The sequence below is a fragment of the Mytilus galloprovincialis genome, chromosome 7 (assembly GCF_965363235.1).
Source record: "Mytilus galloprovincialis chromosome 7, xbMytGall1.hap1.1, whole genome shotgun sequence".
Taxonomy (NCBI): Eukaryota; Metazoa; Mollusca; class Bivalvia; order Mytilida; family Mytilidae; genus Mytilus; species Mytilus galloprovincialis.
In genome coordinates this window covers 62,436,089-62,571,905 of record NC_134844.1, presented here as the reverse complement: position 1 = coordinate 62,571,905, position 135,817 = coordinate 62,436,089, and the positions used below count along the sequence as shown (strand labels likewise).

General features: G+C 32.4%; 3 protein-coding genes and 1 long non-coding RNA gene across 4 annotated transcripts; 2 read left to right on the top strand and 2 right to left on the bottom strand.

The window, feature by feature from the left end:
- Window positions 1-27,085: 27,085 nt before the first annotated feature.
- LOC143083438 (uncharacterized) lies at window positions 27,086-36,336 on the bottom strand. The gene is made up of 2 exons (XM_076259696.1): window positions 36,197-36,336; window positions 27,086-35,463 (listed from the first exon to the last, which is right to left on the bottom strand). Exon 2 carries the CDS (start codon window positions 35,348-35,350, stop codon window positions 34,355-34,357), a length of 996 nt encoding a protein of 331 aa, XP_076115811.1. The 5' UTR covers window positions 35,351-35,463; window positions 36,197-36,336; the 3' UTR covers window positions 27,086-34,354.
- A 24,032-nt stretch (window positions 36,337-60,368) lies between these two features.
- On the top strand, window positions 60,369-63,029 carry LOC143084240 (uncharacterized). Its single transcript, XM_076260648.1, is given in 2 exon segments — window positions 60,369-60,621; window positions 62,497-63,029. Coding segments are annotated over 2 exon segments (735 nt in total). The 3' UTR covers window positions 62,979-63,029.
- Window positions 63,030-66,487: 3,458 nt separating this feature from the next.
- LOC143083437 (uncharacterized) lies at window positions 66,488-78,034 on the top strand. Its single transcript, XR_012980704.1, has 6 exons — window positions 66,488-66,574; window positions 70,854-71,006; window positions 71,959-72,102; window positions 73,168-73,314; window positions 75,778-76,866; window positions 77,749-78,034. It is a non-coding gene; the product is annotated as an uncharacterized LOC143083437 (long non-coding RNA).
- A 1,058-nt stretch (window positions 78,035-79,092) lies between these two features.
- On the bottom strand, window positions 79,093-98,072 carry LOC143083435 (sodium-dependent glucose transporter 1-like). Its single transcript, XM_076259695.1, has 3 exons — window positions 97,940-98,072; window positions 94,381-94,674; window positions 79,093-80,158 (listed from the first exon to the last, which is right to left on the bottom strand). The coding sequence occupies exons 1-3, from the start codon at window positions 97,944-97,946 to the stop codon at window positions 79,155-79,157; spliced, it is 1,305 nt and encodes a 434-aa protein (XP_076115810.1). The 5' UTR covers window positions 97,947-98,072; the 3' UTR covers window positions 79,093-79,154.
- Window positions 98,073-135,817: the final 37,745 nt, after the last annotated feature.

The window sequence follows — 135,817 nt, the reverse complement described above, 5'->3', positions numbered from 1 at the left end:
TTTCAAACACTATTGACGACGTTGTTCAAACTACATGCACATATCACAAAACCGCAAATTTAATATAGTTAAAAAGATTATACGATATTGAAAATGCATTTTTTTCTATCAAAAATGTAGGGTCGTGTATGTGTAACTCTAAGTGTTTACCTAAAATGTATTGAATTGAAAAAGAATAGATTTGTTCTCAAATATTTGACAAATGAAACATTTTCCGAAAAAAAATCCACATAATAACGTTTTGTCCTTTAATTCTTTTTTGGGGTGTCCGTTAAAATACCGCAAAAGTCCCCCTTAGTGCACTTAGAACAAAAAATTGCACTAAAGGATCTGATGGAATGATACAATTGACACAAAAGGCATTGCATATATAAGTCAACGTTTTAAAAATAAACAATTTTATAATCACATTTAGAAAGTTATTTTATATTTTATCGACACGCGCCACACTCGGTTGACAGTAATATATAGAAATTCATGTTCATTCAACCTTGACCCGTTTTGAATACACTAGTATACTTATAAAGAATGTATATATTATGTTATTTCATGTTGTTCTTGGTTTTTTTATGGTATAGTTATTACTGTCATATCTATTTTGCTTTTCTGACTGTTATAGTTTTTACTTCTATGTAAGAGTGTATTTTCTTCTTATTTTTGTTTCTTTTAAGTTCGTTTGCCTGTTCCGTAAGTTCACTTTTTTAAGTTCTGTTTTATAAAGATATTTTGAAATAGTAAAAAATGTATAGAGATTTTATTTTAACCAACACATACTGATATAATAGAAGATACACATATTTCGCAAAGTATAATAGTTTATTACATTTTTGTTGAGCCTTCCGACTTTTGTTACGATAGCTATCTACAAACCACAAAAAAATTGCTCTGTGGGTAAAGTGTTTGAAACTTAAATTACTTTCTTAACTATCCTGGATTTCTAATAAACTAGGACAGAAGATTGTTTATGATTAAGATAGCTTTAAAAAAATGTTTATCCGTATTTTTATTTATAACTGATTTTTTTGGTTTTCAAGTTCTGTAAGCTGATAAACATGCACTCTGGTTAGAGTTTAAAAAAAATCACATTTTCCAGTCGGGGCCTTTTAGTGATCGGTCGACTATATGGAAGGGGTTTTCTCGTTTTTGAAGGCCGGATTGTTGCCTATAATTGCTTACATCCACTTCAGTTTAGGAGGTTGAGCGTACACACACATGCATGCTTATCACGTCATCTTCTTTCTGTGAAAATCCCAAGTCAGTGGCTTGTAGTTCAGTGGTTGCCGTTGGTTCATGTCTGGCATATTATTTTATTTTTGGTTTTTGTAAATTGTTGTTTTTTCTAGATAATGCCGTTAGTTTTCGAATTTAATTGTTCAAAACTTGTTTATGTTGGGACCTTTTATATATATATATATATATAGCCGATTATAAGGTATGGTCGCCTAATATATCTTACATGTGTACATCCAATTAATTTGATGGATATAGTTGTATAATTGCAAATTATATCACATCATTATTGAATATAAGCTTTGATAAGTTGGACAATCGATTGTACAGGAAAGGCCCAAGTGATAGTACAGTAAACGCGTAAGCGATTGTACAGTCAATTAATTTATCCGATATTGAACAAAATATAATTTGTGAATCTCTACTGGTGTAATGGCTTTCAAACTTTCAGACAGGTAAGACCATACATCAGAAATAGTACTTTTAAAATTTCTGGACTCAACGATATGTATTTCAATGATTATTGACATTTTTATCGCTGTTGTGTGACAGTTCTGATCGATATATTAAAAGCTCCTCCATTCGACGAAAAACGTTTGTATGCATACGTCGTTTATTATTTGATTGGTTCATATATACATATAGAATGTTTTGAATGTCTAGAAGAAACGTTATATTGTATCATTTGATTCACTATTGGAAAACTTTCCATGTTGCAACTTGTTATATTTTCGAATGTCGAAAATGTAGAAACCGTACAGTTCCTTTCCCACACAATATAATAATGATGTAATCGGGTTTTTAAGATCCCCACGAATGCCACATTTTCCCATCTTAATGTCTATCAATCTCTTATGAAAGTATGTACAAATGTAAACTCCTGTGTTGTTAAGATGGACATAAAATAAAATTATTCTTTCATCAAGTTGAAAATAAACTACGCTAAATCATTAAGTTTATTCTACAACTATCATAAACTTATCAATTAGTAACGATCAAATGACAATTGTTTATTGGATAAGGTTGACTGAACATTGATGTTTGGGAATTTGCAATAAGCCTTCGGTCACATGGCATGCGCTGATAAAAAAAGAAAGTCAATTTCAAAATTATGATATATATTGATACCCAAATTTATATTTATGAGTTATATACTTATATCTTCTCATATCCATGTTTGTGGTCTAATAACATCGTTTTAATGTCCTTAGTGCAAAAACTTTGTTCTTAATGCACCAATGATTTGTATAGTCCTTCAGTGCACTAAGAAGTCCTTTGCGGTATTTCTACACACCGTACAAAATTTGGCTGTGATCAAAATGTTAAAAAAAAATACCCATTTATTATAACAATTTTTAAATATTTAAGATTAAATTATGCAAGGAAAAGTGTCTTTGTTTTCTGTCAAAATGATTTACCTTTTTTGACATAAAGTTGTCGATAAATAAATTGGATATGCATTTCAATAGCATATTATCAAATTGCTGAAAGATCACCTACATTTTCTTAACAGGGAATCCGTTAGTATTGAAACCCCCTGTCCTTTAGGGTGAATAGGGTATAGAAATATGGTCACTTGGCCAGTCTTCTCCCGACCGGCAGTAAAACGCTTGCCGAAATGGGGCGTCCATTTGGCTGTGCGGGATGTATCAAGTTCGCAGTCACGTCCGGTCAGAACTTGAGGGGGACGTGAAATCTGATGCCTCGTGTAAAGAGACTGCAACGCTCTTTGCTCTTTGCACGTTAAGAATCCTTGCAACAACTCTTTTGAGGGGTCCGTAGGTGGCCTGTTGCAAGACAAAATTTCTGTCCCTATACAAGGTATCCTCATTTTCCAGTGGCAGTCCAAATTTCCCTGACCATCATCCCAGATGGCCTCTATCGTATCAACATACCTAGTGTATATATTGTGAACTTGTTCTCGTCCTGAATATGCATGAAATATTTGCCACTGGACGTTAAGCAACAAACAATCAATCAATCATTCAATCAATCCCTGTCCTTAATAATTCAATTTGTCGTTCTGCATTATTTTGGCGTAAGAAAGACGCACACATTCAGGCTAACGCCCTTAAGGTGTATAGAAAATAGATATAGGAAGATGTGGTGTGAGTGCCAATGAGACAATTCTCCATCCAAATTACAATTAATGAAAGTAAACCATGGTAGGCTTATGTACAGCCTTCAACACGGAGCCTTGGCTAGCAACGAACAACAAGCTATAAAGGGCCCCATGATTACTAGTGTAAAACCATTCAAACGGGGAAAACAACGGTTTAATAGTTTTGTATTTTATATAACTCTCCTGCCCTTACACCCACACTAATATAAGCTGTGATTTCTGTGTGAATAAATTTTTTAAAAGTTTCAAATGAAGTGCATGGATGTAAGTAATGATAGGCAACCGCAATGCCTTCGATAATGAGAAGAAAACATAACGTATAATCGGCTTTAAATTGTCCCGCTTGATCATTATACGTTGTTGTTTCCTATAGAGAAATAAATTATCGATTTAAATTATTTTTTACATCATAAAAAAGGGTACAATATCATAAAATCAATTTTGTGAAAAGCGATGAAAATTTAGTGACCCCAATATAAATTTGAACCCCTCTTAATCTTTCCTGTGTTTACGAGCACAAAATTCAAGGATCCCTAATTTTTTTAACTGTCTTTATGAAAGTTAGCACCGACTGTTAGCTTTACATTAGTAAGTTTGTCTTAAAGATAATTGGCTTTGTGTTAAAACTGTCGTTACGTTGCTGTCTTGCGGACGAATACCCGAAATCTCTGTGTCATCAGCAATCATACAGAAATGACTTTATATCGGGTTATTTGGTTATTTAATACTCTGTTCTTTGCATAGAAATAATTTTTCGTTAATCTGAGCATTGAAAGAATACTTCATATCACAAGATATAAATATGGATACAAAAAAAAATCTAAGCGAAATTGATAATACCGCAAAGCATGAATAAATGTGTTGTATTTCAGTAAATAACACTTGTTTTCGTTTGATTGTAAACATGTTGTAGCCCATCATGCATTATTTCTTGTTTAGTGGATTGGTAAAAAAAGCGCCCCAAAAAAGAGTTCAAAATAAATTACGTCACACGTTAATACATTATAACAAATGCTCGGACATACGTATGGTAATTCATGCATATCCTAAAAGGTCGTGTTCTCGATCTATTAAAACGGAAATGACACGGCCGGGTATTGTAAAGGTTTGAGGGACTTTTAATGTCAAATTCATATCCCTGGGCAACGAAATTATCGATTTGTTAAAAAAAAACACCGTGTTTACGCTGGTGTCTTCCTCGAATGCCAACATTTTATATGTTACCTATTCCTTGAATGCCAACAAAAATATTTCTGTTTTTATAAGTATTTAACTTTAAAAAATAATTAGTGAACTTGATGAAATTGTAACATTTTATCCCATTTTGATAAGAAAAGTAGCAAAATTTAAGGGTTAAATAATTATGAATATAAAGATAGAAAGAAAATGATTTTTGTTACTATTTATTAAAAAATAAATAAATTTGGGAATGAACAAGTTTTATTAACATAAGACATATATATAAATATAACATTTATATTTAGTTAAATATAATTATTTCAAACTAAAAGAGGATATTAGAGATTTATTTTGTTCCATATTATTATAAATATTTATTTGTTACGTATATATACATGAATTATATGAATATTTTAATTAAACAATTAACCATAAAATAGGGTAACAAGAATTTAGTCTATATCGGATTGATTTTTTTAGTTGTTTGTGGCTTTGAACTAGCTGCCAGTAACTGCAAGTTTTCTCAGAGGATGTACTTTACAAGTGTTTTTTGTTTTTTTGGATATACAAGAACCTGACCACGTCTATTCTGTGTAGTATTTCTATTTATTTACATCTGATAAGTTAAACCGGTTTCATCTGATGTGTATAGTTAGTTCCACTATGTGGTATGGGCTTTGCTCATAGTTGAAGACTGTACGGTGGCCTATACTTGTGAATTTCTGTGTCATTTCGTCTCTTGTGGAAATTTGTCTCAATTCCAATCAAACTACATTGCTTTGTTTTATAAGAACACCGATGATTTGCGAACACGATAAACCCCTTACCAGTATCATTTTATGAATCACTTGCAAAAAAGTGTGTAGTATTATTACCAAGAAAAATATCCTGAACAAACTGAACATAATACATCAATAGTATTCTAACACGTGATACAAAGTTTCAAGAAATTTAATCAAGTAATATGGTAGGATGTTACAGTACACACAACTATAGAAATATTGAAAAAAAACCTTCAAAGTCCAAAGAGGCTTCACATTTGTGTAAACTGGAATTTCTCACAATATGCACATGTGATGCAACACTTTTCAAAGTTTCATTTTAAGAGAATCCATATTCGTTCAAGTAGTATCATCAACGTAACAAACATGAATTAGATTTTAACTATCTGTTTAATTATGCCTCGTTCACACGGACATTTAATTCGAATAAAAAAGAAACGTGTATGTACGCGATTAGCGAATTCGATTCGCATTCGATTCGAATTCAATTCGAATTAAATAAAATTGAGAATGGAAATGGGGAATGTGTCAAAGAGACAACAACCCGACCAAATAAAAAAACAGCAAAAGGTCACCAACAGGTCTTCAATGTAGCGAGAAATTCCCGCACCGGAGGCGTCCTTCAGCTAGCTCCTAAACAAATATATACTAGTTCAGTGATAATGAACGCCATACTAATTTCCAAATTGTACACAAGAAACTAAAATAAAATAATACAAGACTAAGAAAGGCCAGAGGCTCCTGACTTGGGACAGGCGCAAAAATGCGGCGGGGTTAAACATGTTTGTGAGATCTCAACCCTCCCCCTATACCTCTAAATGTCCATTTTTGATAAGCATGCTCTCGTGTTGTGATAACTTTTTGCACCTATTCCTCGAAAGCCAACATTATTTATAGGTAAATTGTCGGTAGATCAAAGGATGTTGGCATTCAAGGAATAAACCTATACGCTGACTTATAAAAGTGTTTTAAAATTAGTCTTTCATGCTGTCTAGTCTGAACAATGTTTGTAGGACGTTATAAATAAAAAAGGAAAACCGTCAAAACATTATGTGAACGGAAAATACATGGGCGTTGCATACGTGTCTCAAACGATTTAGAAAATCTAGAATATGTGTGAATAATGAATATTTATATTATTTAGACTTTAATATTGTTGTTTTTTGAATATTGTATCTACAAGTTCATGACGATTTAGAGCTTGGCATTTCGTGTAGACACATGTTTCTTGTTGAAGACTAAACATGCGGTCTTGATTTATCTATAGTGTTTTTGTCGTTTGGTTGCCGTCAAATTGAATTATATCCCATATCTCTTATATTATGAGCTTTAACATCAGCTTATAAGAATTCATTATTGAAAGGTTTATTTGTAATTTTATATGAATATGCCGTAATATATTTATCGGTGTGAGCTGTACCACATCATGACTTATATATGAACTTTATTAATTTCGATCTAAAAAAAGTTCCTAGAAATAGATATTTTAAAAAGTCTTAATAAATTCCAATGATCACAAATCTAATCTAAATCCATTTTTTTCCTGATTCTAACATACGTTTTTCCTTTTTTTTTTGGTTTAATTTTGTAGTAATTTGCTAGTCAGTCAGATTCGGATTCCGGGTGACATTGCGTACGCTTTGTCCTTTGATTTAAAAATACATAATTTTAGCATTATTATTTTTTTTATCTTTGCTACGCTCGATGTTTTTGCTTCCGCTGTATCAAAGCTAGTGAATTAGTCAAAATGTCCGTACAATGTATAGTAATATTTCTTTTCATGACTTGTTTATTCTTCAATATAAGCGTTGGCTATTTTTATCTGACAATATCAAATTTGTCTAGAAAGTTCGCTGTAGTGTTCCATAAATGTCTTAGGGCTTAGTGCACCAAAGCGGCCTGGGTGGGTTTTAGACGTACCGGCAAGTCCCTGGACCACAATTGCACAACCGTCCTTTTGATGATCAATTTGTTAAATTGCTGGGACTATCATACTAATAACATAGTAGTCCCCGTTAATTTCAGAGCTCTACCGTTAAATAGTAATTATTATTAATGTTATTATTTTATTTTTACGCTGTCTTAATTTGTAAATAATTATTAAGTATAATATGTATAGTATAGCGTCGTGTAAGTCATTTTTGGGCTAGACATTGTTTGCTTTATAGTGTATTGAATAATTTTTATTGCAATCAATTTATAATTCATTACAAGGAAAAAGTGGACCGTATGTCATCGCACACAAGACAGCTGATTGGATAAATATGATAGGCTGTTACGCCTACATTGATACTGATGTCCAATCGAATACCAGCAGACACCTGTCAGTAAAAACAAATTTCAAGCGTGGATAAATTAGAGATTTATTTGTGTATTCGATATTTGAAAAGTTAGTTAAACTATTCGTTTAATCTTTTTTAGGTGAATTTCAAAAACTGTTTTTTTCACTTTCTTATAGGAAGGTATTCAAATATGAGCGTACCACATGTAACGGAATTTTACAAGCATTTTATATAGCGAATTGTGTTTTCCGGAACCAGAGACACTGCCGGAACGTACTATTTTCAATATTTCACAAACCTCTGAAAAAATTAGATCATACAGGTTTCATCTACCATGTGCATAAAAAGCACTATCAAATTTTATTTGTAAATTGTAAAAGATTAAGAATATTTTTGTATATGTACTAAATAATCTGAAATAAAACAAAACATATTTCTCTCGGCCTGAATTCAATCGTAATCTGAAATAAAACAAAACATATTTCTCTCGGCCTGAATTCAGTCGTAAGCAAATTTTCATACTTTTTTTTTTTTTTTATCTATTTGCAAATGACGAAGAATTCTCCTTAAACTGTGATTCATTAATATTTAATATTACTTCCATGATTAAACCGACAGACTAACTTTAAAGGACAAAATACAAGCGTGTACTACCAGCCAAGGAAATGAGTTTAATTAAAGTAACTAATCTAAGTGGTCATCGATGTGTAATATTTGACACTGGGCATTATTTGTGGACCAATGCAATAAAAATAATGTATACTATCAATCAAAATTAAATACTTTTGAATGTAACAATATGCTACAAATTCATTTGATTCACTGAATTTTTATATTTTTTTTTATCTAAATGAAAATGTAATAAACTGCTCCCGTTTAATATAAATAAGAAGATGTGGTATGTGTGCCAACGAAACAACTCTCCGTCAAGTCGCATGGTATAATTTAATTAGAGGTCAAAAGTACGGCCTCAACACGGAGCTTTGGTCCTCATTGAACAGCAAGCTATAACGGTCCCTAAAATGACAATACAATTAAGATGGAAAACAAAAGTATAATCTATAAGTACGGTAATTTCGCTACGTTTATTCGTCAATTCCGAATTACAAGTAAGCGTCTCACTGTTTATCAAAATGAGTAGTAACACTTGTGCCTAAAAAAATCTGATTCGAAACTGAAATATAAACCATTAGATTTTATCCATCGTGTCTTAACTAACGTTGTTTGATATTTTTTCTATGATATGATTAACTCCTGTATTTATTTCGTGCTAAAAATATAACGATAAAAAAGATCAATGGAGTTATCGACATCGGTCTTTATATGTATATAATGGTCAATATAAACTGTCAATTAAATTTTTAAAATATACTTATATTGTTGTTGAATTTATTTTAAAAATAAAATGATGTTTTTTTGTAAATGTAATAATTCAACCCGGTTGAACCTTTTAAATTTTATATAAAAGATAAAACATGGAACTTCATTCATCATACGTCCATTACGTTCACGAATGGGTAACTGATATTAGAGTATAAGGCAGCATATCATTCGTTAATAAACTTCAGAAAAAAAACGCAATTTGTAATCTGTGGTTTGAATTTTCGTCAGATGTGCCACTGACATAATGGCTGTATTATGGGTGAAATATTTGCCACTAGACGTTTAGTAAAACCCATTCAAATCCAAATCAAACCGCTCTATTTGATGCAAAAGAAACGTGACAGGCAGTGCTATCGAGGTATATGATCAGATTTTTTTCAGCCATCAGTGCACATGATAAATAAGTGATGCACGGAAAAAAAGGAGATGTAAGATATACGCCAATGAGACAGCAACCGAACTACGGAAATAACCGAAAGCCATCTAAAGGGAGACGTGTCGACTTCAACAAAAGACAAATATTCCAACATTATGTCTTATAAGTGCTATCAATTATTTATTTCGGACAGAACTCGGACATCGTAGAGTCTATACATTTGTAACATATTGGACTTTCATGTTACGTATCGCATTGAAACATGAACGCGGACCTCGATGAGAACAAATGGATTGAAAGTTTGCAAGTTTACTATTTTATTTTCAACAGAATCACATTTTTTAAACCGTGCATCAATATTTTAATGTTTTTATTTAAATTTCTTTTAAAAATGTCACATCTATTGTTCATTCATTTGTTAACAATTGTGAAGCATGCGACTTTACTAAGAATACACACATTTAACTGAATTCGATAAAATTGGATGAAAAAAAACCCGATAAATAAATAAAGTTTGTCTTGCTTGAGTGATTTACCTGTACAAAGCTCGGGTCTCAACGATGTTTAAAACGAATTGATGCCTGTTTGAAATAGTTTAACGGGGGCGTGGCCTAATAGTTGGACGTACATTACCAGCAACTTGATTTCAATTGATTCACCGCAAAGAAATCTATTTGACTGGCGTTAAAATGAATTGAAATGAATTGAAATGAAGTAAAAATATTTTTTAATTTTTGTCAATCTTTATCAAATAACAATTAATCTCATTTAAATAGCGTTAACACGTTTTTGTCCGTTCAAGCTAAATTCGGGTTACTAGTGATAACGATACACAACATGTAAATTATGTTAAGTGTAAACCCATTGCTGTGGTAACTTGCATCAAACTTTTTGTAAACCAAAATGCATCCAAATTAAGTAATTAGCAAACCTACCAAATGATGCAACGGTATAGACTTTTATTCAGTATATTGTGTTTATTTGAAGCTAAAGGGTCTTGGAACAGGTGTCTTAACAAATTTAAATACAATTTTAGTCATTTTCAAACTCAAATATCTCATCATTTTTTATGTCAAATCATAATTATTTGCTTTAAATAAACAATTGACCTGCTTTCCAAACTATTTAAGTCGTTTTCACCTTTACCTTGTCATCGTTGTTTCACATTCTCAACATGTTGATTTTAAGTAATGAATGTTACATGTGTCAAGGACTTTGATTATTAGATAAGTTATACAAAATTGATAAAAATAGTTGTTGAAATAAATTGTTGCCACCACATGCACTAGTGGGTATATAATGATATAAAACATTTAAATAAGTTGAAATATGTACCACAAACCCTCATATGAAACAACAGTTTTTTTCAATGCATCGTGTTGTTTGTAGCTAAAGGGTATGTGAACAGGTGTTTTAAGAAACTTTGAATACAATTTTAGTCATTTTTAAACAATAATAAGTCCATTTAACTTTTCCTTTCAAATTATCATTCCTTTGCTTAACAAAGGAAAGTTCTTCTTAGCTCTATAATGAATTATGATTTCTTGTTCAAACTAAATACACATTTATACCACTCAAGACAAACATACATGTTTATTTCAAAAATGAAAGAACTGTAAAGGTGTTTGACTAACACATTTAATGACATGAATGGTCTAACCGAAATGCAAATTTATGATAGGAACAAAAAGACGTTCGGGTCAATAAAAAAAAACACTCATCAATTCAGAACATGTATGTAAACATCTTATTCAGGAATGATTATAAAAAATATTTCGTATCAACCATATCAACTGTATACAGTTATTAACTTAAATGTATAAATATCACCAAGAAATGATCACAAAAGGGTTTTTATCATTGTCCAAAAGTGCATGAAATATAACATGTATAACGAGGAATAACACAGAGGTGATTTACCTTTCACCTTCACTTGTATAGAAAATTATTTGATCTGTCAAACTTCCTGGATAGTTCTGTAACAACTGGTTTGTAACATCTTTCATTATCGTCCTTCGTTTTGTCCAACATTCTTGTTTATTTTCATAAACCAAAATCAATATCAACGACAGTTAAAGAACACAGCAGACACAAGTATAAGAGGAATGCAATTGCAAATATACTATATTATGAACAAACAAGACATAAGATTAGGCGATTTTCAATGTCTGTATAGGGACAGTGCAAACAAAATATGGGAGGGGGGAACATATACACGTGTTACTATTTGGGGGTTAACAGCTATACGTTTTATTTTGTACCTGAAAGGTTGCAAACGCATTAACCAGGTGAACACTAAAAAATGGTGGAAAGTCTCAATATGCAATCACGGTACACACACCCTTCTGAGTACACACGTCCGTCTTGATTTATAAAGATCTAACAGATTCACTATGATCATTCAATGTTTTTAAAAATCCCAACCAATAGATATATCCAATAGAAAAACGTTATCTCCTTTGAGATATACTATCTATGATTATCTATGACATCTTAATGTATTTATATATGTTTTACATGATTCATGATAACCAAACATGGGATCATACCTTTTTATGGCATATGATTAGTATAAAGTGTGTACAGGTTTTTCAATATGAGCGTTTTTCCATGGCAATTTCCATAAAAGGTGTTGATTGGTACTTCCAGGAGTTTATATGACAATGTGGCAACATAGGTCTGCATACATTGGGTTTTTTTTTAGAAATGTTGTTATAATTGTATAACATTCAAAGTTAAAGCCAAGATATAAGATTGTTGTACATTGAAATGTTCTCTGAAGAGAAAAAAGGACGAAAACATTTATTGAATTATGATTACTCGTTTCGTGATTTATTTTTTTTTGGTTCAAACTGAATACACATATATACCACTCAAGACAGACATACATGTTAATTTCAAAATTAAAAAAAAACTGTATAGATGTTTGATTTACACATTAAATGACATGAATAATCAAACCCACAGTGCAAATTTCTGCTAGAAAAAATAGAAGCGCGGGTCAATTGAAGAATAAATACTCTTCAATTTAGAACTTGTATGCAAACTTTTATATCTAATTCAAAATATATCAAAGAAATATTGTATATCAAACATATAAATCTGTATACATTTAATAATTTAAATATTTACATGTCACTAAAATGTGACATCAAAAGTTTTTTTTACATTGTCAAAAAGTACAAAAAATATAACATGCATAACAAGTAATATCATAGATGTGATAAACCGTTAACCTTGGCTTAAATAGATAATGATTTGATCTGTGAAACTTCCTGGATAGTTCTGTAACAAGTGGTTTGTAACATCTTTCATTTACGTCATTCGTCTTGTCCAACACAATAATACACAGCAGACGGAAGGATGAAAGAGATGCAATTGACATCTTTACTATATTATGAATCAACAAAACACATTAGGCGATTTCCAATGTCTGTATAGGGACAATGCAAACCAAATTTGGAGAATAAATTATACACGTGTAAAATTTGAGTGTTAGCTACACATTTTGTTTTTGTTTCCTGAAAGTTTGGTAACACATCAACCAGGTGAACACGGAAAATTGCTATTTTCTATGTTCATACATTGATGTTTTAAAATATCCCCACCAATAGATATATTTAATAGAAAAACGTTATATCCTTTGATATATACTATCTATGATCATCTATGACATCTTAATGTATATATATTTTGTTCATGTTTGGTGATACATGGTATCATACATTTTTTATGGCATATGATTAGTATAAAGTTTGTACAGGTTTGCCAATATGAGTGTTTTTTCCTGCCAATTCCAATAATAAGTGGTGGTTATTACTACCAGGAGTTTATATGACACTGATGTAACATAGGTCGGCATACAAAGCTTTTGTTTAAGAAATGATGTTATAATTATATAACAATCAATGTTAAAGCCCAGATGTATAGGTTTGCTGTAAATTTAAATGTTCTCTGTAAAGAACAAAGGACGAAAAACTTAAATCCAGTAATAAAAAACACTGTCTAAATGGAAATGGGAAATAGATATTTTACACCACTTTGACTAAGGGAAGTCTGTGTGTGTAAAACAGATGGAACAATTTATCACAAGATGGCAATCAATATAAAAAAGAAGATTTGATATGATTGCCAATGAGACAAATAAACTGACAACTCTAGGCTAAAAATAAAAAAAAGACAACACACACAAATAATAGTACACAAAACACAAAATTGAAAAACTAAAGACTAACCAACACGAACCCCACCAAACACTTGGGTAATCTCAGGTGCTCCAGAAGGGTAAGCATATCCTGCTCCACGTGTGGCACCCGTCTTGTTGGTCATTTTATTATAACATATACAGTTAAGACGTCCTCATATCTTGACGAAACCTATTTCCAAATTATTAACATCTATTGTATCAGCAATCAAAGACGGGCGTCAAAGTTATTGTGAAACTGCATATTCTAGAGGCTTTACACACGTACTTCACATTTCATATTAACATCTATTTTATCAGCAATCAAAGAAGGGCTTCAAAGTCATTGTGAAACTGCCTATTCTAGAGGCTTTACACAAGTATTCCATATTTCAAACTAAAAGACAAATTGAAAGAGTTGGTATTGCTTTGTTTCATAAAAAAAATCCTACTTTGTAAAGGATCACTCTGATTCAAACAAACAATTCTCTGAAACTCACATTATCAAGACGATTGATTAGGCTGGACCAGACGAAGCAGGTTTGAATTTAAAACATTTAATGTTAAGTAATTTACAAGGGGATATTCACCTTTTATTATCAGACCAAAAGAAACCTTCCGCAAAGCTTCAATTTGTTTTGGGAGTTTTGTTCCAAAGTTAGACAACATAACAGTTGATTTGGGTTCTCATACGGCGGTTCCGGGAGTCTGGTAGTGATTGTGTGGTTTTGTAATCGTTAGTCTCCATGGTGCCTATACTAAATATTATAGGGAACCATGTAGTCAAATGTATGCAAACAATATGTATGTAAATATAAATGCATTTAATTTTTGTGAATTCTAATAGCAACAAGCAAAGATTGACAACTCTTGTTTGTATGTCGTTGATAAGATATGCTTATTAATAATTTACAAATCATGTAGTCTTAATGTTTTGTTATTGTAAATATAGTAAAAGAAGTGGTATGCACTTCACGAATACTATTGATTGTGCATTTCTGACAGAAATTTATAATTTTAATGTCCAATATATATATATAAAAATACATATGTTATGAGCCGTAAATGATACAACTCTCCTACGAAAACCAAATGACGTAGAAGTCACCGACTATAGATCAACATCACTAGTAACCCGAATTTAACTTGAACGGACAAAAACGTGTTAACGCTATTTAAATGAGATTGATCGTTTATTGATAAAGATTGACAAAAATTAAAAATTATATTTAATTCATATCAATTCATATCAATTCATTTTAACGCCAGTCAAATAGATTTCTCTGCGGTGAATCAATTGAAATCAAGTTGCTGGTTAGTTGCGTTAAACTAATAGGCCACGCCCCCGTTAAACTATTTCAAACATCCATTAATTCGTTTTAAACATGAATGAGACCCGAGCTTTTTACAGGTAAATCAGCCAAGCAAAACGACCTCGATGTATCTATCGTATTTTGTTTCAAACCTTAAATGCGTAGTCTTATTAAGTCACATGCTCCACAATTTAATTAAACGAACGTATAATACACGTGACATTTTCATATATAACACGGTGGGTATGGTTGTCCTGCGAGAGAACGTACTGTGCTGGTGATTTGGTCCTGACGGGTGCTGGTGATCAATGAAAAAATGTAAACAAAGACGAAAATAATGATTTTTGACGTTTTCACTCATAAAAAATGGAAGAAAACGGTTGAGATTTTTCAATTTTGTTTCTTATGGGTTCATATTTAAACCATTAAAAAGTTGACCCTCTAAACTTTTTCAGTAAGCGTAACATAGAAATGCTCATTTTCAGAAATTCTCGAACTGAAAAAATAAAACAAAAATGCTCATAGAGTCCGCTTTCTATACCGCAATCCACGCGACAAAACTATTTTGTGAAAAAACATTGCAATTTATTAACATTTAGCATTTTCTCAATTTATTCATGTCCTGATACTGTGCTGGTGGGTCCTGTCATTGTGCTGGTGGGTCCTGATACGGTGCTGGTGATTTTGGATAAGAAGTTGGTCATATTTGAAACAAATGTTACAAAATCAATAAAATTGGGCAGATAATTGTTGTCAATAGGATCTATAACTCCTATTTTCGCTCTAGTGCATCCATTTGGCTGTTTAATATGTGTTTTGAAATGATCGTAACTTGTATTAAATAATTACATAAAAGGGCAACATATTTCGTCCAATATCAGATAACAATATAGTATCTAAAATAAGAATAGTTTTATTAAGATATTTTAAATGCCCCTTACATTGATGCTTCAACAATGATCAAAGCCAATGCCGCATATACATGTTTGTTAGCGCTCCGCATACCCCTCCCCACTTCCACCCAACCAACCCTCCTCATTTCCTCCTTCATTGTTACAGTGGTGTACCAACACAACAATTTATTACATAAAATAATAACACAAAGACACACATTATTGAATAACGAATGCTTGCAGGTACTGAAAGCTAGTTCAAAGCCGCATTTTCAACTAATAGATAAACCATGTTCTCATATACAAAAATCCCAATCGTGGAGATTAAAAAAGTCTCAAAACTTAAGTTCACATTTTAATGTTTGATGAAGCAGAACTTTAAAAGTGTGCAGTGAATCTTGTTCTCACAACAGTTATTGTCATAATTATGTTTACATAAGACTCATAAAGGAATTAAGAAGGTACCAAGCAATATTTTACAGTTCAATTTAATGATCATGAATGGAAGGAAAGGGTACGTAAGTTTACATAGGACAAAAAGAAATTGATAGTATTTTTTGGCGAAAGACTTAAACGCTTCCTTGCATTATATAGTACAGCTCTTCTATAAAAGCATGCAAAAAAAAACTTTGATTGACTTGCTTGCTATGTTTGCTTGGATGTTTTCAAACAATAGGTAGGCGCAGTTTCAATACATACTGGGATTTGATTGGACAAATACAAACTGACAGGAATTGAAGTTAATGTTTATTTTCCAAATAAATTGTAGTATAAAGTAAACAGACTACTTACCTGTCGTTTACAAACATCCAAACAATCATAGCAAGCAATTTAATCAATGGTTTGCTTTGCATATATTTATAGAAGAGCTGTAAATTCTAAAAAAAAAAAGAAATTCTGTTGTCGTAGATGGTTAAATCCTCAACAAAATCACAATATCTTTGTTGGAACGAATAAAGGTTTTAAATCAAATTTTCGTGGACTTTTTAGCTTCCACCCTGACGAGACATGTTAGCTGTTCGTATGCTGTTGCACCTGACGCACGGAAACTTTCACATTTCCATCTTCTTTTCTGAAATATTTTACCCAGCTCATACTTGACAGGACTGTTATCCTAGTAAAAGGTGTAACCAATGAATTGAACACAAGTTAAAAATTCCATAATACTATATAATTCATTTTATGTGTCAATTTGTTCGAAAAAAGTCGAAAAGAAGAGAGTTTTTTTAATGCCATGATTATCTGCCGCTTTCTAGATCTATGCTTAGCATTTATTTCAGATGACATGGACTCCTCACCCTGGTGACCCTGCTGCCTTTCATAACTTTATCCGTATACATATATTAATAGATAAACAAAAGGCTGCAACTGGTATTTGATTCGTTGTAACGAGAATATTTGTGGTGAATGGAAACTGTGAGGGTCAAAATCTTAAATTGCTTATCAATGTTGCTGGACCCAGTTTCGTTATCTGATCTGAATTTTCTGAAATGTGCAAGGTGATAGACATTTTGATTTTTTTTACTCGGTAAGTTTTGCCCTAATTGCTTGAACATTTGCAATATTAAAGCCGATTTCAATGAGTGTGTAGACAAAGGGAATATCTTTGGTTATCCTGCTTGCTGAACAGAAAAGTCATTGTTAGGTTATGTAAACTACCCTACTTTAAGAGTAGACTAGTCCGACAAATGACACATCTTTCTGTCTGTAGGACCAGGCTAATTCGAAAGGAGGGTATAGACCTTACCTAACAATGACTTCACGGTTTAGCTAACAAGCAAGCTAACCAAAGATATAACATTTGCCTACATACTCAATGGAATCGGCTGTAACTAAAAACTCGAATACATTTTAACAGACAGTGGTCTGGTTTGTTGATGAATATTGTTTTTCCTAGATTCACTCTTGAAAAAATCATTTGGTAACATTTGGTCATTGCCAAGACAATAAATGAACCTCACACGATCCTTCGACACAGTTGAGCTTATATATGATCTTATAGCGATTCGGGTTGAAAATCAGTTGAAATTAATTAGCCAGTTATTTGTGTGTGTAGATTTGTATTGTTTTAAACTGTTATGACTTTTTAAAGTTAAATCTAGGTGTTTAATCTAAGAATTTCTTTTTTAAACTTATTTACTTGTTTTATACTCAATTGGTAGTATGAAGTTACGAGATATTTTAATTTTTGAAATTGAAAGCACAATTAACAAAGCAAACGTTAGTTTAAAATACTTTTAAATAGATTTTTAAGGATAATGTACCCTTGTGTTGATCCCATGCTAAACATAACAAAAATATCTGTACAAAGGTCTGTGAATTTTCTACAAAAATAGTGATTTTATTTTCACCAAATTCTCTTTTTCTACTAAATACAATAATGAACTATAAATAATAATGCTTTGCAAGAAGTTTCCCCTTGATACATGTATATGTACAAAATTATATCTCTATTATTCATTGTCTGTGCTGTTTTGATACTATTGCAGTTTGCACATTTTCGTAATTGACAGGCCACAGGAGGGGGTGATAAATCATACACGAAAATATAAAATATTGATCTAAGTACTTAATTTGCATCTCTGTACCCCCACCCCGGCTTGTTTTTTAGGAGGGTGTCTAAAAATGGTCGATTACAGACAGCCGAGTACGCATTTTACTTTCCAGGCGTGTTTACGTTGATTGTTAGAGTCCTGAAAACGGATAGATAGAAACAAAAATGTTTGATTTATCTGGCTTTAGATTCAGTTTTTTTAAATATAAATTAAGTCTACATTTTAATATAATAATACTAAGAATTCACAATATAAAAAAATGCAGAAAAAAGATGGAGATGTGAAATATCTTAATAAGGAGTCATTACTACAGAGATGGTGTGTTTGACACACAAAACTTAAAAGCTTAGTGATATTACCAATATTAAAATAAAAATGTATTTTAATTTGGTAGTTTTTCCATTTACTCATTTTCAATCATAATTAAGGCACATTTGATTTTTTATTCATAAAAATATTTAAATATAGAAAAGTAGGACATATTGTTCACTTCCTCCCCTGTAATTCTTTATCAAAAATATTTATTTATTTTGGAATTTTGAAATGAAAAAGCTAAGAAATCTTAGTTTTGTTAATGTTCTCTATGTTATCTCGTCTTCATTCTCTGACATATTCTCTGACATATTCTAGTGTGCCCTTTCATAAAATAGTGATTTTTTTAGTGTTCTATCGAACTTTGGAAAAAAAAAAAACCTGATAACCGTTCAGACAAAAAAAATATGTTGAAAAAATCTTACAGATACAGCAAGTGATTCTTAATAGCTGTAAGATACATTTTTCTTTTAAAATACAACTTTTAAATCTTACGGGAAACTATTCCAAGCTTAACACTTTCACTGTAACCTCGCTCTAACTTATCCCCCATCCCCCCAAAAAAAACCAAACAAACAAACCCGCAGTACTATTGTCATTCTTATAGTCAGCACTCAATTTTTCACAAACAAAATTAATGTTTTTTAAGCTGCTAAAGACATATGATTCAAACGCTCAGAAAGTCCTTTCTTCTATATATTTTTGCTCTCCATTTTTATACAAAACCTTTTACATTTTTATTTTATGGGTTATTGTTGAAGGTCGTACAATGACGTATGGTTGTTAACACATACTTTCTTTGGTTTCTTATGGAAATTTGTCCATTGACAACAAACATACAACATCATCTACTTTATATAAGTATTGTATAAATTACAACGTATTTTGGCGATCTTTCAAAATGATCGTAATCCCGAAAATCGTAAACATATTTTCTTATCTTAAAAGGGGGCAAGAAGGGTTCCATTAACAGGCCAATAAATAAAATCACAGTTAATTATAAAAAGAATAAAAAATAGTTTTTTTTTTTCTCATAATAACAGTAAACAGATTCATAACAATGTCAATTTCAAGAAAGCAGACAACAGTTAATTACTAGTAGTCAATAACAGTACAGCATCAATGATCTTGACTGAATATTTGCCACTTTTAACTAAAATATAAAGGCACAGAACCAGGACATAGGAGCACAGAACCAGGACCGTTTTTCTTATCACCAGCACATGGTCAGGACAATTCCGTTTAACGAACTTGCACGACTTTTGCAATTTTATATTGTTGTTATATACTTTGCATGGTACTTATGACGCATCAGAGAAAAATTAAGCAACAAAACAGTCGTTTTATTGCCGTTCTGATACAATGTAAACAAACCCACCAGCACAGAATCAGGACCCACCAGCACCCGTCAGGACCAAATCACCAGCACAGTACGTTCTCTCGCAGGACAACCATACCCACCGTGTATAAGGCATTTAAATAAAAACATTAAAATATATATATGCACGCGTGGTTTAAAAATGTCAAACTAGGGAATCTGTTGAAAATAAAATAGTTAGATGGATAACATAAATTTAATTTGCTCAAATGCACTAGATCTTTATCGCACATATATATGTGCGTTTCAAAAATTACTGAATGCTATGAAACCTCATGGCATGTAAGTAACATGTGGTCCTTTGCAACTATTTACGAAACTTTATGTATTCCTGTATATTTACCGTTTCTCTTTTCTCTTTTTATGTTTACTATATTGTACTCGTAAATCAAATGTAGACATGGAAACTACACAGCAATTATTTATTGTGTACATAATTTAAATCGATGTATCTTATATTTCCGGTAAGCAACAAATATTCATTCTCTTGCCGTATATTGATATACGGAAAAGCTTGTAATGAAAAACAAGGTTTTGATGAATTGAATAATAAAATTGATGAAGACAATGTTGACGTATGTTGAATATGATAAACAGAAAGTCATACCCAAAATTATAAATGAAGTAGCAGCCCACTGAACTTTTAAAACTGTGTTAAATTGTAATACCGGTCACTGGCCAAATCGGGCGTTAATTGTGGAAGAGAAGCAAATATCAAACAAAAATATTGTTCTTACGATTCTGTAAAAAGATTATTGTGCTGTCATGCACCCTGACGTACTTGTAATAAATGAAAATATATATATGAGATAAATTTTAGTCTGCGATAACGATGGGTAAGTTGATTTAAGTTTAACGACCTAGACTGGCTATTTATCGGCATACTCTCACGTTTTTTAATGTTTTAAAAGAAAAAATATATTTACGTTTTGGGCATTAAATATAAGTCTACTTACCAAATTGAAATGAACATAAACATTGTTAAAAAAAATGGAAAAGAAACATTCTGCATTGTTGTTTTCATATAATTTTATTTCCTATATATTTGAGCGGAAATTTCTAAGTTAAAACTGATTGTAGTATAGATAAAATATTTCATCTAGGTGCTCTCGTTGAAGTTCGCGTTACATATTAAAATGAATTTCATTGGTCGGAACGTTTGCAAACTTTCAATTCAATACACAATATAGAGTCCAGTTCGGCAAAAAAAATCAAATTAAGACTCTACTTTGTCCGATTAAACAAACAGAATTTAGAAAAATAACACTTTTACGATTCTTTCAACCACGACCAAAATATCTATCTTTTTCTCCGCTGAAAATCATTACTATTGATATTAGAACAAGTCAAAAGTTTCCGGAGCCGGTTGATTTATGATGCATACGAAACTTTAATAATTAATTATACGGTTTGTATTTTTCCAAATAACTACTATATCCGATAAAAATCGAATAATAAATTATCGGTTAAAACTACCGATTTTTCAGACAAACATTATCCTTATATGAGTCAAATTTGCAATATAGATTCATAAAGGACAAACCATATCCTCATGTTTTTTTATGCAACACTAGTAAGCATAGTTCGTCTGTTCTCGCTTCAAACCAAGCCATCATAAATACACCAGAGATGACTAAAATGAAAGTCTTTTCGCTCATTGAGATTTTTTGGTAGGTATTAAGCTTCAATTCGACCATTAATTACCGTAAATTTTCGATTTTTGCAAAATTACGAAAAATATGTTATAATCCTTGACCTTCCCGAAACTTATACTTCGTTTAGTCGATTGTATGAAAGTTTTTTTTAAGAAACCGGTCTTTTACTCCAAAAAAAAAAAAAAAAAAAAAAAAAAGATAAAAGCGATTTTTGTTTGAAGTAACGAATCTCATTCTTACAAGACAATGAAAGTTTTCGTGTTTTAGGTTGTGCTGAAGCAAACGTAAAAGTTGAAATAAAAATTACACTCCGAGATTACACTAAAGACGTTTCGCTAGCACACATGGGACTAGATTTATTAATTGTTCATTTGCAAGTCAAAATTAATAATCATGCAAAACAAATGATAAAACTTCCCAATTTAAAATTGAGAAAAAACCGACAGGAAACCAAAGTACAAAGGTACGGCATTTATTTAAAAACAATCTCCATCCAACTTCAAAATGTGAGGTAAATCGATTAGCTTACGCTAGCCAAGCAACCAACAGACAAAATAAATCTTGACTCTCCGATCAAGACTATCTATAGACACGGAATAAAAAATAACGGAAAATAATAGCATGTTAGAAAGGTTACAAACACATTTATACAAACATGAAGCAGCTGTTTTTTTACTGAACTGGTCAGTGGTAATACAAAACTAGGGTTTCAAAAAGATGAAGAAAAAGAAAAAGACATTTAAACATGCTAAAGTTTCTGAAAAAGCAAATCAGACATAGTGTTTAACTGAAATTGAAAAAAAAGGATCATGATAGTCTATGATATGTAAACATTTATTTCAGAAAGCCAACAACAAAATGAAAGGAAACTATGTATTGCTTAAAAACATTGACCAGGGCCGTAACAGCCTCATGTTTGAAATTTTAAAACAAAGTCACAGTACAAAGGCTTGTCTTCATATCAAATTGTTTTCACGGCGAATGTCTTGCAAGAAGCAAACTCCCATTACTCCGATGTCGCCCCTGCTTAATTTTGCGTGATCCATGCATTCCCTATTTCCATTCTCAATTTTATGTTTCTGAATTACTTGTCTTTTGTTCATTTACTTCCCTACTAAATGTCTATAGTCTAAGTGTTAATTTTCATTTGTAAATGTCTGGTTTCGCAATAATGCATGTCCACCAATATCCAGACATTGTGCGAAAAAATATAGTTTAGAAGATATTATTCTATGCTGAATACAGAAAACATATAGTCGTTTCTTCATGAAGATTTGAACTCTAACATTAAAGAGAACCAAACTGGCTGTCCTTTTTGAGTATTTCCATCTGGTGTCTTACATTTAAGGGTTTAACTAGTATTAACATGATTAAGTCGTGTCAACTTACTGTCAAGACAGACGCCTTTATAGAAAATAAAGGAATATGGGGTAAACATACACGGGACCTAATCGAACACAAAGTCAGAGCTTAACAAAAATACAAATTATCAATGGTCAGCGTTTGTATTCCTGTTCATCTTTATAGTCGCTACAGGGTCTTCAACGATGAAAGAATCTGAGAGTACTTAAGTTTCTTACAGCTAGTTCACACTGTTACGTTTGGAGTCTTCCTGTCCGTCATCCCGCAATCTGATAATTTGATTATCTGTCTCAGGACCTGCGCATATATAAAATACTTGCCACTGAACATTGAACCAAGTAAAATCTATACACATCGTTTCATATGTAAAAATCAATCTACAGATGATTATGCATTTCTTAGTTGGTTAGATTCCCTTTTGTGGGAGTTGAACACTTTGCGGGACAATTTTCTTCTCATGGGAAGATATATTTTTCCCATGGGAATATTAGTTTTTTCTTTTCTTTTTTCTTCAGAATTTGTAAAAGTGCTATGAAATATCGAAATGGACTGACAATCATGCACTAGAAACCAATGACTGGAACAATATAACAGGCATTTCAATAAATTAAAAGTATTTCTATCATACTTTTACACTCAAAAGTCTTTTTATATCGTTGAATGATTGATAGAAATTCTACCGTTCAGCGAATGATTTTACAATTTGAATCTTTCACCTTTGTTTTCGGTCAATATCATCGTGCATTTCATGTAATAGTGTTCGCTGAACTGTCACGTATCAGAAACATGCCTTTTGAATTTCAGAATTAAAATTATAATTTTGTTTTAATCTATAATTATACATGGGGAATGACGAATCGTGTTTTTGATTGTTTTCTAATTATAACCTTTTAATTTCGTGAATTTACATCATAATTATTATGAATGTAATTATTCTTTTTCGTCTACGTAACTCGATATGCGTGTTTTTCGCCACTACAAAGATGAGCACGAACTTTTTTTGTTCAAATTTCCTAATCATGCTTATGCAATGTTGTAACTCGTCTACACAAAAATCTTTTATTTCAATTCATTTTTGGTCTTTTCTAGATCTTTTATAACCTCTCAGGTAATTTTCAAAGAAAATCCAGAGTTTTCGGCATTTACAAGGACGCGTACGGATGAGGATTAAATATAATCTTTTTGTGATATAATCACTTGTACTTTACCCGTAGGCTGTCTTCGTGTACTGCAATTTATGGTTTACATGTTTAAAGGAATACGAATACTTTATTTCTCATAAAACTTCAATTATTAGTTGTCAAGAACATACATACACATAACTATAAGGTAAAATTAGTACATGCATGTGTAAACGATACAATTAAATTAGCTTGGAGGACTGACTTTCACATTTATAACTTTTACATAGTTTTTCTAATATTACAATAATTGATGAGTTTAACTGTTGATCAGCTTTAAAGATATAAGGGTTTGACTAACAGTAGTTCCTTAAACATTTCCTTCTTTTTCTATAGTTTATATGCTCTACAATTCATAATGTAATGGTACTCATCATCAATGTTGTTTGTGTCACAGAGACGACATATTCTGTCTTCTCTGTGTAAATCCTGAAACATTCTGGACTCAATCGGCAACTACCACATCTATATCTGCGTAATATATGAATTTAGAAATGTAAAAAGGAGTTTTCTAATTGATAATTCTTTTTGAAAATATGACAGCATTATGTTTTATGCTATTCTGCATAAAAGCAAAGAATTCTTCTTGAAACTGGTCTTTGGGTTTCTGTTTAATACATTTTGACACCCATTTATCACAAACTGTGCACAAGGACGGAAAACAAATATACGTCCTTGCTGTGCACTATAATTCGAAATAGTTGTAAATTGCAATTTTTTTTAATTTCTATTTTTTCCTCACTAGATAGGTGAAAGTATGTATACCATTTATTGTAAATTGCGAAAATGCATTACGAGCATAAATTTATAATTTCAAGTTAGAATTTAGAGTCTCAACTTTTTTCAAAATCTCTGTAATATTACTCATGTATTATTTATGTTTATGTCAAAGGCGTTTGATTGGATAATAGGTAAAGGTAGGCGTGGTTTTTGGTAACTTTCCTCCAATCAACTGCCCCATTCGAGAAACCTGTGTGCGCTGATGCGTGTAAACTGGGTATTGTAACGGTACGTGTCTTACATCAGAACCTATCGTGCGTGACCAATGTTTATTGTATAATTTTTTGTCACGTGGTCAAATTATCTGAAATACAAGTTCTAAAGGTGCACTACAGCAGAATTACAGTTTCAGTTGTTATAATTCAGACACAAATTAATATGGTTATTTTGAAATCTGCTGCATGGTTTATTCCATTGGCAATCATATTCACGAAAAGTTGTAAATCTTGAATATTCTGTAATATCTTTATGAAGCGTGATTGAGAAGTAGATTCACACATATACTGCATTCATTGTCATCTTTAAAATTTACTTTGCATGCACTAAATTTCTAATCCATTAGTTTAGAACAATAAAATATGTTTAAACTACTAAATATCTAAATGAGATTACATAGGAATAACTTGTGGTGTATTCATGTATACTAGTATGTAATGATAATAAAAAGAAACCAACAGCACTATTTGACGAAGACGAAGACGAAATAAAGGATTGAATTTTAACGTTCAGTGACATATATTACAATGATGTCGAAACAGAACTTGAACTTGACAATAGGTTTTCATAGAACCGTCGCTTTTCCAAAGTACGCTTAGTTGCGATTTCACAACTTCGGGTTCGCATTATAGTTATACATGTACAAAATAACTTACAATAAACAAATTCTGATGATTTCTTCAACTGTTCGAGGACTTTCTAGTTGTAATATAAATCTGTGATTTTTCTATATTCGTACTTTCGACGAAGCAAAGCAGTTCGATCTAGATCTGGACATGTATCATCATTAAACATTTACAATATTCAATAGTTGTACATTTTTTTTTGGTACATGTAGAACATGTAGAAAAAATCCGTCTTTTCGAATAAAATCTTAATTTACGTACCATTGTAAAATTGAGAATGGAAAATGAGGAATGTGTCAAAGAGACAACAACCCGACCAAAGAAAAAAACCAACACTGAGCAGAAGGTCACCAACAGGTCTTCAATGTAGCGAGAAATTCCCGCACCCGGAGGCGTCCTTCAGTTGGCCCCTTAACAAATATATACTATATATATATATATATAGTCCAGTGATAATGAACGCCATACTAATTTCCAAATTGTACACAAGAAACCAAAATTAAAATAATACAAGACTAACAAAGGCCAGAGACTCCTGACTTGGAACAGGCGCAAACATGTTTATGATCTCAACCACCCCCTATACTTCTAGCCAATGTAGAAAAGTAAACGCATAACAATACGCACATTAAGATTCAGTTCAAGAGAAGTCTGAGTCTGAAGTCAGAAGATGCATATACGGACCCTGGATTTAAATCAGATATGATCTGGCGGTTTTTGTCTCTTTTTCAAAATACATATTTTTAATTGTGACTATCTTTAGTTTCGAATCTTTCTTTCATTCTAATTAATTTAGTTTAAATGAAAATAAGGAAATTGGAATTAAAACACTGTTGAAGAGAAACTACATATTCGGGTTAAATTCACCTTAGTTTGTTAATTCAAGTTTGACATCTAACATCTTAATCCGTAATCCACATTTACCCGACAACCTTAAATTGTTTATTGAATTTTATCAATCAAATATCCTCACACAGGAAACTAGACAAAATAAGTTATTTGTAATGGTATTTATCAAAACTAAAATGATTGAAAATATCTTTGTAGAATATGAATTTGCCTAATAAGCGAATAATTATAATACATATATTTCAACATCTTCAATAGAGAGATTACTGATAAGATGCCCAAAATATATGTACATGTATACATATTGCGATTAGTGCTATATAGTATGTCAATGATATCGAATGCCCGCTGAGTGTTAAACATGTGTTGTACCGACTTTTCGTGCTGCGTCTGATGACTTTTAGCACCTGGTGTAAAACAAGAGAAAGTTCTAGTAAATATTGATGTTTATTATTTGAAATCAGTAATCAAAGTGCTACAGATTTTACACAATAAAATAGCAAGTCTCACTTGATAATAAATTTAGAATTTCACAAATGAACTAAATTAAGGGACATAACTCTATGCAAATTTTAACTAATTAAATAAAACTTGCCCAAACTATATTTTATCAAGTGAAACCGCTTTACAAAACTTAACGCACAGGTTAATGCATAATACAATATGTTAAATAAACCGAATCATTTCAACTAAAAAGAATGCTTAATTTAAAATGTTTTGTATAATATTGTTGCTATGGAAATAATAAACCTTTAAAATTAATAAAATCTTTGCCAAACTATTTCTATATTTAATCGCATAAAATCTAATACCAAATACAATTTATTTCTGAATAAATTGGTAAGTAATATAACTTTGCATAATTCCTAAACAGTATTTACTCTTTTTACAAAATATTAAAATAAAGAATATACCCATGTTGCTTAGCAACAACATGTACTTCTGTCACGAGTTCCGTGTATGAGTGTTATATAATAAAATTTACTAAATTCAATTTAAATATAAGTTCAAAAGTCAATTCAAAATGTTCAAACTATTTTGTAAACAAACTGAAATCTTGCGGACAAGTGTCGCTTTCCAAAACCTAATTTATGAACTAAATAAGCAATCTATATATACAAAATATAAAACACAACTTACAGAAATATAAAGTAGAAAATAAGGTTTCATGTCCTTGTTATTTAGCTTTCGATTTAACTCAATAATCATTGCTTTATCAACAAAAGACATTTCTCCCGGCAAATAAAAATTACAAATTATCTCCACTGGACATTATAATACTTAAAAGTTAATACGGATGCAATATGAAATATTTCGGGACTTTAAATAAACTTTTAAAAATAACTATTATAAAATTAACTAAATGTTTCTAAACATAGAATAGATATGAATTAAATAAATTCTTGAAACGTTTCTCAATTGTTTACATAAATAAAGCATCGCGTCCTAAGCGTAATCAACACAAAAAATAATTAATCTCAAAGGAAACAAATAAAATCTATACAAAATATATACAATTAATTTAAGTGAATTTCATAAACTGAATCTTAACTTTAGTTAGCTTTTTCAAAAATATAAAGTAATTAAAACTCTAATTTAAATAAACAAAAATACAAAAAATATAATTCAACTTACCTGGTGTAAAACAAGAGAAAGTTCTAGTAAATATTGATGTTTATTATTTGAAATCAGTAATCAAAGTGACCGTTGAAAACATAGATTGTTTCCATGCGGGCGTGGTCACATGATCACTGATTTCTTAACTTTCTCCTGTTTTCACCAATCAAAAATTACCTTGTAATTTAGCTCCCTTGACCACAACCTATTTTAACTGGTTGGTCAATAATCCAGTCATGGGTGACAGGTGTTATAAACAATTTCACACATGAGTAATAGGAAAAGGTTGTTTAACAAAAGCCTTAATTTACATGTAAGGTACATAATCCAAAGTAAATAATTTAGCACTTACATGTCTCTTTGTTATCCGTCTTAATTACGTAATCTAAATATTAAAGTTGTATGTCATTCTTCTTTATCAAAAATTAACATTCCAAAAATAATGTAACTTATGTAAGGAGAAATTTTAGAAAATAAAATAAAATTTAAACTTCAAAATACTTTAACTCAAATTGTAAAAATTGAATAATTTTCACTTAAGTTTTGGTCTGTTATATTAAAATTTTGTCTTTGGCAATTCATAATTTTTCTATAACAACTCTTCCTCAACCTCACTAAGCTTTGTCCCAAAGCTTGAATTTGAAACATCATCTGAACTGATAAAATAAAAATAATAATTATATATATATACATGTAAAAAGAATAAAAGTATGATAAACATAATGTAAAAGTTCATATATATAGATTCAATGTTTATATATCACAATCATGTGAATGTAGTTTTGTGATCTAATGCCCATAAAATACTTAAGTTAAAAAATTAAAAATACATATATGTATGGTCATAATTGCAGATATTCAATAAGACACTTCCAAAATTTCAAAGTATGTATGTTAATACACTTGTAACGGGGAGGCACTGAGGTATTGCTTGTTTGCAAATATGCATTTAATAAGTATTACGGTACCAATTTGCATATGAGGATGAAGATTAACACTTCACACTAAAATATGTGTGTTTTAAAAATAGTACTGATGCAGTTTTCCAAAAATGAAAAATCAAGTAAACCAGGTGCTTTAGTGCAACAGAAAAGTCAAAGTACCAATACATTTTCATATTAATAGACAATATAACAATATAAAATTCAAATATAAAACATGAAAATGAATGATATCTTATATCTCACTCCTTGTAAGCACATGATCTGCAATCTCACGATCTGCAATCTCACGATCTGCAATCTCTATGACATAATGTAATCTAAAAATATGTTTAATATAACTGTGTTCTAAATCCTACAAAAAGAAATAAACTAAATATTAATACACTCCAATAATTAACTCCTCCACTTTGGCTCTCGGTAACATTTCACTGAACACTTAACTTCATCATATATAACTATAATATTGGAATGGATTCTAGTTTCTCAGGACACTAAATTGCTAAAATAAAAAAAAAGAAGATGATTAGTCGAATGAGCACGGCCGTACTCTAGCACTACTGACAACAAAACACTGATGCATTCTGTTAGGTTTGACTTCACATCATAATTTGCCTATTAAATTTCTGAAATTAGAAAAAAATGTTAATCAAAGGGTCAAATAAATAACAAAATGGTCCACTGCGCAGATTCGAAACTTGAGTTCAATCCAGATTATTTGAATGTAAGTGAGTTATTCGCCATTAAAGCTTTATCTGTGTTATTCCAGTGAAGTTTATACAGTTATTTGTTTTCACCTATGGCCTCGTAAAATATTTTTTCTGTTTTCTCCTTCTTCCTCTCCTAGTTTTCCTTGTAAAATATTCTTGTATCAAGCCCTCTCCTATATTCTGTTTTGGTTCCCATGTCGGTTTGGAACCATCTTTCCATTTCACAAGAAAATATTGTATTCCTCTTGTTTTCCTGTTATTTAGTAGTTTCGCAACCTCATGAAACGTATCATCAATAACATTGTTTGGTTCATCTCCATTCTCACTGTTAGTATCTGAATCTGTACTCTCATTGTCTGCAATTTGATCATCTTGATCATTATCTGCAGGTTGGTTATTTTGCGCATCGGGTGGATTATCTGGAACTGGACGATCTGGAGCTTGTGGCGGATCACGGAAATCAGTGGGATCAACATATTGTCTAAGATTGCTCGCATTGACCATAGCTTTAACTTCCTTCTGGTCACTGCAGCGTCTTAATTTATATGTGAAATTCGGCCCACAGTCAGTTATGTAATAAGGACCATTAAATTTATCAACTAATTTTGGTGAACGACCGACAGGGACCACATGTTCTTTAAGTAAAACTTTATCTCTAAGCCTAAATTCAGGAATTTTGGTATTTTTGTCGTATCGTTCTTTCATTTTTGCTTGTTTAAGCTTAATATTTTCAGCCGCCAAATCTTGGATAATTTTGAGGTTTGAAATTATTTCTTCTAAATGGTGTTTTGCATCTTTTGACAGATTGTCTTTTGGCAAAACAGATGCGTCAAAAGGTAAGTTCATCTCCTTGCCGAACACCATTGAAAAGGGAGAATACTCTGTTGATTGAGTAGATGGAGAATTTCTAAATGCCATTAAAATACCGGGGAGTTTATTTGGCCAATTGTTCTGGTCCTTATCACTATAAGCTCTGACTGCCTGTATAAGTGTACTATTGGTCCTTTCCACTAATCCATTTGTCTGGGGATGGTAGGAACTTGTATGATGCCTTGTAATATTCAACATTTCACACAAAGCATTCACCAAATTCGATACAAAATTTCTACCAAGATCTGTGACTAGACACTTCATTGCACCATAACGACTAATAATTTCACGAAATAAAACCTTTGCAACCTCAGAAGCTTCTTGAGTTTTCATAGGAAAGGCCTCACTCCATTTAGAAAAAGAATCTACTAAAAGCAACACATAAGAATAACCTTCGTTAGTTTTACTGAGTTTCAGAAAATCCATATGCCATCTTTCAAAGGTTGTGTCAACTGGCAGAGGATTAAGAGGTGGTTTCTTACCCTTTGTATCTCTTTTAATTCTCTGACAGCGATCACATGATCGAATGTAGTTTTCAATACTTTGGTGCATTTTAGGCCAAAAGTACTTAAGACTCAAAGCATGATAAACACGTTCGATCCCAAGATGTGCACCACCTACGAAACTATCATGATAACTTAAAAGAGCATCTTTCTAAGAGCTTGAGGGAGACATAATTGTTTAATCCACTTTTCACCATTGTCAACTCTGACTCTCTTCTGAAACCATTTATACAGAACATTATTACAGATAGAGTAATCTTGAGCAGATTTTTGAACTTTTGAACTCTGATCATTGTCTGCAGGAAGAATACCCTGAGTAAGAAATTTGTACATATTTCCAAAATCATGACAATTTTGTTGCAACTTTGCAATAGCAGGAAGGTTTGACAATTCTGGTCTGGCAATAACGGGATCTAATGGAGCAACCATAGTGTAATCATCATAAAAGAATTCCACTTGGATACTCTCAAAAGTCTTATCATTGCCACTAGCTTCTGTTCTAGTATTCACTTCAGATACCTTTATAGCTGCGACTTCATTTTCATCGTCAGGCTGTTCAGGATATGAGCGTCTACTGAGAGCATCAGCTACTTGATTGTTACAACCTTTTCTATACTTAATCTCAAAATTGTAATGCTGCAAGTCCATTGCCCATCTTGTAAGTTTACCTGTATTTGCCTTCTGGTTCATAAGATATGTCAATGCTTTGTGATCAGTATATATAGTGAATTTGCCAGTAGCAAGATAAGTGTTAAATGTTTTTACACCTTGAACTACTGCATAACACTCTTTTTCAGTTGTATTCCAAACCTGTTCAGTTTTGGATAAACTTTTACCACCAAAAGCAATGACACGCTCTTTTCTCTGACTGTCTAATTGACCTAGAACAAAACCAATAGCTGAATTTGAAGCATCACAAGTCAGCATAAAGGGTTTATTCATGTCAGGGTAAGCCAGGACAGGAGGTGTTAATAAAGCTTGTTTTAAATTGTCAAAAGCTACTTGACATTCCCTATTCCATTTAAAACTTCTTTCTCTTTCCTTCTTTAACAACCCATTTAAAGGAGTGGCAATCTTAGAATATGAATCAACAAAGCGTCGATAATAATTGCACATTCCCAAAAATGAGCGGACCTGTTTTTGTCTTGTAGGGACAGGAAAAGTACTAATAGCTTTTGTCTTTTCAGGATCCACCTTAATACCTTCTTTTGAAATGATGTGCCCTAAGTATTTCACCTCTTTTGCTGCAAACACACATTTGCTTGGTTTCAATGTGAGATTTGCATCACGAAGACGAGTGAAAACTTGTTCTAGATGCGAAAGATGCTCTTCAAAACTCCTACTAAATACCAAAATATCATCCACATAAACTAAGACAAATTGCCAATTGAGACCACGTAAAACATTAGACATGAGCTGTTGAAAACTTATAGGAGCGTTTTTAAGACCAAAAGGCATTCTGAGAAATTCAAAGACACCATTGCGAGTTATAAAAGCAGATTTATGTCTTGTTTCCTCATCCATCTCGACTTGCCAAAATCCACTGTGAAGGTCGAGACAACTCAGAATTTGAGGCTGCACCTCACCAATCGTGTCAAATAGGTTTTCTAGCCGTGGAATTGGAAAGGACGAATTTTTTGTTTGAAGGTTCAATTTTCTAAAGTCCACACAAAATCTGTACTGCTGAGGCTGACCTGGTGCAGTTTTCTGTTTCACTAATATAACAGGTGAATGATACTCACTAGTTGATTCTTTGATGATGTTGTTTTTCTTCATTTCTACCAAATGCTTTTCTGTTTCTTTATGCATATGAGGAGACTGGTTATAGAATCCCATTTTGACTGGCCTGGAATCCCTAAAAGTTTCAATTCTGTGCTTGTACCTATTAGTAAAACCTAATTCAGATAAATTAGTAGCAAAAATATCTCTATATGAAGCTAGAAATGTCTGCATTTTCTGTCTCTGCTCAGAATTCAAATCAGATGTGCTGAAATCAAAATTAATAGGTTCCTTGGCTTCCTTAGTTTGCTGTAAACTAGCAACAGATGGCATGTTATTATCTAAATCATGAATACAATTTGAATCGATGTCTGATACAGAAGCAAGCACTTTTGTTGCGGGAATGTGTATTTTCTGATTTGTAGGATTCATCAATCTTATGACTGCTCTTTTCTTAATAATTTTGACCAAACATTTAGCTCTCGTAAGATTGGAATCCGCTAAATTACTTACTGGTTCCAAAAGAACTATTTCTCCTGAATTTCTTTTTGAAATTTTGACACCAACATTCATTTCACAAAATGGAGAAATAGTGACAGGGTAATACGTTCTAGCAAGACCAGTACTAGACGTCTGTATCATACATACTTTAGGTATATCTGCATTTTCTTTATCTGGTACCTGTAATACACTTTTAGAAAAATCAATATTAATCTTGTTTGCATGTAAAAAATCCCAACCTACTATAAAAGAATGATGTAGCCCATCTATAACATAAACATGATAATTAAAAACAGCACCTTTAAATGAAATTGGTAAATTAACTTTTCCTAGCACTTGTAACCTATGTCCACTTACACCTTTAATTGATGGAATATCTGATTGCAAAAGTTTATCAGAAAGGGCCAACTTGCTATAAAAATCAAAACTACAGCAAGTAATTTCTGCACCAGTATCAATCAATGCATGTGTTTTTCTGCCATTGATATCAATAATTGAAGTATTTTTCTGCATAGGCAATACCAAATTTACCTCTGCAAAAGAATTTCTACCTCTGTGCCTATCCTTTGACAAATGCCTAGGGACAGGCGCGAATCCCTAGCGGTGAAAAGGGGGGTTTTGACCAGATTTTTGTGAACCTCTGCATTTACGACCATAATGCCCTATCTTATGACAATTAAAACACTCTTTATTTCTTGCTGGGCAATTAGTACCACAAAACATACCACAATTTTCACATGAACCATCATTTTGTTGTTGTTGTTGCTGCTGCTGCTGGTGATATGGATTCTGTACTGCTGCTGGCATTGGTTGGCTGTACTGTTGTCCATTATACACTACTGGCTGTTGTTGAATGTACTGTTGTTGCGGTACAAAACATGTTGTTGTTGGTAACCCTGTCCTTGTCGATAGTTTGGTCTTGGTTTGTTGTACCTGGGTTTGTTCTGTTGTTGAGGCTGGTTTGGTTTTGCCATGTTAATCGAGGTATGTAGTCTTCTAATTTCCTCTAATGGTTCCTGCATCTTGGCCTCCAGTATTGCTGCAATCGTATCAGCAGTTATTGACGATGCTGGTACAAGTTGTTCCAATTTCTCTGCATTTTCTGCAATGGCCCTTAATTGTTCCAATGTAACTGGCTTTGGAAAAGTGTTGTGGACTGTTTTCCCTATCTCCCCTCTAAAACCTTGAATTGCAATGCCTATCTTTATGTTGTCAGGAATGTCCTGTCCTGTGGTTTTTTCTTGTAATCGCGCCATAAACTCATCCACTCTTTCATTTTGGCCTTGTTTTAATTGGAGAATGTTAACATCAAACAGCCCTTGTGATTTTTCAAAGCGTTTGAAAAATTCATCCTTTAATAGCTGTAATGAATTATGCACAGTTTCTGAAAGTGTTGCAAACCATTGTTTTGGAATACCATCTGCCATAAAGAATGGGAAGGAATTACACTGTTGTTGTTCGCACATTTTTTGGATGAGGGTCCATCGTATAAAGTATCCCCACCATTGTGATGCAGATGATTTCCCATCATAATTGTTGAGGTTAATTCCTGAAGGCATGTTCACACTTACTTCTCTAATCACTTGGACTACTGCAGGTGTTGATGATGTTGATGCAGTTGATACTGTTGATGTTGCTGTTGATGCAGTTGATGTTGCTGATGCTGTTGGTGTGGTCAAGGTTGACGTATTATCTATTAATAGGACAGGACCTGTTGATGTTGAAGCTGTTGACGTTGAAGCTGTTGTCTCTGTTGCTTGTTGATGCACTCTTGCTTCTGGTCTTATAGTATCTTGACTTCGGAGAAGGTAGCTATTCAGTGGTGCTGGCATTTGTATGGTACTGATGTTATCTTCTTACTTGTTTGGGACTAGCTTTGGATCTTTCGGTCTCTCCACCAAATGTTGTACCGACTTTTCGTGCTGCGTCTGTTGACTTTTAGCACCTGGTGTAAAACAAGAGAAAGTTCTAGTAAATATTGATGTTTATTATTTGAAATCAGTAATCAAAGTGCTACAGATTTTACACAATAAAATAGCAAGTCTCACTTGATAATAAATTTAGAATTTCACAAATGAACTAAATTAAGGGACATAACTCTATGCAAATTTTAACTAATTAAATAAAACTTGCCCAAACTATATTTTATCAAGTGAAACCGCTTTACAAAACTTAACGAACAGGTTAATGCATAATACAATATGTTAAATAAACCGAATCATTTCAACTAAAAAGAATGCTTAATTTAAAATGTTTTGTATAATAACTTGTTGCTATGGAAATAATAAACCTATAAAATTAATAAAATCTTTGCCAAACTATTTCTATATTTAATCGCATAAAATCTAATACCAAATACAATTTATTTCTGAATAAATTGGTAAGTAATATAACTTTGCATAATTCCTAAACAGTATTTACTCTTTTTACAAAATATTAAAATAAAGAATATACCCATGTTGCTTAGCAACAACATGTACTTCTGTCACGAGTTCCGTGTATGAGTGTTATATAATAAAATTTACTAAATTCAATTTAAATATAAGTTCAAAAGTCAATTCAAAATGTTCAAACTATTTTGTAAACAAACTGAAATCTTGCGGACGAGTGTCGCTTTCCAAAACCTAATTTATGAACTAAATAAGCAATCTATATACAAAATATAAAACACAACTTACAGAAATATAAAGTAGAAAATAAGGTTTCATGTCCTTGTTATTTAGCTTTCGATTTAACTCAATAATCATTGCTTTATCAACAAAAGACATTTCTCCCGGCAAATAAAAATTACAAATTATCTCCCCTGGACATTATAATACTTAAAAGTTAATACGGATGCAATATGAAATATTCCCGGACTTTAAATAAACTTTTAAAAATAACTATTATAAAATTAACTAAATGTTTCTAAACATAGAATAGATATGAATTAAATAAATTCTTGAAACGTTTCTCAATTGTTTACATAAATAAAGCATCGCGTCCTAACGGCGTAATCAACACAAAAAATAATTAATCTCAAAGGAAACAAATAAAATCTATACAAAATATATACAATTAATTTAAGTGAATTTCATAAACTGAATCTTAACTTTAGTTAGCTTTTTCAAAAATATAAAGTAATTAAAACTCTAATTTAAATAAACAAAAATACAAAAAATATAATTCAACTTACCTGGTGTAAAACAAGAGAAAGTTCTAGTAAATATTGATGTTTATTATTTGAAATCAGTAATCAAAGTGACCGTTGAAAACATAGATTGTTTCCATGCGGGCGTGGTCACATGATCACTGATTTCTTAACTTTCTCCTGTTTTCACCAATCAAAAATTACCTTGTAATTTACCCGTAATTTAGCTCCCTTGACCACAACCTATTTTCACTGGTTGGAGTTGTTACAGAAAAATTATGAATTGCCAAAGACAAAATTTTAATATAACACATGTTTGACACTGCTGGTTTTAATTTTCTGACTCAAGTATAAATTTAAGAAAAGTTAATAGTTTCTGAATATTTTTAGATTCAATATTTTATCATTATTATTATTTTTTAAAGTCTCACCACATACAAACATAAAATGAGAATCACAGAACTAAACAAAACATTTAAACATTTGCATTGTGTGCATCAATCTTTAAAAAGATAAATGAGACGCGTATAAGACACAATATATAAATATAAACAAATGTTTACTCATTTACATTCAAAATTTACAGTGTCCGTATATAACAATGAAATGAAACATCTTTTTATTTAAGAACAAGTGAACTAAAATGCCGTTTCTTTTCAATAAAATATTGTTGATGTTTTTGGCATCTATTGCAGCAACATTGTCGTTATTGAATAAATATATACATTTTTCGCTATTTGATATTTATAAATTGAAATGTTAAGCCTAATGTATTATTATATGTCTATAATGGACAGGAATATAAAAAAGAAGATGTGGTATGATTTCCAATTAGACAACAGTCCACAAGAGACCAAAATGACAGAGACATTAACAAATATAGATCACCGTACGGCCTTCAACAATGAGTAATGCCAATACCGCATGGTCAGCTATAAAAGGCCCTGATATGACAATGTAAAACAATTCAAACAAGAAAACGAACCGCCTTTATATATAACAAAAAAAAATGAATGAAAAATAAATATGTAAAACATAAACAAACGACAACTACTGAATTGCAGGCTCCTGACTTGGGACAGGCGCATACATAAATAATGTGGCGAGGTTAAAATTGTTAGCGGGCTCCCTATCCTCACCCTAGTCTCGATCAGTGGTATAACAGTACATGTACAACATAATAAAAAAAAGAGGGTTTGGATGGGGTTCAATGATTAGAGAATAATGCCCTTGAAAAATGACGATTAGAGAATAATGGGCATAAAAAATAAAGATTAGAGAAATGTGTGGTCTAAAAATATAATGAACATTGAATGATCAATAAAAGAAAACGCTAAAAGATACCTGAATTTTATTGAATGATTAATAAAACTGAGAAAATGCTAAACATTATCTGGTAACAGAATTTTCTCTTCTTAAAATTTAAAGAAAATTATCAAAGTTATCATTGTAAAAATATGATAAAAGTGAAAACAAACTTGGTAAACCTTTTTTGGTTTCGTGGTAACAGACTATAGGATTCAGTCAATATGAACTGGTTTCCGATACTTCTACTCGGGCTTTAAATTCAGTGGCGGATCCAGAGGGGGCGTAGAGGGCGTACACCTCCCCTTTTGCTTGGACTTTTTTTTTAAATGATTAATCAGACTAGACTTCGTGAATTAATAGGGAGATGCAGCATCTAAAATGTCCAACCCTTACACCTTACCAGCAACTACAAAATATGCATGCCCCACGCCAGGAACCGTTTAAAAAGTGCATATTTCACTTATTTTATGTTTTAAGTCCTAAAAAGGGGCAAAATAAAAATTTCGCCTCGCTCCCCTCGTTACAAAACTACAGCCCCTCTTTCAAAAAGCCTGAATCCGCCCCTGTTTATATCTGACTATGCGGTTGGCTTTAGCTCATTGTTGCATGCCGTACAGTGACCTATAGTTGTTAATTTCTGTGTCATTTGGTCTCTTCGAAGAGTTGTCTCATTGGCATCTTCTTATGTGTAGTCAAAATCACTGGAAAGAACTGATGAAAACTTGGACTTGTTACTTCATAGAACTAGCACTTAAATCATGCAGAACAATACACACCAACACGTCATTGTTGAGTAACAAATGAAAGCCTTGCTGTTGTTTGGAAATCACCGTTCTCATTCATTTAAAAGAATGATTTTTACTTTTTTTTTGAAAGATTAAAGAAAACTGGGGAAAAATTAGAGAATAATGCGTAAAAAATTACTATTAAAGAATAGACTTATTTTTTGAAGATTAGAAAAAAAGGGGTGAAAATTAAATGTTTACAGAAAAACAGCCCCCCCCCCCCCAACTCAGACCCTCCTATAAGAATCATTTTAAATAGGATGGACAAAAAGATGGAGGGGTAGAGTGTAATATTTGTAACTGGGCGTTAAGCAATCATGAATCATTTAATCTATTCTTTATATTTTCATCTCTTTATTCTGTAATTTAAAGGAAAACTTCGCAAAAAAATCAAAAATTGATATTATGTTCATTCTGTATAAAAATGCTCAAATTCATAGATATTAAAGTTTTATTCCGCTAGATAAGCGATCACTATCGATTTTAAATTTAGAGTATCAATTCTCTGCGATCCGCCATTTTGTCTTCTTTCCCGATTAATAAAAACGATATGTCTATAAACCACAAAGAAACAAAACTACAGTAACCGATGTAGTCGTAATTGCGTGTCGATATCTTGTCAATCGTACGGTTGTTTTATCCGACTAACTAACTTGATACGAAAAATATTCTTACTTTTTTTAAATTACCATGGTCTGTTGTTTTTAAACTGTTGATATTGGAATTAGGTGAAAAGTCAAAGTTGAAATCATAAATAAGTGTTCCGTGAAAATTATTTTCGAAAATCTAATTTGTTCATAATTCTTTAAAGTAATAAACAAATATATTTTGATCTTCCCTCATCTGATCACCAGCATGGCTAAAGGTATTACTTCCAAAGGTATTGTGAGGGGTGTGAGGTGACACGTCCAGGTATTCAACTGAGCGATTTCCTGTCAGGCTTGCAAGTTCATGCATCGTTTTACTTCTGCAGGTATTGATCAGTGTACACGGCTGATAACTTATAACTTATAACTTTCCATTTTGAACTATCAGATGAATAATATACAACTCTGTCTTACTTGTCATTACTAAACTCATACGCTTGTTTATAAATAACATTTCTGGTGTAAAGAATATAATTCATAAACATATAAATAATACCCAAAAAATAAGATTTGATGAAATTAAAATCTATTTAAATATTTTTTCCAAGGGTGAATTTGGGAAAATGTAATATATAGTCATTGTCAATAGTGAAGGACAGATTGGAACAGACCAGAAATATTGATTTAAAAAAATGTACGCACTTGCCGACGATTCGTTTATACGACTGGATAGAAAGTTACGGAACTATAGCGCAATTTAAAATATATACATGTATACATTGAACATAAGAAAAAAAAACATATATTTTGAATAAATAGGGGTAAAAGTGTTGTAAATAGACTAGTCCACGTATGCCAACAGTATGTAATCATCGAATGTCGATAGACTATTGTATACCAGAAGAAGAAGAGAACCAATTTGATTTAAATACAGGTCGATGTATAACTTTTGCTTTGGTTCATTGAAGCTGTGGACATAGTAAAATCACAGATTTATATTTCAATAAGATTGTTCTCGAACAAAGGAAGTAATTCGTCATCACAATTGTTATATATGCCACTGGACGAACACTAATTATCCCCAGGGAATGTGAATATTTTGCTGGGAAACTTTTGAGTATCAGTTTCAAATTAATTTCGGGATTTATTTTCTTTCTTGGTATTCAATAACAGAAAAAAGAATAAATTACTTGTTCGCTAAATAGGGGTATTCTTGTCAGATAAAAGACTTTTAGTTATATTTAAAAAATAGGGAAATATGACATTAAATTGGTTCTGTCTTTTTTTTAAACATCGTTAAAAAGATGTGTGTCTAAGGTGAACGCCACAAGAACCCTGTAATACTAGTACGAGAGTATAGCATGTAAACATTCCTTCTCAATAATATGGTTGTATTGGAAATCTTTTCATACAGATTGACAACTCATTGTCCGATATGCATGTAATATTTGCCACATGACGCCCATAGTTCTTTCTACCATCATCATCTTATTCTGTGATATTGCTGTAAACATCGATGGTTCACACCCAAACAAAATGGTCCTTCAGAGCTTCTCCGTGTTATACACTTGTGAAATATATAGACGAAATTTCTGTATTGAAATGAATCTACATCTCACAAACAGGATTTTCAAATAACGATTGTGAGTAATCACCTTACAAACCAATATAAACGTATGGCAAGATATAACCATGAAGGAATTTAGTTTTTGTCAGACGCAAGAACTCATCACTATATATATCATAAATGTATACGTATATATATGCATACAGTTTCAAATATTAAGAACAAGCGGTCGATGTCGATAGTCTGTTTTCTAACTGTTCAGAGTTAGACAAGTCACTTGTTCATTCTTGGAAGCCTTCATATTCCCCGTCTAATGATGGGAACTCTTTCTGATTGTGTTGACTATAAATGCTTGTATGGTAATTCTGTCGTTTATCTGTACAAGCGGTTGCATTTCCTCTCCTTTCCCAACAAACAAACGAACGAAACGCCACTAGTCTGATTTCTCTGGAGCTCATCCTCAATGGCTCTTATACGTCATGAAACTTACATGTATATAAATAATGATTGTTTCAAGAACAACGATGTATGGACGAACTATTATAAATTCGTCAATATCAGTTATGCATGACTAAAATATAACTTTTATTACAACTACTGTATACTATAACGCATGCGTCAGTGAAAATGGCAGGAATTTTAAATAGCTGAAAAATACTGAGTAAAATATGGATTACTGTTAGTTTCCTGTGTGAAAAATGAACTCAATTTGTGACAAAAACAGTGTAAGTGATGCCCGGGAGAAAGCGAAATCGTCCACGGCGATCAACAGCTCAAAAACACAAATCTGAAACTTCTTCCTCATCGGACCTATCTGGTTTAGTGAACAAAAGACATTGTACGGACGTAAACAAAGAAAACAACAACAAAAACAAGGTACGTTCAGACACACTTAGTGAAGACAACTCAAGTTCCGATCAATATACAAGTATGGCAATGAATAACTCACTTAATCAAGGAAGTTACACACAAATGACAAGTACACCTATGGGATTTCAAAGTATGCCCCAATACATGTCGTACCCTCCGCCGATGATGACAACACCAATGCCGCCATCCCCCATACCACCCGCAATTGAAAATTATTTCAAAGAGCTCTGCCATCGTATGACAAGAGTCGAGAAAAAACTAAGCACTCTAGATAAAATTGAAGAACGTTTAGAAAAGATGGACACAAAACACAATAAACTTGATAACGAAATGATCCAATGCAAAGACAGAATAAGCAAGTTGGAAGAAAGTGCACAATTTTTATCAGATATAAAAGATGAACACATAGCCCTTAAAAAGAGGGTTGGTTGTATCAACAATGGTATTGAGACGACAAAAACAGACACAATATTTGTCCGAGACAAACTGATAGACATAGAAACAGATAATCTGAAACAAAACCTTCTGTTCTTTGCGCTGGAAGAAAAATATGACAATGTTGAAACAAATGATGAAAATAAGGGGGGGTGCAACGGGAACAGTGGATAAGAAGAGTGACGCGGTACAAGTGAGTGAAAACTGTATCGACACAGTGCTTAATTTTTGTGAACAATTTCTCAACATTGAAAATGCTAGGCACAAAATTAAAATTGAAAAGGCATACCGATTAGGAAAACCCAACACTAACGCGTCAAAGCCTAGACCAATCGTGGCTAAATTCTGCGATATGTCCGACAGGGAGTATGTCCGCAGTGTATCGAATCGCCTAAAGGACACACATTTTGGTATAAGCCCCCATTATCCAAAGGTTGTACTTGAAAAACGGAAAAAGCTTATTCCAATAATGAAACAACAGCGGAAAAATCATAAGAAGGCATATATTTTCGGCGATAAGCTATTTGTTAACGGTCAATTGTGGAAGGAGTAGGGACCAGCGGAGTGTGATGTCAAACAAAACAAATGTAATATTAAAACGGGAAATCATGAGTGTTTAAATGTGTGTTCTTGGAATATTTCGAAAGGAATAATACGAAAGCTAAAAGATGGAAATTTTTTGAAAATTATAAAGAAATACGATATTCTGTGTTTCAATGAGTGCTGGGTCAAATTCCCTGGAGAATTTGATCTAAAAGGTTACGACAAAAAATGTTTATACAGAGAGAAATGTAACGGGGGTGGAATAGTAGTGTTTTATAAAAAATGGATTAGCCCATTTATTGAAATTGTGAAATGTTGTGTGGATTGTATGATTTGGTTTAAAATTGATAAAAGTATAACACTTGATAATTTAGATTTATACATATGCTCTATATATATGCCTCCTGTTAAAATGTGTTTTATCGTAAATATAACTGTGATGTATTTGACATTTTGCAAGAACAAATAGAATCTCTTTATAATATTGGTACAGTAGCTGTTTTAGGAGACCTAAATGGTCGTGTTGGTTTGAAACCGGACTATTTATTGAACGATTTCTTAGATCCATTATTACTAGACAATATCTCATTTATTGATTATGAAAATGATAGGCAAGATTTTGTACAGAGACATTCCGAGGATACAAAAGCGCCCAACAGTTTCGGACAAAGAATTTTACAATTATGTAAATCCTCCGGGTTACGCATCTGTAACGGACGTTTTGGCGAAGATAGTGGTAAAATAACTTTTAATAATAAAAATGGTTGTAGTGTAATTGACTATTTATTATTATCTGAGAATATGTTTAAGATTGTAAAGAGTTTTAACGTAGGAATGTTTACTAGTTTTTCATGTCACGCTCCATTGTCAGTTCAATTTTACCTTAGGGACAATACTGTAAACTTGATCAAAGATCAATGCTCATGTAGTAATCATATTTATAATACTTTTAAATGGAGAAACGAGTGCGAAGATGACGTCAGAGAGAGTTTGTTGGCTAACGCCCAGCAGTTTGAGGATATGTTGACCAATATAGATAAAAATAGTGACACCAATATCTGCGTGGATGAATTAAATAAACTTTTGTCTGATATTTTTGAACAGTTTACAAAGTCAGAAATTAGACATAAAAAATACTGTGTTATATGTACTGATGATTATAAACAATTTAAAACTACAACGGATAAACCCTGGTTTACAGATGAATGTAAAAACTTATATAATGCTTACCAACAGGCACTAGGAACTTTTAATAAGTACAGGTCCAATGAAAATAGACTCAGTCTTAATTTAGCAAAACAGAAATATAAGTGGCTTGAAAATAAACTGAAAAGACAATATAAGAATCAAAGAGGTAACATGATGGCTTCGTTAAAAAGGACTAATCCGAAGCAATTCTATAGGAAATTTAAGAAACGTAAAAAAGTTGTACATCCGAATATAACTTTAGAGCAGTTTGAAGAACATTTTAAGAAATTAACATCAAACCCAGATATACAACCGCAAGATTTACCAGGCGAAAATACAGGTACTGTGTTCGATGAGCTTGATTCTCCATTTACGGAAAAAGAACTTGATGATGGTATTAAAAAGTTAAAACGAGACAAATCTACAGGATACGATAATATGATGAACGAGTACATTATTATGAGTAAAAATTTCATTAAACCTGTGTTGTGTAAAATATTTAACTGTATTCCTACAAATGGTGACTTCCCTGAATTGTGGGTAAAAAGTATTATTATCCCTGTATTCAAAAAAGGTGACTTTAATCAGCCTGGAAACTTTCGTGGAATATCTCTTGTGTCCCATATTGGAAAGCTGTTTACAACTCTCATCAACGCTCGACTTACTAAATGGAGTAGAAACCATGATGTACTAACAGATGCCCAGTTTGGCTTCCGACCCGGTTATGGTACTACTGACGCCATCTTCGCTCTCAATTCTTTAATTTCAAAATCTCTGAGATCTGGTAAAAGATTTTATTGTTGTTTTGTTGACTATAAAACGGCGTTTGACAGTGTCACACATATGAAGTTATGGTTACGACTTATCAGATTAGGTGTTACTGGTAAACTATTAAATGTATTAAAATCTATGTATTCAAAACTTAAATGTTGTGTAAAATTTAATGGTAGCTTCTCAAATTTCTTTAATAGTAATGTTGGTTTAATGCAGGGGGAATCATTATCCCCATTTTTATATTCATTGTACGTAAATGACATGGAAATAGAGCTTATTAGTCAAGGATGTCAACCTTATGAGTTAAAAATGTTGAACCTGTATTTACTTATGTATGCAGATGACACAGTATTGTTTAGTGAAAATATTGAAGATTTACAAAAGATGATTAATTGTTTAAATGTCTATTCTAATAAGTACAATTTATTTATTAATTGTTTAAAAACAAAAATTGTTGTATTCAGAAACAGAGGACAAGTTAAAGCAAATGAGAGATGGTATTTAAATGGAAATTCAATAGATATGTGTGATGAATTTGTATATCTGGGTATTTTATTTAGATATAATGGTTATTTTACATACACTCAAAAATCATTAGCAAACCAAGGTCGTAAAGCATTATTTAGCCTGTATAGTAAATTGCAGGATGACTGTTTTAATTTTGAAACTATGCTGTCATTGTTTGACACGTATGTAGCAAGTATTTTGAATTGTAGTTGTGAAGTTTGGGGAAATCACAAATGTGATGATATCGAACAAGTTCAAATGAAATTCTTAAAACGTATATTAAAGGTGAAAGCATCTACTGTTAATTATATGGTTTATTGTGAGTTGGGACGATACCCTATGTTTATAGAAAGATATTGTCGAATGTTAAAATATTGGTTAAAGCTATTATGTACTGATAACTGTATTCTTAAATGTTGTTATGAAGAAATGCTCGAGAGATGTAATAAAAAACCAAACGACAAATATAACTGGGCCTGTCGAATTAGAGACATATTATACATGTATGGGTTCCAGGATATTTGGTTATATCAGGGTGTAAAAAATGTGAATTGGTTTTTAAGTGAATTCAAAGATAGAGTAAAGGGTAGATTTAATAGTGAAATGAACTCATTTTTTGAAGACTCGCCAAAATGTATGTTGTATAGATATGTATTTGACCCCAACATGTTACAATTTTATCTAGATCATGCTGTAAATTATATTTATAAACCATTTATTTGTAAATATCGCATATCTGCTCACTGTTTGAATATAGAAACTGGTCGATTTTATAATATCGAGAGACATCATAGACTTTGTAATATGTGTGATAAACAATTAATTGAGGATGAATATCATTTTATTTTAGTATGTGAAAAGTATAATGAACTTCGAAAGAAATTTATCAAACCTTATTATTGGAGAAAACCTTCTAATTTTAAACTCATACAACTACTATCTGTTCATAATGTAAAGGAACTTAACAATTTAGGGAAGTTTTTATTTCTGGCCGAGAAGGCACGTATTTAATTTAATCATTATAAATGCTTAATATGTGTTATGTTTTATCATACTCTGCTGTACTGTTATATGGGTATACCTACTTATATGATTTTTTGTCTAATTGTTTAAATGTAAATATATTTCACTGATGTAATTGAATATTTGTAATATTTATATTCTATAAGCTGTATTGCTTACGAATAAAAGATTATTATTATTTGGATTAATAACGGCTATCATGTTCAACATTGCACAAATATTATCATAGAATTTAAAAAAAAAATCCTCAAAAATCCTCAAAAGAAATAATGCCTTAGCTTATAAGATAATTGATATTCTTTTCACAAAAAGTTCGTGTAAATGATTGTCAAATAAATTTAATTATGTAAGAATAAAATGTTAAAAAGAAACTAAAAAAAAATCATGCATGTTGTATGTTGTATTTTTTTGTCAATTAAAAACGTTAAAATTGCAATAGTTTTATTAGCATTTAAACACAGCCAGATTTGAATACAAGTTAAGAAATTTCGGTGAAGTCAATGATATCAAACAGATGTACAATGGTATATCAAATTGGGTAATATTGCATTTAGTTTTTATAAAAGATTAAAACTACTATTTTTTGCTTCATATTTGAATCTTTACGCCAATTGCCGCTAAGAAAGTAATCAAAAATTGTTTCCTTTTATTTTTATACACTTTCGGAATTACGAATCTGAATTTTATTTTCAATTAATTTACACAATTTAATTATTGTATCTTTATTCTCATCGTGTATTAAATCTTAGTGTATTAACATCGTGACAGCATACTCTTTCTAATCCTTTCTATTTATCCTTTCCAAATAACAACATTTATACCTGTGTACGCTTGAACTCACACCTGCGGCTAAAGAGCTACAAGGTAAACGAATTGACCTCAAGCCGAGAAATATACAGTGACCTTTACAAAATAATATACACACTCTGCTCACACATTAGTTGCATTGAAATGATTATCAAAACAATAACGGTAAATAGAACTGAAATATTTTCAGTTCAATATCAGTAAAAATGTTTAATAAATATTTTATGAAAAAAATCTCAACAATAATTAATTAAATTTATTCAAAAACATTTACTAGAGATAATTTTATAGGAGTTTAATTCAATCAATACAAAACGGTATATGCATATTCATTTTCGTTCATTCTTATATTGTGGTTAATAACTTCGACCATTCGTCAGCTGTGCGCTTTTTAATTACGTATATTGTCGATAAGCTATAAGAGTTAAACAGATTTAATTTTTTCCCAGAATTCAATAAATCGGGCTAATACGTCACGACCCACTCGAGAATTCAACCAAAAAAGTTACAAATACTTGATTTTCTCCGTTATTAGAAGGAATATAAATTTAAAACTTTGCAAATGTGTTTTTTATGTTAAGATGAACATAATTAGATAATAAGTAAAAAATCGCGGAATTTCCCTTTAAAGTGCTTATTCCACTATCATCTTTATTTCTGTAAACTTACTTTCATAGCCTCATATATGTACATGTACATGGTATTTGATACAGGAACAATATACCGTCGTATATTACAAAAATTGAGAATGAAAATGAGGAATGTGTAAAAGAGACGAAAACCCGACTATAGAGCAGACAAAAGAGGAAGGCCTAAATTACGGGTCTTTAATGTAGCGAGAACCTCATGCGTATACATACATGCATTATTGTATGCACATGCTTGTTCCAGAGACATATAATACAATTATATGTCTCTGGATAAACATAATTATTTAGAATTAAAAAGTGTATAGTTATCAATAAGTTCATTTTCAAAATCATTTATTTAAAGTGAAAAATCGCGAATTATCCCTTTAAGGCTTGTTGAAGATCTTCATCAAATAACGAATGAATATAAGAAGATGTGGTATGCTTTTCAATAATTTAATTCACCGTACATGTGGAATACCGTATGATAGTTTTTTTGGTCTAAAAAAAAATACATCTACTACATGTCTTTGATTTAATAAATGATAAAAGATCTGGCATAAAAACGTGATTCTGAATATAATCTAATTGAAGAGAAAGCCGGACTAAGACGTTATACAATTTAAAGAATACAAATCTTAAAGTTTTATTACTTAGAGGTATACTGTCCCCTTCTTTTAACCTACAAGAAAACTTCACGAGAGCCGATGATTAAATATCCACCTTGTTTTTCCGTATGTATACTGAGCCAAAAAGGTTTAGCAACACTTTTTTTTTATAATTTTTTTTTTTGTTGTTTTTGGAAAAAAATATTTAAACATCATTGATATAATCCATAGTTTTACCTGTAACAGTCGTACTTTTTTCCTGCTGATTGATTTTGCGCCATTTCAGCTTTCCACGTGTCAATGATGTTTTACCTTCTGTACCTGTAATTTTAAAACGATATTAAAAAATTCTTTTTCACAAACGTTCAGAAACACACCATTGGTAAGAAAAACACTGACACCGTTGAAAAATTTGCTTGGGGCGTCAACCAGGCCACCCCGAAAATGACAGTCAGAAAGGTCTTGAAACGTTTGATGCCGTAATGAGGGTTGTTGACATCATGGCTCGATTTAATGTGCACTAGGCAACAGTTCAGAGACTAACAAACAGATATCGACAAATTACAACTGCATAGGATAGGTCGATATCTCGTAGACAAGAAAAAACTATCGTGAAGGGAGGAGCACTTCCTTCGCTTTACGTCAACACGTGACAAGTTTTTTTCGGCTAAAAAAGTACTGCATTGACTAAGGGAAGTTGCTGGTGTTCCTGTCAATCTTTCATTGGTGCACTAAGGGCATGGCTGAGAAATTGATTTTGAGAAACACTATACTCATTTAAGCATTTTGACCCTCCCGCGCTCCATACAAAGAAAAACCTAATTAATGTGAGTGATAAATATTCATGTTGCTTCTGACATATCATAATTCCATTTTTGTGTTATTAGAATTATATGTTTAAATTTTATGATTTTGTAATAAAACAAAATTTCACAATTTTGTTGCTAAACTTTTTTGGCTCAGTATATATATTAAAATAACTTAAGAAGCAATTCAAAGGATATTCAATTTGTTTCAATATTGCCGAAAACTGAGGCTACTATAAATTTTATACATGTAGTCGTCTCAGCCGAAAACAATACATAATATTGATAATATAAGCAAGTGTGACAAACCAAATTGAATCACAAATTTGTTGTTTGGGATTATTCATGATTTACTAGTATTCCTTTCACGAATTTGGCTATACTTTTGGACCTTTTGGATTATAGCTCTTCGTCTTTTATATTAAATTTGCTTTTGATTTCATATATTTTGGCCTCGAGCATCACTGAAGAGACATGTATTTTCGAAATGCGCATCTAGTGCAAGAAAATTGGTACCGTTAATTGTATTCTATATTAACCAGTGACACGTGTCCTAATTTTTAAGAAAAGGGATAGAAAAAGTATGAATCAAAAATATCCGGTTTTTCAAAACTATATTTTCAAAATGCATTGCATAATTTAAACCGATTTAAAGTGTTTCATTTTATTGTATGTTTGTGCGTATACGAAAAAATGATAGAAAGTTAAACTTCAATGTTCATGACTTACAAGTATTATAATATTTCTTGTAAAATTGATAAATGAGCGGTTTTCACAAATACTGAACATTAGAATATATCGTAAACGTCAATTAAAGAACAAGCAACCCAACGAGAAAAATATAATTTCAGAGGCATCTACATGTACATGTATAACTAGTTTTGAGTTAGAGAAATCATTCAACATGTTCATTGCCATCTGATTCTATTCAGATTTGTGAGTTTTTTCGATTTACGAATAAGATACCCCTAGTTTTTGGTGGGGTTCGTGTTGTTTATTCTTTAGTTTTCTATGTTGTGTCGTGTGTACTATTGTTTTTCTGTTTGTCTTTTTCATTTTTAGCCATGGAGTTGTCAGTTTGTTTTAGATTTATGAGTTTGACTGTCCCTTTGGTATCTTTCGTCCCTCTTCTATAAGATACAAAAAATTAATTGAAGCAAAAAAAAAAGAAAGAGACATGAAATAACGAATTAACATAAGTTTACAAATACATACCTAGGTGCATTTACCAAAACAACATTTGAACTTATTAATACATTTTTTCATATTATTGTAATTTTATGTGTATGGCCAATTAAAATTAATTGCTAGATTTTCATCCCCGCCCGCCCCTCTGAAATCGTCCCGCCCCGATTTTTTTTATTTAACAAAAATACGATTTCTGGATTTTGGTCATGTCCGTTACCAGGAACCATCGATAATTTCGTTTCATTCGAAACTTCCTGTTTCAAATTTCTTTTTTGTATTTCTTCGCCGGAGTAATCCCATCGAAAATGATTAAGTCGAAATATTCTGCTGCTCTATGATGACAACATCATCTACCGAGAATAGAGATTGATAACGAGAAGGGCATGAAATATTCGAGTTACGAGTAAAACGCCTTGTCCTTGAACGCAAATTGCGGTAGTCACCGGTAGTCACAAGTGAATCGTAAATCATGTTTTTTCTTTATTTATACAATGACTGTGTCAGGAAATTTGGACTGTGAATGATATCCAAAGCGCAAGAATCGTAGAACAAATTGGTACAAAAAACATGACTGGATTAAAGAAATTGACACAAGCACGAACTTGTTTGAATTATGACCGCATATTGAGAAAAAAATGTCGACAAACACGCATTTTAATTATAACAAGCCCTTCTATTCACCCATGGCTTTTGTTTTTGTTGACAAACAGCAAACACCCTCTGTTACTGTGCCTACCATCAATTTAGTCATTAAGCCACAACTAATCATAGTTTTTTGGTTAAGTTCATGTTTTACATCATAATTTCTTTCAACACTGAGTTTACATTTTATTCTGTACTCGTAATACTTGTGTTGCATACAATTGTACCAAAACATTTAATTGATTTTATGACGACTACAAACCATTGCTTAGAAAGCAAAATAAATGTGGTGTAGGTATACTAGTAGTCTAACTGAAGACTGAAGAGAGCATTTCTCTTCTTTTTGATGTCTACTATAAATAGGTTTCTAAAGCGGCAATTGCATGTATAACAGTGGTTGCCAATCAGGGATTTTTATTTAAGAGTTTGAAAAATAGTGTAGGATTCCTTATGCAGCATGTATATACATTATACAAGCTTATTTCCCACTAGCATATACCCCGCGGTATGAAAAACTCATGACGAGGGTTTCATATGAAATAAAATTTAAAATATAAAATCCTCCCACCCGCCCCATTTTTTTCAAAAATTTGGATGAAAATCTACTAATTAATTTTAGTTGGCCTATGTACCCGATATGGAGTTCTTTTGAAATTATAAATCACTTGAATGGGTATTTCTGGTGTATATACATGTATCACACTTGCTATCTACATGTACAATATACGGAAATGACACGGCTTGGTATTTTAAAGTTACTGAAGGTAGATTACTGGCAGGTGTATATCCCCGGGCGAAGAATTTACTGATTTGTCAAAACGGTTAGGTGTAACTTGTCATATTGTAAAGTTTTGAATCGCGCTCATCTCTTTTTTTTATTATATGAATTGCGCCAATAAATGAAACTTGACACCTTCCCCATTTCCATTCTCAATTTTATTAATTGTGTCATATTTATCTCGAAACTATTAACCTATTTACACGTACATGTAACATTAGAATACCTACTTCAACTGTTGAATAACTTTATAATTACTAAAATTCAAAATTATGTACTTCTCCTTCCGTATGCTATGTTTTTTTGTGTCAATTCTATCTTTCCATCAGGTCCATAGTGCACTTTTTTTGTCAGTCTAAGTGCACTAAGGAGGCCCTTTCAGTTTGCGATTTCTGTACCTACATGAAAATACCTAAAAGGACCTCCTCAGTTCACTAAGAAGAAACATTTGAAAAGAAGTCTATAATATTTGCGCAATTAAATGATTGTTTTATTGGCGCTAATGAATGTTGCAGTTTTTATGATAAAGTTATGCAAAAAAAGAATTCGCGTAATTAACTTGTGGTGCAAATTAGTTCTTTTTTTAGCCAAACTGGATATTGGCCTTCAAAACATTGTGTATACACAAACAAAGCAAGATTTATCTTTTGCGCAGTCTAGCCGGAGAATACAAGTTTTTGTAATTTGTGAAGGATTTTAATTTTAGAATGTAATGAACAAGTAAGAAGATCGTTAAATCGGAAAATGAGCTATGCACGATGAAAGTTTGGTGCGTCGATAAAAATTTCATGGATTCACTTGATAATTGTAAAGTTTCAAGTCTTTAAAAATAACACCCATTTGTAGAACTGATTATTTCGATCCTTCAAATATGCATGTGTAGAATAATAATAAAACAAATATATTATTAAGTCATATGGATACTGTAGATTTGTATTTGAACATCGATTGCAAACATAACGTTCAGTGAGAAATATTTTTAATGTATTCGTACAGAAAACAAATCAACTTCTTTCAGAATACAATTGATTGGTTATTGAAGTAAATGATTTGCGACAGAATCAGTGACACTTGGCCAGAAGCTTACCTCTAAAATAAAGAAATATAAAAAAAGGTAGAGTTATTTTAAATTCTGTATTTTACTCATAAAGGACTTAAGCACTTTTTACAGTCAATGCCGAAAATATGAAATACATCGATTTAAATTATGTACACAATAAATAATTTTTGTGTACATAGTTTTCCGTGTCTACATTTGAATACGAGTACAATATAGAAAACCATCATGTTATATATTTAACTAATTTTGTCAACAGATTCACAAGTTTTGCATTTTTAAACCGCCTTTGCATATATATTTTAAAGTTTTTATTTTAATTCCTTACATATGAACATGATACGTGTATTATTCATTCGTTTCAACGTTTTAAATTGTGAAGCATGTGACTTTAATAAGACTATACGCATTTAAAGTTTGAAACAAAAAACGATAGATACATCGAGGTCGTTTTGCTTGGGTGATTTACCTGTAAAAAGCTCGGGACTCATCCATGTTTAAAACGAATTAATGCATGTTTGAAATAGTTTAACGGGGGCGTGGCCTATTAGTTTAACGCAACTAACCAGCAACTTGATTTCAATTGATTCACCGCAGAGAAATCTATTTGACTGGCGTTAAAATGAATTGATATGAATTGATATGAATTAAATATAATTTTTAATTTTTGTCAATCTTTATCAAATAACGATCAATCTCATTTAAATAGCGTTAACACGTTTTTGTCCGTTCAAGTTAAATTCGGGTCACTAGTGCATACGCAACGAAATGATATCTTATAAATTGTTTGTTAAATTTAGGTAACCAATACGTAGTTTTAACCTTCAAATACTTAGTAGGGAACTCAACATGCTTAAGGTAAGATATCTTTATGATATTATACGAACGGTTATAGCTCATTTATGATAGATGTCTTCATGAAAAATCAATATAAGCGCTCCTGACAATCAAAGTGAAAATTCTGAATTATGCAGAGTATATAAAAATTATCTAAAAACAAATATCTACCTATCATTTCCCTATTAAAGATGAATAAAGAATCCAGTATTTAATTTGTCAGTTGAAATCTTTTGTTTGTTTGTATCGTTAAATTAGTCTTTTGTCATATCTGATGTGCTATATTCCCAACTAGATCGGGTTTCTCGTGCGCGCTAGGCAGCGGACTAGAACGACACTCCTACAGTTTTTTTTTGTTTTTTTTATTGGATAACACATCACCAGGCCACTTTTGAATGATGTTACAAAACATATACACCACGCCTTACTCATTAAATAAACTCATCATAGATATCAGGACTAAATTTTGTATATACGCCAGACGCGCATTTCGTCTACAAAAGATTCATCAGTGACGCTCGAATCCATAAAAGTTCGAAAAGCCAAATAAAGTACGAAGTTGAAGAGCATTAAAAACCAAAAATTCCTCAAAGTTAGGCCAAATACAGCTAAGGTAATCTATGTCTGAGGTAGAAAAGCCTTAGTTTTTCAAAAATTCTAAATTTTGTAAACAGTTAATTTATAAATATAACCATATCAACGATAATTCATGTCAGCACAAAAAGTGCTGACTACTGGGCTGGTGATACCATCGGGGAAATAAATCTTCACCAGCAGTGGCATCGACCCAGTGGTTGTAAATAAACTCATCGTAGATACCAGTACTAAATTTTGTATATACACCAGACGCGCGTTTCGTCTACAAAAAACTCACCAGTGACGCTCGAATCCAAAAAAATGTAAAAAGGCAAAATAAAGTACGAAGTTGAAGAGCATTAAGGACCAAAATTCCTAAAAGTAAGCCAAATACAGCTAAGGTAATCTATGACTGAGGTAGAAAAGCCTTAGTTTTTTTCAAAAATTCAAAATTTTGTAAACAGTTAATTTCAAAAAATCATAATCTTTTCAATGATAATGTTTGTCAGCACAAAAAGTGTTGACTACTGGACTGGTGATACCCGCGGGGAAATAAATCTCCACCAACAGTGGCATCGACCCAGTGGTTGTAAATGAACTCATCATAGATACCAGTACTAAATTCTGTATATACGACAGACGCGCATTTCGTCTACAAAAGACTCATCAGTGACGTTCGAATCCAAAAAAAAAAAAAATTATAAAGGCCAAATAAAGTACGAAGATTAAGAGCATAAGGATCAAAATTCCTAAAAGTTATGCCAAATACAGCTAAGGTAATCTATGCCTGAGGTAGAAAAGCCTTAGTTTTTCAAAAATTCAAAATTTTGTAAACAGTTAATTGATAAATATAACCATATCAATGATAATTCATGTCTGCACAAAAAGTGCTGACTACAGGGCTGGTGATACCATCGGGGAAATAAATCTCCACCAGCAGTGGCATCGACCCAGTGGTTGTAAATAAACTCATCATAGATACCAGTACTAAATTCTGTATATACACCAGACGCGCGTTTCGTCTACAAAAAACTCACCAGTGACGCTCGAATCCAAAAAAGTTAAAAAGGCAAAATAAAGCACGAAGTTGAAAAGCATTAAGGACCAAAATTCCTAAAAGTTATGCAAAATACAGCTAAGGTAATCTATGCCTGAGGTAGAAAAGCCTTAGTTTTTCAAAAATTCAAAATTTTGTAAACAGTTAATTTATAAATATAACCATATCAATGATAATTCATGTCAGCACAAAAAGTGCTGACTACTGGGCTGGTGATACCATCGGCATCGGCTGAGGAAGAAAAGCTTTAGTTTTTCAAAAATTCAAAATTTGGTTAACAGTTAATTGATAAATATAACTATATCAATGATAATTCATATCAGCACAAAAAGTGCTGACTACAGGGCTGGTGATACCATCGGGGAAATAAATCTCCACCAGCAGTGGCATCGACCCAGTTGTTGTAAATAAACTCATCATAGATACCAATACTAAATTTTGTATATACACCAGACGCGCGTTTCGTCTAAAAAAAACTCACCAGTGACGCTCGAATCCAAAAAAGTTAAAAAGGCCAAAAAAAGTACGAAGTTGAAAAGCATTAAGGACCAAAATTCCTAAAAGTTATGCCAAATACAGCTAAGGTAATCTTTGCCTGATATAGAAAAGCCTTAGTTTTTCAAAAATTCTAAATTTTGTAAACAGTTAATTTATATATATGACCATATCAATGATCATTCATGTGAGCACAAAAAGTGCTGACTACTGGGCTGGTGATACCCTCGGGGAAATAAATCTCCCCCAGCAGTGGCATCGACCCAGTGGTTGTAAATAAACTCATCATAGATACCAGGATTAAATTTTGTATATACGCCAGACGCGCGTTTGTCTACAAAAGACTCACCAGTGACGGTCGAATCCAAAAAAAAGTTAAAAAGGCAAAATAAAGTACGAAGTTGAAGAGCATTAAGGACCAAAATCCCAAAAGTAAGCCAAATACAGCTAAGGTAATATATGCCTGAGGTAGAAAAGCCTTAGTTTTTCAAAAATTCAAAATTTTGTAAACAGTTAATTTAAAATTATAATCTTACCAATGATTATTTATGTCAGCACAAAAAGTGTTGACTACAAGACTGGTGATACCCGCGGGGAAATAAATCTCCACCAACAGTGGCATCGACACAGTGGTTGTAAATGAACTCATCATAGATACCAGAACTAAATTCTGTATAGACGCCAGACGCGCGTTTCGTCTACAAAAGACTCACCAGTGACGCTCGAATCCAAAAAAAAGTTAAAAAGGCCAAATAAAGTACGAAGTTGAAGAGCATTAAGGACCAAAATCCTAAAAGTATCATCATGTGACCATATCAATGATCATTCATGTCAGCACAAAAATGCTGACTACTGGGCTGGTGATACCCTCGGGGAAATAAATCTCCCCCAGCAGTGACATCGACCCAGTGGTTGTAATTGAACTCATCATAGATACCAGGACTAAATTTTTTATATACGCCAGACGCGCGTTTCGTCTACAAAAGACTCACCAGTGACGCTCGAATCCAAAAAAAGTTAAAAAGGCCAAATAAAGTACGAAGTTGAAGAGCATTAAGGACCAAAATCCTAACGGTAAGCCAAATACAGCTAAGGTAATCTATGCCTGGGGTAGAAAAGCCTTAGTTTTTCAAAAATTCAAAATTTTGTAAACAGTTAATTAAAAATTATGATCTTACCAATGATAATTTATGTCAGCACAAAAAGTGTTGACTACAAGACTGGTGATACCCGCGGGGAAATAAATATCCACCAACAGTGGCATCGACCCAGTGGTTGTAAATGAACTCATCATAGATACCAGAACTAAATTCTGTATATACTACAGACGCGCGTTTCGTCTACAAAAGACTCATCAGTGACGCTCGAATCAAAAAAAAATCATAAAGGCCAAATAAAGTACGAAGTTGAAGAGCATTAAGGACCAAAATCCTAAAAGTAAGCCAAATACAGCTAAGGTAATCTATGCCTGAGGTAGAAAAGCCTTAGTTTTTCAAAAATTCAAAATTTTGTAAACAGTTAATTAAAAATTATAATCTTACCAATGATAATTTATGTCAGCACAAAAAGTGTTGACTACAAGACTGGTGATAACCGCGGGGAAATAAATATCCACCAACAGTGGCATCGACCCAGTGGTTGTAAATGAACTAATCATAGATACCAGAACTAAATTCTGTATATACGACAGACGCGCGTTTCGTCTACAAAAGACTCATCAGTGACGCTCGAATCCAAAAAAAATCATAAAGGCCAAATAAAGTACGAAGATGAAGAGCATAAGGATCAAAATTCCTAATAGTTATGCCAAATACAGCTAAGGTAATCTATGCCTGAGGTAGAAAAGCCTTAGTTTTTCAAAAATTCAAAATTTTGTAAACAGTTAATTTATAAATATAACCATATCAATGATAATTCATGTCAGCACACAAAGTGCTGACTACAGGGCTGGTGATACCCTCGGGGAAATAAATCTCCACCAGCAGTGGCATCGACTTATTGGTTGTAAATAAACTCATCATATATACAGTTAATTTATAAATATAACCATATCAATGATAAATCATGTCAGCACAAAAAGTGTTGACTACTGGGCTGGTGATACCCTCGGGGAAATACATCTCCAACAGCAGTGGCATCGACCCAGTGTTTGTAAATAAACTCATCATAGATACCAGAACTAAATTCTGTATATACGACAGACGCGCGTTTCGTCTACAAAAGACTCATCAGTGACGTTCGAATCCACAAAAAAATTATAAAGGCCAGATAAAGTACGAAGTTGATGGGCATTAACATGATTACGGACCAAAATTCTTTAAAGTTATGCCAAATACAGCTACGGTAAGCTATGCCTGAGGTAGAAAAACCTTAGTTTTTCAAAAAATTATAAATTTTGTAAACAGTTAATTTATTAATATAACCATATTAATGGTAATTCATTTCAGCACACAAAGTGCTGACTACTGGGCTGGTGATATCCTCGGGGAAATAAATATCCACCAGCAGTGGCATCGACCCAGTGGTTCTAAATAAACTCATCATAGAAACCAGGACTAAATTTTGTATATACGCCAGACGCGCGTTTCGTCTACAAAAGACTCATCAGTGACGCTCGAATCCAAAAAAGTTAAAAAGGCCAAATAAAGTACGAAGTTGAAGAGCATTAACATGATTAAGGACCAAAATTCCTAAACGTTATTTCAAATACAGCTAAGGTAATATTTGCCTGAGGTAGAAAAGCCTTAGTTTTTCAAATATTCAAAATTTTTTAAACAGATAATTTATACATATAACCATATCAATGATAATGCATGTCAGCATATTTAAACGAACTCATCCGACTCATCCTGCGGATTCGTCGTTTAAATATGTTAACTCGTAAATAGCGTGGTATAAAAGGATATGATTATTTGCTTGGTATCACAAATCAAATAAAAAACGACAATAAACACAACGAGCTGATTTTGAATATATCGAACGTTTGTATTAAATAAAAATGTAATTTCAACCGTTTGAAGGAACTGAATTAGATTGAAATTAATTTCTTCTAGTTGTCTCCCATAGACCGTTAGTTGTTTTCCCGCGCTTCATGGGATATAGCCATTCAGCACGACAGGGCCGACTCGACTAGACGTGTCTCTCAGTTATAGTAAATATGGATTCCGATACACCTCACGTAGAAATATCTTTGCGGACAGTTTTAGACATCGAAGTTCTTGTTGACACTAAAATAAGTGAAAAGATAAATAGTTTGCGCGACGAAATCCAAGGCACAAACCAGAGCATGAAGTCTCAAGTTAAGAAGCTGAAGTCGGACTCCCAGTACAAATGGCGTTCGGAAGGTAACAAAATTCAGTTCAATTACAATACAGAAAACCTTGCAGATTTAACCCAAGCTATTTGGGCTATTGACAATGGCAAAGTTGATTATGCTAGAGACATTGTTGCATCCTGTACAGATAGGCTTAAACATAGAAATAAGCTAATAAAGATCGCGGATACTTCTGATGGAGGGTGGGATACAGCTCGCCAGTACGAGGCAAACCCAATTGCTAGCGATTCTGAAGATGAGTCCAAGATTATCAGGGCTGAAAACAGGGTCATTAAGAAGAAAAAGAGTAAGAGCAAACCAGCAGCTAAACAGCAGTAAATTCCTGCCACCGTTAGCTCTAGCTTCAACTCTCAACAGCCCTTTCGAGGGGGCCAGCCGTCTTGGTATGGAGGTTTCCCGTATGCCCAGGACCAGTACGCTGGAAAATCTCAACGGGGACCATGCTTCAACTGTGGGTCGTACAATAGGCTGGTCCTCTCCCTTGCAACATACGGGTATCACAGGGTGTCAAAGCCAAACAGATAAAGGACAGAGAACCAGTCTAGTCGTACAAACACTGGAGAGTTAACTGGCCCTTCCAAAACAACAAGACAGCAGCATCAAACAATAGAAACTAGCTTTGTAAAAGATGAGTATAATTTTGACATTAGTTCTTTAGATAATGAGTCTGTTCATAATTTTTTACATGATTATTACGAATATGAGCAAGATGGTACTGATATTATTGTTAAGGGTAGGCTGAAGGAAAATATACAATTTTGGATAGATATTGGTGCTTATGACTACATAATTGATACTATAAGAGATGGTTATAAGATACCATTTTATTCCATTCCTCCGTCTACGTATTTATTCAACAATTTATCAGCTTTGAAAAATTCCGATTTTGTACATACAGCTTTTCAAGATTTATTACATAGAGGTTTAATAGTTCAGTGTGGACAGCGACCTTTTGTTGTTAATCCTCTTACTGTATCAGTTCAGTCTAATTTAAAGAAAAGATTGATACTTGATTTGAGAGCGGTAAATAAACATTTATGGAAACAGAGCGTTAAATTTGAGGATATGAGGACTGCTCAACATAATATTAAATTGAATTATTCCATGTTTAAGTACGACGTTCATTCAGCTTATCACCATATTGACATTTTTGAACCACACATAGAGTACTTAGGTTTTTCATGGATTATTAATGGCTGTCCTACATTTTTTTCAAATTTCTTGCTTTACCATTTGGTTTGAGTACAGCTTGTTTTATTTTTACTAAACTGACTAGGCCACTTGTAAAGAAATGGTGATCTGAAGGTAATCAAGTTATAATGTATTTTGATGATGGTTTGGGTATAGAACAAGATAAAGAAATGAGCAAGATTGTGTCAGAACAAGTTAAGCTAGATTTAGTTAGAAGTGGCTTTGTACCTAAAGCAGAACAGTCCTTGTGGGAACCTACTAAACGTTTGGTTTGGTTAGGTACATATATTGATACAGAAAATGGTTTTTACAAAATACCAGATAACAGAATAAATAAGATGATAGATTCTATTGATGACATTATATCTTGTTTGACTGGGCGTAAGAGCGTGTTTGTGAAAAAAGTTGCATATGTTGTAGGTCAGATAATATCTTCATACTTAGTTATTGGAAATTTAGTTTATTTAATGACTAACAATTTAACTATAGACGTCTTGGTATTCTTATTTTAAACATTCAGAATCTAGTATTGAACAGTTACAATTCTGGAAACTTTATATAAGTGAAGTTAATGTAAAACATTTCAGTGTTGATGAATCATGTCATAGTATTATCTACAGGGACGCTAGTGGTACAGGTTTTGGCGGTTATATTGTAAAAGCACCACAAAACATTGCACATGGTATGTGGGTTGAATCAGAACGTAGTAATAGTTCAACTTGGAAGGAACTTTCTGCGGTAATGAAAGTTTTGCTGTCCTTAATTAACATTATATCCGGAAAAAAGGTTAAATGGTTTACAGATAACCAAAATGTTGTGAGCATTGTAAGCAAAGGAAGTACTAAAACTATTTTACATAAGTTAGCATTAGACATATTTAGCGCATGTTTGAAGTACAATGTCAACATTAATATAGTTTGGATACCTAGGACACTAAACGAAAAAGCTGATTTTCTGAGTCGGATCGTTGATCATGATGATTGGGGAATATCATATTACATTTTTCAATTGATAGAATCTTTATGGGGCCCGCATGAAGTAGATTGGTTTGTTTCTGATCACATTTTTAAGTTACGTGTATTTTATTCAAGATTTTGAAATGAAAATTTGTCTGGTATTGATGCGTTTACAGTAGATTGGTATGGGGTTAACGGTCTTTTTGTACCACCTGTATTTCTTATACCACGTGTTATTAATTACATGAGACAATGCAACGCTGTATGTACATTGATTGTTCCTTACTGGCCATCTGCAAGTTATTGGCCTATGTTATGCCCAAATGGGTGCGATTTCACAGATCAAGTTATTGCATATGTAGAATTACCCAGCGGTAAGGAGTTTTATACTCCTGGTAAAAGCAAGAAGGCCATTTTTGGTAATACTGATCTTACTTTTAAGATGATAGCTTTGAGGCTAGATTTCAGAGTATAATACTGATATGTATGAAGGTTGTAAACCTATTTTGTTTATGAAGCTGTAAATGCTTATCTGGTTTGTACAGATGATATATTAAAGGCTGTATTAGTGCCTTGTTTGTGTACTAACGTTACACTGCATATCTAAATTGGTTTCAGATTTTGGCATTAAGGCTTTCAATGGCCTTGTTGAGAACTAATATACTAACAAATACAAATGCTTATGATCAACATTAAGACTATTGTACATAGTCTTGTGAGATGTACTAATTAGTATTTTTCTGTTGATGGTTTCTTACATTTAAGATTCTGTTATTGTTTAATTATTGTTTATACATGTATTTTTGCAGGCCTATGAATCTGAGATTAATTTTTTGCAACCAGCTTTGCATACCAATGTTGATGTTCTTATGGAATTACTTTGCGAATATAAAGCTGACAGTACCGTTAAAACTTATCATGCAGGAATTATCCGTTGGAAAAAGTGGGCTGTTCATAACGGTATAAGTCGTTGTGATATTTTACCGGCAAAATGTTTGCACGTTGCACTATATTTATCTTCATTAGTTCAGAACAGTCACACTGCTAGTCCGGTTATTTCAGCATTTTATAGTATGCAATGGGCACATCATATGATTGGTCAAACGTCTCCTACCGAAAATTTAGTTGTGAAAAATGTTTTAGAAGGTGCAAAATGCCGATTATCTACTCGAATTGAGAAAAATGAACCAGTTACTCCTGAGATTCTATCTACAATGTATAGTTCGTCATTTAAGGAATATAATGTTATGTCACAGCGTTTTATATGTGCGTGTTTACTAGCGTACTCAGGTTTTTTGAGTGTCCGAGCTATTAAATATACGGAGATGTGATATCATTTTTGAATTAGGTTATATATCTATATTTATTCCGAAAAGTAAAACTAGTATTTACCGTGATTGCAATTCTGTAGTTATAGCCTGTATGGATTCAGATGTGTGTCCAGTTAGGAATTTAAAGTTATATTTGTTGTGGGCTGATATTTCGCCGAAATCGGAAGAATTTATTTTTAGAAATTTAACAAAATTCAAGGATAGATATGTTCTTCGGAAGGAAAATAAACCACTGTCTTATACACGTATGAGATAATAATTTATTGAAGCTTTTCAACCTTTTGTGTCAGATATTAAGACATATGGATTGCACAATTTACGTTCTGGCGGAACTACAACTTGCGCTAATTTAGGTATTTCCGATCGATTGTTCAAAAGACATGGCAGATGGCGTTCAGAGACGGCCAAGGACGGTTATATTAAAGATTCTTTAAAAGACAGATTAATTTAGGTTTATAACCTGGTATTGACTTTTTATTTTCAAAGTGAATAAAGTTCTATAAGCAAGATAAACCATTTATTTCCCGTTCTTTATTTTTCAGCACATGGCACTGTCGTGTGGGCATTCAATTTGAACTTTAGTTTGGTTTTTATTAGTCTTATGTGCTTAGAGTTGGGTAGTCTATGGGCGTAGTTATTGTGGAAGAAATGTAATTTCAACAGTTTGAAGGAACTGAATTAGATTGAAATTAATTTCTTCTAGTTTTCTCCCATAGACCGTTAGTTGTTTTCCTGCGCTTCATGGGATATAGCCATTCAGCACGACAGGGCCGACTCGACTAAACGTGTTTCTCAGTTAAATGTTTTATGTTGCTTATGTGAATTTATTTGATGTTATATGAAATGTTTTGATTTTAGTAGTAATTATGTATAACTTGACTATATTTTGTCGACATGATATTATGTATCATAATGTGCAATTAAAATCAGCACTTGGCACTGTCGTGTGGGTATTTAATTTAAACTTTAGTTTGGTTTTTATTAGTCTTATGTACTTAGAGTTGGGTAGTATATGGGCGTACTTATTGTGGAAGAATGGAAATAAATAAAACGACAGAATAAGATAGATTATCTTTAAATAAAGCTAATACTAACAATGACCACTGCCCTTTCCTCGATCTTAATATATATATCATTAACGAGAAGCTTAATACAAAAATTATGATAAAAGAGATGATTTTGTATTTCCTATCGTTAATTATCCATTTTTAGAGGGTGACGTTCCCTTGTCAACATCTTATGGTGCTTACATATCTCAACTTGTACGTTTCGCTCGTGTATGTAAAAACGTATTATATTTTAGCGAGAGAAATGTATGTATTACTAAAAAATTATTACACCAGGGTTTTACATATCATAAACTAGTCAAAACATTTACTTAATTTTATCATCGGTATAAGGAAATAATTCATAAATATAACTCAACATGCAGACATCTTATTCGTTCAGTTATTTCACATCCAATCTTTTATAGTAATATTCCTTACAAAGCACAATATGTCAGTATTTACCTCAAAAGCTTACAAAACCTTTAAACATACTTATTAAGAAGGGATATAGTTATGATACTGTTGTCAGGTCATTAAAGATTGCATATTTTGGCTTTAATATTGAAATATTTGCATCGGAACTAATCACATTTATTTAAAAAAAAAACAGTTGTTGGCATGACACGGGTTATGTGCTTCTCATATATTTTGTAATAGTATGATACTAAACCCCTAACGGGAGGAATTGTGCCTGATATTAATATGATGAAGACATAATCTTTAAGTCAGATCAATTGAGGTCTGGAGCTGGCATGTCAGTTAACTGCTAGTAGTCTGTTGTTATATATATATAATTGTCATTTTATTTATTTTCTTTTGTTACATCTTCAGACATCGGACTCGGACTTCTCTTTAACTGAATTTTAATTTGCGTATTGTTATGCGTTTACTTTTCTACATTTGCTAGAGTTTTAGGGGGAGGGTTGAGATCTCATCAACATGTTTAACCCACCGCAATTTTGCCTCCGGCCTTTGTTAGTCTTGTATGATTTTTCATTTTAGTTTCTTGTGTATAATTCGGAGTTCAGTATGACGTCCATTATCACTGTACTAGTATACATATTTTTAAGGGGCCAGCTAAAGGACGCGGGAGTTTCTCGCTACATTGAAGACCTATTGGTGGCTTTCGGCTGTTGTCTGCTCTATAGTCGGAGTGTTGTCTCTTTGACACATTCCCCATTTCCTTTCTCAATTTTATCAATACAAAACAGCGGATTTTATGTAAAAAGGGCAAAATAAATCGGACAAAACCTTTTTACAGTCTTGTTTATCATGAAGGAATATGGTTACTTTTTTTATTTGTGCATGTTAATGCAGGATACGTTAGGTGACAGGTACCAGTTCTTATACTCTGTGTAAGTGTTACACGTAGAAAATTAGTATGAAAAAAACATGGTTATATTTGTCACTTCACTTGGCAGTGATATATGAAAATATCTAAAATTCAAAATGCCACCTTTCCTGATTACATTGATATGTAATATTTATGGTTTTATCTGTGCTTGACATGAAAACCTAGAGTCCCATAAATATACTGTTCGGAGGCTAGCTATACATTTTGGTCATGTTTTCTATTGATAAAAACAAATGATTCTTTAAGGACATTGTGAAGTGTTCAATTTTGATGTCATGGATAAACTCAGCTGTTATTTACTCGAGGTGCAGGAGGAAACATTGACTGATTTTCTTGTCAGTAGTTAGCAAGTTTGTAGCAATGAGGTATTGAATAGGGTGAACAATTGATTTTTGTTTTATAATTTTATCCGTTAACAGGAAAAAGTATAAAACAGAAAAGGGCCAAAGCTACTAGAGTATCATGCAACCGCATACATCGAAATTATTTAGAAACATAATTAAGTCTAACAGATTGATTTAAAGAATTTTTTTTGAAAATATGGCAAAGGCTTGCACGGATATTAATAAAAAAATAATCTGTTTTTTAGGTCAACTTAACTTTTGTTATGTTTTCCCCCTCTTTTTAGTACCACTTAAAAATCACAGAAGCAAGTTTGTTTTCTGATTCATCCGAGTTAAGTGGAAGGGGGTTCTGAAAAGTGTTTTTAACCTCACCACACTTTCATCTGCGAATTTCCACTGTCAGCCCGTTGCTTAGTGGTTTTCATATTTCTTTACCGTTAACTGATTGTACACGAATGATTCAATAATGCCATTATTTTTTCGTGTGTACTAGTTTCAATTTCGTCACGCTTTCTTTTTCCTATCTTTCTTACTTAACAATTTTGTTTTAAATTTAGAAATCCTTAAAGTTAGTTACAGTTACCGATTTAGACTATTTACCGGGTTTGTAATAACATGAGCAACACGACGGATGCCACATGTGAAACAGGATATGCTTACCCTTCCGGGGCATCTGAGATCACTCCCCAGATTTTGGTAAGTTTCGTGTCGCTCAGTTTTTAGTTTTTTTTATGTTCATTCATATGCACTTTTATTTGTCTGTTTGTCTTTTTGATTTTAAGCCATGGCGTTGTCAGATTATTTTCAAATTATGAGTTTCACTGTCCCTCTGTTATCTTTCGTTACTTCTTTTGTTAACATATCTGTTTTTTTTTTCTTTAACATAGTTGTCTAATTGACAATCATACCACTTTTCATTTTGCTAGCATTAGTTGTTATACGGTTTTCCTAAGTGTGTTTAACAATGACCCTGTTGGATAACTGCATGCAAAAGTAATTTCACACCGATACTAATCATGTTCCCCATCAATGCATTAAACAAGCTCATCAATTTATTTTAGTATAACTTTATTCTAACCTTGAAAAGGTCATATAAAGTATGATAGCAACTATATCTTTTAAATGTAGATTCACAGCCGAGTAAACACGTCATGTAATATTCATGTCTGTTCACTCGAGCGTACATTATATTGAAATAGTAAACAACAGTTTTGTACGATAAAAGTAAGATATTTCATATTCAATCATTGTGTTCTACAAAAGTTCAAATACCTGTTGAATAATACATTTCCTACCTAAGGTAATTTCATAGTATATTGTATTTAACTTTTTGTGTTCATATCATTGTGTTCATTCACATTTTTTATTTTCTTAAATACTGTTAAAATACTGTTAATTCAGAAGTTATTGCTATGATTTATATATATGAGAAAGCAAGAGTATGATGTTTGCAAGAATAAGATTCAAATCAATCTTTTAAATATGGATCCTTCTTCACACGTTTTTTTCAAATCGCAAAACTTCAATATATCGCAGTTTGTTTGTTATCAGTGCGTCGCAATAAATAATGCAGTCAGGAATATGACAGTTGTTATGCATTCGTTAAATGTGTTTAAGCGCTTGATTTGCTATTTGATTAGGGACTTTTTGTTTTAAATTTTCCTCAGAGTTCGGTTTTTTTTTGTGAATGCGCTTTATTTTATCTTGTAACAAAGACACCAACTGCAGAAATGTAACTCACACAAGTTACTATATATATAGTACAGCACTATATTACTATACTATTATTGTAACACATGTGCATTATAGGTATACAAAGGTGTGTGGTATATTAGAATTTCGCTGAAGTGATTGTGAGGAAAGTTGTCCATGTTGTCTTTGTTTTTGTAAATCTCTCTTTGTTATATTACTTCCCGTTCATTTATATTTTTCTTTTTTCAATCGTTTATGAGTGTAATTTCATACATGAGCATAAAATGTGTTCAACGGGTTTACTTTAAAGGTGTTGTAAATAAGACTTGACAGAAAAGACGCATAGTGGAAGAATTGTAAGTGGTACTCCAGTTCCGTCATATAAATGTAAATAAAAGACATCTGTGTAAAACATGAATGAAATGTTGAATATCACGATTAATTATCGTGGGGATTAAAAAATGATCGACAAAAAGAATTAAAATCTAAATTAAAAGGACACATTCGAGCCGATTAACTTTATTAAATAAAAAGACAGTGTGACGGTGACTTGATTTTTATTTGCATCATTTATGATTAAGGTTAAACAAATTGTCTGATAATTTAAATTAGTAAAATGAAATGAATTGTAAGTTTGCTACCATTGAAAAGAAATAAAAAACCTTCGTGTTGTTGAAAGAGAGGCAAGTTCAATTCATGTTGAACGTTTTTGAGTAGCAAATGTTAAAATGCCAGTACAGGATAACGTGTTTTCGACGATTGATGCTTGCAGGAAAATTAAATAGAATATAAGACTGACGTCAAAGAAATGGGTCACAATATGCAAATTCAACACTCCTCACAGAAATCATTAATCTTGTACACACTGTAGATTTACCACACATTGGTTTACACGCACTGTTTATGACCTACTTCTATCAAATTGTCGCCCACTGTTTATCGAATATAATCTTATCTGTGTTACGTCGTACATCACATTGTATTTTTTCACAAATGTACCTATTGATGGTGTGTTAGTTTTTCCTGTCATAGTTACATTAAACCAACATAGAAAAATTTCAATATTTATGTATAAATTTATCACTATATTTTGTACATTTGTTATACAAACAGTTAATACAAAATCTTGAATTTCGTTAAATTTTCAAGTTTTAAAAGTAGACGACAAAACAAAGATTTGTTTTAAATTGGTTTTGATTACAACATCAATATGCTTTTACGAAAGAAAACAGGCAATCCTTACTAACATACTAACATGCTATTATCGAAATTCAAGCGTAGAAATCACTATAATCACACTTATTAATAAAAGTAATTTGGATATTGTTATACATTTTTGTAATATAAATTACATAAGCACAATTTGTTTCATTTTTGTAGATAAATTAGGTCGTTAGTTTTCTCGTTTGAATTGTTTTTATATTTTTCATTTCGGGTCTTTTATAGTTGTCTTTTCAGTACGGGCCTTGTTTGTTGTTGAAGGCCGTACTGAGACCCATCGTTGTTAATGTCTGTGGTTTCTCATAGAGAGTTCCACATCTTCTTTTTTTATATTTAACAACTATCAACAAATTAAAACATAATCAAATTTGTATTCTGATCAAATGTTGTTTTTTGCACATCCACATTAATAATTTTCTATATAAAGATTGCTTTATTTGTTTACAACATCCCTATTTCCTGCTGATAATTTTATTTTATTATTGCACAATTCATGTCTTCTTTGACTGTCAATGGCGTTAAAACCCTCCATATATCGGATGTGTTATATTTGCCCGAGGCTTTTTCAGTGGTTGACGTTTGTTGATGGGGTTCAATCTTGTTTTTCGATTTTATTTTGTATTTTTCTGTTTGAATAGGTTTTAAAATAGTCATGTTGGTTCTTTTCATAGCTTGCTGTTAGTCGTTGGCCAAGGATTCGGGCTATAGGCCGAACTTTAATCTATAACGGTTTTCCCTTTCACTAATTGTGACTAGGATGGATAATTGTTTCATTGACACTCATATCTCATCTTCTTATATCTAATATATAATGCAGTGACTTATCTAAGCGAACATAATTTACTTATTTTCAAAGCATGTTATCGTATAGGAAAAGACAAATGAAAGTACAAACGAAAACCGAGGGAATCTTGTGAACTTTAAAAAGGAACTTGATTGATTACATCGACAGAGTGAGCGTCCCTTGCTTTGCATTCGTCGACATTTATATTAATTGAGACTCAATCAACGTTTGTTAATTGGGAAATGGACACAATTAGTAAGATTATATGTTAAATGACTATTCTGGCTATAGTGTTACATCTACAAATTATTGAGAGCTCAATTCACGTCACTTGAGAATATTATTGTCCGTTTATGTAATATACATTTCTCATAGTAAAGTATCAATATCGTCATTTTACAACATGTATTAATAAGCGGTAAAATCAAAAATATACTGAACTCCGAGGAAAATTCAAAACGTAAAGTTACTAATCAAATGGGAAAATCAAAAGCTCAAACGCATCAAACGAATTGATAACAACTGTCATATTCCTGACTTGGTACAGGCACTTTATTATGCAGAGAATGTTGGATTGAACCTGGTTTAATAGCTAGCCAAGGGTCTCTCTCTTGTAAGACAGTTGCATCAAAATTATATTCTTTGAGAGAGGTTTGAACAAATTTGTTTTAAGTTTACTTGTGGCTTCGCACCGAAATAGTTTTCATTGCAGAACCCTTAATTAAAAAGCAAAAGAAATGTATACCATATGTTCATGATTGTCTCTTTATGAATTGTATTTTCCATCATAACATGTACTCATGGAAATGTAGCCTTTAAATATACAATTTAATCTTTTCGAACAGCTGCTTAATACAAATGTTTCGCTAATCATCCGTTGTTATCTGTTTTACAATTCGTTTATTGCTACGCAACTGTTATGTTTACGAGGATCAAAGTAATTTACCCTTTATATTAATTTCATTTATAATAGTTTTCTGTTTAATATTTACATTATATTTTACATTTGATTCGAATGCAGTTAAATATATAGATTCAAATGCAACAATGAACAACTTAAACGTTTTAATGTTTTAAAAATATGAGTGATATAACACTATCATATACTGCACACAAATTTCACTATTATCAGTAAATAACTGATGTTTGTGTGACTAGTCTAGTCCCTTGATGAATTGCATCTGTGTAAAATTAACTAGAAGTAACTTAAATCTGAGTAATTATGATAAGGATTCACTGGCCATGGTATAGCTTGAATTCAATGTTTAATAAGAGAGAGTTCGATCAAATTTGAAACTTGAACGTAAGGAGATGAAGATGGTGGGATACACAATAATAAGGATGTACGGACATAAAGATAAAATTCTATGTTAACACTTTTAAACTATGTCTTGATATCTTTCTATATTGCATGCGTTCAATGGTTTGCATTGTACGATGTCATTTTTTCGCACTATAGACATTGTTTGCACTAGAGGATGCCCACCAAATCACAGTACTAAATATTCAGTGAACAGATAAAAAAGGTAGAGAATCTTGATGTCCGGTGTCGGTTTTCACACTTAAAAATGGGAAGAGTCTGCAAGTCGGAAGCCTGGTTTGCACATAAAATGAAGAAGGGATCGGGACGTCGGGTTCCTATGTTTGCACTTATAATGGGAACAGAACAATTTTCGATACGTCCAATATCGAGTTAGTTTTTTAACAGTTCTGCACCTGAGTTAAAAAGGTTGATGTCATTTAATTCAGCCTTATATTGCACTTACAATACAACACCATAGTGTATAACACTGTTAGGGAGAAATTATCACATAGAACGAATGAATTATAATACTTTCTTGACGTTCTAAATATGTGTTTCACAATTTTGGATCACACGCAGTTTTGCAGGGTACCATGCTCACAGATAATAAAGATACAAGTATCAAGGGCGCAGAGATAAATTCATGTGAAGATGAACAGATTCAATTTGAAGATAAAGACACAGAAAAGGATAGAAATATAGATCACGGTTGGGCTTGGGTAATTGTGGCAGGTATGGGTGACATATGTTATCGTGCATTTAGTTTTTGTACGTCTATAAACATTTGTTTTCTTGCTTTGACTCAGTCTGACATTCTTCCATAGAAAAATTATTGAACTACTCACACTTTTAACAAGGATAAGGTGATAGTTATAATGATATAAGTTATGAAGGTTTTTCACCTACCCCATTCGAATGCATAGATGGTTTGTTTTATAAGGGGTTGAGGACGAAGCTCGTATATTCTATCGAGTTTTCCTACACTCAGTAGCGAACTGCTTAATAATTTTATTGCACTCACGTTTTTTCCTGGCAAGTTTTGTCTACAAAAAGTAAAATCACAAAAATACTGAACTTAGAGGAAAATCAATTCGGAAAGTCCATAATCACATGGCAAAATTAAATAACAAAACGCATCAAAAACGAATGGACAAGAACCGTCATATTCCTGACTTGGTACAGGCATTTTCAAATGTAGAACATGGTGGATTAAACCTGGTTTTATAGCAACGTCACTACTTAACATGAAATGCGATGAAAAGATGAAATATGTGTATGCATGAATAAGACAGCAACTCACCGACACAAATATGCAAACAAAATAAAAATATACAGATTGACGTCTTATAATCCGATAACTATCATAATTGACATACATTGAGGACACACTAGTTTATACTGTAGCCGATGATTTGCCATTTGATCAGGCCTTTTCCGTTCTACATTTGCTTGAAGTTAAGAACTTGTGTTATTTTACTATATACCGATTCTCACATATAGTTGCATGGTTGTAGACAGACTATTAAAACATTGACTGCGAAAAAAAGTTTGTTAATAATGAAAGTATCCGATACTAGCTACAATCTTAATTGATATGATATGCGTTTCAATAGACATGTCGACCAGCGAATTTAGAGAAAAATAGTGCTATTTTTTTTAAAATGGTTTATCATTATCATTTCAGCGGCCACCGCAAGTTTTTGTGTGTTTGCCTCCTCGTTAAGAGGATTTGGTGTTTTCTTTAATGGTTTTATTGACAAGTTTGATTCAAGTTCGTCTATAACCTCGTCTATAACTGGTATCATGCATGCAACATACAGTATTTTTAGTAAGTATTTAAATTAAAAATTGACATAATAGTATTAACCTCAATGTTCTAGAAGCGATATTTAATGAAGCGGATTATGTAAAATGTGAAGAGTCAAAAATTAGTTTTATGGTTCAATAAAATCAAAATAAATTATTACCATTCATTATAAATAAATTTCTATCAAAACTAAGGCTGAAAGAACGTTTTCTATTATTTATATTAACAATAACAACGTACACACATGTTGGCGTATGAATACTAAACGTAAGAGTGGGTGTGTCGCCATCAAAATTGACAACATTGAAAATAAAACTAATAATTTTAACCAATCAGAAGACAGTAAAAACACTAAATTTATTTATATAATAATATAAGTTATTGTTGCTATACATGTTTGACTGTTCTAGATAATTAAACACTCTAAAATAAAGTCGATATTCCAGAATTGTATTTTAACAATGTGTTTATACATTCTAGTGAAAAGTAGACTTAACAAAACTATCTAACTCCGAGGAATATTCCTGACATGGTAAAGGCATTTTCTTTTGAAGAATTTGTTGGATAAATCTTGTATAGTTAGCATAACCTCTCACGTATATGTTAATCGCTAAAATTATATTTCTTTTACAACAGTGTGTGAATAAAACAAACAGACATACAAGGTAAAAATGTCAACAATAGTGGTACAGCAGTAATTATTATGCTTTAATACTTTTCATTATACAACAAAAAAAAATACATCAACAAAGAAAACCATAAACAAGACAAAGGCATTAGCACAAAACACATAAGCACAAAACATATAACCAAAAACGAAAAAAAAATATTACACATACTTACCATAGCACGATAACACAATGACTGGATGTTTAAGGACCGATACAAAAGTTAGCAGATAAGTAAAAAAAAAATAATCGAACAAATTAACAACTAATTAATGTGATGTGTTTGAGCTTTTGGTTTTGCTATTTGATTAGGGACTTTCATTTTTGAATTTTCCTCGGAGTTCAGTATTGTTTTTATTTTACTTGTTTTCATATATTAAAACCTATTTTAATAAATATAAATGATCTATATTTTCAGCACTTCCCGTGTTGACAGTTGGTCTTCGGTTTTTATCAACCAGACAGTGTATAATGATATCCGGTGTGTTGTCCAGTGCGGCTTTTATATGTGGGAGCTTTGCAACCGACGCTATAACCTTACTCTTCACAAACGGGGTTTTAACAGGTATTCTATGTTGAAGATTGTTTCTTAATCTTAATGTAGACACGGACAAGCTACGATTAAGAACAAAGCTGGTACCATAATTATTCAATGTTAAGGAAGATTCAAACGCGCGCTAAAGGTAAATGTTCACGGATTTTAATATCATGGGTATCAAATTACTGACAAAAGAGTCAGCAGACGAACATAAAAATGAAAACAAAAATTCGAATTCATGATATAAGACGCTATTTTTTGTAAGTCTAATGTACACTTAACGCGCTTCTGGCGTACCTAAATCATACATCATACATTTAGTATCTTGCATCAGTTTTGATAGGATCACATTAGGATATCAAGATGAAAAACATATATGTCAGACTACAACATGCAAATACGCAGATCAAAAGAAACTTCGCAATTACAATTTTTGTATCTTGTAATAATTGGCTACGATCTAAACTCATCAAATAGAAAAATGTAATGATTTTATTTCTAAAACTTCAATTATCTTTTAAGTAGCATTGTAATAAGAAGTTCTATGTGTTGAACTCATTTTCTCATACAAAAGGGATGGTATATACAATTAAAAAGAAAATGGTTCATCTCTTAAACGTATATGACTGAACTGGTTTTTAGGTCACCTGGCCCGAAGGGCCAAGTGAGCTTTTCCCAACACTTGGCGTCCTTCGTCCGTCGTCGTCGTCGTCCGTCGTCGTCGTCGTCCGTCGTCGTCGTCGTTAACTTTTACAAAAATCTTCTCCTCTGAAACTACTGGGCCAAATTAAACCAAACTTGGCCACAATCATCATTGGGGTATCTAGTTTAAAAAAATGTGTAGCGTGACCCGGCCAACCAAACAAGATGGCCACCATGGATAAAAATAGAACATAAGGGTAAAATGCAGTTTGTGGCTTATAACTCAATAACCCAAGCATTTAGAGCTAATCTGACAGGGTAAAATTGTTTACCAGGTCAAGATCTATCTGCCCTCAAATTTTCAGATGAATCAGACAACCCGTTATTGGGTTGCTGCCCCTGAACTAGTAATTTTAGGGAATGTTTGCTGTTTTTGGCTATTATCTTGAATATTATTATAGATAGAGATAAACTGTAAACAGCAATAATGTTCAGCAAAGTAAGATTTACAAATAAGTTAACATGACCAAAATAGTCAGTTGACCCCTTTAGGAGTTATTGATTTTTATAGTCAATTTTTAACCATTTTTCGTAAATCTTAGTTATCTTTTACAAAAATCTTCTCCTCTGAAACTACTGGGCCAAATTATTCCAAACTTGGCCACAATCATTTTTGGAATATCTACCTTAAAAAATGTGTGGCGTGACCCGGCCAACCAACCAAAATGGCCGCCATGGCTAAAAATAGAACATAGAGGTAAAATGCAGTTTTTGGTTTATAACTCAAAAAACCAAAGCATTTAGAGCAAATCTGACAAGGTAAAATTGTTTACCAGGTCAAGATCTATCTGCCCTCACATTTTCAGATGAATCAGACAACCCGTTATTGGGTTGCTGCCCCTGAACTGGTAATTTTAGGGAATGTTTGCTGTTTTGGCTATTATCTTGAATATTATTATAGATAGAGATAAACTGTAAACAGCAATATTGTTCAGCAATGTAAGATTTACAAATAAGTCAGCATGACCAAAATGGTCAGTTGACCCCTGAAGGAGTTATTGCCTTTCATAGTCAATTTTTAAACATTTTTTCGTAAATCTTAGTAATCTTTTACAAAAATCGTCTTCTCTGAAACTACTGGGCCAAATTAAAATAAACTTGGCCACAATCATCATTGGGGTAACTTGTTTAAAAAATGTGTGGCGTGACCTGGTCAATCAACCAAAATGGCTGCCACGGCTTATAATAGAACATAGGGGTAAAATGCAGTTTTTGGCTTATAACTCAAAAAACCAAAGCATTAAGAGAAAATCTGAAGGGTTTAATTGTTTTTCAGGTCAACATCTATCTGCCCTGATGTTTTCACATGGATCTGACAACCCGTTGTTAGGTTACTGTCCTGAATTGGTAATTTTAAGGAAATTTTGGTGTTTTTTGTTATTATCTTGAATGTTATTATAGATGCAGATAAACTGTACACAGCAATAGAATTCAGGAAAATAAGATCTACAAATAAGTTTACATGACCAAGATACTCAATTGACCCCTTAAGGAGTTATAGCCCTTTATAGTTAATTTTTAACATTTTTCATAAATTTTTGTAAATTTTTAGAAAATATTTTCCGCTGTAATTACTGGGTCAAGTTCATTATAGATAGAGATAATTGTAGCAACAAGAATGTTCAGTAAAGTAAGATCTACAAACACATCACTTTCACCAAAACACAATATGTCATGAATGTATCCGTGTCCATTGTTTAATATGCACAAGACCAAGGTGAGCGACACAGGCTCTTTAGAGCCTCTAGTTTTTATTCTTTTTTTAATAATATCATTTCATAATTTTAGGTCTTGCGTTTTCATTTTTACATGGACCATTAGCTTATTTGGTTGGGATCTACTTTATTAAACGGCGGAATTTAGCCCAGGCCATAACTATATCCGGTGGTCAGCTAGGAGGCTTACTTTTCCCTCCACTTTATGGATATTTAATCCGGGAGTATGGATTACATGGAGGGATGCTTCTCACAGGAGGAATTCATCTAAATATCATTGCGTTGGCGATTCTGTTAAGGCCAAAAAGAATCAACATAATGACGCTAATTCAGGGGAAAATAGACAGTCCGCATGTTAGTTCATCCAATATATCAGAAAGAAAACAGATGATTGAAAATAATGACGATAAAATGATGGCGTCAAATGGAATGTTTAATGGAATGAAACGCAGTTTAAGTGAAAGTTTATTAACAAAAGTCTTAAAACACGAATCCGTGACAGATTATAAATTGTGTGACTCAGATCAACATTTGACCAACTATAACAGAGATAAAATTATAACTGAAAAATATGTCGATAGTTTTGCACGTTCCAATATACTAAGTGTTGTTTGCAATTCATTGCCAGTCCTGAATGTTACAAATACGCCGCAATTTTTTATTATAAGGGAAACCAAACAACCTTGCTGGGGATTTGTGGATGTTAGTCTGATGAAAGCGCCATTCATGTGTATTTATGCGTTGGTTTATAGCTTCGGGAGAGTCCCTAATGCATATAACAGTATTTATATTGCACCGCTTGCACACGAAGCAGGCATCAGCGATAGTAGAATTGCAGATCTTGTTGCGCTAATTAATGCATGTGATTTTATTGGAATGATTTTATGTGGTTTCGTCGCAGATAGAAAACTTTTGGAAAACTATGTCATTGTCATATTATCTTTGTGCTTCACTGGTGTGTGTTTGTGTCTCTCATCATTATGTTCAGCATATTGGCATTTTATACTATTTTCTATTGCGACTGGTATAAGTGCTGGGGGAATATTTGCATTGACGCCAACAGTGGTGGCAGATTTTATGGGAATAGACAATTTTAGATCAGCTATGGGTATTTTAGTTTTATTTCAAGGAGTAAGTTTGGCAGCTTCTGGACCATTCCTTGGTAAGTTCGTGTAGGATTGAATGTTAGCATTTTTCATGATAAGAATCATACACTGTCAGTCATATCATTTATACATGTCGATCAACGGAATAGGGATGCAAAATCATATGTTTATAGGGATATCTGTTAGCGAAACAAATCTAGTGTGTCTGTTTTCTGTTGTTTTTTTTCAACATGAAAAAGATATTCATGGACAATGAGTGTGAGAAAAAATAACAAATAAGACAGAAAATTAATGAAATTTAAAAAAAAAACAGTCATAAAAATCATATATACCAATCTTGGGTTTGGTACACAAAACAGTTGGACTGGATTGTTTATCGTTTCAGATCGAGGTTCTGTTGAACTAAGTTATTAGTGTGTTCAGGTCCTATAACTTATATATATTTAGCAACCTTATATGCGATACCTTTGCTAAAGGAAGACCTGTTACCGAGGAAATAAATTGATAAATGGTAATTCTTCTATCAGCATTGCATAGTCTATGTAAAAAGTAAAATAATAATAAAAAACAAAGGACGGACAATTCAAAACGGAAAGTCTCATACAAAGACAGAACATAGAATACTAAAACAATAGACGTGATATTTAGTGCTCCGGAAGTGTAAGCAGATCCTGCACTACAAGAGTAATCCGTCGTGTTGCTCATGTTATAACAAGGTCGGTGAATAATTTTATTGGGTATGTCACATTTGTGAACAGGGAACACGATTGAGTAAAAAATCTCGTTTAGAAAATAAATTAACAAAAGCAAATAGAAATGCATTGTAACCATGGTAAAGTATAAGTTACAATGAATGTCATGACAAGAAAAGAGGACATTAGTTTGATGTTGATGACATGCTAAGTTATATCTTATAACTGGTTTATTTTCTATTGCAGGGTACTTAAAAGACGTGAGTGGGACGTATGTTACATCATTCTACTTCTTGGGAGGATGTGATATACTGTCTGCCTTAATTTTTATAATTGGTCTAGTATGTATAAGGAAACTCAAAGAAAAAAGTATCAGTGAATAAACCCCAAAGAGATTATGCGTACAATAGACTGACGAATAACAACGTATGTGACGGATGAATTGTCACGATTTCTACCAAACGAAGACACGTGAGATCGACAAATGATTTGCATTGCAAAATATTATAATAAATTTAATTATGAATACAAAGAAAAAATAACTCACTTAGAATAATTATTCCTTTTAAAAGACCTTCGATGAAAGATTTCGGGCGTGATATTTCAAATAGAATGAAACAAACACTGAAATTCATCAACTGGTTTAACAGACACAATAATCGGATGTGAAAATAAAAACCAAAATAATTTAAGGTATTTCCTCTAAAAATAACTTTAGATAAGAAAAGTTTGATTACAAACAATATGTCCGGATTTAAAAAGAATGCTTATCACACACTGATGAGTCTTGTGTAGACGAAACGCACGTCTAGCGCAAATACAAAATTGTAATCCTGTTATCTATATTAGTTTATTTAAAGGTTATACCTTTATTCCATTTCAATATAGTAAAATCTTTATTATGGAGGAATACGTGTTTACAGTTTAATCTATGAAAAAATACTGACCTACTATAAAGATAACTTCATAAACTACCAACTAAAATAGATATATTGATTTTCAACCATTCATGGTCAATTTTTATATGTGTTTTCACTCATGTCTTACTCCTATCTAGATGTTACCATTTTACTCTAAAGTGCACTATCCACAATAAACTTCTTTTGTTGCCCTGTATGAACACTGGTATAATTTATATAAATGACTAATTATAAGGTGTGATTCCATTAATAGACAATATTCAATATTCCTATTACCGAGAGTTGTGCAGTTATAGATTTAATTTTGCATTGACATTGCAGGTAGGATTTACGTTCGTTTTTACAAATATATTGCGTAGAGCATACACAAAATGTTTGTTTTAGAAATTATCTGATGTGACTAACAACCCACGAAAAACATATAGATATCCCATATTAATCACATTATTATGGAGGAAAATGTATGGTTGAAATCAATGTCTTTATCTAAAAAAGAAGATGTGGCATTATTACATAATTAGGGTTTATGTAACAGGTGAATATTCATAAAATATAATAACATTTATTTTTTTCATCAAAATGCAAATACTGAATAGATAAAATATAAACTGGAATATGAACAGCGTTTATTTTGCAATTGATAAATCAGATTTTGAGTAATAAAGCAGACTTTACTAACACAACAATGGGTAAGTAAACCCACCATCTTAAATTTTCTATTTAAAGTCGTTATTATCTACTGGTTTCATCAACTTTTAAACAAGCAATACTTTCTTGATGAATAGCAAGAATCTTACTTCGTAAGCATAATAGAACAAAGTAAAGAAGTAGCAAACTAACACTTCCTATAGCTTCAGCGTAAGGAAACCACATAGGTGTGAAAAGGTCAATCAGATACCCAAGTATGATTGGTGTTACCATGACACCAACTGAACCTAGAAACATTATCACTGATACTATCTTGCCGGTTACTTTGAAAAAATCTTCTTCTATCCAAGATAATAACAAAGGAAATATAATTGACTGGCAGAACCCAGACATTGGCACAAAAATCCAAACTCCGATGTCTTTTCGATGTAATGTTGTGATCATTAGTCCGAATGAGGAAAGAGATAATCCAGTTATGTACGTAGCAATAACTTTGTATGTTTTATATCGATGGGTTATTATTATCCCTGATAATCTACCAATAGCAAAGGCAGTCCAGTATGATGTTGCTGCATATGAACCTTTAGACTGTGACCAGTGCAAATGTTCAAATGTAAATGTTGGCAAAAAGAAAACCATTGCTTCTTCAAGGAACAGATAAAAGCAAAACGTTGCACAGATTAACGAGAGACTTATAAAACGAATAGATCTTGGCAAATCCTTTGTAACTCGAGGTTGGATATGGTTGTCATTCCCGCTGGTTTGTTTTGTCGAACGGCAGAGGGAACACACAAATACCAAACTACAGCTAAGAGCAAAACCGGCAGTTATTGCGAATGCAAAATGTACTGACAAATCATGAGTCTCTTGCGTCTCAATAATAGTTGAACTTAAGTTTTCACTGAATTTATGAGCGTTGCTTACATTTGGATATGTAAATGTTTGGTTGTCCAAATGCATACGAGTGCTTAGAAACGGAGCTGTAGCTAAGGGGGATATTATACCACCAACTGCATACATAAAATGTACAGCTTGCATATAAGGTCCATTATGTATTCCCCATGTTTCAAATACCATAATTTTGCAGCCTACAAAATAATAGAAATAAATACGTCAAATAATGTACTGACTATGCCGTATGCATGTGTAAAATAATACAGTTCTGTAAATGAAACACGGGCAGTGTGAGTCAGTAATATAACGTTTCGTATAGATTCGAGGTACATGTAAATTGTATGTGTCCATGAACACAGACCGTTTATTGTGTACATATGGTTAAACGAGGTTTATGTTTTTATATTTGTTTATTAAGGGGCCACTTTACTCGAGATGCATAATTGAAAATCTCTTTTATCTGATAATACCACATAATAAGCATATCAATTTGATGTGTTACAATTAGTCAACTATGCTTATTTGTAACGCGTATTATCGATTAATTTCGTTTAGATATCCCCACTGTTCTGTCATATACAGTCCGTGTAACGTAAAAGTTAACAATACGAACGATGCCCGAACCATGTACGGACGATGCCCGAACGATGTACGTACGCTTCCCGAACGATGTACGAATGCAAACGAAACGCTGACCGAACGTTGTACGGACGCTGAACGAATGATGTACGAACGAAACCATGTACCATAAACCATACCATAAACGATAACATAAGCACCCTTCTATCGTACATCGTATGATTTTGCGTACATTGTTTCATTTAGCGTATACCGTATCGTTTAGCGTACATCGTTTCGTTTAGCGTATATCGTGTCGTTTAAGCGTACATCGTTTCTTGGCGTGCATAGTTTAGCTTCCTTTTTTTTTTTTTTAAATATAAAACAAAAATTGTGTTCTGTTTAATCTTTTGATATAGGTGATAATATGTGTAAAATTAAGATTGGATACATGTTTTAGTTTTTAATTAATAATTTAATAGATAATAATTTAATCTGACTCGATCTTGATCCAATATTATTTACATAAAAAGTTTGAAAAATAAACACTGAAATAAATTTAAACAAATTAAAAGATACAATTATGATTTGTTTTAGCCGTAGAAATACGTACTTGATGAATCTGCGAGTAAACTACAGTCTGCAGAAAATTCAGTCATTTTTTTTTTGAAAATAGCCTAAGGAATCACCATTTTTAGCTCACCTGGCCTAAAAGGCCAAGTGAGCTTTTCTCATCACTTGGCGTCCGGCGTCCGTCGTCGTCCGTCGTCGTCCGTCGTCCGTCGTCCGTCGTCGTCGTTAACTTTTACAAAAATCTTCTCCTCTGAAACTACTGGGCCAAATTAAACCAAACTTGGCCACAATCATCATTGGGGTATCTAGTTTAAAAAATGTGTCCTGTGACCCGGCCAACCATCCAAGATGGCCGCCATGGCTAAAAATAGAACATAGGGGTAAAATGCAGTTTTTGGCTTATAACTCAAAAACCAAAGCATTTAGAGCAAAACTGACATGGGAATTGTTAAACAGGTGAAGATCTATCTGCCCTGAAATTTTCAGATGAATCGGATAACCCGTTGTTGGGTTGCTGCCCCTGAATTAGTAATTTTAAGGAAATTTTGCTGTTTTGGTTATTATCTTGAATATTATTATAGATAGAGATAAACAGTAAACAGCAATAATGTTCAGCAAAGTAAGATTTACAAATTAGTCAACATGACTGAAATGGTCAGTTGACCCCTTTAGGAGTTATTGCCCTTTATAGTCAATTTTTAACCATTTTTCGTAAATCTTAGTAAATTTTACAAAATCTTCTCCTCTGAAACTACTGGGCCAAATTAATCCAAACTTGGCCACAATCATCTTTAGGGTTAGTAGTTTGAAAAATGTGTCCGGTGACCCGGCCATCCAAACAAGATGGCCGCCATGGCTAAAAATAGAACATGGGGTAAAATGCAGTTTTTGGCTTATAACTCAAAACCCAAAGCATTTAGAGTAAATCTGACATGGGGTAAAATTGTTTATCAGTTCAAGATCTATCTGCCCTGAAATTTTCAGATGAATCGGACAACCCGTTGTTGGGTTGCTGGCCCTGAATTAGTAATTTTAAGGAAATTTTGCTGTTTTTGGTTATTATCTTGAATATTATTATAGATAGAGATAAACTATAAACACCAATAATGTTCAGCAAAGTAAGATTTACAAATAAGTCAACATGACTGAAATGGTCAGTTGACGCCTTTAGGAGTTATTGCCCTTTATAGTCAATTTTTAACCATTTTTCGTAAATCTTACTAATCTTTTACAAAAATCTTCTCCTCTGAAACTTCTTGGCCAAATTAATCCAAACTTGGCCACAATCATCATTTGGGTTAGTAGTTTGAAAAATGTGTCCGGTGACCCGGCCATCCAAACAAGATGGCCGCAATGGCGAAAAATAGAACATGGGGTAAAATGCAGTTTTTGGCTTATAACTCAAAACCCAAAGCATTTAGAGCAAATCTGACAGGGGTAAAATTGTTTATCAGGTCAACATTTATCTGCTCTGAAATTTTTTGATGAATCGGACAACCCGTTGTTGGGTTGCTGACCCTGAATTGTTAGTTTTAAGGAAATTTTGCTGTTTTTGGTCATTATCTTGAATATTATTATTGATAGAGATAAACTGTAAACAACAATAATGTTCAGCAAAGTAAGATTTACAAATAAGTCAACATGACCGAAATGGCCTTAGGAGTTATTGTTCTTTATAGTCAATTTTTAACAATTTTCATAAAATTTGTAAATTTTTACTAACATTTTCCACTGAAACTAATGGGCCAAGTTCATTATAGATAGAGATAATTTTAAGCAGCAAGAATGTTCAGTAAAGTAAGATGTACAAACACATCACCATCACCAAAACACAATTTTGTCATGAATCCATCTGCTTCCTTTAATATTCACCTAGACCAAGGTGAGCGACACAGGCTCTTTAGAGCCTCTAGTTTTTTCTTTAAATGAACAATGTATTTTAGATGGAATTCCGAATTTTAATTGAATGTTCTAAATCTTAGTCATGTTAGTGTATTTCTGATATTATACAAATATAGCCTTTGTATGAGGTCGATACAAGGATATATTGACCTGAAAGAAGTATACTGACTGAGGACGAAGTCCGAGGTCGATATACTTCTTTGGGTCGATATATCCTGTATTGACCTCATACAAAGGCTATATTTGTTATATTATCAATTTCAGACCATTAGGTATATTTGTATCAAAATCGTCATTTGATTTTGTTTGAATTTTATACATCATATTGTCTCCTTGACAATAACAACATATTAGTTGTTATTTAATTATTTTGTTTCATTACATGACGTCACAAAGTAAATCGGTTTTTAGATATTCTAAAAATAACCGTGCAATATGCTCTGTGAAATATGCTTTTTGCTATCCGCCGTTTTCTCTCTACCTTCGAACATATAGTTTAACATGTGACTATCCCTAAACGAATCAAATTTGTTAAAATGTAGGAATTAATAATATATGATTGTACAGGCTCAAAAATGTCTTTGTTTTGCTGAAATGAAAGGTCACCGTCACCAGCCAATAAAAGCAAAATGGATATAGTAGATCTTTCTAATTTTGGAAAAAATATTTCTCGTGCTTCGTTGATAAAAGGGCACTTGAAAATAGTGAATACTATCCTCAACAGAATGACCACAGCTGCTTGCGGGATTGGGTTTAATATTGATAAGGTTTACATCTGCATTTGAATAACTGCACCATATTTCTCAACTGCACTGGTATTAAACTGATAACCGTAACTGGAATTACGACTATCCCAATATGGCAACGGCAGATATAGGTAAAATCTTAACAGCCATTTTTCTAAAATGTAGCATGTTTTTGTCAACAGTTACAAAACTGCAAGGTTTTTTTATACCATTACATCATATTTGAATCGTAACGGTGCACTGGAATTGTCTAAGCACTTTGAAAATTGCCGTTGGAAAATACTGCAAAGAGTGTTACAGAATATTAAGGTTGTCAAAGTTGAGAAAAACGCTTGGTACTTTTATATACTTTGTGGAAAGATAGAAAAACACTATAATTTTCGTCAGAACTCAAAGATTCTTCGATATGTCCCATTGTCCTCTGAATATTTTTAAAGATGAATAATTAAAAATTTGTATACCAAACATTTTAAATTTTACTCAGCGTTTATAAATAGCATTGAAAGTACAACAGCTCAAAAACGATAATCATTGATGAAATTAATGTAAATGAGCCACTCTTTCTCAGGTTGAGATGGAATATGTTCGTTATTTGATTTAACGAGTTTAACAATCGAGACCCCGGAAATTTCGTCTTATGACAAGCACGAAAAATGGCGAAACTGAACTTCCAACAGCGGACAATGATTTCTAATTATACAATGTACTTTCAATGGATGTTTTAAATGCAATTTAGAACTTATCAATTAAGACATTTCTTATCCCTTTTTAAATATATATATATGAAGTCACATGCACGAAGAAGTTAGTCTGACGTATGAAAATTGAAAAGAAAAAGGCATGGCAGGAGATAAGAGAAAAAAGGCAGTATGGCCATCTTGCCAAAAAGAAAAGTCATTATGAACTTATGAAAAACAAGTCAGGATACATTAATAACTATGAAAGGCAGGACAGAATAGAGTGTAAAATAAAAAAAAAACAGAACTACATTTACATTGAGATTACATTGAAAGAAAAATGCAGGACAACATTTTTCATCCTGGCCACAACTCCCCCACCCCTACCCTGTAAAAATTTAATGGTATCTCCCTAGTGTTGATTTCGACAACGATCTTTAATTGTAACCGCAGAGAAATAGTCAATTGTAAGTCGGTGTGACTCTATCCACCACCAACACATAACCACAAGCTGAGTGAGGAGACTTTCTTGCTAATAGACCTCTAGAACTATTTTCGACCTTGTCTTATTTTTTAAATTACGTCATTGATGATCTAATCACTACAACGTTTTAACAAAATATTCGTTCCCGTGAAAACTAAGATTTGTTTAACTTTCAAATTTCATCGTGGTCTCTTCTCAGGACATAGCGGCTATCTTTATGTTGGCTTAACAGCTGATTTCCTAATGCATGTAAAGCGAGACTTTGGTTAACTTGATTGCTTAGTTTGTATCATTTACAATTGTAATTTGGATAATTTCCAATCAAATTTAAATATAATATATACAGATTAAAATATGCCTCTATATTGTTAGAAGATGTCAATGTTATTTACAAAGCTTTAATTCATGTTTATACAAACAGAGCAAGCAAGCCTACCAAAGTTTTACTCTACAAGCATTAGGAAATTAGCTGTAAAGTCGACAAGATAACAGGTTAATGTATTCAAGCGAATTTAAGATTTGTTGCAATTCTAAAGTACAATGGTTAAATCAATCTTAACTTTGATGTGCCACATGGGCATCCCTATAAAATAAGACAGTCCATGCGTGACCCATGGCATTAGATATTATGCATGTCAGTGGATATTTTCTTTGTAAAGCTAGCACTAATAACCTATATTATTTACGTGTCTGAAATATTTTGAAAAGTGAAACTAAACTTTTGAACAGACCATTCATGAACGTCGTTTGTGTGAATTCTGGATTTACACGTATGAAAAACTCTTCACTTTTCGCGATTCGAGGAAAACAAATTTAACAAACACTGTTGAGGAACACAAATAAAAAAATAATTCTGTATCATAAATTTAATTTGTTAATATTTGCAACTCTTAAAACCAGCTGATAATTTTTTATTCATCATGTTGAATAACCTAACAAATGGGGATACATGTAAACACGACTTCCCAAATTTAATCTAAAACTCAACTACGTTACCCAACACTTTTAATATTGAAACAATACAAGATATAAATATTTTTTTTTATCGAATTCGAATACTGGGAGCTATCTGAAGTCTGTTCATAGGATCTCATTTTTAATATAGGCGTGGCAATCCATCACTTTAATCCAATCAACTGTCCTTAATAATAAAGATTGACGTGCAATTGTGTCTGTGTCAAGTTAGATAAATATATTCATATTTCTGGACGTACATATGTCAGGGTTTAGGCTATTTCATTCGATAGTATATGAAAAAAAAAGGATTTTCTGATATTTTATCTTTAACTGAAAAAAATGGCATTAAATCGTAGATAGTTATCAAAAGTACCAGGATTATAATTTTATACGCCGACGCGCGTTTCGTCTACATAAGACTCATCAGTGACGCTCAGATCAAAATAGTTAAAAAGCCAAATAAATACAAAGTTGAAGAGGCAGTCCCACTTTATGTGACGAATAGAACATATTGAGCTTTTTTGGATTTTCTTTGTCCACTAGCAAATGTCCTGTACCACTGATTATATATATAACTTCCGGACTAGTAAAGACAGGCAACCCAGTTACTAATCTTCCTGCTTTAAACTGAACATGTTCCAGATTGTTGGAATCTAGTTTAGTACAGTCATTCCATAACTCACGTGCATATTACATAATTGATCTTATAAGTGTATGCGAATAAGACAAATCCTAGTCAATACATATTTCAATTTTTTTTAGAAATTTAATCTTGTGCTTGCACACTTTAAAACGTTTTCTATATATATTGTATAGAGTTTACCATTGGAATCAAAAGTAATACTTAAATGTTTATGACAGGAGACAATTCTACCGGTGTGTAGAAATACCGCAAAGGACTTCTTAGTGCACTAAGAAGAAAGCTTTTGCACTAAGGACATTAAAACGATGTGTTGAGACCTCAAAGAACACGGATATAAGAGGATATGAGTATATAACTCATATTTATAAAGTTTGGTATCAAAAGATATTGTAATTTTGAAGTAAAATGCTTTTTAATCGGCGCGTGCCACTCGGCAATCATCATGTTCAATAAACCTTATCCAATAAACAATTGTCTTGCCACCCACCAATCATCATGTTCAATCAACCTTATCCAATAAAAAAATGTCTTTTGATCGTTACTAATTGATTAATTTATGGTTGTTGTTGAATGCACCTAACGGTTTAGCATGGTATAATTTCAAGTTGATGAAAGAAAAATAAAAAATTGAATTTTGTGTTTACTTTGCCTTTGTTAAAATTTGTTTTTAAGGAAACTGAATATGTAAGCTTTTTTTTTTTTAAAGAGGCCAATTTTGAGATACAAATTGAGAAAAAAACATGCTTCTGAGCTTTCATTTCCTATACATTCTTTCATTATACCTTGAAAGACATATGAAAGTATGTGGCTTCCGTAGGGCTCTTCAAAACCCGATTACAAAAGTATTATAGAAGTTTTAAAACTGCAAGCGGTAAATACTATTTTATGTTTTAAAAAGAGAATATAAATCATAAGTGTCTTCTTTGAACGATTAATTTATTACTGAATAATCAAATTTTCTTCTTTATTTTAACAATTGAAGATGAATACCATTTTCATTTATAATGTAATAAGCATAGTGATGTAAGAAATATAATGCACAATGTGGGAGAACTTAATAATTTAGTTAACTTAATCATATGACTCTAGAGCCCGTTCTGCCATGATTATTAATTGAAGAGACGATAAAGAACTGGACAACTGTGGAAATAAATGATTTTAAGATTTGGAAATAAATGAAAGTGGTGTATGAATATATGAATATATACAACAAAAATAAGCGAAAGGAGATATGGTATGGTTTTCCACAAAAGTTAAAATGAAGTAGATGGAAATAAATAAGTCATATTTACACTCTTAAAACGTGTTTAGGGCCTAAACATCAAGCTATACATATTTTTACTTGTAATGCATTTGTAAATAAGTTCTTATCCTCAATATGTTCCTCTCCTAAACACGTGAAGGAAAGTGTTTAAATTTATACATGGTTAACCCTATATGCATTTAACCTGACAACATGTTAAAGATAAACATGTTTTGGTGCTGCCTCTTATCAACAGAAATGATACATTCTCAGTAAATCACATCAGAAATTAGATTAGACTAAAACCTCATTAAAACTGAATATATTTGTTTTTGTAGAACATGAGTTTAGTCTCCCTTAAAACATAATAAATCATCATACAGAGACCAAGGCAGCAAAGATAGTCAAAATAATCTTTCTGCATTTGCCAGTATTCTATCCTTTTAAAATCCTTGCTGTGAGGTTTGGTTGACATCAGAAAAATGAATGAAATATTGGCCACTGGATCTTAAGCAACCAAATATCATCCTCATCTTTCCGTGAAGATTTCACAATTATTTGTCTTTTTAAAATTAAAAGGATAAAAAAATTTATCATGTACTTAGACTAAATAACATATGATTTTTACCGTATGATAATAGCATTAAATTAAAGTATTTTCCATATTTTTCGAATTGGTGCTTAGCGGGCTGATATGAAAAGTTTATCACATGCTTCGATTGTTATCACATGCCTTTCCGTAACGTTATCACATGGCATTCCGGTGATACTCGGCAAATTCCGGAAATTACACCTCAATGCTACGTTTTCAGTGAAAAACATTACAAAGTAGTGTACAAAACAATTATTTGAATACTGGAAAGTGTATTGTATAAAATAATTAAATTAAATTAAAAAAAAAAAAAATTATTAAATAAATGCATTTTTTAAGTTTGTCTGAAACATAATTTAGGAAGTTACTTTTAAAAAGTTGACTTTTCCAAACAATGTTCATTATGTATATTGTTGAATTATTTTTTTTTTGTCGATTCGTCCATATTAAAATGTGTTTTTTTTCTCTGTTGATGCATATGATAGAAAGATTTCATATTGAATGTATCAAATTTGGGGTCCGACGTCCGTGAACTTTTTACTCTTTCAACTTCTTTTCGGGAACCACGTTAAAGGATCAATATATGAATGTATTATTTTTCTCTACTGTTGAAGCATATGATAAACAGATCATAACATGTCATTTTTCATATCGCATGTATTATCAGCCCTCGGTCAATATCAGCCCTCGAGCTATGCGGCTCTTGGGCTGATATTGAACCTAGGGCTGATAATACATGCGATATGAAAAATGCCATGTAATAATCTGATAATATATGAGTTGAAAATACGCCATTACATTAGAAGTAAAAAAATATAACAGACAGAAATACAGAATAAACACGGCAGGAACAAACAAACGGAAAAAAAACCCAGAACAATTTGAAATACCATATACATGTTTAATCAGTATAAAAGCGGGTTATAAACGGGTCAAGGTTGGGCGAACATGAACTTCTACCGATTACACAGGTGACAATCAACTGATTGAGGCACGTGTCGAGAAAACCTTAAATAACTCTCTAATAAAAAAAAGATATAAATAATTATTATGAAATTTTTACAAAGTCTATTTTTTGATGCCATGTCCCTTGTGACAATTGTATCATTCCATCAGGTCCTTAATGCACATTTTTGTTCCTAGTGCACTAAGGAGGTCCTTTGCGGTATTTCTACCGACCCCAATTCTACTACTTGATTTTGAAGTTCTTATTTTAATATCATTTGGAGAAGAATTACAGGAGAATAGCATAGTAATTGTCTTGTTCCGATTAAAATCAATAAACCAATCCTTAGACCATGCTAAAATTTGTTCTAAATCGCTATTAAAGACATTCACTATTGTGTTAGGACTAGTTCTTGAATAAGAAAAGGATGTTTCATTAGCATACAATCGAGTTAGACTTATCAAATTACCAGCTATGTCATATACATGAATAAGGAATAGTAGGGAACCTAATACAGAGCCTTGTGGAACTCCTGCATTAGTATTCTCAAAAGGCAAATATGAAACAGAAACGCATTTTGTATATTTGAAATATAACTAATTAAGTGATTAAATACATTTTTAAATACAATTTCTTTTCAAATACTTTGCCCACTGCTGAAAATAATGAGATTGGTCTAAAATTGAAAAATCAGTGATTTGTCCCTGGTTTTGAAAATAAACATATGCTCAAAGTCAACTCATTTTAAAGAAGTTTTGAAAATAAAATGGCTAAATGCATTTTTTTTTTACATCAAGCACAAATAAATTTACATGTTACATTATGAGATCAAAATATCTTAAATTCCCCAGTCCAGAGATACCATGTATATTCGCCTGAATATACCATATCGAGAATTTTACATTCATACTTGTTACGTAATAAGATATTTGCCCAGGTAAAAAGATCCAGCAGGTGGTGTATATTCTAAAGTGTTTATCGCCTCCCATTATACATGCTGACGATGATATTTAGCTTTAGGGCCGTTTTGTTTTCGCAAAGAAAAACAAAAATTAAACAGTTTTATATATATAATATTCTGTTGAAAAATCATTTTTAAAATTAAAGGTAAACAGATAAGCATTACGTCTTCGCAATTTCTTGTTAAGATCCATGGACACAGATGTCAGAATGAATAAGAAAACACTAAACTCTTAAACAATATATTGTTAAATGGACACCAAACACATTTTGATATAATAGTGTACTGATAGATTTTCTACGTTCTGAAAACTTCAACATCCCATCAACAATACTTAGATTAAAGTCCTAAGTTTTATAAAGTAAATATATTTTTTTTAAATATCATTTGCAAGGCTGCATGTACATTGAACTATCGTTTTCATATATTTCTTTTCCGCCATGCATAAGTTTAATCTTTACTTTGACTTAATTCTCATGATATAATTTTTTTATGTATAATTTGTTTCAGAGATCGATTTGTAAACGGTATTAAAATAATTAACCCACACAGAGCGATAGCACAGACAGATGTAGTAGTCTGAGCCGAAAACAATACGTAATATGATAATATAAGCAAGTGTGACAAACCAATCACAAATTTGTTGTTTTGGATTATTCATGGTTGACTAGTTCTATATTAACCAGTGACACGTGTCCTAATTTTTAAGAAAAGGGACAGAAAAAGTATTTAACAAAAATAACCGGTTTTTCAAAACTATATTTTCAAAATGCACTGCATAATTTAAACAGCTTTAAAGTGTTTCATTTTATTTTATGTTTGTGTCAATGCTCATGACTTACGAGTATTATATTTCTTGTGAAATTGATAGATTAGCGTTTTTTTACAACTACCGAACAAAAGAATATAGCGTAAACGTCAATTAATGGACAAGCAACCCAACGAGAAAAATAAAATTTAAGTGGCATCTACATGCACATGTATAACTAGTTTGGAGTTAGAGAAATCATTCAATGCCATATGATTCTATTCAGATTTGTGCGTTTTTCGATTTACGAATAAGTCAATAAGATAAAAAGTAATTGAAGCCAAAAAAAAGGTACATGAAATAACGTAATAACATAAGTTTACATATACATATGTACCTAGTAGCATTTAATAAAACAACATTTGAACTTATTATTTCCATTTTTTTTCAATTGTAATTTAATATTTATGTATATTTAATGTTACCCGATATGGAGTTCTTCTAAAAATAAAAATCATTTGAATGGGTATTTCTGGTGTATATACATGTATCACACGTGCTATCTACATGTACAATATACGGAAATGACACGGCTGGGTATTGTAAAGTTACTGAAGGTAGATTAATGTCAGGTGTATATCCCCGGACGAAGAATTTACTGGTGTGTCAAAACGTTCAAGTGTAATTTGTCATATTGTAAAGGTTTGAATCGCGCTCGTCTCTTCTTTTTTTTATAATATGAATTGCGCCAATAAATGGAATTTGACACATTTCCCATTTCCAGTCTCTATTTTATTAATTGTGTTATAATAACCTCGAAACGATTAACCTATTTACACCTTCGTGTAACATTAGACTGTTAAATAACTTTATAATTACTAAAATTACTAAAATTTGAAATTTTGTACTTTAAGAAAGTTTCCTTCTGTATGCCATGTTTTTTGTGTCAATTATATCATTCCATCAGGTCCTTAATGCACTATTTTGTTCTAAGTGCATGCACTAAGGAGGCACTTTGCGGTATTTCTTCTTGTACCTTTAAATACCGGAAAGGACCTCCTCGGTGCACTTAGAACAAACATTGGAAAACAAGTCTATAGTATTTGCGCAATTAAATGATTGTTTTATTGGCGCAAATGAATGCTGCAGTTTTTACAATAAAGTGATGCAAAAAAAGAATTGGCGTAATTAAGTTGTGGCGCAAATTAATTCTTTTTTATCGAAACTGGATATCGACCTTCAAAACATTGTGTGTACACAAACGAAACAGTATTTATCTTTTACGCAATCTAGCCGGAGAATAAAAGTTTTTGCAATTTGTGTAGGATTTCAATTTTAGAATGTAATGAACAAGTAAGAAGATCGTTAGAAACCTTAAGCGAATCGGAAAATGAGCTATGCACGATGAAAGGGAAAAGTTTGGTGCGTCGATAAAAAATTTCATAGATGCATGTGATAATTGTAAAATTTCAAGTCTTTAAATAACATCCATTTGTAGAACTGATTATTTCGATCCTTCAAATATGTGTAAAATAATAATAAAAAAATATATTATTTAGTCTCTTTCATGTAAATACTGTAGATTTGTATTTGATCATCGATTGCAAACATAACGCCCAGTGACAAATATTTCATGTATTCGTACAAAGAACAAATCAACTTCTTTTAGAATACAATTGATTGGTTATTTAAGGTAAATGATTTGCGACATAATAAGTGAAACTTGGCCAGTAGCTTACCTCTATGATAAAGAAATATGAAAAAGGTAGAGTTATTTTTTAATTCTGTACTTTACTCATACATGGACTTAAGCACTTTTAACAGTAAAAAAAACCCAGTTTTAACACCGACAGCAGGAATCACAAGCGATGCTGGTTCCATAGATATCTTCAACGAATTTTTATATATCCCTGGCAGTTTTCGGTATATATCAGACTCTGACATTGAGGAGAACAAATACCATGGATGTGTTGTCTTTTTTTCTAATACATTTAGATATAAAACGTTTACTTCATAGAAAGCCTCATTTATATAACATTATATATAATTTATTGTGTCAAGGAAGTATTTGGATCAGAGAAATATTTGGCGGAGGAGTGAGAGAGACATATAGACTTATATCGCGGTATTTGGTCTCTTGTTGTTCATGTCAAAATGTGATGGGAGGAAACGTTTCCCTTTCGTTTTATATATATTCCATAATGATATTAGTTAGAGATTTAATCCAATCCAAACTAATAATTGTTTATTTTTTTATCTCGCATCTTTTTATATTAAATCATTTTAACTCAAAACTATAATAATTGAAATAACTTTCTGAAATAAAACCCTAACATACTTGTATATCAGACGCTTAACAAAACGATATACCATACGATTGATGAAACGCTAAACGATATTACATACCATACGATAAACGAAACGCTAAACGCTAAACGATACCATAAACCATACGACAAATAAAACGATTAACGATACCATGAAGCATACGTTATACAAAACCCTCAACGGTGACATTTACCATACGATGAACGAACGATGAACGAACGCTGACCGAACGTTGTACGGACGCTATACGAACGATGTACGGACGATGACCGATCTCTATACGAACGATTACCGAACGCTGTACGTACGATTCCCGAACGAAAAAAGTGTTAACTTTTACGTTACAGGGACTGTACCTCTTTGGTCATGTTCGTCCCATTGTTCGTCGATTTATCCATTCTTGATAACTTTTTTGATAGGTAAGTATAATAATAATATTGAATGTCTGATTGCGTATCTTGAAATGTTGAATTTTCATTGACGTAATTGATAACGTTTGAATGACATCCTTAATTTTATAACGCTTGTAATCGCATGTTAGTGAATTACATGAGACTAATAGACGATAACCAAACAACGGTACATTAAAGTTAACATAAATCCGACTTTCATCACCAAATAACAAGTGTTCATAAAATATAACCGCTAATATGTTTTTTTAAATAAAAAAAAAAACACATTCAAGAACAAGACTATCGGTAGTTCAAAACTCTACTAAATTGGTGGTGGTGAAAGGGACATCCTGGATCATTCAGTTTTGTGTAAACACTGAACATTCCAATTAACCGTATAATTAATTATTTACAAACGTCAAATACAAGAATAACATGACAAACATATAATTTTTGCTGGGGACTGTTTATATGTAGGGTCTTATTATCCAAAAATAAAGCTTACCATGCTGTACAACAAACAAATTCACGCTCTACACTATTTACCTACATTAAAATGTGTTAATACATCTATTTTTCTTGATATAAAGTATCGTTTATCGCATGTAGCGCACATTAAAAATATTATAAGGATATTAACTGATTTTTTTTATAAATTGCACACACCTGCATCAATCACACCTCTAGCACTTCCACGTATAAGAAACAATATTATCATTAAAACGTAATTTTTACACCATGGGATCACCGCTGTCAAAATGGCGAATGCTGCAGTTAGTGTTGACATAGTAATCATGTGGTGTCTTTGTCTGAATATCCATCCTGCAACTAAAGCTCCGATGAGATATCCTAATGAGAGAGCTGTTAAGTAATATGAAGCCTCATCTAATGTTGTACTTGTCAAGACTTGCAAATCTGGTAAAACTGGTCCAAGTTGTCCTGCATTCCACCCCTGTGAAACTAAAGTGTTATTAACATTTTGAAATGCACGAACTTCAATAGTAAACGAACATCTTTTGATTATTTGAAGGACATATACAAATAAAAGAAATAACATAGATACATACGATGCATTGTCTAAATGGTGATAATTAGGTCTTTCCACTTTTTTGTGGAAAGACCTATTGTTTTTCTTCTGATTATTTTTTTTTTTTTTTTTTCTTCCGCCTAATTTTGTTCTTGCGATAAACATTTGTTTCGCAATATGTCGCTTAGATATTTTGTATATAATATCTAACAGTTTATGCGCTTTTGAAATTTACCCTGCGTAAACAAATACTTTTCTTTGTAGGAGTTATCTCCCCAAACACTGTTTTCCTTGTTAGCGCATCTCCTTCGCAACCGTAAAAGATTATGACAAATTTATTTTACAAAATTGCTCGTTATATCCTTCGCATGATTTGTCCTATTTTGACCGAAGCGATATGACCGCTCCATATGAGAGTTATTTCCCCTTATGCATCTGATATAAGTGATATGAATTTCTATCTTATAAACCATAAGTGATAGAGACCTAGGATCTTTTGATTTGAGGTCCTTGGTCCCAAAAAATGAAAATTAGGTCAAGGTCAAAGGTCAAGGTCATATTTTAATATTTGAATTTGGCTTATTTTCACTTATATCCAAAGACTGTATAAGATATCAACAAATTATTTTTACTAAATTGTTAGTTGCGACATGTCGTAAGATGTAAATTTTGATTGCAAGCGTACGTTGAATGTGAAAGGGAGTTTTCTCCCCTCTTGTATTAAAAAATACGCGTTTGGTGATATAACTCATTAACTAAATATAATTAAGACCTATGGTCTTTTGATTTGAGGTCCTTGGTTTATGACCTTGAAATTGATCTCAAGGTCATAGCTTAATTTGACGTTCTATATTTTGACCTTTGCTTTTATTCTATATGTATACATGATAAAGATATACAACTTTTAGAAAAAGGTATCAAGCCATTTAACCTTGAAAAAAAACAACCGGAAGTGACCTTTTGTAAACCGGAAGTAGCTATTTTTTGTACTTTATTAATATAAAAGTATATAGAACCAGATATTTTTGGAATCGGTTTCAAGTAAATATTTAAATATAATCGGAAGTAACATTTTTCAAACCGGAAGTAACAAATTATCTCCCTTATTTAAAAAAAAATGTATGGAAACAATATATTTTTGGAATCAGCTTACTAGGAGCTATCATTTGACAATTGAAATGACATTTTAAACTTAGTTTCACAACTTTTCATATCAAAAAGGATGGAAAGACCTTCAACTGTTCTCTGAATTTTTTTTTTTTTTTCTTCCGCCTAATTTTGTTCTTGCGATAAACATTTGTTTTGCAATATGTCGCTTAGATATTTGGTATATGATATCGAACAATTGATGCGCTTTTGAAATTTACCCTGCGTAACCGAAAACTTTTCTTTGTAGGAGTAATCTCCCCAAACACTGTTTTCCTTGTGAGCGCAACTCCTTCGCAAACGTAAAATATTATGACAAATTTATTTTACAAAATTGCTCGTTATATCCTTTGCATGATTTGTCCTATTTTGATCGAAGTGATATGAATGCTCCATACGAGAGTTATTTCCCCTTATTCATTTGATATAAGTGAATTGCATTTCTAACTGGTAAACCATAATTGATAGAGACCTAGGATCTTTTGATTTGAGGTCCTTGGTCCAAAAAAATGAAAATTAGGTCAAGGTCAAAGGTCAAGGTCATATTCTAATTTTTGAATATGGCTCATTTCCACTCATTTCCAAAAAACGTTTAAGATATCGACAAATTATTTTTTCTAAATCGTTTGTTGTGACATGTCGTAACACGTAAATTTTGATTGCAAGGGTACGTTGAATGTGAAAGGGAGTTTTCTCCCCTTTGGTATTTAAAAATACGCGTATGGTGATATAACTCATTAACTAAACATAATTAAGACCTATGGTCTTTTGATTTGAGGTTCTTGGTTAATGACCTTGAAATTGATCACAAGGTCATAGCTTAATTTGACGTTCTAGATTTTGACCTTTGCTTTTACCCCATCTGTATACATAATAAAGTCATGAGACTTTTTGACAAACGGTATCAAACCATTTAAACTTAAAAAAACAACCGGAAGTGACCTTGTGTAAACCGGAAGTAGCTATTTATTGTACTTTATTACATAAAAGTATAAAAAACAAGATATTTTTGGAATCAGTGTCAAGTAAATAGTCAAATATTATCGGAAATAGAGTTTTTCAAACCGGAAGTAAGAAATTATCTCCCTTATCTAAAAAAAATATTGTTTAGAAACCATATATTTTTGGAATCAGCGTACAATAAGCTATCATTTGACGATTGAAATGACATTTTAAACCTATTTTTACACCTTTCATATTAAAATACATTGTTTTGGTGGAAAGACCTTCAATTGTTCTCTGAACAATTGGTTTTTAATTGATATTTCTTTTTGTTTTAGCTGATTTCAAATCGTGTGTGTCTGTAACGTTAAAGTGAAAATGAACTGCTTTATTGTACATCAATGTTCAGTAGGAAACTGTTTAGCAGATAAACTTTAATTTACACTCTTTACCACGCTTTTCGCATTATGTTCTTTTCACTTATAGTGATTGATACTGTTGATTTAGTGTGATGACTTCTTTTTAAGTTGTCATTGGCTATGTGCTATTCATTAGCAACTTTTGAAACTTATAAATCGATACGTGTTGCGAACGTATTTTTGTTAGTTACTTAGATTGCATTCAATCGATATAATGGGTTATGGTTTTTTTTCAACTTCTTTGTGTAACGTTACAGTACTATTCACGTTTAGAAGAGGGTTGAGGGTATGGAAATATGTACGTGCGTTTGCAAGCCAATATTCTACAAGCTATGTGTACGTTCCTGTCCAAATTCAAGAGTCCGTAATTTGTTCTGTGTTGTTCATTGTTGAATATCATACTAATTTTCGTTTATTATTGTGTATAGTAAATACGTATGTTATCATTTTTGTGTCAAATGTATAACTAGCGCAATTCTAGAGCTTTGTAGCATGCTTAGCTGCATTTGTTTTACGTGTTTTTAATAACCGCTTGTTGACCTATATTTGCTTAAATCCGACTCATATTGATTCTGTTTGATGGTCTGCCCATTGAGGTATTCCACATGTTTATTTTATGTAGAAATTATTTATAATAATGCAAATAATGTAATAATGTTATCTCGTTGTTTTCTTTAATTTTCACACTCACCAAACATGCATTTAACCACAATAAAGAAAATGTCTGATACAATTTGCCTCTGTATATTGCATCTGTACGAAGTCGAATAAATATGCTAGATTGGTTCGTTTCTTCCACTTCATCCGTTGAGTTTAGTTCCTTCAAAATAATTGTGTTTGGTTTATTTTCGTCATTATCAGACATATTCCAAATATTTGAATACAAATCCACCTTAGTCAACGAATTTTTATCTTATACTATATACATTACACACATATTAATGATATCGTGACAATTTATATGACAGTCTGTGATAAGAACCAGTGCTGTAACTAAGTCGACACTTTAACATTTTGAAGCGTTGAAATGTCTTTTAAATGTGCATTAGATTATGTTCGTCTTTTAATTGTTGTGCTATTATGAACACCTTTATCGTCGTTTTTTTTTACTTTGCTTGCGTATTCTGAAATATGTGGTAATCTCGTTGAACTAGATTGCATACGAATGTTCATCCCCTGTTGTTTAATAGCTGTCGTATTTGGAGTTATACAGTGATTCAGTTAAGCACTATATCTGGTATATTTTAATGTATTCTTTTGAATGAGATATATCTTTTTTAATTCTAACATGATTGTTTATACCTTTGCGAATCAATTTATCATTTGTAAATGTCCACGAGATTCATTAATCCTCCTTTATGATAATAATGAAAACCATGTTATAGTCTCAGAAAAAAAAAGTTTGCATCCTTTGAAATGCTGATTGTTTTTTATTGTACTAAGCTGAAATTGTAACGGACAGCTGTTAGCAACCTTTTAAACAGTAATATAAGAAACCAACTTATTTATTTTCGAGTAGAAAAACAAATGCGAATATTCATCGTCGCGAATATGTTAAACTTGGATCTTTCCTTATTAAACTACATCAAGTTAAGCAGAAAATCGCCAAAATATAATTTCCTCCAGGTGGTGAAGAAAGGACAAAACGCGAAATAATGTGAACGATGTAAACAGAAAGGTATAGACTCTATATACACACGATATTGACACAATATTGTCAACATCGCGATGTATACGATGTGAACGATGTAAACAGAAAGGTATAGACTCTATATATACAATATAAATACAATATTGAATATTGTCAACATCGCGATGTATACGATGTGAACGATGTAAACAGAAAGGTATAGACTTTATGTATACAATATAAATACGATGTTGACACAATATTGTCAACATCGCGATGTTTACGATGTGAACGATGTAAACAGAAAGGTATAGACTTTATATATATATAAACAATATAAACACGATGTTGACACCTTATTGTCAACATCGCGATGCATACGATGTGAACGATGTAAATAATAAGAAGAGGTGGTTTGATTGCTTATGACACAACTCTGCACAAGAGATCACATGACACAGAAATTAACCCCCAAAGTTAGGTCACCGTACAGGTCAACAATGAGTAAAACTGATACCGCATAGTCAGCGAAAAAAAGGCCCTTAAATGACAAATGTAAAACAATTAAAACGATTAACTATTGTATGTACAAAATAATTAACATAAAACAATTATGACATACAGCAGCAAACGACAAGGAGAGAAGTACAGGCTCCAGACTTTGGACACACACACACAGAATGTGACGGAGTAACCCTAATTTGTCGGCGTCCGGCTCTTCCATAACCTTAGACGGTAAAATAGTATTACTTTACTTCAAATAGAGTTTTTTGGCATTTAACATGTTTAACAGTTTGTCTCAAACAATTTTCATGCTCATGTTTTAGAAAACTGATTAATGTTCAAAATACTTTACCGGAATGATTCACCGTTTGACATGAATATCAATTGTATGGTCATTTTTATAAATTTCCTGTTCACAAAACTTTGATTTTTTCGAGAAAAAAACTAAGGATTTTCTTATCCAACAGTTATCAAAGGTACCAGGATTATAATTTAATTCGCCAGACGCGCATTTCGTCTACATAAGACTCATCAGTGACGCTCATATCAAAATATTTATAAGCCAAACAAGTACAAAGAGCATTGAGGATCCAAAATTTCAAAAAGTTGTGCCAAATTCGGCTAAGGTAATCTATGCTTGGGATAAGAAAATCCCAAGGAATAGATTACCTTAGCCATATTTGGTGCAACTTTTTGGAAGTTTGGCTTTATAACTATTTTTATCTGAGTGTCACTGATGGGTCTTATGGAGACGAAACGCGCGTCTGGGGTATTGAATTATAATCCTGGTACCTTTGATAACTTTTCCCACATGTCGCATGAGGTCGCAAGCTTCAATTGCCTCTCGTTTAAGAAGAGTAAGAAAAAAGTTTTGCCTAGCAGTTAGTCAACTACTGACTCCAGAGAGAACGCTCTCCTACGAGTTGAGGGTCCCTACATGGGACTACTAAATGTCATAACGATAATCATGTGATATATATCATCTAAAATGTTAACTCCCCAAATTGTGCTGACTTGAAAAGAAAAAAGCAATTGAAAATTGTGCAGCACAATATCAAGTAATTTTCGCCTATAACAATGTATAATGTTGTCTGGTCGATTTAACACAACTATTTAAGACCTGGCTAGAAAGCACATACCAGAAAGTAGAACATATTTCAAGGGGTGCGTTTGATGCGTGTAATTATTGCGTACTATCCGACTGTACATTTCAAAAGTAACTTAACTGGAACCAGTGATCCTATATATATGGTAAGATGTAAAATATTTATTATCAATATTAAACTAAAAATCTGTTTTTGTTTAGATTTTTTCGGAACCTTTCTCATGTTTCTGTTATAATGACATATGAATATTTCTGTAAACATTGCACAAGAAAAACCTACTTCATTTTTTTTTGGTAATTAAAGCTTCAATTAATGGCGGTTTGTTTGTTTTGTGAATTTCCGCATATCCCTGTTTTCATATTATTTTCCTTTACACCATGACGTCAAACCCGACTCCTGTTTAACAAAATAAGTAACAGAGATATTAAGTCATACTGGTATACGGCAGATCGATGTGCGTTAATTAAATCACGTGATCAGTATTGTGCATAAGCATGGCTAATTTAATAAATTGAAATAGAAGTTAGAAAAGTTCATACGTCTTTTTTGATAGGTAGTTAACCAATACATTAGACCATTAGTTATCCCGTTTTAATAGTTTAATACTAGTCATTTTTTAAACCCTTTATAGCTTGATGTTAAGTGTGAGCCAGGGTTTCGTGCTGAAGAGCATACTTTGACTTATAATGGTTCACTTTTACAAATTTGGACTTGGATGGAGCGTATTCTCATTGGCATTTATACCACATCTTCTGATATCTATATGCAAATATAATCGTATGGTGACTGAATACGATTAATTCAATTACTTCAGTTGCATTCAATTCGTTTACATGCATCTGATGATGGTTATATAAGATAATAAGCTACGCCCATCTAATTAATCAGCACAACGATAAAACGGGTTTTAAAATCTCAGAACAAACGATAAATGACTAGTATAGGACAATATATATCAGAAAAATTAATGATTAATTAAATAATCTGTCTTAAGAGTCGTCGGCATATTATACAAAAACAAGGACATCCGTTGAAACTTTTTAGTCTTTTAACTGGCTTACAAGATGTAACGATGCTATTCAAAACAAGCAGGCAATATGTTACATAAAAAAACAAGATGAAGCACTATGATTAAGTATTGCAGAAATAACAGAATTATGATCATGATACAGACAAGATTTGACTTCGTCAAAATCATCTAGTCATTACGCCACGTATTGTTTCTATCATTAATAGGGGAGCCATTGTAGGGTTTATTGCAAATATTGATCTTGCAACCCCATAAATGTATCAACACGGCATATTAACGATCCTTTCTTAACAGCTATATTAAAAAAATAGCAAATGTATTTGACGGCTATAACGCATTTTGAATGAACTTAAATTCCTTTTGACAACGTAAAATTGTTGTATGACTAGTTATATTGGCAAGTTATATAAAACTATATATCTGCTTTGACATCATCACCATTAACTTAAAGTTATATGACCTTTAAGTTTTTTTGGTTTTTTTCAATCATCTATAGGAATGTATACCAAATTAAAACTTGTGATTATCATACTTTAGCAAGAACCACTTCGTCAAAAACGTTAATTGTCATTTGCATTTAATTTGTAAAAAAAAAAATGCAGACAACAAATTTCAATTCTTTAATTAGATATAGGAAGATGTGGTGTGAGTGCCAATGACACTTTTTTCTAAAATGTTATCTCTTGTTACTTGTTTTTAATACTGATGGCACCTATACATGTATCATTTAGCGTCAACTTTAAGTCAAATATGTTGACAAACTGATTCGTTAAGTCTATACATGTATGTACCAAAGCAAGCTCATTCTATTTGTGTCCGTCTCAATTAGAAACAAACTGAAGGCTACATGTATTCTTAAAATTTCAGCCTGCAACAAGAATAGCCGTATTTGAAAAATCTGTTACGTTTGTATTACAAGGTTTATAAATTGAATTATTAAAGTTTTAACACATGTACTCCTTCGAACTTTTAAGTCCTATAATAATCCACTAAACAATACATGTAGTTTGTTTATCATCATACACACATGACATCATCAATTGTAATGTACTAACAACAAGTATATGTTAGAAACGGTTTACTCTATTGGTTCTGAAATTCACATATATACGAAATCGGGTAGTCACAAGGAAGATCACCCCAACGAAAATCAAAACTTTTCCAAATCATCATACATGGATCGTCCATTGGATTGTTTGGTTGTCCCGGTTGCATGTCACTAAATGGCATAACTTGGTTAGGTTTACTTATCCATTCCATGTCATTATCATTATTGAAGTTATAACCTCCGATGTAGTATCCCTCGACTGAAACGAAAGAATGTTTACATTATTGTCGACACAATACATACGTAATCATATCACAATTTGTTGTTATATGAATTACATATATGAAAAAAAGTCAAATACTGGATTTTACTGTTAGCAACATAATACAGCTACTTTAAGAGTGTATTTATAGATATGCAAGAATCGCATCGTATGAAGTCAAATGACAAGTTCAAAAGGTGCTGTAAAGTACGAGATATATTACATGTATTGTGTAAATTTGGACTGGGTGATTTTTGGTTTTCACAGATTGTGAGAAACAGCCATTATCTTGCAAGAATTCAAACAAAAAGCTGTGGGTTATTATATTGTATCAGTTATAAAACAATGTCAACACTCTGCATTTTCAGGTTTAACTGTTATTTAAACAGTTTTTAGTGATCTCCTATTGTTATATATAGGATAAAACTGATGTCTGTATAAATCAACAGCCATCTATATTGATATATCTGGATTTTAACATTTGTGTAGTATGTGTGAAAATAGATGCTATTAAAATTAAACACCAATTGTTCAGAGAACAATTGAAGGTCTTTCCACATCAAAGGAATTTTTTTTAAAAGCTAGTTACTTTATACTGATGTGATACATACATGTAAGTAGTTTCGATATACTTTTTAATGAAATAAGGGATATGATTTGCTATGTATTGTGAAGTAAATTTCTTCCTGTCTCCTGGGATAGCTTCTTGCACAGTGATTCCAAAAATATATAGTTTCTATATCATTTTGCCTCGAAATCAGGATATTTTTCACACTTTCGGTTAGTCAAAAGTCAGTTCGAGTCTTGGGTGATAAGTAAATGAATTTAAATAACAAAATGTATTAACTTTTAGTACTTTTTCATGAAAAAAGTGCGAAAATAGCTACTTACGGTTTTCTCAAGGTCACTTCCGGTTGACATTTTTTAAGGACATATGTCACCCAACCTTTTGTAAAAGGTCATATGGCATTATAATGAACCAAGTTGAAGAAAAAATCAATTAACCTTACAATTGAACATGTTAGGGACAGTAACTCCTATAAGATGATATTGGATTGTTTCAGACCAAATGTAACATATCTTCATTACAATAAAGCAAACATTTCCACTTATTCTGTTATATATATCTTTAAAAGTGTTTGAGAAAATGCAAAAAATAAGCCAAATTCAAAATTCAGAATATGACCTTGACCTTTGACCATGACCTTATTTTCAATTTTTTGAGCCAAGGATCTCAAATTAAAAGATTCTAGATCTCTATCACTTATGGTTTACAAGATAATAATTCATATCACTTATATCAAATGCATAAGGGGAAATAACTCTCATATGGAGCGTTCATATCGCTTTTATCAAGATGGAACAAATCATGCGAAGGATGTAAAGAGCAATTTTATAAAATACATTTGTCGCTTTCTTTTGCGGTTACGGAGGATATGTGAACACAAGGAAAACAGTGTTCGGGGGGATGACTCCTACACAGAAAATTATTTGGTTACGCAGGGTAAATTGCAAAGGCGCATAAACTGTTCGATATCATATACCAAATATCTAAGCGACATATTGCGAAACAAATATTTATCGCAAGAACAAAATTAGGCAGAAGAAAACAAAATAATCAAAAAAAAAAAACAATAGGTCTTTCCACAGAAAAGTGGAAAGACCTTATTAATATCATTTCTTCTTAGAGTGTGATAAACAAACGATATTAGATATAGGTATACCAAACATTATTACTATAAGAGACGACTGTGTTTAAAACTATTACAACAATTTCATGTGAGAAATGTAACAAACGGCTAATGAACGACTGACGACATTCAGATGAAAAAGGGTTGACACGTTTTTCTTTAAGATGGAACATGCTTTTTGACAATAAGCTTGATACCGTTTTGATCGAGATCACAATTTGTTTACATTCGTCATAATTATTTCATTTCTTAACCCTTTTTACGGCTTGAACAGTTTTAGACAGTTCTGCTATCAGTTCTACGTTAGAACTGACTTAGTCAGTTCTGCTGACAGTTCTACGTTAGAATTGACTTAGTCAGTTCTGCTGACAGTTCTACGACTAGAACGAATTTGGACAGCTATACCTAGAACAGTCTTAGACATTTCTACCCTAGAACTGATTATAACAGTTCTACTAAGAACAGTTCTAGGGTATAACTGTTCTAGGGTAGAACTGTTCTAGGTAGAAATGTTTTAGAACAGTTATATGACAGATTATAATGACAGTTCTAATAAAGGCGCGCATAATTGGCGAGTATTTTTTCCGGTGACGGATGAATTCGAAAGTGGTCTATTGTACTTCAAAACACTTGTGATATGTGTTGAAATTAAATATCTTATTCCATTCGGAACAGAACAATGGTTTATTGTCTGCTATTCAATACAGTTAGAGACGGATATTTAAAGTCAGTATGCACATGTTTTTCTCTTCTTTTTTAGGGTTAACATGTTAATGAATACGACAAAGGTTAATGTCTTTAATGTTAATCTTGAAGCTTTTAACTTAAGTAGTAGAAACAGTGTTTATAGAATACAGATGTGTCTGAAACAAATTTAGTTCTGACGTTTAAGCTCTTTTGTGTTGATGTGCTGTCTTATTGGAGTCAACCTTAAACGTTCCTTTATTTGTACTTAAATATTAAAAAAAAACAATTACCTCCAGTATTCCGGGTCCTCACTTCATTCTTCATTCTTTATAAACTCATTCTCTTGTGATGTTTCAAATTCCGCCAGATTACCCCCAAGACATTTACAGCTTTCCTTAATCAAAACAAAGTTATTTACAAAATGGATTTTGTTTTAAATGATTAAAAACCTGAAACATTGAATGTATATTTGCCATTACAGACGTCAAACAAACAATGAGATATTTAAGATATCTATCCAAAGTGTTGATCGTGTTTTATTCAAAGAAGAAGCCTCTGGGTGTTGAATGTTCTTGCTGTGTCAAAGACCCTTCGTTAGCCATCTACTGTTATCAAAGACTGATCTGATTGTTGTCTCTTTAACAAATTCCCCGTTTGCTTTCATATTGTATAATGGGTTTTCGTTAATTTGGAAAAGGGAGGAAAATGCCTGTTTATAAAAGATTTTATGATAAAGTGGAACTCTTTATTTTTAGCAGTGTCAAAATTAATTTATTCATGCTAATTCACCTACATTTCCATTAAAAATAATAAAAACCATGTTTATATTTATGACATATGTATTTATATTGACTTTTCAAAAATATATGAAAAGGGTCTTATGAATTTTGTCATAAATAATCAAAACTTATAAAATATTTACTTACTTTCGCTTTTTCCCATTCTGTCAAATCTTCAATTATAGAATACATGGAATTGCCAAAGTTAATGCATCCTGCACAGGTCACTGTAACTTAAAACAAAACAAATGTTGATTTAATGTCGGTTGGCAAGAGTTTTGTTACTTTTTTTATCATATCGATTATTACCCAATCTTAGTTCCAATCAACAGTCACCTTTCACATTGCTAATTTACCGTAATTTCAATTCAGTATACTTATTGCCGATGAAGAAAGCATCATAAATAAGAAATTTGCATAGAGTGTTGGAAAGTGAATTGTTAATTTGAACAATATTGAGTTAAGTAAGAGAATAGAGATGTTTGCCGAGTTATTCGTCTGTGTATTAGCTATTTCTTTATAAGGTACTGTGTTTTTTCGTCATATGACACAAACAAAACTATTAGCTATAAATCTATATATCAATGCCTACTTTAAATTGTGGTGTTTTTTATTGGAATAGCCGTACATATTTTATTGTCAAAATAGTGCAGTCATTCTTTGGTTATTCCTCAAACTAATTGTAACAGAATTCTTTTTACGGAATTCGTGAGAAATATAACGTATAAGAAACATATCAAAAATCGAGAAAAATCGAAATAGGGGAAAGTCGTCAATTTTGGTCCCAAAAAATCTAGATTTTACTTCAGTTATTATGGAAAGATATGGCGCCCGTAGATTGAGAATGACGATATGGGAGACAACTCAAAATGGCCAACTGCAGACGACGCATCTAGGTTCCATCCTTTTCATTCTGGTAAGTTAATATAAAACTTATACATAAAAGTTTTATAGGTATTTAACAGTCTTCAGAGTTAAAGGGTCCGTGTAACACTTATCAATTCAAAGTTTTAAACAGTTTTGAAAGTTTTGGTATTTTTTAATTTTGTTCAAACATTGTCAATGTTTTAAAATATCAAAATTTCAAATTGTGTAAAAAAAATTAAATTTTGAAATCTTAACCAAATGATTAAAATATTAAAATTCTAAATATCGTTTTTAAATTTGATAGTTTAGAAATTTGATCCAACTTTTAAATTCTAAACCTAACGTGCAGTTTTGATTATTTCACTTTTAGAAAATTTGATTGTTACAATGTTTTATTAAAATATCTAAAATAGAAAAGGGGCGAAAAGAGGGGTACCTGTAAACACGGCTCTGATTCTTAGTTAGGAATAAATAGCACGACATGTTTTAAATCATTTTTTATAACAAAATAAATGATTAAAATAAGAAGTCGTGTTTTTAATAAAACATATTAGAGATCACAAAGGATAACAGTATCCTGAAATTTTAAGGTTGTACATCTATTTACAAAAATGTTCAAACCTATTTAGACCAGCATAAAATAAGTTGATTTAAATCTCTAATAGAATGCTAGCGATTGAGAAAAAAAAAAGAAAATCAGAGCTATATGGTGTTTCCAGTGCCACAAATGTAGAAGTAACAGTGATAACTGACCAACTCGCAGTATGCCAAATAGTATATTTCACCTTTTTGACATTCCTGATGAAGGAAGATCCAGAAAAGCGCTTCGGTCGCATGCAACTTTAAACTTTTGTTTTCTTTCTTATTGATTGCATAACGATAATATATTTCCTTTTATGATGGATTTCAGTTCCAAGTAACGATACGGAAGGAATACTTAATTTATGGTGTCCCAATGAACGTTGTTTTAGGCGTGCTTCAGCAGGCGCCTAGATAAAAACAGCGTAATGGTGATGGTTCAGTAATACGTCATACTAAACTCCGAAATATAACAATGACCAAAACTAAAATCATCCAAGATTAATAAGGCCAGAGGTTCCTGGATTAGGACAGGCGCACAAATGCGGCGGGGTTTAACATGTTTCGTGAGATTACAACCCCCATCCCCTATACATCTAGCCAATGTAGAATAAATAAACACACATCAATACGCAATTTAAAAGAAATCCAAGCCCTATTTCAGAAAAAGAAAAAAAGAAACTAACAAAAAAAGACAATGATAATAAATTAACAAAGGACTAATATGTATATATATAAAGCTAGCAGTTATTCATATATACCAGCTCCAGACCTCAATTAAATTTATTGAAAGATAATCAACATTGCACCATCAAATTTGCACGCGGCAGATGCAATATACCACTAAACATGTAGTGTTAATTTTAGAATTGGTAAGCAAATCCCCGTCTCGAAGCAAGCAAACAAAGAGGTCAAGCAAACGACACCAGGACGACCAAAAGAAGGTTCATCAGAGAAAGCTTTCCTGCAAATAGTTAGACAATTAGAAGAAACACAGGACGAAAGCGATTTTGTTCAGGCTATGAAAGACATTTGTGGAGAAAAGGCGTATAGTGTGGTGCACATGAACAAGAGACTGCAAACTTGTTTTGGATCCGATGTCATCATCACGAAAGTAAACGGAAAGCCGAATATAGTCACATACTGGAGAACAGCATCACCTATACTGAACGAATTTTACAGAAGACCACCAACTTAGAGTCAAGAAGAGGAAACGCTATCGATGATAGAAACAGCAGCTAAGTTAATAAAAGCAGATATTATGAGTCTTAAAGATTCAAAAGCTGTGTATCCGTCTTCTGTTGATATAAACTCAGAGCAAAACATTGCCTTTGTCCCAGATTCTTTACAAACATTACTACGTGCAATATTTAGTCAAAACGATTCTACTGTTAAAGTTGCATCTGTTGGTCAAGCTATTATTCAGGCTTATTTGAACTTAATGCTGCTGCTGCTGCTAATGACAGAACCGACACACAGTTACGGAATGGCACTTTTGTTCGGTACATATCTGATAACGTAGACCATAATCAGCGAACTTTAGATGGTAATTGAACATTTCATGGTATGGGCATGATTGCAGCTGTCAATCCGGGGTTCAGACTTGACAAAGCTGTCCTTAGGCTGTCTCCTACAGTAAAGGAAAGTCTCTGTCTTCGCAAAAATTAACATAGAATATTATAAGATGCAACGTGGAAGTTAGACCTTCTGTCAAAAGTATGTTGGCCTTTGACATGCAACCGACCCAGTTGGTCAGCAATTATGCATAAAGTGATGAACTGTGACTACCCAGGAAACCATCTGTTGTTTTTTTGCCAATGATAAACATGAATCCTAGTGATCTCACATGTATAAATTCAACAGCTAACTTCATATGCAAGCAAGCAAAGGCTCAACATTGTGTACCTATTTTTGCATTTGATACACCCCTCTATTGGAAGGCAATGAACATAATTAAAAATGAGCCATTGAACAGTCCTTTTAAGTTAGTTAGCTTGAGACTTGGAGGCTTTCATTTAGAAATGAGTTTTGTAGGCGGCATTGATGGAAGGATCAAGAATTACTGAGCTACATAAAACAGTGTATGCACCAACTGCAGTAACCCATATGACTAGCGGAAAGGCTATTGCGCGAGCAGTAAGGGCACATTTTCTGATATATACAGCTCTCACGTCAATAATCTTGTCACACATATACAGCATACCACTTCCAGATGAAATCGAAAATGAGACTGGTACCAATGATATTAATCCAGCAAATTGCATAAATACCGACAATACCGATATTAACGCTGAGGACCTTTTGGATGAGTTGCATGGAGCAGACTACTAAAAGGGGACATATCCGTCAAAAAAGCTTTCGAAAATTATTTATTAGATCAAATAAAATCTAGGATAGATAACGTTCGGGTGTCACACAAAAGTTTTGGTACTTTACATCTATATGGTTCCAGTATATGGATATGATAGATATTCTTCGTAGATTCATCAAAGCTTAAAGGACTGGTAACTGGGAACTACATCTACAAACACTTAAGGACATGCTTCCGTGTCTTGCAGCTTCGGGACACAATCTGTATGTCAAATCATCACGGGTATACTAACAACAAATGGGGAACTTTTATACAACCCAGCCTGAAGTATTAGCTTTTCTACAATCAGGTCATCATGTTATAAGAGGAGTGATAAATTATGGGCAGGTCTTTCTTCTGATTTGGTCAAAGAACAGGTTTTTATGAAATTCTTAAAGACGACAGGCGGTGTGACTCGAGGAAGAGGTATGTCAGAGGGTCAGCAAACCCAACGGATTTTATCTATGCCAAACTGCGCGGAAATGAACAATGTTTTACAAGAGTTTACTGTTGTCAATTTTGGAACAAGTGACCAACATAAAGAAGGTGGGGAGTCAAGGAGATCTCGAGTCTGTCAAGATTTGTAAACATATTTATCGTTTCTTTTTAGCTGAAGTCCTTTTGTAGAGGAAACGAGTTTGCGAAACATAGAAACAGGGGTCTCGGCGGACAAAAAAGTAAATGAATTTTCATTTATAAGGAAAGAACAGGCCATTATATTAAGTGCAAAATCAGCTATCAAAATTGATGATGATATCAATATTGTTGATTCACAGCTTCTCTTCCAGCGCTTTCTTACTGTATCAAATGGCATATATGAAGATCAGTCCGAAATATTCACATATGAACTCTGTAGTCATCCAAGCTCAATGTTTGATCGAAATGGTCTCATGCGAACAGCACAAAAGTCTAGTCTTGCAGATGCTATTAAGGGAAAGGGCGATTGATGCGCATTTGAAATGAACGAAAACAACAAAACTCAGTATGTTATTGATGGCAGCTCTGTTCTCCAACGTATTAACTGGCAAAGCAGACTTTCTTTCGGTGAAATTTGTCAAAGGTACATTGACAGCGTAGAACGGAAATAAAATAATGCTACAGTTGTATTTGATGGATATGATTCGGGTCCAGATACTAAAGATGCCACTCACCAGCGGCGTACCAAAGGAATCATAGGCACAAAAAATTCATTCACATTAGAACTCCTTTCAAATCTAAAAAAGAAGTATTTCTATCAAACATTGAAAACAAGATAAACTTCATTAATCTCTTGAGTGCAAAGATGCTAGAAAAGGGAATCGAAACTAAACACGCATATGCCTATGCTGATGTATTGATTGCCCTTACTGCAATCGAATCATCGAAAACAAAACCAATGGTTTTGCTAGGAGAGGACACTGATCTTCTGGTACTCCTTCTTCATCACGCGTACGTTACATTAAATTCGCTGATATTCAAATCCGGCAATGTGTCAAAAGTAAACACATATATTAATATATGGGATATTTTGAAGACCAAATTGCTTCTTGGTGAGGAACTTTTTACATGTACATTATTACCTTTAATTCATGCTATCACTGGTTGTGATGTCAGTAAGGCAGCGACCCTAAAGAAATTCGGTGAACGAGACTTTGTTAAGACTCAGGCACTGTTACTATGCAATGCAAACACAAAAGGATGATATAATTTCTGATGGTGAAAACATTATTTCCTCTTTATATAATGTTGCTCCATATGAAGGACTGAATGTTCTTCGCTACAGAAGGTTTGCTGCAAAAGTATCGACAACCAAAACATGCGTTCAAATTCACACTTTGCGACCAACATCAAATGCGGCTTCATTTCATGGCTAAAGGGCTTATCTTCAAATGAAATGTGGATGAACAAGGACAATCTAAATCCGTGTGGATGGGGTTGGAAAGTCGCTAATGGAAACCTTCTTCCAGTTAAGTGTACAATGGACGCAGCTCCCTCTAAATTACTGGCCATTATTCGATGAAATTGTAAGACAAACAGTGACACTAAAAGATGTACTTGTAGAAAAAAAAAACGGACTTGACAGTTGACATGGACGACTAAGTGACAATCAACTGCAAAAGATTGATGTAGAATACGCAAAAAACATTATAAGCATATTTAAGGGGTTTCGGTAAAACTATTATATATTTTGTTATAATATATAATATAAGTTATAGTAAATATTTGTGGTTTCAAAAACAAGTATTAAACCGGTCAATCGGTTTTTATTGTTGTTATAATATCTATTAAATTTACGAATTGATCATCATTTGATCCATCTAAACACTTAAAACATATATATAATTTATTTGAAGCCTCATGATATAATTTGATTTTTACATGTTTTATAAAGAAAACTTAAATTCCAAGTTTTTATCGATTTTTCAATAAAATACTAACATTTTCACCCAAAATTTTCACTTCCGATACTTCAAAAATCATCATAGTTTAAAATATTCATTACTGTTATAAGAACTATTGATTTGATTGAAAATTATGTACGTTGCTATTTTCGTTTTTTAGTCACAACAAATTTCCAGTTTTCAGTGGTTTTTCATCAAAATCCAAGGTTTTCACTCATAATGTTCATGTTCCTGAACTTTACAGTTCATCAAAGTTTAAAAAATCATTACTGTAACAAGATCTATTGACTTGTTTAGAAATTGTGTACGTTGCTATTTTTGTTATTTAGTCACGGCAAATTTCCAGTTTTCGGCGATTTTTCATAAAAATCTAAGGTTTTCAACCAAAATTTCTAACTTCCTGTACTTTGAAGTTCATCATAGTCATATATTAACAGATATGATATAAAAAAAAAATAGATTTCCCCGTCTGTACTTATTGCATATGATTCTCCTTTTTTTGGAGTTCAGGATAAGAGAAGATTTTTTCCGAATGTATAAGTCTTGATTTCTTTCTCTCAATTTTGTAATAAGGAGTAATTGGACCTCAAATTTCAGGTTCATCGGATGAAAGATTTTGGAAACTTTTCGAACACTTAAGTATCTACTTCAGTCGCTTCAAGTAGTTTAGGTGAAAGATTTGAACTGATTTAGTTGTTAAAAACGCTCAAATCTAGGCTTTAATATGAAAATTCTATCAAATATGACATAATATGTCACTTTCATTTAAGACGAAAACCGTCTAAATTTAACCTCCAATTGTGAAGATTCTAGTAATTTAGCATGACTTAATTGTGCTAGTACTCGATATATGTACATTGTTTTGTCAAAAAAAGCCAATTTTTATATAACATAAGTATTCTACTTTCAAATAAATAGGTTAAAGTTTAAATCGTAACAATGTTGTAAAACTGTTATATGTTAAGCCAAAAAGGGGTCTTACTGGACCTACTCCTTTACCATTGTCATCTTGTTTTTAAATTTCTTTCTCATATTTATTATCTAAAAATCAACAGTACTTGTTGCCATTATATCCTCTGATTTAAAAACCTCTCCGATTTTTATAGGATTATAATTACTAGATAAAGCAAAATAAATAATTTAAACTTAAGAGAGTCATAGCATTCTAGAAACATAATATTTGTTACACAGACCACGTTACACAGTGTGTAATTGTCCTAATACGAGAATTTATCGGGTCAATAAAATTGATATCGTGTGAGACGAAGCCAAACCCGATATGAATTTAATTGACCCGATAAATTCCGTATTAGGACAATTGAACACTGTGTAACGAATTTATCCTGATTTTGTTATATTGTATATTATTATATTTAAATTCAATATAAGGACAATATCAACCTAATCTATTTTAGATATTTAATCTAAAACTGTGAAAAATTAAAATATTAGGACTATGAAGCAACTCATTTTTTAATTTGTTTTTATTAGGTCAATGGTATAAGGGAGATTATCCCAATTGACGTAATAAATAAGGAAGATAATTCCTATTGACGTAATAAAAAATTGTACTGAAATTTATTAGAACAAGATCAGCTAATCAAATTGCGAGAAATTACTCTAAATCAGGATAAACGTTCTTATCATATTTATATTCAGTTATGGTTATAATGAAGGGAGTAAGATTTATAAAGATGTTCATATGCAATTTAGCAATGATTTGAAATATACAAGATATTACGTCGATGACAAAAAAGCACCGAAATATCAATATGGAGCTATAAAGGAAATTAATTATATTCTGTTGATCATCAGTTTACAAATAGACAACATAGTTACCATACTGATCGATGTGAACAATTTAAAAGCGTACAGGGGTTCAGCGTTTCTTGTTTCTCTGAGATCCAAGCAAACAAAGAATAAAGAGCTAATAGCATAATACGACGAGAAAAAGAAATAAACTATGATAAATTTAGAAAAAGTGTCATATCATTGACTGTTATCTTTAATATGCCAATAGAAAAATTACTAGTTGATGTACCTTAATATTTATATATAAAGTCAGTGTAACAGGATATGATGGCAATTTGCGTTAATATGAAATACACCGAAGTTGATTTCTTCTGCCCGTTCCCATATAATGCCTGGGACCAACTGTAGGGGACTTCAATTTTAATATGACTTGACTATGAATGTGTGTTGTCCTGCAGGCGTTCTCAATCAACTAACCGACCGGCACGATATAGCCATTAATGCTGATCACAACAACCAACCAATCGACCAATAATGTGACACGTATACTTTAACAGATAATTACAATATATTTGAATACTTACAAAGTTTATAATGATATGTGTTACATTACAAATATATGAATATATATATATGTAAAAAGAGGCAACAATAGTAAACCGCTGCTCGAAACTAATAAATCGATTGAGAAAAAATCAAATCCGGGTTACAAACTAAACTGAGGGAAACGCAACACGTCTAAATTTCATGATGTAATCGTCTTAATAAAGCACAAAAAAAACTTTTTCAAAAGACGAAAAAAGCACAAAAAGATATTTAAACAAAACGCTTTTGCGCAGGACGAACAACGGATGTTCTTAAATACTGCTATGATATGACATGACGATTACAAATTAAACGGCTCATTAGACGTAACAAAATGGATCTTTATTATTGATTTTATTCAACAGAAAACTTTGAAAATATCAACCTTTTAAAACAATGATTTCGTTCATTCAAACCGTATTGATATAATCATACCAAAAGAACATTATAGCAGTACATTCGAAATGTTTTTGGGAATTTCTTTGTCTTTGGTCACTTAGTACCTGGTTCAAATTCGTCATTCATATGTGAAAATGTGAAATTACAAGTTTACACAGGTATTTCAAAAACTTTTTTTCTGTAAGTAACAGCAGCAAATACATTTTTTTCTATGCTCTTATTCATAAGAAAATGAATAGTTTGAAACACGAAACAACTCAGTGTTACTCTGTAATTATGACAAGTTTTTTTAATTAACTTCAAACTTACGATATTTATTACGTCGAATAGTCCTCCATTCAATTACAGCGTCAGTGTCAATGCAACATTTCTCTGAAGTATCAATCCGACATGTTGATGTTCCCATACAAAAACTTGCTGCACAACATTGTAGGTTTGAAAGGCATAGAAGTGCACATTCAATCATTGACGTCGACTCAACATCCACGGTGTTTTCGCTCTGCAGTCCTCTAGTACTGCCCGCTGTTTGAAATATTACTTCTTTCGCATTTATGTTTACTAAGTTTAAAAGACGTGTTGCAATGAAATACATAGTTGTACAATACAGAAAGCTACGAATTGTCATACTGATTTCGGTATATGATAAGCGTATTTAGTTTGATGAAGAGTGGACTGCAGTCATGGAAGTGATATATTTTAGAACAATAAATCTCCAATGGGTTGTCTTATGTAATCACATTGTGATCAAACATAAAAAGGATTAAGTAAAAACATTGATCTGATTAGTTGCAACTAACCAATAGAATATACATGGTACTACTGCAAAAACCAACAGTGCAACTCTATATTTCAACATAAAGAAAACTTCTGCTATTAATATCAGAAACAACTATACAATCATACGGAAGCTAAAAATTCAATTCATTGAAAAGTGCCGTATACTGCATTATTTTGGAAAATGTCAAGAATCTTACGTTTTGGTGCCCTTTATCATTTTGAAAAGCTGTATGCAGGACATACGTTTTACCATCGGAACAATGCAAATAAGTATAATGGTTTCATTGAATAACAATGCCTTACAATTTTTGTGTTGTGTTATATCAACGGAGATTACCATAAGATTATTGAAAATATTTCCGTGTTGAATACATCAAAGAGTATAGAAAAAGAAATAAAGAAACAGACGTTCTGTGAATAATATTTCTATTTAATTTCAATGTTATTTCAACATACGATCAATACACTTTTCTGTGTCTTGAAAATATTTCCTTTTTGAATAAATCAAACAGTATAGAAAAGGAAATAAAGAAACAGAGTTCTGTGAATAATATTTCTATTCAATTTCAATGTGATTTCAACATACGATCAATACACTTTTCTGTGTCTCTGTAGCAACATTCAGCACTGCCTGCATATAAAATGTATTCCTCCATTTGATAATATTCCAGTGTGTTCCTTATGATGATTCATAAGACAAGATTGCTGTTTACAAATCAAACTCAATTGTGATAAATTCGATGTTATCTCTAAGACAGGTTTACGGAGTCCATCAGTACGGGTTTACTATGATGTGATATCTGTTGCACATATGGCAACGGAAATGTTACAATTGTCGTTACCACAATATTGGCCTAGTTCATCGATCGAATGAGACTTATCACGGAATTTGAACTTTACATGATCAGCACAGCGGGTGAAACTAGTGGATCATGATCAGGTACTCCTGATGAACACTAGAAATCTCCCTGTATTTAATTAGTTTCGTGTTGCTAAATCTAGATATTTGAAGTGTTTTTTTTTTAACTGGTTTGTCTTGTTGTCGCTTTTTGGTTTTGGTATTGCAACCGCTTTTATTATCAGTTTTGCTTGGACTTCTAAATTTTGAATCTTCTCTCAGTACATTCTGCCTCTTCTTGCACAACTAAAGCATTTTAAATAAGATTCTTCTAAGCCACTGTTCCCAGTAAAGCAAGTGGTGGTGAGTTTTTTTTTTTTTGGCCAACTGTTCTTCCAAATAATATGAGAATGTCGGAGATCTAATATACCGATTTTTTTTAAAAGAAACTGACGACTATTTTAAAATTTTCAAATCATTGAAAAGCTTATTATACTAATTCGAATACAAAATAAAAGGATTAAAATTTGAAATCTCACTGGTACTTTTACACTAGAGAGTCTATTTAATACAGTTTATATAATAAAAATATTCCAAAACAACTAAACGTACTTCAATCCAATCAAAATGCTAGTCAGTGATATATATTGCTGTTGGAGGTTGTTGATAAAAACAGTGTATATGTTCGGGCAAAATTTTTTTCATCACTTCTTTCGCCATTCAATTTTTTTTCGTCAACTTACATTACATACATTACGCCTGTTTTCTTATTTATCATAACTCTATGAATCTTGGTCATATCCCACATTTCAATAAAAAAAAATATCTGGGGTCTTCAATCAACTTTTGAATCGAAAGACGATACCAATGAATGAACCATTAGTGAATCACAATACATCAAGTATATGAAACTTAGAAGACGTGGTATGATTGGTAATGAGACAACTCTACAGAAGAGACCAAAAGACAAAGAAATTAACAACGAACTGTAGGTCACATTACGCATTTCAGCTCAACAATGAATTAAACCTTTCCCACAAGGTCAGCGTTAAAACAAAGCCCTCAAATGACAAATGTAAATCAATTCAAACGATAAAACTAATGTATGTAAAAAATACTGAACGAAAAAAATATGACACACAAAAACAAACGACAACCACTGAATTGCAGGCTCCTGGCTTAGACAGTCATATACATAATGTGGTGGGTCAACCTAGTTTGTCGGTGCCCATCCCTCGTAAAACCTAGGACAGTGATGTAACATTATAACTTAAGTTTGCAGTTTTCTTTGTTGTGACTTGTGTACTATTGTTTGTCTCTTCGGCTTTTTCTTTTTTATCCATTGCGTTGTCAGTTTATTTCAGTCTATAAGTTTCACTGTCCCTCTGTTATCTTTCGCCCCTCCTTTACTTCCAATAGAATACTTTGCTTTAAATAGTTTGTCTCAAAAATTGTCTTGTTTGTGTTTTAGAAAACTGATATTAAATGCCCAATATACTTGACCGGACTGTACCTGTTTTGCCTAGCTGTAGGTCAACTACATACACCAGAAAGAACGCTCTCCTACGAGTTGAGGATCCTTACATAAGTCTACTAAATATCGTAACGATAACCATATGATATATATGTTAAATCACAGAAGTTGTACTCACTTGAAAAGAACAGGGCGGTTGCAAATTGTGCAGCACACTATTAAGTACTCTCCGTCTAAGGCCGTGTTCCCATTGACCTAAACTCGGTGTTGTGTAAGTGTAACTCACACATAAACTAAACAAAATTATGTTCCCATTGATAAAACTCAATGTTTACATGTAGTGTAAATCATGTTTTGTCTACATGCAGTCGATACTCGATGTAGGCCTTGTGTAGATTCAGTGTACATAAAACTAGGCATTTAAAACATTAGTTTCACCGTGGATATTTAAAGAAGAAACGATTTTTGAATAAAATTGATATTTATAGCAATTATTATAATAAAAGTTCTTTACAGAATATTTGTCTAAACTTGATATATCTATGCCCTTATCAAGACTCAAAGCAGCATCATTGCCGAACACATAATTCATTTGAAAATTAAGGTATTTCCGAATAAACTTGACTTACACAGAAATATTTGCCACTGGTCTTTATTCAAACAACGATTCACTCATAAATGCATTACTTAAAAAGTGTGAGGTAAATGTATTGTTTGTGCAATATCTCGGATCCGTGAAATTACACTTAAAAAGTAAAAAAAAAAAAACATTACTCCACCCCCCCCCCTTTTTTTGCCAAATACTTCTTGGAGAAGAGTACCATTTGAACAAACAGAAAAGATAGAAATCTAGTGATCCCTAATATATCAATCCTTCTTCTTCGTCTGTAAGCACGCTGTTGCAGCGTACGTTTTCTAATGCTTAATCGAGACATCTTTAGTATAGTTAAACTACTGGAAATCATTAAAATGGCTTTCAGTAAGAAGCAACCACTTAACTTCAAAAAAAGGGGGGGTATTTTTTTTTTATTTATCTGAGTCAGAATTATTTCCGCGCAAACGTTTAACGGTTTGTTTTTTTTTTTGTGTTTTTTTTATGCTGGTAATCAAATTTTTTTTCTTCAACATTTAACACTATAATGTATAGGGAAACTCTTGATTCAGAATATTTTTTCTCATCTATAAAACCAGAATTGTTTTCTTTATCCAATTGGGGTTTGGAATATTTCCATCCCCTCTATTCAGAGTCATATGGTCGTTCCCTTACTGCTAGAAAAGTTGTCCGAAAACTTTTCATTCGCGATTCTACGTAATGAACATTTAAATGACATAGAGTTTACAAGTGTGAACGAATCTTATGTACAGGTAATTAAACAAGGTGTATAGATGTGAACAAATTTAATGTGAAACCAATGTCCAGTACATTAAACTAATTGTAAACAAGTTTACTGTACATGGAGTTTGGTGTGAACACGGCCTAATTTTGTCTAAGTGTATGTAACACCAATAATTTGGGCCTGGCAAGAAAGTACATAACAGAAGTAGTACACATTGAAAGGGTCCTGTTTGATTAGTGCAATTGTTGTGTACTATCAGACTGTAGATACTACAGATACGGTATGATTTAAAATATGTATTATGAATAATAACTAAATATAGATTGATATATGTACTACTGAACCTTTTTGTCATATTGGTATACGTATATTTCTGTGAAAGTTGTGCAAGACAAACCTGTTCCTTTTGTGTTGAAAGCTTCTGGCGGTGTGTTTGTTATGTGGATTTCCGTATTTCCCTGATATTCCCTGATTTTATAATATTGTTCCGACACAATCAGTAAATAAAGGCAACAGTAGTATACCGCTGTTCAAAATGAGGGAAACCTATCAAATATAAGAGGAGAACTACGACACAACAGAAACACAACATTGAAATGTAACACACTCAGAAACCAACTATAATATAACAATGGCCATTTTCTTGACTTTGTAAAGGACATTTTAATAAAATAAATGGTGATTTTGTGACTAGCCAATCCTCAAGCTTGTATGACAATGTTAAATGAACCATTAAAATGACAACATTACATGTCAGGACTACAATACAAATAAAAAGAAGAACATATAGGGTAGAGAAACAAACAAATAATAGCTATTTAAAGGTACAGGTTTATAATGTAATACGCTAGACGCATTTTTCGTCTACACAAGACTAATCAGTAACGCTCAAAAAAATTCGAAAGCCATAACAAGTACTAAGATGAAGAGCATTGAGGACCAAAAGTTCCAAAAGGTTGTGTTTAATACGGCTTAGATTATCTGCCTGGGATAAGAACATCCTTGGTATTTCGAATAATTCAGAGTTTTGCAAACAGTAAATTTATAAAAATGACCATATAAAAGATAAACATGATAACATCGAAGTGGTGACAAATACATTAAATAACTTAAAAACAAGCACATTAAACATCACAGCCGAGTTAGCCGAAGAAATCATCGCATGAAGTGACGTCAGTTTTGAATTTATAAAAAATTCCAAAAAATAGGATAGAATTTAGGATATTATTCAAGATTAGGTTTGTAATACTGATATAACATTTATTATAAACAATTAAAAATTACAATACTTAAAAATACAAAATTGAAGTAACTAGATATCTAATTGTATTATCTAGCTATGTCGGTGTTTCATTGTGTTTATTTTTCTTTTCTAAATCAAGCTGTAAACCAGAGACATCAACTTATACTGGTACGACAGATCGATAACTTGATAAGTGTTGTATATGGACATGGCTAATTTAGAAAATGGTGTTTTACCTTTTATCTTTTGTTTAGTGCATTTTTGATATATAGAAGTTTGGAAAATTCAAACGTCTTTATTGATAGGTAGTTCATCAATACATTTGACCGTCGATTTTCCTGTATTAATGGTTTTAAACTATTAATTTTTAAGGCCCTGTACAGCTTGCGATTCGTTGTGAGTCAGGGCTTCGTGTTGAAGACCGTACTTTGACTGACACTTGTTTACTGTTACAAATTTTGAGTTGTCTTATTGGCAATCATACCACATCTTCTTATATCTATATGCAAAAATAAAGGTATGTTGACCTGAATACGATTAATTTAATTGCTTTAGGTTGCATTCAATTCGTATGAATGCATCTAGGAATGGTAATATAAGACAATGAGCCACGCCTTTCTTATTAATCAACAGAACGATTGGCAAACAGAGTTTTTAAAATCTCAGTTCAAAAGATAAACGACTTGTATATGACAAAGAAAATATAGCAGAACAATTAATGAGTTTTATTGAAATAACAATTAATGACTAACTAAATCAGCTTCATTAAGAGTTGAGATAGTATACAAAAACAAGGACATACATTAAAATCTTTTCAGCTTTTAACTGACTTACAAGGCATACAATGATTAGCATGTTCAAAGAACAATTATATTGCACCTTTTGAAATATGTGTGATATCATAATATTTTATTGAAAAATAAAGAATCGTGTTAAGTAATTTATTTTCCATGACATTCAGTTGGTTCAAATTATTGTTCAGTAACATCAAGTTGATCTGACGAGGTTTCTTTGTTATAACCTACAAGTCGTGGTTTGAAGGAAAAGACGTGCACAACCGATCATTGTTTGCTGATTTGCATCAGTTTTATCTTCATTTAATATTATTTTGTAGTAGTCTATTGTTAATCTAACCTGCAATTCTTCAACAAAAGTAGCCAGATCTACATCATTTGCAGGAACTATCATAGTGTTATTGATAGGTGTTATATTAAGAGATTACAGACTTGTTGTTATTCAACATGTCCAAGAAACGAATTATTCGATCACACTTTATTCCATGCTCGAACTAATTGTTTACTTTTTATCTAGTTTTACTGATGGGTTCTAGAACAGATACACCGAACTATATATTCCTAACTTAACACTTTTCTTTCATATTCCAGGGGTCTGTTGTTCAACTTGTCGTTAAATTAAACGAGTCATTAAAAGAGAGCGACATTTTCGCGGTTTTGACCCTTTAGAAAGGGAATTTTCTGATGAGGAGCTAAGGCAGAGATATAGATTTGGCAGAGAGACCATTTGGGATTTGTCAGATTTAATGACAGGGGATCTGGAGCGTGGGACAAACAAGGACACAGCCCTTTCAGTGGAACAACAGGTTATGATTGCCTTGAGGTTTTATGAAAGTGGATCACACTTGCAAGTAGTTGGGGACACGATGAGATTTTACAAATCAACTGTGTCTCGTGTGGTTGACCGTGTGACGGATTCATTCGTTGCCAGGAAGGATGATTTCATATCGTTGCCAGATAATCAGAGGAAGAACGTGATAAGGGCTAAGTTTTATGAAAAGGCTGGTTTTCCAAACGTGGTTGGATGCATTGATGGGATTCACATACGGATTACTAGGCCTAGAATTAATGAACCAGCATTAGTTTACCGAAAGGAGTTCCACAGCATCAACGTACAAGCCATTTGTGACCATGAAGGTTATTTATTTTACCTATTTTATGTTTACAACATGCATTATGTGCGTTCTTTTTCTTGACATCTCCAATCGTCCTTGACCATATACATGGCTGGTTTTCTGTTGAACTGGTTTTCAGCTAATCTGAAAATCGTTGGAAAAAGAAGGACAACTCAATCTTATCATACACTTTTTTATTGGATCCGTAGAATCATTGCTTTTTACCAGAGACATATATATACACATATGTGTCTCTCTGTTTTTACCGTTTCATTTTTAAATATGCTAAATCGAGTGAACTGCTAAGAGTTTATGCTAAAAACATAAATTTATTGATCAAAATAGTTATAAAGATTTGCCAATCCACCCCTTATCTGCTTTAGGTAGAATTTGGTCAGGCTTATCAACTTTGAAACGTCAACAAATAGTGTGCCTCATGTAGTTTTAAGAAATTCTTGATCTACCTCTAAATGTTAATGTGAGAAGACAACCTCCCCCCAACATTTAAAAAAAAAAAAACCTCGAAACAAAATAAGTGTACAATCATCCAAATATTTCGCCTCCCCCATTCTTTTCGGTCGAGAAATAGTTACTAATCCTTAAGTCAGTCATTGTTCAATACATTTTTTTTAAGAATGTTGAGGGAGCATATTACTTCGATCCCCGATGTATTGTTTATCTGAATTGTTTATACTATACATATTTCGTTTTCATTACATTGCAAATTCTGCCAATATTTTAATGGCTCGAACTTTAATGGACAAACTATATGCATGCACATAAAAGAAGATGTGGTAATAATTGCTATTGGAACAACTCTCCACAAGAGATTTAATGACACAGAAAAAAATAGCTATGGGTCACCATACTTTCACAATCACTGACTTGCTTTGCATTGACAAATGAATTATGGAACTACTTTTTCCCCTTTTTTAATTATCATATATTTGTTTAAAGAAAGATTCACCAACATCAGTGCTAGGTGGCCAGGATCAGCACATGATTCTCATGTTTTCAGAACCTCAGCCATAGGACAACATCTTGAGAATGGATATCAAGGAATTGGACCAGGTGTATTGTTAGGAGAAAGTGCCTATCCCTGCAGACAGTTTTTGCTGACACCATACAGACAACCAGCTGCTGGTAGAGGTCAAGCAAGGTTTAACAAAAGGCATTGCTCAACAAGGTCAACAATAGAAAGGACATTTTGAATATGGAAGAAGCGCTTTCACATTCAAGGATCAGAGGTGCAATTAATTCTTTACAGATAATCATGTTTTTGTTCATCTGATGAGTTAAGCCTTTTTCAACTGATTTTTATAGTTCTTTCTTATGTTGTACTGTTATACCACTGTCCCAGGTTAGGGGAGGGTTGGGATCCCGCTAACATGTTAAACACCGCCACACTATTTATGTATGTGCCTGTCCCAAGTCAGGGGCCTGTAATTCAGTGGTTGTCGTTTGGTTATGTGTTACATATTTGTTTTTCGTTCATTTTTTTACAAAAAAAAGGCCGTTAGTTTTCTCGTTTTAATTGTTTTACATTGTCTTATCGGGGCCTATTATAGCTGGCTATGCGGTATGGGCTTTGCTCATTGTTGAAGGCCGTACGGTGACCTATAGTTGTTAATGTCTGTGTCATTTTGGTCTTTTGTGGATAGTTGTCTCATTGGCAATCATACCACATCTTCTTTTTTATATAGTAGTAATATGAATATTTGACATAGTGTATGTCCTTATATATATAAAGTTATGTGGGTTTTTTTCTTGTTTGACTGCTGTCTACTAAATCTTTCATTACATTTTTCGATTTCTCTAAATTTCGGTTTAGGTATTCATAATTGTCTCCTTCTCTGTCGAGGCCTTTAGTAGCCTACTATACATAGTTTTTGCTGACCACAGTATGGTTGCCTATAATTGCCGACATCCACGTCATCTCAACTTCGCAGGATACATACATTTTAGTTATACAATTAACAATTATACCAAATCTCCTTATCTTTATTACGTAAAAAAACCCGAAAAAACTGAAAAATCAGTTGTATATTAAAGGGTTGATAAAGCTGACGTCAAAAACACATTAAATATCAAGCCGGGACAAGAACACAATGCTCGACAATTCATCACACAGATCAAAACCCTAACATTATACGGATAACAGGGATCCAGTTGGAAAATTTGTAATGTTAGTTCGGTAACTTCATGTAGTTCTGTTGGTGTAACTGCTTCAAGTTAGTCATTACTGTAACTTTAATAAATCGTGAATATAACAGTACATCATGATATCAGTTGCACTGTTTGTTCGTCTTCATACCTGATTTTGTGTTTTCGTAATAGATTTACTTTTAAATCTCAGACTTATTCATGAGCAACGTTAATTCAGGCTACATACAAATAGTATTTCTGTCACTCTTTAAAATAAATGTTTTTAAATTGTATTCCAGTTCCGAGTGAAACCTGATAAAGTTTGCCGAATCATCATTGCTTGTGGTATTTTGCAAAATATTGCCATCTTGAGGAATGAACCTTAAGTTGCAGAAGAACAATCGATTGACAATCAACCACAAATGCCACCCTATAATGGTCCACAGGACGGAAAAAGGCACACGGGACCATTTTGCTACCACTTGTTTGCCTTATAAATTGTATGCTTTTATTTTTCCATATTTTCATACATAGTCTTTCATTTACAAAAATGAGGAAATTTGAAAATAGTAATAGATCTTTTTACGATCACTTTGAAAATCTGTCGAGAGAGTAAGTGTGCATTTACAGCTTCTAAATTGGTAAGGTAAATGGTGAGCAGTTAGTCGTCTATGAAATCAAAAACCCAGTAGGCAGGCAACTGTACTTCAGTATAAGAATAAGAATATGTGGTATGATCGCCAATTGATTATATCAATTACCATATGAAAAAAATTAAATTATTTAAATGGCCCAAAAAGGGATCAAGCCATTCAAGGCTCTTGATTTGGGAAGGTATATGTATAATAATTGCAGCGAGGATCTAAAGATATATCATTCCTTGCAAGAAGTCAAACATGAAACCTAGGAGCTCGCTTCCTGATCGTGCAGTTGCACTATTACATCCTTAGATCATTGAGTCTTTGGTTGAAATACTTGTCATTTGTTTATACGTTTTTGATTCATGTATCATTTATTATTCTTTGAATGGTGGATGTGCATTAGGTGTGGCTGAATTGTTATTTTCTTTTACATATGATTGTGCACACAATATGGTTTTGTTGGCCTCATAGTAATTTCTAAAATACAAATCAACAATATAAAATGAATTTAATTCATTTAATACATAGAGGCAAGTGCCTGGGAGAGTGTAACCGGTTCTAAATTGCCACTCACTAACTTCTGCTCAATTTAAAGTTCCAGTTTGTTTTTTCTAGGTCCATTTGAATTTTTTGCATCTCTTGTATCTCTAATTGACCTTGCAGTGCACGATACTGCAAGTCGTGTATATCCTGCACTGTTACCTTTTTCGAAGGTGTACTCACTGTCCTACAAATAATAAAAACATATTGAATTCTGTAAAAGATCCAATAATTTTACAACTCTTTTTATTGATCGATTTGAAGGCATAGTTCCATCAAATAGTACTCCCAACTCAGGGTCCATTTCCTATACATACAAAATGATAGGACATGTCAGTCAGAATATGTCACGTTTTCCGGTTTGAATTATCGTTTTTCGGCCTAGTTGGGGGAAACTGTCAGAAATATATGAAAAGGTAAAAAAGTTCCAATTACTTGTATACTAAGAAGCGCAGTCTGAGACTGTAATTTTTCACATCAGAAACAGGCTCGCCGTAAATTAAATGAACATCACATACAGAATGTTAGCCCTTATTTCATTGGTGGATTCAGGAATTTCACAAGAGGGGGCCCAATCCAGTCATGCTTCAGTAATTCTTTAAATAACCATCCAAATTTTTCCAACAGAAAGGGGAAGGAATGGTAAGCCGTTTTTGGCAAAACTTTTTTGATCTTTTGGCCCTCGATGCTGTTCGACTTTGTGCTTGTTTCGGCTTTCGGGCTTTTGTATCTTGGCGTCACTGGTGGATCTTGTGTGGATGGGGTGCACTTTTGGCGTGTTGGAGTTTTCAACTTGTTGCCTTTTGTTGGCTGTTGTTCGTGTGTTTCTTTGTCAATTGTGTTCTCCAATTTGTTTATATTGTGGTCCTGTGGTGTTGAGTTGTCCTTTTAATGTTATATTTCACATGGCTATAGAAGGGGAGGTTTTGGCATGCCACAAGGCCAGGTTCAACCCGCCATTTTTTTCTTTAAAAATGTCCTGTGCCGGGTCGGGAATGTGGCCGTTGTTGTATTGTGGTTCGTTTCTGTGTGTCAATTGAATGTTATATTTCACATGGCCATAAAAGAGGGAGGTTTGGCATGCCACAAAACCAGGTTCAACCCACCATGTTTTCCTTTAAAAATGTCCTGTACCAAGTCAGGAATATGTCCATTGTTATATTTTAGTTCTTTTACATTTTAACGTTGTGTTTCCGTTGTGTCGTTTGTTTTTTAGTGTGAATTCACATAACTATAAGACGTGTCACGGTACTTATCTATCCCAAATTCGTGTATTTGGTTGTGATGTTATATTTGTTATTCTGATAGGATTTTGTCTTATGCTTATTGATTTACGATATGTTCAATAAGACTCGAATGCAAATTAAGAAATATGGAATTCACGTTTCCTCCGTAAAACTGTTTCTGCTGAAAATAAGGAATAGGACACCAAATGATTAAATTTGATAAAGTGAAAGAGAATAAAAAACATTATTGAATAATTTCATTCCCGTGGATTCTTGTTCAGACACAAACATTTTTTTTTGGGGGGGGGGGGGGTAACAGCAGGATATAACATATCAATAAGAGCAGGTGTCCTCTTCCTTATTTTCAGCAGAAACAGTTTTACGGAGGAAACGTGAATTCCATTCTAGTAGCACGTGCTTATTTGTAAAGTCATTACATTAGATATGCTGCATGTAGAGACTATCGAAAAATGTTCGAAGGTTACTAAATAAGTATTCAATTTTCTAAAAGTTTGTTTTCAGACGTAAGTGAAAAGACAAGCATATCTGTAGCATTGCATCGGTACCTTCAATTTGACAGAGACAGCCATCATATTTGTAAAAAAAATACCGAAGTATTGCCATTCTCATTACGGATTGCGGGTTTCGTCACATATAAGATAATTATAAAAGCCACTTATGTTTCTTTTCTAGTATTCATATAAGGATTTCTGATCAGGATATTTAATTAATTAATGAATGATTGACCACTTTTTATAATTGAACTTATAATTGGATTCTAAATTGGCTATTGTTGATAGTTAATTATACACATTACATGTGACGGTTTCCCATGTGCTTCAATTTCAAAATGTCTTAATTAATTAGAAATAGGTTCGTTTTGTATTTTTAAGAAATACGATTTAAAAAACGATTCACAAGCAAGATGCTGTTTTAAAAAGAAAGTGGAAAATATTGAAGAATATGTTTTTGCCTGTTTTTGTATTAACGTTTGTCCTACTTTTTGGGGTAATAATTATGTGTCAAAGCGACATCAACCCCGACCAAAGAGCAAACAACAAACTCCACAAAAATAACTACCGTACGAATGATAATGTGTTACAGAATAATATCAACCCTTGAATCCTCACAAACATGATCTACTTTCTTATTAACGGTATACATGTACTATGGTTGCCTTAATTTATTTTACATGTAGTAGATGCTTTGAGAATATTGCCCGTTTAATCGCAAATTACTAAATATTGTGTCCTCATCGACTATGAGAGGGCTGACTAGTAACACAAACGTTTGGAAAGAAACCGATCCGTACAGACCTGCTGCGTTAATCTTTTATGTTTGTATGCTGTGTTCCTGCATCATCGTTTTTCTTTGTGCAGTTACTCTGTGATTGTTTTTTTCTTTCTTAGATTTTCTTTCTTTTGGAGGATGGATGTGCTAAATGTTGTCTTTCTTTCTAGCCTCATTATCACTTTGCATCCCTCTTTTCCATATGTAAATGTTTATTCTCACAGCAGTGTTATTTGTGTAATATATTAAACGACCAACTTGAAATAGTTTCTTTTGTATTTCGTATATTCTGATTATTAAGTCCGTACAGTTCCTCTTTTTTACATGTTTTATGTTGGGGTCTTGTTTAGCTGACTATAAGATATAGGTTCTCTAATTGTTCATGGGCGTCCGTATACTCATAATTGCTTAATATTATATTCGCGTCATTTAAACTCTAGTGTGTAATTGTATAATTAAAAAGCATTCCACATCTTCTCATGTTTGTGTATGAATAAAAGGATAACAACTATTTATCAAGTCCAGTTCTACCAGAATGCAACGAGTGTCTCAGCTTCGGTATGTCAACGTACAAAATTATTGAAGTTACAGCCACTTGGTCAGAAGCAATGCTTAAGTATAATGTGTTTTTTCGTACATCTTCGTAAGCTTTCTTATGACGAAGCGGTTTTTTATGAAGTATTACCCTGTTGTGTTACGTTAAGTACTTTTGTTAAACGAGCTCTTATAAAACAAGTGTTTTGTGCTCTAGCGTGATTATTTTTAGTAGCATTTCCCTACTGTTTTTTTGTTTTTGTTTCAATTTTCTATTTGTAATTGGTATAAGTCTTTATTCATGTTTTATTTGGTTGGTATATGTCCTCTTTAAATTTTAATCAACACTATGTTGTGCCGTTGTTCTATATTTAATGCGTTTCCCTCAGTTTTGGTTTGTTACCCCAATTTTGTTTTTTGTCCATGGATTTATGAGTTTTGAACAGCAGTATACTACTGTTGCCTTTAATTGCAATACTCATAGAAGAAGACCCTATATCAATACTGAACGAATAACAATGAGATGAAGAACAACGATCAAGAGTTGTGGACGTATTTCTAAACTATGTTGAAGTCCTACCTTTAATCAAAAAGTGATTAAAAATTCATCTAGAGTTGTCTCTCTTTATCTGTTGTTTAACCGTAATTCACAAATACCAAAATTAACATTATACAGACTTTCTGTATATTATACTCATTTGTGTAGAGGTTCCATCCTCTGTTTTTCATTTATATCTTTTACAACTTATACAAAAACAATCCTTTGAATTAAACATACATTTTATTACACCAACTTGTATTTACATTTTCATGACTAGAATATACATTTTTACTTTGTGGCATTACTTTGGCTACAGAGTATTTTATAATATTTTGTTGAGGCGCCAGGGTGACTACCTATTACCTATACACAATGGCTATCAGCTGACCTATGTTGACATAGTGTCATAAAACCCCTGGTAGTTAAACACGGTTACACCACCACCTACCGTGGGGAGTGACCGGGGAAAACACTCGTATTACCAATGCTCCAGTTATTAGTGCCCCACCTGTTGGCAGGTGTAGGCCTCCCCTCTATAAGATGATGTGGAGGAGGTCCCAGAGTTACCCACCTGTAGACCCCACCGTTACCACTAACCACATTTTCTAACCCTGAAATTGTAGAACTTGTCAGCCCCAGAGCAAGGGCCGAGTGAAATAATCCCCCAATCACTACCAATCTCCCTGGACCGCCACATGAGAGCCCTAGTCAGCTACCAAATCTGACTGGGGTTCTCACCTCCACAAAATTTTCATTATTGAATCATTGGAAAAGTTTTGGGCGTAAGAAAGACTCAACCCCCCCCCCCCTTGTATATTATTTAAGAAAACCTGATTTCCAGTTTGTGACAATGAGTTCCATCTGTTCTGTATAAAGACACTTCACTTGCCCTAATGTTATCATGTATTATAGCTTTTCCCCCGTTTTCTATTACAAAGTTTTTGACTACTGAATTCACTCTTTTTCTCTTCTGTTCGATTATTTCATCCGCATTCAAGGGGGCAAAATGCCAGTATCTGCGCTGTAGCATTGAAGACCATATTATAATAACATTTTTAAATAAAGCCTTGTAACGTAGGATAGAACATTTTACATTTTCCATTAAACCCTTCCCTGTCAATTCTAAATCTGTCAAATCATTAGCTCCACAGTGAATTATTATAAAATGAGGAGAAGGTAAAAATTTTCTTTTTGCGTCCAGTAGGGAATCCAAATCTTCAATCTGTAAACCAGGTTGCCCAATCCAGTATATTGTTACACCTTTTGACCCCAGTCCCGGGTTGTTCCTACCATATTTCTTCGCCCAATGAAGAAGGGAACTTCCAACAATCCATAAAATATTGGGACCTGTTAATTGGTTTTATCATCCTTTTTTGTTATAGGGCCTTTGTCATTGTCGAAGGCCTTACGGTTACCTGTTGTGGGTAATTTCTGTGTTATTAAATCTCTTCTGAGAGTTGTCTCGATTTCAATCATACAACATTAACGTATTTATAATATATATATATAAAGTAAATATTAGTTTAATTAAATATTAGGTACGTCAATTATAATCCTGGTACCTTTGATAACTATTATCATAATGTTGTTTCCCCCTTTTTTCATATGCCTGTAATACATTGAAATTTCCTCTGTTCAACTGAAATGAAAAGTGCTTAATGACGGAAATGTCCAAATCATAGAAACGCAAGTTTATTCCAAATAGTCCTGTATAGGTCCAATACTATGAAGGTCCGGCTTGTATACTGGTAACCATAATATTGTAATCAAATACAGCAAACCAGTGCATGAAAATATAAAACAAAAACAGCAGCAACTATTCTCATAGGGAGGGCGGGCGGGTTTGGATATTTTAACTTATTTGCGTAACACTTGCTTTCTTGTCGACAGCAAATTAACAAGTGCCCGATACGGGAATTCCAAAATTCTATTCTAGCTGATACGGGAATTCCAAAATTCTGATTCATGCTGCGAGCGCCGCTATGGCCATGCCAAATATGACATTGAGCTACAGACTGCAACGCCCACGCACCCACACGAATATTTGATTGAATTAAACCAGATTATTGAAAATATAAAATTTTTATAATATCAATTAATCATGTTAATTGCAATACTCATTGAAGAAGACCCTATATCAACACTGAACGAATAACAATGAGATGAAGAACAACGATCAAGAGTTGTTGACGTATTTCTAAACTATGTTGAAGTCCTACCTTTAATCAAAAAGTGATTAAAAATTCATCTAGAGTTGTCTCTCTTTATCTGTTGTTTAACCGTAATTCACAAATACCAAAATTAACATTATACAGACTTTCTGTATATTATACTCATTTGTGTAGAGGTTCCATCCTCTGTTTTTCATTTATATCTTTTACAACTTATACAAAAACAATCCTTTGAATTAAACATACATTTTATTACACCAACTTGTATTTACATTTTCATGACTAGAATATACATTTTTACTTTGTGGCATTACTTTGGCTACAGAGTATTTTATAATATTTTGTTGAGGCGCCAGGGTGACTACCGATTACCTATACACAATGGCTATCAGCTGACCTATGTTGACATAGTGTCATAAAACCCCTGGTAGTTAAACACGGTTACACCACCACCTACCGTGGGGAGTGACCGGAGAAAACACTCGTATTACCAATGCTCCAGTTATTAGTGCCCCACCTGTTGGCAGGTGTAGGCCTCCCCTCTATAAGATGAGGTGGAGGAGGTCCCAGAGTTACCCACCTGTAGACCCCACCGTTACCACTAACCACATTTTCTAAACCTGAAATTGTAGAACTTGTCAGCCCCAGAGCAAGGGCCGAGTGAAATAATCCCCCAATCACTACCAGTCTCCCTGGACCGCCACATGAGAGCCCTAGTCAGCTACCAAATCTGACTGGGGTTCTCACCTCCACAAAATTTTCATTATTGAATCATTGGAAAAGTTTTGGGCGTAGGAAAGACTCAACCCCCCCCCCCCCCTTGTATATTATTTAAGAAAACCTGATTTCCAGTTTGTGACAATGAGTTCCATCTGTTCTGTATAAAGACACTTCACTTGCCCTAATGTTATCATGTATTATAGCTTTTCCCCCGTTTTCTATTACAAAGTTTTTGACTACTGAATTCACTCTTTTTCTCTTCTGTTCGATTATTTCATCCGCATTCAAGGGGGCAAAATGCCAGTATCTGCGCTGTAGCATTGAAGACCATATTATAATAACATTTTTAAATAAAGCCTTGTAACGTAGGATAGAACATTTTACATTTTCCATTAAACCCTTCCCTGTCAATTCTAAATCTGTCAAATCATTAGCTCCACAGTGAATTATTATAAAATGAGGAGAAGGTAAAAATTTTCTTTTTGCGTCCAGTAGGGAATCCAAATCTTCAATCTGTAAACCAGGTTGCCCAATCCAGTATATTGTTACACCTTTTGACCCCAGTCCCAGGTTGTTCCTACCATATTTCTTCGCCCAATAAAGAAGGAAACTTCCAACAATCCATAAAATATTGGGACGTGTTAATTGGTTTTATCATCCTTTTTTGTTATAGGGCCTTCATCATTGTCGAAGGCCTTACGGTTACCTGTTGTGGGTAATTTCTGTGTTATTAAATCTCTTCTGAGAGTTGTCTCGATTTCAATCATACAACATTAACGTTTTTATAATATATTATATAAAGTAAATATTAGTCTAATTAAATATTAGGTACGTCAATTATAATCCTGGTACCTTTGATAACTATTATCATAATGTTGTTTCCCCCTTTTTTCATATGCCTGTAATACATTGAAATTTCCTCTGTTCAACTGAAATGGATATCTCCGACAGTTAACTTAGGGGAGTACAAGGGGTAATTGGAGATTGTAACGGTCAAGTTTCTCTGGTCCTGTCAAACGCTTCTATATTTTGCTTGTACGCGTAATTTCGTTACAACAAACCATTAGAAACAATCTTGTTTCATAGATTTGGTTTGTACGTTAGGTCGTAGAAGTAGCAAAAAATCTACAAAATTGATATCAAATTCGTTTTCTATGACGATTTGTATACTTAGTTCCTTAATTTTTATACGACCCTTGTACATTTATTAATCCCATATGACTCATTATCTTGATTTTGATAATCTAATGACATTTGGCGTTTAAAGCCTAAACGCTATCAATAATTTGACTAACGGTCGTAAGCGATCGTAAATATGTTAACCTCAATAATATTTTCTTTTAAGGGGGTAGACCTTGGTTCAGGGAGATAACTCTTTAAATCAGTTAAGCGTTTGTGAAAGTCAAGTTCATCAATGTTTTTTAAGCATTTACCTGAAACAGATTAAAAATAATCTATGTAACCTAGAAGCTTAGAATATGTTTTTGAAAATGGTTGACAAAAACGTACTGATGATTTTAAGAGTTATTTCCCTTAGCCAAGGTCTTCCTCCTTAAAGTCTCATTGTAATAAGCCCTGTATACTTCTTTTAACTCATCCTAATAACAAGCTTTTCAAAGATATTGGGACATTAGAATACCACGCCAGACATATAATCATCAGTGACAACCAAATCAAATTAAAAGTTAAATGCCAAATCGAGTTCAAACTTCAAGAACATCGAAGAATATTTCTCTGACAGTTATTAAACTCCTGTATTTCTGGTCATCACTTCGTTTTTAATATAGTCATTCTCCTTCAACGTTTCCAAATCAGCCAGATTACCTCCCAATTGTTTACAATTTTCCTAAAAGCATTTAAAACATATAGTCACAAAAGATTGCACTAAAAAATAAAATCACGTTAATCAGTATTATACCCCTCTTCTTAATAAACCCATGTTTTCTTCAATCTCCTTTTATTTCATTATTAATAAAGAGAGTATTCGAATAAAGGCCTTAATTCCTGTTTATTTTTTTTTTATTTTTTTGGTTGCTTCTTTGTTAATTAATCGCATAGGGATTACAAATGCGTTAATTTAACAAGCAGTGTCTGTAACTCGAACTTACCTTACCCCAGCATGCCCATACAAAGAAATAAAACATTTCTCATTATTATTTATTCCACTAGCAAAATAAATTTTTCAAACTTCAAACATTACTTATTTAAGATTACATTTTTCCTCAAACATGTTAAAGGAAAAAAACAGTAAAATCTACTTATATTTTCGTTGTTATTCACAAAAAGCTATTTCTTACATTTTTTTTTATACTTTCTTTTTAATATTTTCCTACGATTCTATGTAAAAAAAGAATAGTTTAGTATAACTTTGTACTCTAGGAAAATATGTAACGACGTGGTATAGATATTTTCGAAAGAAAATTGTTTGAGGAACCTTGGTTTACACCTAGCAAAACCTTCCGCAGAAAAGCAGCGCAGTTCAAAAGGTCATATTGATGAAGTTTGACAAATGTTTGATTTTTATTTTCAATTGATAACTTTAAAATAAAATATATGTTATTGAAGACTTGTCATAGTATTAGTTTGCAAATGTAACAAAACGTGAATATTGTTTTGGATTTTAAACATAAAATCAGTCAATACGGTATTGTAAATAAAATGCAAATATTAGAACAGAAAAAAAAATATTGACTAACCTTTGCTCTGGACCATTCTATATGCTCCTCAAAAATCGAATATGTAGAATTACTAAAGTGAATGCATCCTTTATACGTCAGTGAAACTAAAAGTATAGATAATAGCAGTTTAAAATCAATTGTTAAATATTATCGGGTTTGTTTAATGTCACTAAATTGCATTACTTTACCAAGCCATGTTTTAACGTTTCGTTTAACAGCTCACCAAGAAAATCCCTTTTCCTCGTCAGATCTTTTTTTTTTGTAGTGTACAATGTATGTTTATCTAAAGAAACTTATCGTATAGTAAATATTTTTTTGTTTTTACTAACGGAAATGTCTTGTTAAACGATTAAACTAGTCATTAACGTGACTAAAAATCCACAAAAACATCTTATATATATATATATATATATATATATATATATATATATATATATATATATATATATATATATATATATATATATATATATATATATAAAGTACACATATTTAATATTTTTTTCTGTACTTAAACAAGTTTTGAAGAGGAATTTTGAGATAACACCCATGTTGTACAGCTAACTGAATAAAGATTTAAAAAAAACTAGTCCGTACATATATGTGTATAGTGTCACCGGCAAATACTATGTACGTTTGCATTCGTTATCTTTTGACATTCATGTTGTAATACTTAAAAACAAAAAGATAAGTAGGAGGGTTGGGATGATGCGATGGCTTACTCGATTATCAATTGTCCAATGGTGATATACTGGTAAACAATTCTAAGACTTTAAGATGTTTAATGATTTATAATTTCTGAGAGGGAGAGATTTTGTTATACTTCCTTTCTAATATTTTATAGAAATATCCAAC

Bases quoted from the DNA above. Each gene is read 5' to 3' on its own strand.
- LOC143083438 (XM_076259696.1), bottom strand. From the start codon at position 35,350: ATGCCAGCACCACTGAATAGCTACCTTCTCCGAAGTCAAGATACTATA.
- LOC143083435 (XM_076259695.1), bottom strand. The intron at 80,159-94,380 runs GTGTGTGCAATT...ATTATTTTGTAG, and splicing joins TAGAGGTGTGATTGATGCAG to GCTGCAAAATTATGGTATTT.